Here is a 144,179-nt window from a genome sequence, read left to right as displayed (position 1 = left end):
GGGGATTGCATTGAATCTGTAGATCACTTTGGGTAATATGGACATTTTCACAATGTTAATTCTTCATATCCAAGAGCAAGGGATATCTTTCCATCTTCTTGTGTCCTCTTTAATTTCTCTCAACAGTGGTTTGTAGTTCTCCTTCTAGAGATTTTTCACATCCTTGGTCAGCTTTATTCCTAAGTGTTTTATTTTTTTGGTGGCTATTGTAAATGGGCTAGCTTTCTTGATTTCTCTTTCTGCATGTTCACTGTTGGAGTATAGAAATACTACTGATTTTTGTGTCTTGATTTTGTGTCCTGTAACTTTGCTGAAATCATTTATCAACTCTAGAAGGTTTTTTCATAGAGGCCTTAGGCTTTTCAATATGTAGGATCATATCATCCACAAACAGGAACAGCTTGACTTCAACCTTTCCAATTTGCATGCCCTTTATTTCCTTCTCTTCTCTGATTGCTCTGGCTAGTACTTCCAAAACTATATTCAATAGAAGTGGTGAGAGAGGGCATACTTGTCAAGTTCCTGTTTTTAAGGGAAAAGCTTTCAGCTCTTCCCCATTCAGGATGATATTGGCAGTGGGCTTATCATATATGGCTTTAAAAATGTTGAGATACTTTCCATCTATGCCTAAGTTGTAGAGAGTCTTTATCGTGAGAGAATGTTGAATTTTGTCAAGTGCTTTTTCAGCATCTATAGAGATGATCACATGGTTTTTGTCTTTGCTTTTATTGATGCAGTGTATCACATTTATTGATTTGCATGTGTTGAACCAACCTTGCATCCCTGGGATGAATCCCACTTGACCATGGCGGATAATTTTGTGTATGTGTTGCTGTATTCTGTTAGCTAGTATTTTATTGAGGATTTTTGTGTCTGTATTCATCAAGGATATTGGCCTGTAGTTTTCTATTTTTGATGCATCTTTGTCTGGTTTTGGTATCAGGGTGATATTTGCCTCATAGAATGAGTTTGGGAGAATGGCCTCTGTTTCAATCTTTTGGAACAGTTCATAGAGAATTGGTATCAGTTCCTCTTTGAAGGTTTCGTAGAACTCTGCAGTGAACCTGTCTGGTCTCGGTTTTTTCTTTGTTCGGAGCCTTCTGATAACAGCTTTTCAATCTCTTTTATTGTTATTGGTCTGTTGAGATTTTCTATATCTTCTTGACTCTTTTTGGTAGTTTGTGTGCATCCAGAAATTTATCCATTTCCTCCAGATTTTCAAATTTGTCAGCATATAGATGTTTATAATAGTCTCTAATGATTCCTTGTATTCCTCAGGTGTCAGTTGTAATATCACCTTTTTAATTTCTAATTTTTGTCTTTTGGGTCTTCTCTCTTTTCTTAATCTTGCTAAAAGTTTGTCAGTTTTATTTATCTTTTCAAAAAACTGAACTTTTTTTCTCATTGATCTTTTGTATTGTTTTTTGGGTTTCTATTTCATTTAATTCTGCTCTGATCTTAATTATTTCGTTCCATCTATTAACTTTAGGCTTGGATTGTTCTTGTTTTTCTAGATCTTTAAGGTGAAGTGTTAGGTTGTTTATTTGCCATCTTTCCATTCTTCTGAAGCGAGCGTTTAATGAGAAGTCCAATGTTATTCTTATTCTTTTTGTTCTATAGGTAAGGTGTGTTTTTGTTTGCTTGTTTTTGCATCTGGCTTCTTTCAAGAGTTTCTGCCTTGGGCTTTCTGCACTTAAAATGTGATATGCCCATTTGTAGACTGTTTGGTATTTATCCGACTTGGCACTCCCTGAACCTTCTTAATCTGTAATTTGATGTCAGCTATTAATTTTAGAAATCCTCTGCCATTATTATTTCAAGTATTCAAGTATTTCTTCTACTCCTTTCTCTTTTCTTATACATTTGGTATACCAATGATTACTCCTTTTATAATTATCCCACAGTTCTTTGATATTGTCTTTTTCCTTGTTTATTCATTTTCTCTTATTTCAGCTTGATAATTTTCTATCTAAATCAAGCTCACACATTCTTTCTTCAGCTGTGTTCTTTCAAAGGTATTCTTTTCTGTTGTAGTATTTTTTATTTCTAGCATTTCTTTCTTATTCTAAGAGTTACCATCTCGCTGCTTACATCACCCAGCTGTTCTTGAATGTTGTCCACTTTTTCCATTAGCAGCCTTAGCATACTAATAATTTTTATTTTAAACTTACAGTCTGATAATTCCCAAATCTCTATCATACCTAAGTGTGGTTCAGGTGGTTCCTTTCGCTCTACAGGCTGTGTTTTTTCTCTTACCTTTTAAAATGCCTTGTAATTTTTGGTTGAAAGAAAAACATAATGCATAAAAATGAAAAGGAGGTAAAGAAGGCTTTAGTATGAGATTTTATGTTAATCTGGCTAAAAGTTGAGCTGTGTTTTATGTTTGCTGTAGCTGTAGGTGCCAGCGGCTTCAGTTTCCTTGTTTTTTCCTCCTTTGGCATCTTTGGTTTCCTTAAGACCTATCCTTAAATAGGACTGTACCTTGCAGCTGTTTCCTCTATTCTCCACTGTATTATACTGGAGCCCTGTTACCCTAGAGCAAGATGTCAGGGAAAGAGAGTGCTCTACATCTTATGATTACATCTTGGTCTTTTAGTAGCTCTGAGTCCCTAAGCTGTGACCTTCAGAAGTGTTTCTCTGCTTTTTCCCCCCCTTCCTTTAGTAGAAACAGGAAAGTAAAGGGGACTGAAGTTGGCTAATTGCCCTTCTAATGTGTCAGGTAGGCCCTAATAAAGTCTTTTCCCCAGGATATTAATCCTTTTTTATGGAGAATGCTCTCAGTCTGTTTCAATATGGTTACATTTCTGATACCCCTGCCAGAAACAGATGGAAGTTGACGATTTTCCTCCCCTCTTCACCATAAGGATAAGGTTGTGTTTCTGGAGGACAAACCCCACGTTCATTGACAGGCCCCAGGAGCTTCTCACTCTCCGGCGGGCCCATCTTTGGCCTCCAACAATTACCACTGTGTGCGGCAGCAGCTGAGCGCTGCAACAGTTCCTGCTTCAGGTGAGCTGTTCTCTGCTGAGATTCTCTGTATTTTTCTATCGCTCAGATTTTGAGGTGGTAGTTTGACCTCTGTTCTCTGATAGGTCTAAAATATTATTGATTTTCAGTTGTTCCATTTGTTTCTCTTTACATGCTGGATCAGAAAAAGGAAGTCTCTATTTTTCTCTTTAATACTTAGAATTCTATGTGGCTTTTTTCATCTTCATGTATGTTTTTTACATTTAGATTATGATTTTGAATATTTTTGGCCCAATTTTAAGCTGTTATTAAATAAGATTAATAATTATGCATATTTAATTCCTTGACTGTCCTGTCCTTTATCTGTCATTATTTGTATCCATATTTTTTGTGTGAATTCTTTCTGTGAAATTCTCTACAGCCTAGAACTAGAACCTTAGGCAATTCTTCTTGTAATTTTTTCTTTACCTCATGGTGTAATGGACTGAATTATGTCCTCCCAAAACTCACTGAAGCTTGAATTGTGTCCCCGAAGTTTTATGTATTAGAAACTTAACCGTCACTGTGACTGTTAAGAAGGTGGGAAATCCTATTATGGTAATTGAAAGGTGGAGCCTTGAAGAGGTGATTGGATTGTAGGACTGTGCAGTAGTGAATGGATTAAAAATGGTGGTCGGGACGTAGTTCTGAGAGCTTTAAAAGAAGAGGAGAGTCTGTCTGTCTCTCTCTTTCTCTGCTTCCACCATCTTGCAATGTGAGACCTCTGGGTCACTGTTGCCACCACCAGATGGACTTTGGACTTCCCAGCCTCAGAAACTGTAAGCAATAAATATCGTTTTTCTTTATAAGTACCCAGTTCCGTTTATTTTGTTACAAGCAACACAAAATGGACTAACACATATGGGTTACTTACAAATGTGTTGCTTTTTGGGGTTAGCCCCATGGCTCACTCAGGAGAGTGCGGTGCTTGTAGTGCCGAGGCCGCAGGTTTGTATCCTATATAGGGATGGCCAGTGCACTCACTGGCTGAGCATGGTGCAGACAACACCGTGCCAAGGGCTGCAATCCCCTTACCAGTCAAAAAAAAAAAAAAAAAAGGAAATGTGTTGCTTTTTTTATTCATTCGGACCATTTACAATTAATGTGTTCATCATTACACTTGGGTTTACAACTGTCATCTTGTTTTATATATTCTACTTACCATACATGTTTTTTGTCTTCCTCTCTTTTTTCCTGCCTTCTTTGGGATTATTTGAATATTTTTTAAAATTCCATTTTATGTTACTAGTTATACCTCTTTGTTATCATAGATTTTACTCTTATATATATTATAAACCTGATATTCTCTGAATGTCTGTCCCCTTCAAAGCCTATGTGGAAGCTTGATTCCCAATGTGGCAGTGTTGAAAGGGGGGGTCTTTGGGAGGTGATTGGATTGTGAGGACTATGCCCTCATGAATGAATGAATTCATTCATGGACTAATGGGTAAATGGATAAGTGGGTTATCAAGGGAGTGGCACTTGTGGCTTTGTAAGGAGAGGAAGCAACATGCTAACATGCTCTTGCTCAGCCCTCGCTATGTGATACCCACCACAGCCATGGGACTCCACAGAGAGTCCCCACCAAGAAGAAGGCTCTCAACAGATGTGCCCCTCAGCCTTGAATTTCCCAGCCTCCTAAAATGTAAGAAATAAATTCTTTTGTTATAAAATACCCAGTTTCAGATACTCTTTTATAAGCAGCAGAAAACAGAGTAATACAAAACCCCACAATATATTATTTTTGCTTTTAAAAGCCAATTATTGTTTAAAGACATTCTAGATACAAGGGAAAATTTATATTTATCTACATATTTACCATTTCTGGGGCTCTTTCTTTAAGTCCAAAATTTTATCTTGTATCATTTTCCTTCTGCCTGGAGAAATTCCCTTAACATTTTTTTGTAGACCTTGCCTGCTTGTAATGAATTCTGTCAGCATCTGTATGTCTGCAAATATCTTTATTTCCCTTTCATTTTTGTTTTACTTAGTATACATTTCTAAATTGACTTTTTTTAAAAAGCATTTTAAATATGCCATGTTGTTGTCTTACACTAGATTTTTTAAAATGAGAAGTGTGTTCTTATTTTTATATATATTTCTGTGTCTTTTTGTTTTTCTTGATATTATGATGCACCTTTGTGCACATGTCTCTTCTGCTTGGAGTTTGTTGAGCCACTTAGATATGTGGTTGTATAGTTTTCGTCATGCTTGGAAAATTTGTCTTATTATTTCTTTACACATTTTTTTCATTCACTTTGTCTCTCTCTTTTCTACATTCCAATCTCTCTGAGCTGTTAGATCTCGTCTTTCAGCTTATACCTACACAGTTCGTTTTTTCCCAGTTTTCTCTGAGTTTCACATCAGATAGTTTCTAAATGTCTACATGTTCTTAATATTTACTTCTGCAATGTTCAATCTGCTTTTAATTATATCAGTACTTTCACTTGAGATGTATTATTTTTCATCTCCAGCAGTTTAATCTGTCTTATCTATATCTTCTCCTTCTTTGATTATCACGTCAATGTGTTCCCCACATTCCTGACCATACAAGGGTACTTCAAAAAGTTCATGAAAAAATAGAATTGAAAGATAACACAAACCTTTCCATGAAATTTTTGAAGTACCCTCATATGTAACATGATTTTAATAGCTGTTTCAATGTCCTTTTCTGACATTTGTATCATCTGAGGTGATTATAGATCTATTTATACTGGCTAATTTTTCTCTAGGCTATGGGGCATATTTTCCTGCTTATCTGATTGCCTGGTAATTTTTAACTGGATGTTGGGCATTAGACTTTTTACAATATGTGTGGTGAGTTTTATTGTATTCTTCACATATTGCACTTTTCTCTGAGCCACAATTAAGTTACTTAGCATCATTTTAATCTTTTGGGTATGCTATTAAGATGTGCTTGGGTAGCTTCAGCAGCCTGTCGCATAGGGCTGCTTTGTGGCCCCACTGAAACAACACCTGTCTGAGAATTCTACTCAATGACCCATGTATTAGGAGGTCTGTTCTCTCCATTTGGTGTGAACACGAACTAACATGCGTTCACACTCCTGGATCTGTGTGAGCTAGAGGGATTGTTTGGCTAATCCTTTACGAAGGCCCTTTCTGCATCTTCACAAATACCCCTCATCATATGCATGCATGCACACACGCACACACACGCACACACATGCACACCATGTACATACACATATGCATGCACACAATCTGTCTTCAGTCCTCACTCATTATCTGAAATTGTTTTCAAATATGTCACTCAGGATATCTTTATGTAAAGTCAAAAAAAATGTATTCTGTCCTTAATCTGTGCTCTTCCCTCAGCTGCTGGAACATTCTTAGGTTTTCTTCTAGCCATCTGGACACCTTTTCTCTTGGACCTTTGAAATCTACCTGTGTGGTTCTGAAAGATTCCCAACTAGAAAGACCCTTCTGAGTGGAGTCTCCCTAGGATAGTCCATCCATTCCCAAGGCTGTCACTATCAACAAATATGCTCATGCACCACCAGTCTGAATCTGCAGCCCAAACCTCTTCCCCCTGACCTCCAAACTTATATATTTATCTGGTCATCTTCACTTAGTTTTTCCACAGGTACTTCAAATTCCACATATTCAAAATTGTGCTGATTCCTTTCTCCCCTAAGCTCTTCTTCCCTTATGATGTTCTCTATCTTACTGTCTTTCTTCATTTGTGTCCCAAGTTTGAAACCAGAGAAGCACTCTTATCTCCTTTTTCTTCTTTATCCACCACATCCAAACAATTCCTAAGTCGTACCAACCAGGTATGTCCCAAATCTGTCCAACTTTTCTCATTTCTTAACAGTGGCCATCTCACCTCTCATCTGGTGACCTCCCCTGCCCCTCTAATCGAATGGTCTCTGCATTCTCTCTTACTCCCTGGCAATCCACAATGTAGTCAGAGTTGTCTTGAAAAATAATTCCTCTTCATTGGCAGATAAAATCTAAACTTCTGAACGTAAGCACCATTCAAATATATCTAAAATAAAGCTGAATGTATTACTTGCAAAGTAATGGATAACCTATTCCTTTTGAAGCAAGTGAAGAGCTCTTCTTATATTAGGTTTTAAAGAAACAAAGTTTAGGGATCGGCTAACTTCCAGCACGGAATTTAAAGATTTGTGCACACTCGGATGTGCACATCTCAGAGCGCTTCACTTTTCCCTGAAGAGTATGCTTCAGTAATTTTGTTAGTGCAGATATGCTGACAAGGATTTCTAACAATTTTTAATTTTTTGTGTCACTGGGGTGTGGGTATTGCTAGCTTACCTCCTTCTGGTGTCTCTGTTTTTGACCCTTCTTGGGTTCAGGTGTGGCAACAGTGGTGGGTCTTGCCCTCGGCCAGTCTGAGTGGTGTAGTGGCAGTGACAGCAGTGTGTTTGACTGCCAGCGGCAGCAGTGGCAGAAGCAGTGGTGCAAGTGATAGTAGCCAGGGTCCCATACCCAGCTAGGCTGACTACTGCTTCAGTGTTGGCAGGGAGTCACACCCACTCTCAGTCTGGCTGATGTGATGGCCTGGGTGGGAGTGCTGTGCCAATTATATCTGGGTGCTGTGATGGCTGTGGTAGCAGCAACCACACTGCATGTGACTACTGGAGGTTCCTGCACTTAGTAGGGCCAGCTGGTGAGGCAGCTTGGGCAGGGGTCCTGTGAGCAGCTGTTCTGGCTGGTGAGGTGGTGTGGCTGGCCCCTGGCAATGGAAGCCACACTGCAGGCAGGTACAACAGGTGTCCGACACACAGCTGGGTTGGCTACTGAGGTGACTTGGGTGGGGGTTCGAGGCACAGCTGGTATCACTTGTGCAGCTGTGTAGAAGTTTCCTATCAATGGCTGCTTTATTGCAGGTGGCAGCAGGAGGTCCCTCTCCCAGATGGGGTGGATATTGTTTCAGTGTTAGCACAGGTTCCCACACCCAGCTATTCCTGCTGGTGCAATGGCTATAGCAGCTGTAGCTGCACTTTACACAACTATAGCAGAGAGACCAGCAAGAAGCTGAGCTGGCTGTTGAGGCTGCTTGGGTGAGGGTCCTGTGCACGGTTGGCCTGGCTGTTGCAGCAGCATAGACAGCTACTAGCAAAGGCCACTGCACTGCAGGCAGCTGCAGCAAGGGACCTGTGCATGTTCAGGCTGATTGGTGCAGTAGTGTGGAAAGGGATTCTGTACATGTCTGGCCTAGTCAAAGCTGTAGCACTGCTTTGGATGACTTCCAGCAATAACACCAGCTGGAGCTGCACTGCAGGCAATGCACCATGGAATGGGGTGAAACTCATAGTGGGAAGGCAGGCAATGGTCCCGGGTCCTGACAATGTCACTAGCAAGTGAAATGTTGGTAACGGTAGGCCTGTTCTGTCTTCTGTGGAAGAGATGCATCCTAGGTTTCTCTAGTCCGCCATCTTCCAACAATCTCAAATGAAGTTTGAAGTACATTTTTACTAAGCATATAATGCTGAATTGGCATTATTTTCTTTAAATATACCATTCCATTGACTTTTGACTTCCAGTAGTTATGTTAAGAAGAGAGAATTTTACAATCTACTTTACACCCACTAGAATAGTTATATTTTTTAAAAAAAGATAATAATAAGTGTTTTCAGAACCTTCATACATTGCTGGTGAGAATATAAAATGGCACCACCACTTTGAAAACAGTCTGGCAGTTACTCAAAAAGCTAAACAAATAGTTACCATTGACCTAACAATTCCACTCCCGGATATCTACTCATAAAAACATATGTTCACCCCAAAATTTATAAACGATTGTTCACAGCACCATTATTAATAACAGCAAAAATGAAGAAACAACACAAATGTCCATCAACTGATGACTGTATAAACAAAATGTGGTGTATTCATATGATGGAATATTATTTAGCCATCAAAAGAATGAAGAGGCCCAGTTCAAAATGACTGACTAAAGGCACCCGGCTCTCACCTCTGACACAAAGTTCAAAACAACAAAAGATAATCACACGTTGCCTTGGGTTGAATGTCCTCCCAAATTTTAATACCTACATAACTGTTGAGGGTTGGAAATCCTATCACAGTAATCAAAAGGTGGGGCCTTGAAGATGTGATTAGATTGTAGGACCATGTACTAGTGAATGGATTAATAATGGTGGTCAGGGGCATGGTTCTGAGGTCTTTAAAAGGAGAGTGAACAACGAGGTTGCTCTCTCTGCTCCACCATTTCCTGTCATGTGAGAATGCTGCATCACTGTCACCACCACCAACGCCTTCACCAAATGTGTTCCCTGAACTTTGGACTCCACAGCTTCTGAAACAGTAAGGAATAAATTTCATATTCTTTATTAATCACCCAGTTTCAGGTATTTTGCTATAAGCAACAGAAACAGACTAATACACACATTGAATAGTGTTTAGGAGAAAATATCGGAATTCAGCAAGAGTGAAAAAGACCTCCTGAGACTCGGGAACTCAGGATGACAGCATAGAAGACAAGTGAAGTGCTGAACCAGGATTGGCTTGGAGCCAGGAGAAACTCTTTCCTGTGGGGAATAGCCAGTCAAAAAATTCCCAACATCTACACCCACACCACAGACACCTGTGATCTTAGCTACAAGAGAGCCACACTCCCTTTGCAGGCCATGATCCCAGTATAGGAAGCTGATTGGAGTCCATGTAACTGCATGATTCCAGAAAGGGAATTCACAGTGAGACTCCCATTTTCTGGAATGCAGACTGCCAGAGCAAGTTGCCATTTGGGGATCAGAGCCAACACCAGAGTGCATTCAGACAAGGGGCCAATAGCCCCCTCATTATACTGTTACTCCTGCACACAAAAGCCCAAAGCACCCTGCACCCCTGGGAACAGGAGGCCCATTACACTGGGGAGACCACTCCCAAGACAAAGGGAACCAATGTATCTCTTGGGAATCCAAGCCCACCCAGGTCACTTAATTCTGCTGAGGAGATGCAGAGTGCCCCAGTGCTTCTCCAGGGCTCTACAGTCCCACCCATTTCCCCAGAAACCCAACCCACTTTAGCAGAGGAAAAGCAGTGATATAGTTTGGATATATTTATCCCCCCAAAATCACATGTTGAAATCTGATTCCCAATGTGATAATGTTAGGAGGTGTTTGGGTCCTGGGTGTGGATCCCTCATGAATAGTTTAATGCATTCCCTAAATGGGGATGTGAGGGGTGTGAGTGAGGGAGTTCTCACTTTATTATTTCCCAAGAGAGCTGGTTTTTAAAAGGAGACTGGCACTTCCTCTGCCTCTTATCTCTTGCTTCCTCTCTCACCATGTCATCTCCTTGCACCAACAGACTACCCTCTGCCTTCTGCATGAGTGGAATCAGACAGAGGTCTGTGCCATATGTAGCTGCCCCAGAATCATAAGTGAAATAAACATCTTTTCTTTATAAATTACCCAAATTCAGGTATTCTGTTATAGCAGCAAAAAACAGCTAATACAAGCTAATTGCCATAGCACCATTTCTGGAGCCCCAAAGTCTTGACTGTGACCCTATAGATGCCAACCAGGGTTGCCTACTCCAGCTGAGGAGTCACTGAGTGTACCAGAGCATCTCCCAGGGTCTCAACCCCTGAAATCTTGCCCAGTGCACCACTCCAGTGAGAAGCTGCTATATGCCCGAGTGCCTACACCAAAGAAGCACTCGCTTGGCAACTCTGACATTGAACACAGTCAAAAAAAATCACACAGAGACAACAGTACTGTGTTCATCCAGAATCAAACATAAAATATTTACAGGAAAGAGTCTCTCCCTTCAATGGCTACTCCAGAAAATTAGAAAAAACTAGATACCCAGACATCAATGTATGGGTAACAAGAAACATGAAAAAAAAAAAAGGGAACATGACACCACCAAAAGAATATAACAATTCTCTAGTATCAGAGCCCAAAGAAAAGGAAATAGATGAAGTGCCTGAAAGGAATTTAACATAATAATCGTAAGGAAACTCTACAAGAAGTAAAAGCACATTGATAGACAATTTATCAAAATCAGAAAAACAATGAGAAATTCAAGAAAGAGATAAATATCATTAAAAAGAACAAAGCAGAAATCTTGGAATTGAAGAATTCATTAAATAAAATAAAAGAAACAACCTAGGACTTAAGCAACAGGCTATATCAAGCAGAAGAATTATTTCTGAACTTGGAGATAGGTCTTTTGAAATAACCCAGTTGGATGTAAAGAAAGAAAGAATAAAAAAGAAAGAAGAATGTCTATGAGATTTATGAGACAACATTAAGTACACAAACATTCAGTACACCCACATTAGGGGTGTCTCAGAAAGAAAAGAGTAGGAAAAAGGCATCAAATCCTATTTAACAAAATAATAGCTGAAAACTTCCAATGTTTGGCAAGAGATATGAATTTCCATATCTAAGAGGCTCAAAGATCCCAAAAACAGATTTAACCCTAAAAAGGTACTTTGTGAGGCACATTGTAGTGAAACTGTCAAAAGTCAAAGACAGAGAAAGCATACTAAAAAGAGCAAAAGAAAAGCATCAAGTCACTTATAAGGGAATCCCCATCGCACTAAAAGCAGAATTCTCAACAGAGACCTTGCAGGCCAGGAGAGAATGGAATAACATATTAAAAGTGTTGAAAAAAACCCTGCCAGCCAAGAATACAATACCCAGCAAAGCTGTCCTTCAGATATGAAGGAGAAATAGTGTGTTTCCCAGAAAAATAAAAACAGGGAACTCATCACCACTAGAACAGCCTTATTAGAAATCCTTAAGGGATGCCTACATTTGGAAGAAGAACAACAATAACTACCATCATGATAAACATGAAAGAATAAAACTCACTGATCGAGCAGATACACAAATGAGAAAGAAAAAGAAATTATATCTTACCACTACATAAAACCAATAAATAGCAAAGACAAACAATAAAAGAGAAAGAAAGGAACAAAGGTTAAATAAACTAACCATAAAACAATTAACAAAATGTCTGGTATAAGACCACACCTTTTAATAACAACCTTGAATGTAAATGGATTAAATTCACCATTTAAAAATGTAGACTGGCTGAATGGATGAAAAAACAAGATCTAATTATATGCTGCCTTCAATAAACTCGCTTCACTTTTAAAGACAGAAGTTGACTAAATGTAAAGAGATGGAAAAATATATTCCATGCAAATGGAAACCAAAACCAAGTAGGAGTAGCTACACTTATTACAAAGAAAATAGACTTTAAAACAAACAAAAAATACTATAAAAAGAGACAAAGAAGAGCATTATATAATGATAAAGGGATCAATTCAACAGGTGTATATAACAGTTGTAAATATATGCACCCAACATCAGAGTTCCCAGCTATATAAAGCAAATATTAATGGCTCTAAAGGTAGAGACAGACTGCAATACAATAATAGTTGGAAACCTCAACACCCCTCTCATGGGATTAGTCAGATCATCTAGACAGAAAACCAAAAAAGAAACATTGGATTTAAACTACACTATAGACCAAATGGACCTAATAGATAACTACAGAACATTTCATACAACTCCAGAATACACATTTTTCTCATGAGCACATGGAAGATTATCTAGGGTAGGCCACATGTTAGGCTACAAACCAAGTTTCAACAAATTTTAAAAAGCTGAAATTATAGTAAATATCTTACCAGACCACAATGAAATAAAACTAGAAGTTAATAGCCAAAGAACTTTGAAAACTTACAAGTACATGAAAATTAAACACCATGCTTTGAACACAATGGATCAAAGAAGAAACTAAGAAGGAAGTAAAAAATTTTTGGAAACAAATGAATAGACAAAACAAAAAGCAGTCCTAACAGGGAACTTTATAGCAACAAGTTACTTCAAAAAAGTAAATGATTTCACATAAACTATCTAACAATGCGCCTCAAGAAATTAGAAAAACGAGAACATTCCAATCCCAAAATTAGTAGACAAGAAGAAGTAATAAAAATCAGAGCAGAATTAAAGACAGTCAAAGAAATAATACAAAAACTTCGATGAAATGAAAGGTTGTTTTTTTGAAAAGATAAAATTGACAAACCATTAGACAGACTAAGAAAGAAATGAGAGAAGTTTCAAATAAAATCAGAAGTATAAAAGGAGACATTACAACCTTTGTTTTTTTTCATGCTGGCTGGTACAGAGATCAAACCCAAGACCTTGGTGTTATCAGCCCCATGCTCTAACCAACTGAGCTAACTGGCCAGCACAGGAAACATTACAATTGATACCACAGAAATGGAAAGAATCATTAGAGACTATTACGAACAACTATATCAACAAACTGGAAAACCTAGAGGAAATGTATAAATTTCTGCACACATATAACCAACCAAGACTGAATCAAGAAGAAACAGAATACCTGAATAGACCAATAATGAATAATGAGATTGAATCAGAAATCAGCAATCTTTCAACAAAGAAAATCCCAGAACCAGATGGATTCAGTGCTGAATTCTACCAAACTGTTAAAAAAGAATTAATGACAATTCCTCTCCAACTAGACAAAAAAACTCAGAAAATGGAATTCTTCCAAACTCATTTAATGAGGTCAGCATCACTGTATTAGTCCATTTTGTGTTGCTATAACAGAATACCTGAAACTGGCTGATTTATAAAGAAAATGAAATTTATTGCTTACAGTTTCTGAGGCTGGGAAGTCCAAAGTCCATCTAGTGGTGGAAACAGTGACCCAGGGGTCTCACATTGCAAGATGGTGGAAGCAGAGAGTGCAGAGAGAGAGGCAGACTCTCTTCTTCTTTTAAAGCCCTCAGAACTATGCCCCTGACCACCATTTTTAATCCATTCACTACTTCATGTTCCTACAATCCAATCTCCTCTTCAAGGCTCCATGTTTCAATTACCGTAATAGGACCTCTCATCCTCTTAACAGTCACGGTGAGGGTTAAGTTTCTAATACATAAAACTTGGGGGACACAATTCAAGCTTCAGTGAGATTTGGGGGGACATAATTCAATCAACTACATGAGTAACTCATGTTTTTGTTTAGTGTCCCTTGGCACTGGGGAGGTCTACCTGGGGAAGACTGCCTTGATCAAAGGGGTCAGCTCTCAACCTGGCCTCCCCTCCTTTGTTCTACCTTCTTCTGCTCTCAACTGCTGATGGAGTCCTGGGTCCAGCAGCAGGCTTGGCTAGTTCTGGTTCATAGGCTGATCAGAACAATAACACCAAGGTCAAGGGTTCTGACCCCTGATCCAGCCAGCTGCCAAAAAAAAGAGAGAGAGAGAGACAGAGAGAGAATGACGTATGTCACAGCCTCGGCACCCAGCACCTCCTGTCTGAGCTCCTTGGGACTGTGGTTCAGCTCTCAGCTGTGAAAAGTCACACCTGAGCTTGCTGCCCCATCAGCTCCTGCTTTATAGAGTCTGTTGTCATCACCATTTCCCCCTTTCAGCTGAGCCATTTCCCTTCAGCCCCTGGTCCCTTGCTTGAGGGCAGTATGTCTCATTTTTCAGTAGTCCTCAAACCATTTTGATGACTTTTGGCATTTCCTTGTGATACCTGTAGTATTATTTGCTTAATATTTTTCCTTAAGTTGCTTTGCTTTCAAATAAACAAAAGCAAAATCTATTTTACTTTGGGCAAAAATATCCAGAAATCATAGGTTGAATGCATTATTTATATATTTCCTGCTATACGTTAAAATATATCTGTAACTATTACAATATCTGTGGACTGTCTAGACACACCTGTACCCCAGGGCACCCTCGTACCACGCTTTGGGAAATACTTGCCTCTGGGCCTCCAACCATGTCTGCTCATTCCCACCCCTGCCTCCTCCTCCCTGTCTTCCTCAGATTCCTCAGGTCCCATTTTGAAACACAGACACCTCCAAGTAATAAAACTCACCACTCTTTGTCAAGTACAACACTTTAGTATAAATGAAATTTTGTTGATAAATGACTATAATCAAATCTAGTATAATGTATTGGTTAAGAACACGGACTCTGGAGACAACCTGGATTGAAATCCCAGGCCTCCCACTCACTGTATGTCATTCCACCTTTCTGAGGTGGCCCAGGGGACAGCTGTATTAAATAAGTTAATATATGTTCAGGGCTTAGAACAGTGTCTGGCACATGGTAAGTCCTATAAGAATGTTAGCTATAATGATAAGCTGTCGGTCTTGGCAATGGACATCTACAGGACAAAATAGCCCATGAGTATATGAGGCATCCTCTCCTTTGAGAAAACGTTGGCTGGGAAATCATAGGCATGCGCTCGTACTCAGTTAGTCTTGTGGTGAGAGCTGCACGTATTCACGTCAGGGTGTTAGGGATCTATGAATCAGGAGGCCCACCTAGAACACTCAATGATTTAAAATTGCATCTGACTTACTGCAATTTAGTTATGCAAATTGGTATTTTATGCAAATTTGAAGATGTCTCTCCCCGCGTTATCAAAAATTCCCTCTTTTGTAGTTTATCATTATTTGAAAATTGAATATTTTCATTAAGTATTGGGAGCAATGCAAGAATCTGTGTGTGCACTCTCCAAATGTTCAGGAGGGTTCTGTTATGAGAGAACAGCAAACGGGTATTTCTAAAATTAACTTCAAAACTGCCAAACTAATAAGTTTTAATATTATATAACAACGGTTTCGAGGTCACAATATGAAAAATATTTTTTCTATTTCTGTTTTGAAATAACTCAAGCATCAGCTACATTACTTTAAAATGTCTTTATTACATTTAATTGTACAACATTATCGATTACGTTAATGAAGACTAACAAAGGAACAGTAAAGCTATATGTCAATCCTAATTTTGAAACGTAATCAGAAAAAATATATTTAGAACAAGAATAAACCACTAAATAAACACAATTGTTAGGCTGTTTCTGTTATAACAACCATCACGTTATTAAAAGGTATTCAATTAATACTGAAAACCAAAATTCTTTTTAAAAACAATTGCACTTTAACGTTGCCAGAGATTTATAAAAATTTTTTTTAAAAGTGGTAGATACATACTTCGGAGATAAAATGATCAAAATCACTTCCTGATGCTATTTTAACAGGTTCTACATGATAAACAAAAATTTCATGAAATTTTTGATAAGATTGCAAAGATTTCTTCCTGAAGTCATTTTGGCAGCCTCTAAGGACCAAATAAGGATGTGTGAAATTCCCTAATATGATCTGAAGGGAAAGACTTAGAATCGGGATTCTTGACTTCTACTCCAGCTAATAAGCTAAGTTAAAACTGTATTTAACCTTCATGGTCTCCAGTTTGTTTATTTGTGCAATTGTGAAAGTCACACCTCTGGACTACTTCTACGTACTCTAGTTGGTTTCAAAAAGGTGTGTGAAATTTTCTGATATTATCTAAACATTTCTGACTGATCATTTCCTCAGCTAATCAGCATTTTTACCACTATCTATATTTCTGTGCCTGCAGTATGAATCTCCCAATTCAACACGATAGTTGCCATTTCATCTTTCATTGCCTGCACATGCATCAATACTATGTTGTCCCTTGGACTGCCTTTTAAAAATCCTCATTGTCATAGCTAAAGAACGGATCCACTCTGTCCGAGCAACTAATTGCAGAGCCCAACACAGATAGACACACATCCCAAGTCTCTACTCCATCTGTCCTGGAGGAAGCTGACTTTTGAGGGAAAGCCAAAGTGGGTCTGATGGCCCGGCAATCTCCTGAAAGTTTCAAAGGAAGTGACCCTGCTGGAGAGGCTGCCCTGGTGACTGTAGCTGGAGGTTCCAAGGCTTCTGGATACATGGACATTGGCGCATTTTCAGAAGCACAGTTACAGCTTGAAAGGCTCTTAACCTCTTGCACATTGTCACTGTATTTCAGAGCAGGTGGCTGGTAGGCTTGGTAGGACACTTTGGTGGTGGTGGTGATCACGGTCTGTAAGGCAGGGGCACCTGGTGGGGTAGTCGTGAGGTACCTGCAGGAAAGCTCTGAGTTATAACAAGGGTGAGGGGCCATGGTCTGGAACTGCCCATGGTCAGTCCTCTTCCCAATACCAGGTTTCCCAAGTGCTGGTTTCCAGCCATGTTGTTTACTAGTGAAATCAAAGCCTCTCTCATAGCTGCTGTATGAATTGACATTATGTTGTAGTGGGTTCAGATGAATCCAGTCTGCATCATTAGGGACACTGGTGGAATCTTTATAAAGGGTGGGACAGGAGCTCAAACTTGTAAAGCCAGGGCCTGCCAATTCATAGCTGCAAGCTGGCCTGGGCAAACAGATTCTTGGGTTTGAACATTTTTGAAAGGGGGTCATTATGTCCCCTTGAAAGGTGGCTGGGTCACAGGTAGCTTTGTAAGCATCAGAGTTTGGGAAGGAGGGGCAAGGCTGCCCTGGAATAGGGAAACCGGTGTCAGTAATTATATCAAACAGTTCCAAATTTTCTAGGGGAGGTATGTTGTTGAAATGTTCACTGTTGTCTTGATTCTCTCCTGCCTAAACAAACAAACAAACAAACAAACAAAAAACAAAACAGACATATGGTATGTAAATTGCGTGGACACCCTCACTTGTAGTAATAGCCAACCAAGTAAATAACAAGAAACTTCCAGTTGGTGGGCTCTGTGCTGTGAATACCGCACTGCTCAGGGACATGATTCAGGCACGTGTTCCTGGGGTTGCTAAGCTTGAGCTCACTCGGGCACGACAACCACACTACTGAGTGAGGGGTCCACTGTAGCCAGGCAGGATGGGTCTGAGTGGGAAGTGGTCCTGTTCTCACTCATACTGTTTTCACAGTAGTGTAGATTCAGGAGTCACATAAACCTGGGTTCGAATCCTGCCTCTGACCCTTACTTATAAGTTACTTAACCTCTCTGAGCTTCAGAGTCCTCATTTGAGAAATGGGGTTTAATAATAGTAACATCTTCATAGGGTTTCTGTGACCATTAAATGTGTGAAATTCCTAGATATGTGCTTGATACGTAGGAAGTGCATGAACAAGGTCAGTTTCTGTTATCCTCACATTACCACTCTGCCTGCTTGGCACGCTTTTGTTGAAAGGCCAAACCAGACCAAGTAACCCAAAGAAATGTTATCTGTTCCTGTGTAAATATGTCAAGGACTGGCTCAGGGGTGCACTGTTAACTCCCTGTTGGTATGCACAGGTTTCTTTATTGCTGTTGGATAACTGTCCTTGTAGAAGGATGTCAGCACACATCCTGACTTGATTGTTATGAGAGGTCCTTTGTTGTTTGTTTTTAGGAAGGGATTAGAAACCTTACCCAAACATTGACTTCATATATTGTTAGAGATATATAATTTTCATATAAAATCAAACTGTTGTAAACATATAACATTTATATTACACATAATCAGTCTATCTTGTCCTGAAATGAATACAGACCCCTGTGGAATGCCAGCTCTCCGTTACCTCGGATTGCTGATTTCTCTTTTTCTGGGGCTGGTAAAAAGAGGCCATCTGTCTCTTGATGGCACTTCTTCTAGCTTCCGTCTCTGATTTACTCTCTGGTCTTGGGTGATCATGAACTCCCTTGGCCTTCATTAGTGAAGAAATAAATCACATGTTATTTATTCCTCTAAAGGAAGCTGGCAATGTTGGCCAAAAATTTATGATGCCTTTCCCAGGATCCCAAGTTTTTGTTCTTGTTTTCCAAAATGACAGAGAAAAAATTCTTGAACAACTAAAACAGCATGAATAATAGACATCTTAAAAGATCACCCACAATCCTTTCACTGTATTAAATGAACTATGACTATACCTTGGTTCACTATCTCTGGACCTTAAAGAACACAGTAGGTGAGTGAATTCCTGGGCTTCTGGTAGGTCCCTGGGGAGCTCCAGCACCTATTTCTGGCCACTGAAGCTGTAGTTTGTTTGCTTTAGAGCTGCCAAGGCACATCGCAAGCGACTTGGTCTCTAAATGGTCTGATGAAAAATATCCATCACATTGTGTTCTCAGGCTGGCCGTTTAGCTCCGTTGGTTAGAGCAAGGTGCCGATAACACCAAGGTCCAGGTTTGATCCCTGTACTGGCCAGGGAAAACAAAACAAAACGAAACATGTGTTCTCACCCACCTACCTGAAAAAATATCGCGTTGCCCTCAAGCCGCCAGAAATTGGTTACAGGGTATCCGCTGTGCCCTCGACAGGGCATCAACTCCAAAGCAGAGTGACAGTGGGGGCACGCTTTCTCTGCAAAGCCCAGAAGAAGAAATCATAGCAATGCCTCCCCCAGACCCTTCTGAAGGAAGAAAGGGGACAGGAGCTGGGGACAGAGCCCTCCCGGGCCGCGCCCTCACGCTGCTGCTTGAGGCGCGCCTTGTCGCAGATGGCTGGCCGCAGCTGCAGGCGGGCGCCGCCGGGCAGGGCGCAGGCCCGCGCGCACAGCACCACGCCCAGGCACGACTTCTTGAGGATGTGGCCGTGGTGGTTGTTGGTGTTGCGCATGGCCCAGCCACTCAGGTGGCGCCGCGCCTTCTCCTCGTCGCGGCTGTAGATGAAGCGCACGTAGCCGTCGGGCCACTCACAGAAGGGGTCGAAGTGGGCCGGCTCCTGGAGACGAGCGCAGGACGAGGGGTCAGCTCTGGGCAGCCCGAACGCACACCTCGCCCTTGACGTTTTCTACGACCAGCTAGTACAGAAACGAGTTCTTTTCACACCCAGAAATGTTGTACAACCCATAACTTACTCTGTCACGAAATGTCACAGTCTACGTTTGCCTCTCTGGCTAATAACTGTTTATGTAGCTCTTACCTTCTAGATGCTGCACTAATTCATCTAGCCTTCACAACACGTGCAGAAATTTGAACCATTATTATTATCCACATTTTATAGGATATGGAAGTCAGAGAGATTAATTAACTTGTCTAAGGTCACACAGCCAGCAAGGCCTGGCTCTAGGTAGTCTGACTCCAGAGCCTGTGCTACTGAGCACTCTGTTACACCACTTCTTGGTGTGTTTAAATGTTCAAAACATTTTCAAGTTAAGTATTGAAGTGTCAGGACAAAAAGTGACTGGAAAGCTCTATCACTGAAATGCAATTTAACTTGTAAGTATATTTAAGTCAGTGTTTTTTCTTCAAAAGCTCTTGATTCTCTATCCTAAACCTGTCAGTCACATCAGCAGTGATACCCAAAGCACCCTCAGAGAGGCTAGAACAGCTTCCCTTCCTACTCCCAACTTAGCTCTCCGAGTTGAAAAGGTTCACAGTAGATGAAGGACTTAACCATAACAGTAAACCTTGAGCCTGCCCGGTACTGGACTGCTCCCCAGAGCAATATGGGACTGTCATTCTCCTCAAGAAAGCCACATGGATGAAATAATGTTATATCTACGATACTGAACATTGCTTTAGTGTTCATATTTGGTGGTCTCTGTCCATTTTATGCATTATTTATACTGCAATCAATGTCTTTCGTGTATATAAGTGTAACGTAAAATTATCCTATACTGAGCACTTACTATTTACCAGGTATTCATCAGGGCAGTGGTCTAGAAACCAGGGACCATGGGCCAAATCTGATCTGCTGTTTGCTTTTCTGTAACTTCAAGCTAAGAATGGTTTTTACGTTTTTAAATGGGTGGGGGGGAAATCAAAAGATGAATTACATTTTGTGATACATGAGATTTATATGGAATCCAAATTTCAGTATTCATAAAAGGTTATGTTGGAACACAGCCATGTACATTCTTCTCTGTACTGTCTAGAGCTGTGTTCACACTGCAATGCTGAATTAAGTAGTACTGGGGACAGAGACAGGATGGCCTGCAGAGCCATGTTAGGCAATATCTGCAGTCCTCACAAAAACCTTGCAAGATGGGCATCCTTCCTCTTATTTAACAGATAGGAAAGTGGAGGTTAGCTAGATAACCTTCCACAGTGTCATAGCTGGGATATAAACAGATTTGTGGCAGACTGGCCCCAACTAGCTTTACCGGTGTGATAGTCAGAGGAGTACTATCACAGCAGTAAACCATCTGTACCTCCTCCCCATTTCTACCACCCAGGAAAATTAAATTGAACATTTGCAAAGCCAAAGTATTATAAGTTAGACAATTCAGACTTGTGTACATCGTTAATATTGCATATTCTAACAGTAATAAGGTTGTTTTCAAAACCACAAGGATATTGTTGAAATCATTGTTATTACTAATAGGCATTATTTATCTTTCCCCTGAAATATTACAATTGACATAAATTAATACATTGACTTAAGATCAAGACTTAAGGTAACTCAAAAGTGAAATATATAATGATGTACTACCACCTCTAAAGTTATATTAAATGCAAATATGTTTCTTTCAAAAGTGAACATTTCAACTTAAGGATCTTAGTAACAAATTGACGATTTTCCAAAAGACAGTACTTCTTTATGACTCCCATATAAGGGTATAGACTAGGTTCCCTTGCCTCACACCAGCTACTGAGGTAGTTACACCATAGGCAAAGCCATAGAGGCTGTGTTTTTAAATAAAAACAATAGCAGAGGATGTCCAGGATTGGATTTCATTTGTTCAAATGTGTTGGCACATGAATGTGTACACACACGCACACACACACACACGCACACACACACACAAAACTGTCTGACAGTAGTCCTGGACAAGAGTGTGAGATAATTATCTAGTTCCACCACTTGATGACAAGTGAGTAGCCTGAGACTAAGGCAAATTCAAGGACTCTCCCAAGGTCATATAGCCAGTTTTGTTCTCTACACTGAGCAGCCAGAGCAGGACCATGCTAACTTTCTCCAGTTCTCTTTCTATATCCTAGTGTGTCTGTCCCTTTTGAGATATCACATGCATTTCTTAAGAACCAGTCTCCTAAAAGAAAAATAATTCCTATTTATATAAGAAGTCTGGAAAATGCTGAGAGATGAGCCATTATTGTGTTATTTAGATGTGACTCTTCTAAAATGCAAGATCAGATGGATTCTCAGGAAGATGTACGTGACTGAAGTCAGTGAGAATGAGACTCACTCGCTGTACTGGGGTCCACTTTCACAAAAATGGCACAGCACAACTCTAAGGCAGGCAGCCTTTAAAACAAACAAGTGAGACAAACCTGCTCCAAAATGTGCTGATTCGAGAGTCTACACACCTTGCTAATGAACTGTTATTCATCTGAACAACTATCTGGCACATAGTAGATGCTGAATAAAGGCTAAGTCTCTTATTCCTGTACCAACATTGCAGGAAGTCCACCTTTGTAAATATTAGGAAGCAACTCCCATTCTACCGCCCACCTACACCCAGGAGTTCAAAGTCATTCCTCAGTCTTGACCCAAACCAGTATGACCAAGTTCATTCCCTGGACTTGGCCCCAAACTGCTTTGCTCCATTAAAACAAAACAAAAACAAATTCACCCTAAAAGAATGATGATCTCCTTGACATTAGGAAAGAAATAATCATTGGGCGCGTTGCCCTCCTTTGCATGACTGTGGGGCCTCCTCTGGGCAATGGAGGATGTCAGAATAAATTGCTCAAGTCGAGCTACTTGTTTGAGACTCGGGTCACCTCCATTCATAATCCGATCTCACAGTTTTGCTGAGTGAGAAGCAGTGGTATTTATATTTGCCGAGATTTCCCCTAACTTTCCCATGGGTTTCAAGTAGAGGTATAAGGAGAGAGGTACCCGATTTCCACCTCAGTTAAAGGAAAGTGAAGGGACCAGGTGTCCTGCCCTCACCTTACTACTGAGAAAGTGGAGCCCGATTGACATTGCCTGCTGCCCTCGGTGTTTTCAGACAAGAGCAAGAAAATTGCTAGGAGATCTAAACTCAACTAAACTCAATTGCTAAACATCTCTAAACTCAACTCTGCATTTCGCAAAGTCCAGAGAAGTTCCCTCTGCTTTTGAGGGCCCCCCAGCAGTGTGTTTGTGGTCTGTCCACAAAGTTTCTGCAAGAACTGGGATGCCTTTGCCCCTTCTTCAGATGGACAGCGCCACGCGTTGCCCCCACACACTCGATTTCACTCACCTGAGGCATCTGCGGGTCGTTGATGTCCCAGTTGAGTTTCATCCCGTAGGAGCACACACGACCCTGCACCGCGTCCGCCGGCATCTGCTCCACGTCGCTCAAGCTCTTTGCCCAGACTCCTGAAAGAAGAAAAAACGAGAGGTGTGCGAGGTGACTCTTTAAAAATATAGTAGGGTGTGTGTGTGCACGTGAGTGTGTGTGTGCACGTGAGTGTGTGTGTGCGCGCGCGTGAGTGAGAGAGAGAGAGAGAGAGACACCGTTGACAAGTCCAGAAGCTGAGGACGACGGTTATGGCCTCGGCCCCCGGTGCTGACAGGTCTCACCCAGGACGGCAGCGGTGGCGTGTGACAGCTGCCAGCAGGTTTAATAAGATACCTGTCCCGCGGCTCCGCCTTCCGTCGCCTCGCTCGCTGGCGCCCACGCTCGAGGGCCCAGTCACACCCCCCCCCCCGACAGAGCCGAGAACGAAGGGGGGGCGGTTCAGCTGTCCTTAAAGTGAAGGGAAACTGAGGCCAAGATGTCGGGGATGGAGGGAGGGGAAGGCACGTTGGAACGCCTCGTTTAGGTCGAGAATCAACTTTTTTCTAACCGCACCTGGCCGGGGCTTTCCAGCAAGTCCCCTGAGAGCCAAGACTCAGTTCCAGGAGAGCGTGGGGACCGCACGTGGGACCCTCGGCCCCCGCCGCGCGCCCCAGCCTGAATAGCCCGCGCGCACCTCCCGGTCTGGGGCCGCCCCCTTGGGCCTCGGCTGCCGGCGCTCGCTGTGGCTGTCGCGCGTGTCCGGGAGTCTATCTACGCTCGCCTGCTAGGGACGTCCGAGGGGGCGCCAAGAGCTTCCGTACGCTCCGGGGCTGCGGAGGGATCCGGCCCCGCGGGAAGAACATCCTGGAACGTGAACCCGGAGGAGGTGGCGGTGCTGAGCCCGGGGTAGGCGAGGAGGGACGTGCGCTCTGCGGCTCGGCTCGGGCGCGGAAGCCGCGCGCCTGGAGCTCTCCGCGGTCTCGGCGCCTTCCGAAGCTCAGCTCCGAGATCTGCTGAGTAAGGGGTGGGATTCGGTGTGTTCTCGGTTGTCACCTACTTAAACACAACTCTTTAAAATTAGATATTGTCGTGGAATGTCACAAACTCGTATTTATCCCGTGACGGTCTTGGGAGGCTTTGGGGAACTGGAGAACCCTGGAGGGGGAGCGGGACGCTGAGGGCTCCCCAGGGCCATCTACGGCGACTCCGACAACCGAACGCGGCCTATAAAAGAGACCGATTTAAGCGACTGAAGTCGCTCTGAGGCCACCCCACGGCCGGGTCCTGGGCGGCGAGGGAAGAGGAAGTGCTGGGATTTATTCCCTGCGCCTCCGTTCTGCAGGCCACACCTCCACGCCCGGCCGTAGCCAGAGAAGACCCGCCGGCCTCTCGGGCGGGTCACTCGCAGGACGTTCCGAATCCACGTTCCTCCGAACCCAGAGACCGGCGCGCCCCCGGCCCCGCGGAGCGCGCTCGGGCGCAAGGACGGATGCTGCGCGGGACCGGCCGGGACGGCGCCCTTGTCAACGCCTCTTGCAGGTTAGTCTCTTCCGTTGGCAAGAGGAGAAAACGCAGCTGTGTCTTAAGCCTCCAGCCTGCGCAGAACAACGCAGGAAGCGAGGGACCGTCCGTGCTCTGGGTCCTCTTACCGCCCCAGTCGAGGGCACTCGGGCTTGCTTAGAAACGCCGATCCCACAGCGAAGTAGGTTTCGGAGCAGCCTGCCAGTGGCGGGGACCAGCCAGCGCTGTGCGAGGGGCGGGGAGCCACGCCGGCTTTGGGCGGTCGCGTCCTCTCCTTCCTCTAGCGTTAGCTGGGCCCTTCTCCCAGACACAGGCGAGAAGTCCTGGCAGAAGAAGGTGGTGTGTTCGTCGTCCAGCCTCCTCTCGCACAGAAGTTCTCTTCTCCCGAGGGGTCCTGTCGGTCAGTGTCTCTGATTTAAATCACTCTCGAGTCATCGCCAAGGTCCGGTGGGAACAGAGATGTGTCTTCACCCGCTAGTTTCATCCTGTTAGTCGAGGGGGCAGGTCCCCGCAACTCCTGTTGTTCAGTTGATCTTTGTGTTTGTTTTGTCTCCCAAAATTAAGTTAAATTAATGACGCTTCTTTTTAAACATGGTATTTCGTGAAATGTGATAATTTAAGAACATTTATATTGTAAAACGCTTTAAAAGTAACTTCAAAAATAGTCATTTAAAATTACCTCTGAGAATGTGTAGAAATTAATTTCTGGTCTAATTACTAACTTTTGTTAGACTATTTCTTGTTTCTGTGCTTTGGGAATGTTCACAGAGAATCCTAACCCCTCAAAAATATAAATAAGTTTGATTTTTTAATGTTAAAGGCAAATCAGTCGATTTCTAGATGAATTCTGATGTCCAAAGAAACAACATAGAGCCTTCACCTTATTTAGCTTGAGAAGAATTAGAATATATATTACAAGTTGCCCTAAAATTATGTATGGATACAACATGCTAGTAAAAGAAGCCACTCAAAGTGAAAATATGACAAAGAAATAGTATGTTGTCTATTATGTTATTTTTTATTTCTCCTTGAGATTTGGATGTTTTAGAACAATAGTTTGGAAGGTTGTACTTTTCCCCCAAAGTCTGAAAATAATCGATTATAACGTTTTCTATCAAATACTAAGAAAACACTAATCTTTTTGCATTCTCTAAAATAACCTGCATTTACACTGCATTTTGATTACTGCTTTTCTTATCCCTCAATACTTTCCTGCACTAAATTTGTATCAATTCAAAATACTTTATATTCACAGATTTTCCTGCCTTGATTACTATTTCAATATTGGAAGGGTCCATTAATTCAAGAGGAAAGGAACAAGCCTTTGAGTTTGCTAGGTTTAGATTAAAATAGGCAAATGAATCAAAGTATATTTACGTCACACTTGCCAGGAAGTGGATATGATGAGCTTTGACATAAGCGTCGTTGTGAACGGGCTGGAGGTTCCCTTCAAGTCCTGGGCTTACTAACAGGGATTCGGTTAGAGTATGTTTTGCCTTGATGTAGACAAGTACCTTGTGTCAACATGGCATGAAATACTTAGCATCCAGTTATAACACAAGGCGATTTTTATGCAAGGAGTGTTTGGATTTGAGGGGTCGTTTTGTTTTAGAAAAATCCAGTCCAAGTTATTTTTGCCACCGTGTTCACATAAAAGGCCACCTACAAGACTCAGCCTAGCTTTAGAAGCCTTACTTGTCAGGTTAAAGTGGGCAGAAAACAAGCAAACTATTTCCTTTGTTTTTTAAAAATCCCCCTGACAAAGGTACTTAATGAACGACCATGAACAGCTTCTTTTGTAATGACAGAAATAGATTCATAATTTTGGTACAAGTGCGGTTCCCATGAGAAAGTTCAGCTTGGGTCTATACTTATCAATGGACCAAAAACAGCTCCTCGGGCTGTTTAAGGTGAAGAGAAAACTCGATTGGCTTCTGCAAAGGGGCCCCTGTCAGTTTGGAATTTCTCACTTCAAGAAAGTTTAAGGGACTTTGTTCAGGTCAGTTGTGTCCTCGCTCTCTCGTAAGGTGCGCGTGCGCGCGCCCAGGCGGCCTGACCCGCGTGCGCTAGTGACTTGCACGCGCTGCTCGGGTCTCAAGCACAGGGTCCTGGTGGGTGGCAGGGGCAGGTTCATCCATCCGAGTTCCGGGAGAAGATGCAATCCCACCGCCGCTGCGACCCTGGCCCTCGCCGCAGCGCCCCCCGCCGGCCCGGGTTGCCCCGGCGCAACCGCAAAGGGCGGAGCGCCCTGGCCGGGGCCTGCGCAGCGTCGGGCCGGGAGCCTGGGCATGCCGGCGGTGAGTGACACCGGAGGAGGCCCCGGGCCACCTCTGCACCGAGCGAGGGGGCGGGAGGGCGTATGGTCCTTCGGGCTCAGCGGGCTTGGCAGGTCCGAGGTGCTCGCCCCGCGGTCGCAGAGTCTGCACGTTCGCCGGGTCCTGGGCTGTCCCTTGAGCGCTTCCACCTCCTTAGGTTTGCTTGGACTTTATGGGTCGCTTTCAGTGGGACAAGAGGCAGAATGGAAATCTGGTCCCTCGCTAATAAAGCGCTTAGGGAAGAAGGAACCAGAAAATTCTTTCCTGCCTATGTCTGTTACATTTCAAACATCGATTCCCCTGATGCAGGGGTTGTTTTTCTTTTTGCGATGTTAGGTGAAAGCAGCTCAGACGAGAGGCGCAGCCGATAAGTAGGTTGTTCCTGAAGTGTATAGAGTGACTACTGTGGGCAAATCGAGTCTCCAACCTATTTTCAGAAGGAGAAGCCCAACTTTGGTAGAGTCAGGAGCTGGATGAAAGGGGTGGGGGACAGATAGGGGCTGGGGGTGTGGCCTCAAGTGGAAGCAGAGTCCAGGTGTTGTAGAGAAGATCTCTCAGCAATCAGAGGACTTCAAGGGTGGAGGTCTGGTATGAAGGGGTTGTCTCTGAATGTTCACATTGGGCTCTATTTATTTTATCAGCTGAGTCTGTTTCCCAGTTAGTTTGGAATTCTGCTGTGATTTTCCCAAGTGTTGAGTAGGCCTCATGGAGCATCTGTCAACACACGTCCAACATTGCACCCTCCCCAGCACCTGACTAGGAATAAGAGGTGGGTTGTCCTGTCCCGGGCTGGGTTGAGAACCCTCAGTCCTTCTGCACAGCTGTACCCCACTTTCCTCTGCTGAAGGTGAGCTCGTTATTGGGCTTGACTTTCCCTTCTTGGTTCCATTCTTGTTTAAAGTTAGGCTCCATTTCAAATTCATTAAAGAGTGTAATGACACAGCCACTCAAGACATCTCCCTGGAAAGTCATCAGAGCTGACCACGGCTGGTAAACGTGCTGACCTCCTGTCACTCCTCATCCAGCGTGAGGAAGCTCATCACCTCCTCCTCTTTGCTGGTTGTCACTAGATCCACGGACGTTCGCTGGTTTTACTGAGAAAATCCTGACAGTTACTGAGATTTTCCAGCCCTCTCCTGAGAACAGCCATGGACACAAGAATCACGTTGTCCGTCTTGTGAAAGTTGAGAACATTGATTGTGGCTCCTAGAGATGGTTCTGGTGCCTTTAAGAGTCGGTGTGGATGAGGAGACTGAAGCCTCTTTTATTGCCGTGAGTCAAGTCAGGGGCTCGTTTGCAAGTGCAGTGTCTTCTGGACGCATCCAGAGAGTTCTTTGCTTCCTGTTTTAGGCATCAAGGAGAATGTCAACAATATTGGGGAAGGTTCTGGAATGATTCTGAGTAGAAAATGGCTGTCTCCCTGGTGTGTGCTCGGAGGGTGTCCTTGAGGCTCCCTCAGGTTGAGGGCATCCCGTACTCCAGGGCTTCATGTGTTTGGCCTCATGGCAAGTACTTTGCTTCCATAGCCAGACGGACACCATGGACCATGTAGGACCGGCTACGACAGGCTGTGGTCACGGACCACTGGAAAGTGGTGAACTGGCTCATAGAGGAGTGAACAGCAGTTCAGTGCTAGGATAGGATGCCCATCATTAGGGGGCAGGCACAGAATTTTAATCTTTTTAATAATTATGTCTTCCAGGAACCCCCATCTGCAATTTTAAAGTGTCAGCCAAGGTGAAAGGCGCCCACCCCTCCTCTCCACAGGCTATTTGCTCACTGCAGATGTTTCTTATTCCAGTCTTACGACAGCTGCCAGACAACAGAACAAAGAGCTTAGACAAGTAGGTCCTTGATCACGTGGAGTACTTGGGTTACCAAACCCAGAATTGACTCCTCAGTGTGGTTTGCAATCTTGGCAAACCCTGTCTTATCTTAAAATGGAAAGTATATTCTTCAGGAAGAGAATGATAAATGATAAAACAGAGAGGATTTCAGGGAAGCATTGTTCTTAGACACCCACCCCGGCCCCTTGTGCTCAGGAGGTAGAATGTTGTCTTCTGCACGAGTCCAGCTCCGGCCCAACAGGCCCCTCTCTCCAGGGCTCCAAGCCCTTCCCTTCCCAGATGTCCAGGCCGGGGAGAAGCAGTTGTTGCTGAGCAGGGATGTGCAGCAATACACTTCACAAAGACATGAAGTAATTACTGGCCAGAGCTCTGCATTTTGACAGACTTCTCTCTTCCCAGACTGAACATCTGGATGTGGCTGCTCCTCTTCACCTTCCAACTCCCTGGAGCTGCAGCCCTCAGGCCCTCCTCGACCCTCCCCTGTGCTTCACCTGGGGACAAGCGTCCAGGGCAGCGAGGTGGCAGCCCCCACACTGTGCTGGGCATTTTTTACTTCAATGCAGGTGGCGGCATGGGGCAGCCACACCTGGAGGCAGCAGCAGCTGGGCTGGAACCGTGCTGTATCACTCTGCAGCCCTGTCACTGTGGAGAAGTCTCTTCCTCAGTGTGATCTTAGGGCTCCTTGTTTATAATGCTGGGAACACCCAGTGATGGCCACCTCCTCCCAGGCTGGTCTGAATGTGATCACATGGTGCAGATAAGGCTGGGAGCTACCAAGGACTGTGCAGAGGAGATGGTGCTTTGACTGAAGAAGTTGGCCTGGCAAATGGTGCAAAGGGTCCTGGCCTTGGATACAGGACACCAGGGTGGTGAAACTGCTGATGGCACACGCATGTCCCCTCGGCATGCCTGAGTTCACCTGACACTGGGACAGCAGGTCCTCTGCAGGCCTACAGCACCCTCTCCCCAGACAAGTGCACACACACACACACACATGCACACACATCTCTGCACACCCACACCTATGTGCACACACACACGACTGCACATACACACCCACAAACACACAACCCTGCACACACATACACCGAAAGACACAAACCTCCACACATTCACACCTGCACACATGCCTGCACATACCCATACCTACCCACACACATCTGTACACATGTACTTGCACACACACATACACGTGCCTGCACATAGAGCAAGAACAGGAAAGAGAAGTGGACACCCACTGGGTGGAAGGACTGTGTTTTTAATGTTATTCTTCATTCATATTGAACTACTGATTTACTTATAATCATGATTGTCTTTGTAATAAGTGCCTACAAAAATTGAAACCGGGTAATGTACTTTACTTAGTAGGTGAGTGTTTAGAGGATAATATTTAATGTGATGTTAATATTATATAAATATAAAATAATGTGCATATTAAAAATATTCACATATAACGTAAAGGAGAATAAAAGGTTTTGAAAGTCCCACCCAGCAGAGCTGGTCCTCATTCATGGCTTGGTCACGTCTCCCAGGCTGTCTCTCCCATTCAACTTCCTCTGTCCTGTGTCTGTCTGTCTCACTCTCTCACCTAAACAGTCATTTACATACAGGTGTGTATGCATGTTGACATCACATAGATGTTTTTCAACCTGAGACCCTCAATACAGACTGGCCTTAATGACATGTTTACATGACAATTTCTGTGCACAGCTCAGTGGCTGCTCAATGAAACCTGGTCCATGTGGACCAGGTTTGAACACCCAGCCCTTCTACAGGATGTTAGAGACGTGGCCAGCCCCTTGCTACCTCCACCACTGCTGTGATGAAAACACTTCAACAGAAATCTTGAAAACCTGGGCCGTTGTTGTTGTGGAATAACCTCCCCGGGTTACCACTGCTTGGCAGATGGACACGCGTGTTCACTTTGATAGAAGTTGCTGAGTGGTTCCCGAGATGGGGTATCTACGAACATGTCTCCCAAGACATCCGCTGGCACCTCTTCTCCCACATTGTCACCAGAGCTGGTCATCACCAGACATACAGACCTGCCCATCTGATGGGGCAAATGACATCACAATAATGTGTAAATTGTTGTGTGTCATCATAAGGGAGGTCGTGGATGTCTGACATTTACTGGCCATATGAATTGCTTCCCTTTGGAATTGCGGGAATATGTCCTTTGTCCCATTAAAAACACGGATAAATGAAAACTCTTTGTACCACTAGGATGCATATTACCCTTTCTCTGCCCATGAAGAATTTTCCAGTCTGGGGTTTGTCTTTTCAGCTTTGGACATTATTCTTGTTTTTGTTTTGACCAGGAAAAGTCAGTCTTTTCCTCTGTGGTGTCTGGCTCTCCAGTCATTCAAAAGTAGTTCCTATTTCAAGATTATAGCAATAATAACTATCAGGGCTTTGTGTCTCTACATATAGTCTTTGATTTTTCTGTAATTTTCCTCTTACTAGAAACATAAAATAAAAATTAATCAGTTCTTTCTCATATTATGTGGCCAGACACAAAAGGCCACATAACATATAACTGTACTGATAGGAACAATCCACGATAGGTAAATTCACACACAGAGAAAATGGAGTGGTTGTCAGGGACTAGGAGAGGCGGGATGGGGAGTGGCAGCTTAATGGCTACAGAGTTGATGAAGCTGTTCTGTCACTAGACAGAGGTGAGGGTTGCACCACATTAGAAATGTACTTCAACCACCGAATTGTAATTTTGAAAATATTAAAACACTTTATTTTATACAAGGGATATAAGTGAAGAGAAAAGATGATAAAATTTGAGGAGAGGCAGGACAAAGACAAAAACGAGGACAAGCACAGTGGCAGGGAAGGGGAAGGACAGCTCTGGAGTGGGGACTGGTGAGGGTGTTTGTGGGAGCTCTGGAGCCAGGGCTCCCCTGGATGCTGGTGTTTCTTCTACTTCTTTTGATGTTTCAGGGGTGGTTAGGTGAGCTTGCTCCGGCTCTAACTATGGCTCTGGTTCTGGCTCTGTCTGGCTCTTGTTCTTGCTCCAGAAATTGCTCTTGCTCTTTATCTTCCTCTGGCTTGGGCTCTGGATCTTGCTCTGCCTCTGGATCTGGATCTTGCTTTCGCTCTGGCTCTGGCAGTGGAGGTGGAGCTGGTGCTGGAGCCAAATATGGCATTAGCTCTTGGGACAGTTGTTCAGCCTGGGCAGAAGCTGGAACTGGAGTGACAACAATTGAAAATATCAACATGAGTTTCTGTGTCTCTTCCAATGACATTGTCTTTCTGAGAAGCCCAAGTCCAGAGACCCAGCCTCAGGAAGTCTTTCCATACTGCAGAACACTGCATGATTGTTCTGAGTACTTAGTGCCCGTGTCCCCAGCCTGCTTCTGGAAAATCTGCTCTGTGTGGCCCAGCCCAGCCCCCTCCCCAGACCCTCACAGGCACCCACCCTCTTCCTCCTCACCCTCAGTCTCCGCCTCACTGGGCTCCAGGTTCTCCAGCTCCTCCAGCTGCTCCAGAAGAACATCAGCCTTGCGCTCCACCTCTGAACCCGGCATATTAATGTGTACATAGGCCAGCAGAGACTTCAAACAATGAAATTCAGGAGGCTCATGGAAATCAATGGAATAGAATTCCAGCCAGATCTTTAGGATGGAGGACATGGCACTGGGGGAGACAGGTGGGCAGCAGCATCAGAGGCCTGGCCTATCTCTCCGTGCTGCCCTCCCAGGGCTCCCCTGAGTGAGCTGCCGTCTTCTACCCTCTGCCCCTGCCTGTCCATAGACCAGCCCCTCCCATGTCCACCTCCAGTCTGGCAGGCCTGGCAGAGACAGGCGTAGTGACCAAGGAGGGGCTGGCCAAAGCCTCCACAGGAGGAGCCTTCAATCACTGGTGTGACCACCTTTCCCTTCTTCAGGGAAATCTGACACCCTCCTCTGTGTCCCTGCCCTGTCCCTGCTGGAATGACCTGTCCATCAGGGGAGGAGGGTGCTGTCTGCTCTGGCCATTACTCGCTGGCACACAGGATGTGTCGAGGAATATATGATGAATGAGGAAACAGAGGGAGGCTCTGCTCCCCTTGCCTTCCCAGGGCCCTTGGAAAACCCCAAACTTGAGCTCACATGTGGATGTGCTGCCCAAGTGTCTGCATCAAAATCTGCATCTCCTCTTCCCACTGACACTGATCTCTTGACCCTGACCACACTTTGCACCCCCAGCACCAGCTGAGCATCCCTGTGGAGGCTGCAGGCCATGTGTGAGCAGGATGCTGTGCACACCTCCTGCTCTGGCTCACCATGGGCTCTGGGGGTGTGGGCAGCTCTGGATGGGAGGGGGTGGGAATGGATTCTCTGTGGGCTCACTCTGCTCTCCAGCCTCTCAGTCATCCTACAGTGCCAGTGGCCCCACCCTCAGCTCATCTTGACTCCTTTTCCTGCAGGTAAAGCCTGTGCCCTGGGCCCTGTAGCAGGAATCACAGATGTGTGGCAGCCAGAGTTCTGCCAGCCCCCCCATCCACAGGCCCCCGCAGACCACACACAGTTCTGTGGAGATGGGAGCCTCTCCATCTGCACCCAAACCCCACTTACCATTTTAGCGACTCCCGGGGTCCACCATCCCCGTAACAAAAAGAAAGGATGCTTCTGTACCTAGAGGAGACCAGGACGGTGTCACATCTACCATATGGTGGCACTACCTGCTTCTCATGTATATTGTGGTTGTCTGACCTCTGACTAGAATGGAAGCCCAGGAGGGCAGGGAATGTAGTCTCCTCAGTTCATTGGAATATGGTCAGTGCCCAGAAAGTCACTGCACATAGTGTGGCTTCACATATGTTTGTTGAAGGAATGAACCCCAACTGACTCCTCCCAAGATATCTGGGTGCACCTGAAGCCCCTGGTCTCCCTGCTTTGAATACACCCAGAAGCCTACAGATAGAATCTCAAATGTGAAAACTGTGAAGCCCAAGTCAACGAGGTCAGTGAGGGTGTGACAGAGACTTCCTCGTGGGGGGGCAGGAATCCTGAATGAGGACGACCGTGGCCCCTCCAGCAGAACTTTCCACAGGGCTGGACTCTGGAGCAGCACTTTCCATGGGGGACCCACTGGAGCTTGTTCCTGTTACCACCCACTGAACACAGGTGGAAACTGAGGCTCAGAGGGGTGTGGTGACAGTCCCAAGACTCACAGCTGAGAGGCGGCTGAGTGACACTGTGTGATCGAGGGACAGAGTGCTCACCTGAGGAAAAGCAGATCCAGCGCCTGCTGGGGAGTGGCGAAGTTTCTGTAGTTTAGCAGAAACGTGTGCACATAGGAGTCGTTGCCACGCATGACAGTGGGCACCAGGTACTCCACCCACTTTTGCAGGGTGCCTGCTGGGACAGGCCACAACATGTGGGTGGCATCCAGGCTCAGTGAAGACTTGTCTTCACTCTAGGACAGGACAGGGGAGGGATGCACAGTGACAGCACCGTGAACCCCCAGGACGGAAGGGGCTGGAGGCCAGTCTTAACCCCAGGGAGGACATGAGAAGACAGCCTGAGGGCCCAGGGTTCATGTACAGGGTGGTGGTTGCTACCCTGGCAGTCCCCTTTCACCCTCCAGCCCTGACCTGAGGTGTGAGCACACCAGGACCAGCAGGTTTATAAACCCCCCACCCTCTGCCCCTGCCCAGGGAGGGTGTCCCATGTCCCCATTCCCCCCCAATACAGGAGGAGGGCGTGTGGTCACCCAGGGAGTCTCACAGTGCTGGCCTGGCCTGGCCCACCCTCCCCTGGGACACCTGACATTACCTTTGGGGACCTCCTGCCAAACGGCCACAGGAGTCCAGGGCGAGGGCTGAACCAGCGCTGGAAGCAGCGGACAAGCCTCTCAGCACAGGGCTGCCTGGGGCTACTGCCCCGGGACCTCGGGATACAGCAGAACATCTCACTCTGCCTGTGGCCAAGTGAGCTGGGGAAGGGGCTGTGTATAGAATGTGGGTGCCAGGTTACCGAGTTCCAAGTTCTGTTGGGGTCTGTCGTCAAGGAAGTAAGGTCACTTCCTGGTACCTCATTTCCTGGGCCCCTCCTCTGTGTACAAGACGGCAAGTGCCCCTCTGGGTACCTGACTGCTGACCCTCCTTCCCCATGACCTCTCTCTATTGCCCACACTTCCACCAACACTGCCTGACTACACCCCTTTGCAAGGCCTGGGTGCAGCCAGCGTCACAGCTTGGAGGAGATACATGTAGGTTCAGCCCCACCTCCTCCTTCTTATCACTTATGTGACCCTGGACAAGCCACTGTGACTCTCAGGACCTCCCCAGTCTCCTCTTCTGCACAGTGGTGATCATTTTAGCATCTCCTTTTTAAGGATGTCATCAGGCATGTGTGAGCAAACATCCCTGAAACCTATGACCGGTGTCACATGTAGCTAATGAACAAAACTAGAGACAAAATCCATGACAGTGTGGAAGGTAGCATGGAATACGACTAATGACGGGTCTGGTTTCTGCCATATAATCTTGAAAAGGTCGCTTTTGCTCTAGGCCTGTTTTCCCTGTCTGCACCATTCAAGGGTTGGAATTTCATGCATTCACATACTGCTTTCCTCCACAAAACCTTACACTGGCTTCTTGTGTATTTCGGTTTGGACTCAAGTGCCACATCTCTGTCTGTGTGGTGGGAGACTCCTCAGTGGCTCCCAGTGGCCCCCACCATCTGCTGCACACATCCTCATGGAATCCCCTGCCCAGGAGTGGGGACTGGACTTAGTGACTCACTTCTAACCAATAGAAAATCAAAAGTGAGAAGATGTCACTTTCAAGATGTCATTGTAACATGCCTGTTACTAGAGTCTTGTGCTCTGTCTCCTCTGCTCTCTCTCCAAGTATCTACCATATGCCAAGCATGGTGCTGAGAGCTGGACAAAGAGCTGATTCAGCTGCACCCTGGATTGGGAGATGATCCCAGTATAAGGAAGAAGAGAAGACGTGCTGTCGGGTGGCTGCCGTTCTAAGAGAGGAAAGGGTAAAGTGAGCCAGGAGGCCATCAGATTATTCTAGATTATGAAGCTACCTGTAGATGGTGGGAAATGAACATCATGTGCAGAGATGAACCAGAGGCATTTGGTCCATTAAGATGATGGCAACATGTAACTTATGTATAAGATACACTAAGAAATACTACTCACAAATTTAAATCCCATTTTCAAAATCATCTAATGACAGGGATGAGTGCTCATGTTCAGTGCAAACATAACTAGAATTGAGGAAGATTCCATTTTTGGAATAACTTTATATCTACATTAGATGAAAGTATGCAGATATAATCAGCAATTCTTTTCAAATTGTATAGAATATCCATTGTGGACATAATCAGGATTCTTCGTGCATATAATTAGTAATGATAATAATAATAATAGATACCTGTAGAGCTGTGAGCATCAATGAGTTGGTTAATTAATATATGCAAAAAAGACTTAGAACAGTGCCCAGAACATACCACTCAGTAAGTGCAACTTACTGTGGTTTTTTGGCAGCTGATAGAGGGAACTGAATGCGTGACCTGGTGCTCTAACCACCTGACAACTGGCCAGCCCTGAAGCCTGCCTCCCACGGCCTGTATTTTCTCTGAGCTTCTATTTCCTCTTCTGTGAAAAGGAGATAATTCTGTTTTATTTTGATTTTTATTTTTTGTTCTTTGGTTGTAGTGAAATCACCTATAAACTCCACTTCATTAGGACACGTTTGTGTGTGTGTGTGTGTGTGTGTGTGTGTGTGTGTGTGTGTGTGTGTGTGTGTGTGTGTGTCTCGCAGTTTTGCAAATCTCTTCAATATCTGCCTTAAGGGAAGGCAGCTGGGCTCTCAGGTCTGCTTCTGCATTCAGTCTCTTATGCGGCCTCGGGAAAACTCCACTGAACACTTGCAAGAGAAGGAGAGTGAAAAAGGAAACAGCATCTTACTATTATTATGAAGATAGTTTTGACCTCATTCCTATTGCACGTTGAGAACCGCTGCCTTAAGCAAATGTGCCAGGTGGGGCTCCATTTACATAGGCAGACACTGGAGCTCAGTGTGATAGAGTGACTTCCCCAGGTCACAGAGTGCCTGGGTGGCCAAGGCCTGGAATCTACCCTGGGTCGGCGGGCCCTCCATACCCAAGTTGAGTCCCTATCCTCTTCAAGTCGCCCTCTTTCCCCTGGGCGGGTGGAACCGCATCGTGGGGCTCGTGGAACAGCGCAAAGAGGAGGTGATCGTGGTGCTCCTGGTGGAGAATCACGTGTTGGAGGTGGCAGAGGTGCGCTCCCAGGTGCGCGAGAAGCGGCTGGCGGTGGAGAGCGCGCCCCGCGCCTGCGGCGCCCTGCAGCGGAGCCTTAGCGGACGGGAGGCCGCTCTGCGAGCGCTCGAGCCACGCCAGGCGGCCCTTCTGGAGGAGGCGGCCCTGCTGGCTCCATGTTCATATAAAAGGCCACCTACTAGACTCAGCCTAGCCTTAGTAGCCTTACTTGTCAGGTTAAAGGAAGTGGGAAGAAAACAAGCAAACTATTTGCTTTGTTTTTTTAAACCCCCCCTGACGGCGGTTTCCAGCGCTATGACAACCGAGGTCCCCCCGGAGGCAACCGAGGAGGCTTCCAGAACCAAGGGGGAGGCAGCGGAGGAGGAGGAACTACCGAGGAGGTTTCAACCGCAGTGGATGGAGGTGGTGGCTACAACCAGAACCGCTGGGATAACAACAGCCGGGATAACAACAACTCCAACAATCGAGGCAGCTATAATCATGCTCCCCTGCAACAGCCACCGCCCCAGCAGTCGCCACCACCACAGTAGCCACCACCACTGCCACCACCACCGCCCAGCTACAGCCCTGCTCGGAAACCCCCAGGGCCCAGTAGCTACAGCAAGAACAGCAGTATGCCTGGCTCAAGCGCCAACACCAGCACCCCCCAGTCAGCGGCTACAGCCCACACAGCCGAGTTACAGCCAGCCACCCTACAGCCAGGGAGGTCATACCCAGGGCTACACAGCGCCACCACCTGCACCTCCACCGCCACCTGCCTACAACTCCGGCAGCCACGGCGGCAACAACCCAGCCCCCTAGACCCCACCGCCGCCCCCTCCGCACAGACCTCCCCTCAGCCCAGCTATAGCCAGTACCAGCAGTATGCCCAGCACTGGAACCGGTTCTATCAGCACCAGGGCCAGTGGCCGCCATCCTACGGGAACGACGACTACGGGAGCTACCCCGGGAACACACAGGGTGGCACAAGCACACAGTAGCCAGTGTGTCCCAGAGGCTCTCGGAGGCCCCTGCCGGCCTCCTCCACCAGCGCCTGCCTCTGCCTCCTGCTCTACCCCCACCAGGTCCCACGGTGCTGGAGGACGAGGTCGTCCCAAGGCCGCCTCCCTCCAGCTCACTGCCTCCCCTTTGAGGGGCTTCTGCCCCCCACACCGGGCCAGGCATTTTTCTCTGGATTCAAACAGGCAACAATGACCTTTTATTTTCTGTTATCCTCCCTCCTCCTCCTTTCTCCCTTCTTCCTTTTTGACTAAAGAATCCCCTCATCTTTCTTGGTCATACAGTGACTGAGGGGAGGACCCCTTCCCATCCACTCTTCCCAGCCCTGCTCCACCCCCTCAGCTTCCCAGACCCTCATGCAGTTGGTTGTCAATTCTCCCAGGAGCTGTTTTACTGTCTACTTTTCAGGATTAAAAAAATAATAACTTAAAAAAAAAAGTTTAAAACGCAAAATGGGAGGAAGCAGTGACATATTTTTTGGTAATTATGCTTTTTTTTTTTTAATTTTTAGACTTTGTTTTTACTGTGGGTCAGCTGTTGATAGTTCATCAAGACAACCATTTCTTTCCTGAGTTCAGGTGACCGAAGAAGAGCCACACCCTCGAAACAAAACAAAACACAACACAAAACCACAGAATCATCTTTAACCTAACTTTTTATACGATGTCTCAATTCCCCTTAACTTTCCACAGAAGCTTCTGTGTTCAGTTGAATTGTAACTGCTTTTGTATTTGGAGAGAGTGTGACTATTGAACTTGAAACCTTAAAAAAAAAAAAATGAATGACCACGAACAGCTTCTTTTGTAATGTCAGGAATGGATTCATAACTTTGGTACAAGTGCGGTTCCCATGAGAAAGTTCAGCTTGGGTCTATACTTATCAATGGACCAAAAACAGCTCCTCGGGCTGTTTAAGGTGAAGAGAAAACTCGATTGGCTTCTGCAAAGGGGCCCTATCAGTTTGGAATTTCTCACTTCAAGAAAGTTTAAGGGACTTTGTTCAGGTCAGTTGTGTCCTCGCTCTCTCGTAAGGTGCGCGTGCGCGCGCCCAGGCGGCCTGACCCGCGTGCGCTAGTGACTTGCACGCGCTGCTCGGGTCTCAAGCACAGGGTCCTGGTGGGTGGCAGGGGCAGGTTCATCCATCCGAGTTCCGGGAGAAGATGCAATCCCACCGCCGCTGCGACCCTGGCCCTCGCCGCAGCGCCCCCCGCCGGCCCGGGTTGCCCCGGCGCAACCGCAAAGGGCGGAGCGCCCTGGCCGGAGCTTGCGCAGCGTCGGGCCGGGAGCCTGGGCATGCCGGCGGTGAGTGACACCGGAGGAGGCCCCGGGCCACCTCTGCACCGAGCGAGGGGGCGGGAGGGCGTATGGTCCTTCGGGCTCAGCGGGCTTGGCAGGTCCGAGGTGCTCGCCCCGCGGGCGCGGAGTCTGAACGTTCGCCGGGTCCTGGGCTGCCCCTTGAGCGCTTCCACCTCCTTAAGTTTGCTTGGAGTTTATGGGTCGCTTTCAGTGAGACAACGAGGCAGAATGGAAATCTGGTCCCTCGCTAATACAGCGCTTAGGGAAGAAGGAACCAGAAAATTCACGTTCGGGCAAACAGTGAGATAGTTCAATCGCTTGGCCTGTTTTCCCTGCTGGTTTTCCTGCCCTCTTTCTCCTTGCTGCGTAGATAGGGCGGGGACATTAACCCACCGGGCAGGCGACAAATAACAACACCTAAGACAGCTGGGAATCTTGGTACCGCCAGAGCTGCTGCTTTTCAACAATCATTTAACTAGTATTCATTGAATACTCTGGTGAAAACAAATAAACAAGTTTGCATTTAGGTCTTTAAATTCACCCTGCTTTTCATATTTATAAATAATGACGATAATATTGTAAAATACACTGACACTTAAGGATTTTGGTCAAGTTCATAAAGAAGTAGCACTGTTAGCCCAAAGTAGTTTTTTTTTTTTTTTTTAAGCTCGTTAGAAAAGATTTTAAAATTTTTTTGTGTGTATCAAGTTAATTGTTGAGATGAGGCGAGGAGATGAGATGCTGCTGTTGAACATGGGCTACTGTGTTGTGAAGTCAGGATGGTGGACCAGGGACCACTTCTTGAAGAAAATGTGTAACAATCCACTGCTAAATGTTTAGGACCCTTTCCTTCTGTTTGTTGATGTTTGACGCTTGAAATGTCAATGTGGAAGTCCTAGAGTAACATTTAAAATTTATGTCACAAATAGGAAGCTTAAACTCACCACTGGGCTTGAGACACACTTATTTAACTTTATTTCACAAGCTGTCGTTATGAAAATGGTTTATTCATTCAAAGCTTTTCTTTCCTTTTATTTTATACTCATGACTATCGAGTTTAAATTTATTTTGTACGATCATTTATTCAAATGACCTTTGTTTTTCTTCATGTGATAGTTTGTATTGTTTGTCATAGATCAGGCTAAAGGTTGGATAAAGTTTTTTAAAAAATTACTGTCTTAGACATATAATTAGTGGCATGAGCAAACAAAGTTTCTGTTCATGAAAACAGTATAACCTTTTTTTTCTTTGTTTTATTTTTAAAACTTGAAATAATTTTTTTTAAACATGTCTTTATTGCACACAGAGAAACGAAGGTCCCTTGCAGTCTGTTATGGAAGATGGCGGGTGAGAAGGCCCAGGATGCTTTGCAGGTAAATATTAAGTTTATTTTGTGTTCTTTGTGTGTGTTCTTTGTAGCTTTGTTTTTCTGAGGCTGTAAGCACATTTGTTCCCCCAGTTGCTCAAACCAGAAACAAAGAAATCTTTTGTTTCTTCTCTTTCCCTACTTTCCACCATCTAATTTACCACCAAGTCTACCCAATTTTACCTTCAACTATCCTGCCAATATCCTTATCTAAGCTGTCTGTGCCCAGCACTATTCTAGGTGGAAGCAGACAGTATTGAACAAAACAGACAAGATCCTGCTCTCCCGGAGTTTACAGACTGGCAAAGAGCCAAAGAAACAGGTTATCAGAGAAGCTGAAGAACAGCTGGGGCGCTTGGCCTACTTTAGTTCAGGTGGTCCTGGAAGACCTCCCTGAAAAGGTGATACTCACAGTGAGATCTGAGGAGGAGCCGGCCACGTGGACAGTGGTGGAAAGCAGCAGTCTAGGCCGAAGATAGCCAGTGCAAAGGCCCTGAGGCAGGGAAGAGCTTGACTGGTTCTAGGACTCATTAGCAGCAAAGACAGACTGAAGAAGTTGATAGAGATCAAATCAGTGCCGTGTAGATTAAAACAAAGGGTTTGGATTTACTGTGAGCACAGGGGAAGCCCTGGCAGAGTTTTAAGCCTGGGCTTTTGAGAGAGAGAATGAGTGTGAATCCCAGCTGGATGATTTCACGCAAGCTTGTAACCTTTCCCACCCTTGCTGTTAGTATCCCTAGACAAAGAACCTAACCCCTGTGGGTGCTGGTGTGGATTAAATGAGAGCATCTGCAGAACCCTTAACACACTTGGCACAAAAAGGCCCACTCTGTGATAACTTAAAAAAGAAAATATTCTTTTTAAATGGAGTAATTTCAAATGCTATTTTGCCATTTAAACAATACTAAAAATAAGCAGAGTTTTTGAGATGTATACTAGGGTCCTCCAAAAAATTCACGGAAAGTTTCATATTATCTTTTAAATCTATTTTTTCCACAAACTTTTTGGAGTACCCTCATATAGTAAAATGCTTCTTTATTAAAATTGTATTGCATATTACGATCCAGCCTGTAGGATTGGGCTGGGTTTTTTAAAGATAAAGAAGTCATGGACCTTGAGAGAATTATATTAAGTGAAACAAGTCAGGCACAGAAAGAGAAATACCACATGTTCTCACTTATTGGAGGGAGCTAAAAATTAATATATAAATTCACACACACACACATACACACACACACACACACAAACGGGGGGGGGGGAAGAAGATATAACAACAACAATTATTTGAAGTTGATACAACAAGCAAACAGAAAGGACATTGTTGGGGGGGAGGGGGGAGGGAGAAGGGAGGGAGGTTTTGGTGATGGGGAGCATTAATCAGCTACAATGTATATCGACAAAATAAAATTTAAAAAAAAAAAAGATAAAGAAGTCATATCTTTTATAGTATAGATATTTAAGAAAATGTCTGTTATTCAAGTGTATATACCTAGGAGTAAGTCTTGGTTAATAGTCAGGCAGAAAAGATCCATTTTATTCATTATGGTTAATTTGCATATTTACCAACTTCTATTATCTGTAATTATTAGTTTTAATTTTCTTCCTTCTATTATGATCGTCTGTCAAATTTTTTAATGTTTTAGAATTTCCAATATTACTGAGGATCTTCACCTATTGATATCTATAATTCAAGTGTAGTTTTTCTTAAGTTAGTGGTTCTCAATATTTAGCATGCCTCACAATGACCTGAATGCTCCTACCCAAGTCTCCTTTTTGAGAACTCCTGTCTTAAGCCAACAGAAACTTCAATCACGTGTTAAATGGTTGTTTACTGCACAAGATAAATATCTTTATTCTATATTTACCCTGTATTATTTCACACTGAATTATTATTGATAATGATATTAACTAGAAGTACTAGTGCAAAATAAATGTTCTTGGAGAAAAAAGTAAGTTGCATATTTTCACCTTTCCAGCTTCAGTCACTTATTATTGATGCATTCCATGATAATGAGTTTCAGAAAATAAAGGAATATTTTCTACAGAGAGAGAGCCACGTACCTCAAAAATATGATCAGCTTCTATTACCCCATCTTGACAGATTAATAAATCAGGCAAGTAAGTTGGTTTGTTTTGTGGCCAAAATACAATGTATAATTCCTTATAAGGTTTTAATCTAGTGTGGTCTAATGCCTAGGAACTGGATAAAAATGAATTTCAGCATGTTTCACTGTTGCTGAAATGTATTCAGCAATTCTTTATAGATGGCCTCAAAGAAGATGAGCCTTTGCTAATTCAGCAGAGACTGATCCCCAAGATAAGTGTCATATTTTAATTTTATATGGCTTTGGGTAACTGAAAGAACTAGAGTGGATTCAGTTGTCTAAGTTTGATACTTTATGCTCCTTTGAAATCAAATTTGACTGGAAGTTAGTGTCCATTCTTACTGCCTATATCCAACCAAACATTAAACTCAACGTGTTCCGTGATGTATATGCTGGGCAGAGCACTGTGGGAGTGTACAGGAGTGAGTCAGACGTAACCCCTTTCCTGATAAGCCTATACAGTAATAGCATGTTTTTAGTTATTTCAGTGAAATCGACAGGGGAAGGTAAGATGAGTGAGGCATAGGCTGTATAACTATTTTATTAACAAGATTAGACCTAGAAAAAATCTCATCAAAAACTTCCTTTTGCTCTTGTAACACCTCACTCACTTTCTAAACACTGGATGAATCTGAAAAAAATAGCAAAAACATTTTTGCTTATTCAGAGTCACCCCATTTATAAAATTTTATTCTGCTCATTTAAATTAACCAGGAGGAAATGTGCCTTTAATAACAGCATTTGGAAGCAAAGCCGAGTTTGCAAAGTCTTACTGCAGTTCCCCTTTTTGTGGTCAGCTTTCTGCAGCCCTGAGATGATTTGTTTATTGGTGAGGAGATGGGGGAGGAAGGGGGGTGAAAGGATCGTCTTGCTGGTAATAGAGTCTTTGATTTACCCCCTGGGCTCTAGCACGTGAAAGTCTATTAAGACAAGATTGGGCTAAGAAGATCTGCCTCTGCCCTTTTTCATTCTCAAATGTCTCTAATTATGGGGCTGTTTCTTCAGAGGAAAGAGTAGACTCCAGGTTTTCCTATCCTCCTCTCAGGGACTTTTAAAGTGTTTTCCAGCAGTATGGAATGAAGACTGTGCTTATGCAAACCATATATATTTTATTTTGCATTTAATTCCACTTGACTTTACGGTATTATCAGCTCATGCAGATAATAGGAAGCAGGGAAGAAAAGAAAAAAACCCAAAGGAAATGGAGTAGGGATGTCCTAAGGGTATCTTGGAACCTTAAGCTGATTTGGGGGGGTATGAGTTGAAATATGCCCCAACCGGATTTTTCTATATAGGTTTAAGAATGCCCTCCTAAAGTTTAAAAAAAAAAAAAACAATGTCAGATCAAATCTCCAGAGTTTTGAAATCAATTAGGAATTTCCATATTCCATTGGAATTCTAGTTGGGGATGGAAATTTTATAACTGTAATTTAGATATTGTTATTTCATGTAGGTTTTGGCCAGGAGAATAGATCAGAATTATCAAAGAGAATGGGATACTAGACTCTGTGCCTCTAAAGACAATTGTGTTTGCAGACTCAACACAAAGTGTGTTTGGAAGTTATTCTCCATAGAATGAGAACTTCCTATAGAAAGGAACATATTTCGTCCTATACTTTAAGATCCTCACCTAATAAGTAATTACTGTTGTGTCTGGCTTCTGGTAGGGACACAGCTGTGGGGACAGTGGGGTTTGTCTGTTAGACAATGTATGATCATGGCCCATCAATGGACTCAGTGAGCACTTTCTATTCCCAAGTATTGGTCAAATAATGGGGTGTTTCCCCCACTTCTTTATATCTATACTCAAGAAATATATTGGGGGCATGGGAGAGAGATAGGCTTTGGGGGGATAGATGGAATGGTAAGAAAAATGTATTGAAAAGCATAGAATTTTGAGCATGAATATAGGGAGGGAGAAAATATAGCCTTAGCAGTGAGCTCTGCTGTATAGAGGGACATTTCTTCCTTGGGCTGTCACAGAAAAGTTTGCTTCAGACGGTGGAGAGGTTTCACAAACACTGCCTGGGCCCCATTGCCAGTGATTCTGATTCACTGGGTCTGGGATGAGTCCCAGGAATGGGGTTGGGGGAGGCATTTCAGAGCTCTCCAGGTTTTCCTAATGTGCAGCCAAGGCTGAGAACCGATTGGTTCACTTATGTTCTGCAGCTGGGTGCCTTGGGTTCTCGGCTACAAATTGCACAAAATTTGGAAGGCCCTGTTGCTGATAGAGTTGTTCATCAAAAATTCAGTTACTAACTTCATGTTCAACATTGATTTCTAACTATACCTGCAGGATTTTTTTCTTTCTTTTTTTAGTAAGAGTGACCAGTATCAGCAAAAATGGTTCAAAGATGACATTTGCTTTATTGAGCAAATATTCTAGGAGGGGTTACAGAAGTTTATTTCTAAACCAAACCAATCCTAGCAACTTAATATGAAATTGGAAATATTTCTATAGAAAAAAAATCTCCAATTAATTGGAAGCTTTTGGCAAAAGAAAAATAGCCAAGCCCAAGGCATATTTCCTATAACCACGAATACTTTCAGTGCTTTCCAAATTCTGCATCTCCTGTGATAGTTTTCTATAGCTTCTTAGATCACAAGATTTCTCCTTGTGTTGGGGAGGTTCATTTAGCTCTTAAACCTTCCTCGGTAGCCTCTTTATATGGTTTTCTGGCGTCGATTCTGGCCAGGTCTCCAGTTCTTGCTGATATCTGAGAACTTACTTATTACAACTGACTAGCAATATGGTTCCATCTTGAGGTGTTGTAGATGGGAGGCCTCAGAGTCAGATCTAATTGAAATGTTATGAAATGGAAAAAGGTTCTTAAGATTATTTTGCTCTAGAGGGAAAATTACCTTGTGAAATTTTATTGACTAGGCAGTAGTTATTCAATCCTCGGTGGTTCCATAAGTGTTTCTTTTCCTGTGTACATGGATTCCTGGTTTGAAAGAACGACAGCATTTCTGACCATGGAAGAGCTAGCCTCAGACTCATTGCTGACTACTGTTACAGAAGACTTCTTGGACACTGCTTTGGTAAGGATAGGGGTGATGCTTCTCTGAGCAGGTGCAGTTGGTTATCAGCATGAATCTTCAAGGTTTTTATAAAATCTGGCTTTCTATAAGATGTGAGTTTTGTTAAAATACTCCCATGTTTTATTACTAGAATATTATGTGAAATAGTATCAAATACTAATACATTTAACCAATGTTACTGAAAAATGAGGGGTGATTTATTTTTATACAAAAATATTATTCATCTGATTAAAGATGACTTGCTCATTTAAATAAAGTGAAGCCCAAATAGGCTTTCTCTGAAATTCTTTTCCTCTGTTTTTAAAGTCAACTCCTGCCTATTAGAGAAATACCAGCATTAATGCATTAATGTTATAGTTCATTATGCTGTTTTAAAATAACATGAGCTTTACTTTTTCTTTTTATTAGATTATTTCCAGGAGTAGTAATAAAGGTAAGCATATTATTAGCTATGAATTGGCTATTAATTTTTTATTAATAGAATATTCTGGTGCAGAGAAAACAATATTTAATGATATATAAAGGTAAAGTGGATTTAAACATTGTATTTGGATTTATTGACCACCTTATAGTAGTCTTATTGTGATGTTGAAATACATTTCATTGCAAAGAATGCCTCGGTTTGCTTGAGATACACTTTAATTTAGCTGCTTTTGGTCCCCATTTGGCCACTTACTATATTCAGGTATCGGAAAGCCACTTTGTCATTCCAAACCAGCAAGAGTTTAGCTATTACTGATTTAACTTGGAGCTAATTCAGATTACTTTTTCTGTCTTTCAAGAGTGTAAAAGGTAAAATTTTAGAAAACTTGGAGGTTAGGTTAATGATTTTGTTCAATTTAACTCAAGTTAAAGGTAATTTGATATTGTGAATTATGGTACCATGGATTCAAAGATGCACTTAAAATAGCAACATTTCAGAAGTTGGGGCCATCTAATTATTAATCTAATTGCCTTAATTAGAGAAAACACTGCTATAGATGACCATATTAGTCTGCCCAGGCTGCCATAGCCAGACACCATAGTCTGGCTGAAACAACACACATTCGTTACTCCTAGTTCTGGAGGCTGGAAGCACAAGACTAGGGTGCCAGCATGGTCAGGTTCTGGTGAGTGCTCTCTTCCTGGCTTATCACTGTGTCCTCACGTGTTGGAGAAAGAGCCAGCGAGCTCTCAGGTGTCTCTCACTACGATGGCACTGATCCCATCAGGATCCACCCCTGTAGCTGGGGTAGTGGCCTCCTGCTGACACTGTCATCTGGGCTGTCTCCCTGTTCCATGTTTGGCTTCCAAGCTCTTCTATTGTTTGTAATTATTCCCTGTATTAAATTCCCACAGACTGAAATATCTAGAATGGTTTTGATTTTTATCTTTAAGTTTCTTTCTTGTTTATATCTATTTTCATCTCAGACGGTTGCTCTCTCAGGCCAACTTAATTTCTTATAACACAGAGTTAATGTTCTTCTGAGTTTTGAGATGACAAATCAGATGCTTCCTAAATTTTTCAGGTTCCTGCAGTAAGCGTTTTTTAGAAGTCACTTTTCTGCCTCCTCCTGAGTTCCCATGCTCATCTCCTCTCTCTCACAGGGAGCTGTATGCTGCTAGTTTCTCTACTGCTCTTAAAATAAAAGCATGGAATGGCACCTGGTATTTGCTAGTTAACAGTGTGCACGCGTATCTGCAGAGTCCTCAGCTGTCCTGCTGGGCTCCATTCGAATCTTTCCTTCAAGTTGTAAGCTGGTGGCTGCTGGGCAGGCTGTTGGCAAAGACTCTAGCCAAATTTCTGGTTTCCAGAGATCATCCAGTGGTATCAATGTGGCTTGTTTGGACCGAAGAGGGGTCATTTATATTTCTATTTCCTAGTTTGGGTTCCCACAATTTCATGAGTTATATGGGAGTTAAAAAGTAAACAGTATATGATGAGTAATTCACATATCAGAATTATACAAAGTTACTCATGACCTTACTGTGAGTTTTTGCAGTATGTCCTACCATTGTCATTTTATATCTTAACATAACGTGCATACATGAAACCATAAATTAGAATTTACTGTTGATAACCATAAAATATTATCACATACCCTGTTATTTACTATGTGCTAATATATAAATAGCTGTTGAAGTTTCTGTGATTGTGCTATTTAATAAAGGTCAACACTTTATTAAAACATTTCTACTTCTCAGTGCAAGACCTTATAAAATTTTTATTTTTATAAAATTCACAAATGGAAGAAACACATGGAAACAATAGAAAACTGTGTGCAGGAGCTGCCCTTTGCACATTGCTGCGTCTGGACAAAAAAGTAGCTTTGCTCAAGGTGTGAGGACAACAATGAACAGTCACACTCGCATATGCCGCTGTTATTTTCTTTAATGGGTATCTATGTCCGGCAAGTCTCTTGTGGCCTGGGGGTTTCTGTGACTGAAGCAGACTGTAATTTGTCCCTTGCCCAGACTGTCAACTGATTCATTCCTGAACTGTTTACTGCCACTGTCCCTCTTTCACTCTTTACTGCTTTCTGCTGTGTAGGAGTCATTTCCTTACTCTTTTTAGCATAAATTTGATTCTTTCAAAATTCTACTTTCAGGGAAAATTCAGATGTTGGATTCCTTCATACTTAGCTTAGGACTCCTGGTGACAGAAAACACTGTAAATCTTTTGATTCAACAGGAGGTGAGTTGCAAATAACAGAACAGATATAGCAGTTGCTCTGGGAACCTTAGAGAAAGTTGTACACAGAAAGTTGTCTCCATTTTGTTTCTTGCCCCTGAAAACCTTCTCCAATTCCGAAAGGCTCTGAGGACTTTGAACTTAATTCTGCATGCTGTGCCTCGGGAAGAAAGGAAAAAACTCCCTTTGTCAGAAGGCACATGTCATCTTATGTAAGTGACCTTGACTTCATTCGTCCCTTCAGTGAATGCTTTGTGTGCCGCTGTGTATCAGGCACTAAGCTAGGCAGTGAAGGACAGAGGGGAAAAGGCAGACTTTGCTCAGCTCTTCTTTTGTAGTAGCGTAGGTTTTCTGTTTTTTTGTTTTGTTTTTTACATCAAATTTGTGAGGCAAAATGCTTTCTGAGGCTGTAGATTATTTTTTCACTGTAAATGTGAACTCAGTGATTCCTGGAAGAATATTAAGAGTACAGACCCTGGAGCCAGACCACTTGCCTTCAAATCCTAGTTTTGCTACTTTTGCTAGTTGCACATGAGCACACCCTTAATCTCACTGTACCTTAGTTGGCTCACCTATGAAATGGAGTCAACAATAATCCCTACTGCATAGACTTATTGTGAGGGTTAAATCAGACAATCCATTAAAGGTGATTGACACATTACCTGGTAGAGAGTTAATGCTCCAAGGTTACCAGTTATTAGCTATACCCATAGGGCATTGAATTTGAATTATTTTGCAAGTGATTGATGTTTTGATTTTTGGTGACCTAGTCACAGTTTCATAGCTGTTGGAACATAAAATTGGGAGGTAAGGTTGTAATGTGTGATCATGGAAAGAACAAAACCAGCACCCTGTTTTGAAGTTTGAACCTGAACACACGAGTGTGCTCACCAGTCACCAGCACGGAGGCTGTTGTTGGGGCCCGCCATCATTCACGTGAGCTGACTGCAGTGTAAGGCCTGCAAAGGGTGACTGGTCAGCCTGGCACTCGTTGCCATCGTGTGTGTCAACTTAGCTAGTCTTTGCAGATGCAAGATGTAGTTTTTCCACTGAATTTTTCCTTCTTTTTTTTGATGACTGGCCTGTATGGGGATCTGAACCCTTGACCTTCGTGTTATAACACCAGGCTCTAACCAACTGAGCCAGCTGGCCAGCCTTTTCTTTTTCTTCCTTTTATTTTCTTGCATGTGTGTGTGAATTTTTCCTAAAAAGTATCTATTGAATACCTCAGTAAAATCACTATTCTTAATGGCGTATTTAGGTTTGGAAAGCAGTTGACCTGATATTGTCTCTTAAGTTTCCAAACTAATCTTTTGGTCATACTACCTTACTGTTTATGTGTTCAATTAGCAATAATCACACCTCAGATAAACATCATTGGCTATAATACTGCCACTGCACAAAGCTGTTTGTGTGTTCCAGAAAGTCTGGAATGTTCTGGACTTCAAAGGTAGAGCCTGCAAACATAAAATTAAGCACAACTCTCGTTGGTACTGTTTTAAGGCTTCTATTTAATAGTAACAAATCAATCTGTTATGAGACTCTGAACTCTCACATGAAGTTTTAACAAGTCTATTCTTTAAAATGGGAGTTATTTCAGGCGTTAACAAGACCTCCATCACATTTGTTAGCATTCAGTTGAAATTCTTAAGTGAATATACAATATGGGAGTCTGTATTTGTTAAAATAATGTAATAACTTAATCCCATTGCATCTCTAAGTTAAATTTATCAGTTTTTAAAATCAGATCAAACAGCTCATAGGAAGGACTCACAAGACTGGAAAAGGACATACACCTTCACAGGCTGGTAAGGTGATTATAAAACTCTGGAATCATAGCATTCGATGAATCCTAGAGATCGTCAAACTGAATTCACTTTACAGAAGGGCAAATAGAACCTCACAGTGTATAGTAGCTCTATTTCTTTAAAAAAATACGTATATGTCATTAATATATAAACTTGAAGAATTTTCCATAAAAATGTACTATTGACGTTTTTAAAATTCTGATGCTGCATTTGAAATAATTCCATAAATATGTACCTTGGTTTTAAATTTTAATGCCAGTATAATAAAGTTTCCCCTCTTGATGTTCATTTCAGTAAAATGTAATTTATCTAAATGTTTCAGGAAAGAACTTGCAAGGACAATCTTGACTGTGGGTGGTAAGAAGTATTTAGAATTTTAAATACCTGGAATATTAAATATTGGACATGGGGGGGGCATTATAAGCATCTTGAAATTATGGGGAATAAATTATGGTCACATTGAAAATAGGAATTAGGATTATTTTAAATTTATTTTGGGAGATTTTAGCATGTGAAAAACCATAAAGAAAAATTAGTGAATATTTATTTACTCACCAGTAGCTTTGTCCAATTTTAGCATTTTGACCCATTTGTTTCAAGTCTTTTTTTTTTTTTTTAATATTCAGAGTCACAGCTAAGTTCCCCTGTGTCCATGTTTCCCATTTCATTCCCCACTCCTTGGCTTGGATTTGTTTTCCATTCCCAATCATTTTTTCTACTTTTACTCTATGTATGCATAAGCAATATACATTATTGTTTTGCACATTTAAAAAGGATTATATAAATGCCGTCCTATTGGACATATCTGGCTGCAACTCCTTTTTTACCCTCAAAATTATTCGAGACTTAAACATGCTGATACATGTAGTTTTAGTTTATCTGCTCTGAATTACCACAATTTATACTGGGATTTTATTTTTATAGTAGAAATATTTTTCAGACTGTTTGATCTGCTTTTTTTTTTTTTTTTTTTTTTTTGTCGTTTTTTCGTGACCGGCACTCAGCCAGTGAGTGCACCGGTCAGTCCTATATAGGATCCGAACCCGCGGCGGGAGCGTCGCCGCGCTCCCAGCGCAGCACTCTACCAAGTGCGCCACGGGCTCGGCCCGTTTGATCTGCTTTTGATGCCTATTTTAATATATCTAAAATATAAAACCCAGAAATATCATATATTTAAAAAATTATTATATGCTGACATATTTAGATTTTCTCCTAACATTTCTTAAATATTGAATTTATATGATTATAATTACTCCATAATACATCTTGCTGCTTATAACGATAAGACACACTGCTAGTCTTCTAGGATGGAATTTCTTAGAGCAAACGCTAACTCTGAAACTCATTTTTTCCTTTTACTTTGTGCCCAGAAATATCTATGTCTACCATGTTTTTAATCTCTAGATTATGACCAGCAGGTGACTATTTCTGAAGCATTGTGTAGACTGACGACTAAAAAGTCAAGAGATGACCTGGCTCATCAGTGGTTTGAGGATGATGTCATTGCTGAGGCTTTCAAAGAAATTAAGGATCGAGAATTTGAGACGGTGAGATTCCTGGTCATAAAAATTTCTGTTCAGTTAGTATTTATTATAAGCATCCTCTCAGTACTTTCCTGTGCATTGGACTTAGGTGAGGGGTTTTTTTCTTAAGTGTGATTAAGTTACCATTCTTAAACTTCCTCTTTCCCACATAAGCAAAACAGTTTGAAGACAATACAAACAGAATATTTGTGGGCCAAATATGGGGACACAGATAGGAAGGACTTGTCTATAGGGAACTTAGGCTGAAGACAGAACCATGTGAATTTGATGGATCCAGTCAAAGAAAAGGTCTTGGAGGTGGAGCAATTTTCAGTGAACCTTGGAGGGTAGGAAGAATTGGAGAAGAAAAGAAAGAGCACTTTAGCCTTGAGGTGATGGCAGGAGTCTAAAATCAGTGTGGCATGTGCTAGTGGCTGAGGAGGATTGTGGAATGGCTGTATTTTGAGGCATCCAGCCGCTACCATTTGCAGGAAAAATACTTTGCGGTGTTTTCTGCACAACCTGGGCGCGCTGTGATTGTGTCCTCAAGTAGCACAAAAATAGCTTCTGGCTTTGATGTCTGTCTACCTTCATCCTGAAATAGCTACAACATTTTCCTTCTTCTTTTAAAAAGTTCTTAAAATGAAGGGTAAACTCTTTTAGGAAAGGTAAAATTACTAACAGCAGTTCTCATGTTAACAAAGCCTTTCTGGTTGAAACTGCTGTGTAATCGGGATTTTCATAAGTCTGCACCTTTTGTTTCAGGCTCTGAGTCTATCGCAACATATCTGTAGTGATTGTTTAGCCGGGGTTCAGTGTGGTCTAAATGGAAAAGCCATGAAGTGGGGGACTTGCCCAAACTTGGGTTCGAGTTCCACCGCAGGTGTGAGTCCTGTTGCCCTGACCTATGCGATGTGTGCATTTTGGTGACGCAGCAGCCTGGGGAAGCCTGAGTGTCCTCTTCTGTAAAACGGGAACAAACCCCATCTCAAAAAGGGGAGAATTCAGTGAGAGAAACAGGAAGTCCCTGGAGTGTGGTGGGCACTCAGATGTTAATTTCCTTTCTCGTCTGTGTCACTCCCTTATCTGCAGGGAGATTTGATGAAAATAGGAGAAAAGTAATTATGTTTCCAACATCGTTTCCCCCAGAGCCGTTAGCTTAATTGAATTGCTCTTAGATGAAGGGCTTACACTGCTGCTGTCTATTTAGGGCTGAATTTAGACACCGAGTGTGAGGAGTGTGTGGCCACAGCAGCCAATCCTTGCTCACAAAAAGGAACAAAAACCTGGGCCCATGTCTCTTTGCAACAAATTTACCTTCCTGAGAGTTGAAAAGAAAAAATAGTCTTCGTTCTTAGAACATATGCCAGGTGAGATTTCCCAGGAAGTAGGGGGGTAGACAACTCCCAAAAGAGAAAATTGGCAATGGGTAATATACCCAGATAAACCTGAAATTGATTGATTCTATGGGTTTGTGGTTGGCTTGTGCCAGGCAGTTGTCAGGGAAGTGGGTGCTGTGAATGGGTCAAATATTGTAATCTAGGTTGGCAGTGAGATGTATGTAGGTACTTTAAAAAAAGATCGTGGAAAATAGAATTAAAAGATGGTATGAATCTTTCCATGAACTTTTTAAAGTACTCTCATATTTCTCTTGCTTACCCTTCTGACATAGTGAAACACAATCATGCATATAACTTTTGGAGACCTAAGTAGTCCTCAGTTGAAAATCTAATGGCCCAGGAAGGGGGACAGGATTTCTTCTAGAAACATGTACCTAGGGCCTCCTCTTTGTGGTATAAAGTATTGTTAACATATAATAATGAATCCTTGTAAAGCCTGATGTTACTGGGTCCTGGACATTTAGAAGCAAACACTGGCCTCTGCGTGCTGGTCAGTGTGGCATTAAATAAGATACCTTGATTTTTTAGTTAGTTAAAAAGTTTGCATTATTTACTTTGCAGGACTGTAGATGTTTTCTCAATGACCTAAACAATAGACTTGGTGACCAGAGAAGGTAAGATGTCTGTCCGAGCATTATTTTATTGACTAGTTATATTCTGAAACTGTCTAACATTTTAAAAGAACACCTAGGACCTATCTTACTTTTGGAGAGAATATAGGATACATCGTTTAATGAGTGCTCCAGACTTGATCATTGCACAGAAACCTTAAAAGACCAACTCCGCTCTGCCTAGTGGCTCATTTGACTGTGTTCAGAAGTTATTTCTATCAGTCTCTAGCATACGAGGGTACTTCAAAAAGTTCATATAAAAGATAATATGAATACTTGCATGAACTTTTTGAAAGACCCTCATATTTATTTATGATTTATGATGTTTTTAGCACTACATCCTTTAGGGAGTCCATAGATTTTATAAAGGATAATTTCCTCAAGTCTTGAGGTCACTGGGGATAGGTGTATTGTGGACAGTTAAATCCTCACTGAGACAAGATTTTCTAAATTCACTCCTATGGGAATCTTGCCAAGAAGCTGGGTTGAGACATAGTACTAAGAAGTGGCATCTAGACTGCCAGGTGGATGTTTGGAATCCACCCATAGTAGATTTCTTTTTTTTTTTTTTTTTTTTTTGTCGTTTTTTCGTGACCGGCACTCAGCCAGTGAGTACACCGATCAGTCCTATATAGGATCCGAACCCGCGGCGGGAGCGTCGCCGCGCTGCCAGCGCAGCACTCTACCAAGTGCGCCATGGGCTCGGCCCAGTAGATTTCTATTTGCAGGTTTGATACCATGCTCTGTACAGGGAGGCTTACTGGCATACTGTAGTTATAAATGCTTGTTTCAGAACATCTTTAGGTTGTGTTTGTGGTCTATCCGTATTTTATTTTTTAATTTTGATGTGTTTTGCAGGGTCTATTCATTTCCCTGTGTTGCTGCTTTTGCTGATGAGCATGAGGTATGTTTGTCTCTCTTGAAGGTCCTGAGGGCGGTGTGTAACAAAACTCATAGATTGGTTTATGTAGTTAGGTCGGACTTCTGCTCTTGTTACTCAAAAGGGCTTTTCTTAAAAAAAGGATACTGAGTTCCCCCGGTGATCTCAAATCTCAAACTGATCGTAATACCATAACCGGGATGCATTACCAGTAAAGTTCAAGGCTCTTCTGTTAGTGTAAGTTGAGTATCCCTTCTCTGAAATGCTCGGGACCAAAAATGTTTCAGATTTTGGACTCTTTTCAGATTTAGCCTATTTGCATTATACTTACTGGTTCAGCACCCCCAATCCCAAAATCCAAAATGCTCAATGAGCATTTCCTTTGAGCGTTGTGTTGTCCCTCAAACAGTTTTGGATTTGGTGCTATTTTGGGTTTTGGATTTTCGGATTAGAGATAATCAACCTGAATGGGAAAAAGGAGTTTTAGGGTCTGCACTGTACACATAAGGTTAATTACAGGAGCTTTGCCTCATTTTATTCTGTGGGTAACATTATCCACGGCTTCACTGGAGGAAGACGGATGATTTTCTTGCTTCTTTCTTTCCAGGTGGTGCCTCTCCCTGTATCTCCAGCAGGAGGCTCACTCTTCTTTTTCTCTAGTTCATTCCACCTTGTACTTTATAGTTCAAGATTGACCAGTTTATTTTCATCTCCTTTTTTGGTTTCTAGAGGAACAAGGCCCTTCAAGTAAAGGAGCCCCAACCTACAGCATCTCAGTTTCAAGGCAAATCTTCAGGGCTCTTGGAACTTTGACTTGGCTAAGGTTTCCTGGAACCTGTTTCTAGAATGTGCTCATCAACTCTCTCTGTTTTGGGTTCGGAGCCCCCTTCTTGGCCTCTGTGAGCTGAGCCTTCAGCTCATGACTGCACTACACGTGCCTTCTCTCTGGAACTGCTTTTGGAAGGTTGTTCCGTGTCTCTCAGTTCTGTTTATTTTTCCCTTGGTTGTCTGAGGATTCCACTCTCTGCTTGGTTCTCCTTGTTTCTAGGACTTCCACGTTTCCATCAGTTTCAATCAGGACCCTTACACGGGCTCCTGGCGACACACATTGTGCGAAAAAATCTTCATTCAGCTCCATAGCTATTAAAAAAGTAGGCATGTTTGATGAGGGAAAGATGCTTAAGAAATACCACTCATTGGAAAAGCAGGTTGTAGAATAGTTAAGTCTAAGGTTAGCTTCATTGTTGGGGAATAAAAACTTTGTACACACTTACTGATATATTCTAGAAAACCTCTGGGAGGAAACAAAGGCATCGTTAATGGTGATATGGAAGGTTTCTGTGTAAGTTGCTGGGGGTGGGGGGAAGGCAGAGGAGACAATTACTGTTTCTGTAAACACCATCCTGTTTGACTCTTTTTCTTCTCTGTTTTTACTCTGACCCTATATTTATTTTATAATAATCGATTTAAATGAAGGTAATTTGAAATCTTCAAGTCTTAGCTCTCCTACTTCAACACAGAATTATTTTCTCTGTGCTTCTCACCAGAAAAAGAATTGAGTGGCTAGAGCTATGTGACACATTTAAATATCTATTAAATATGCTAAGGCTAGCATATTTTTTCATTTTGGAAATGGCTTATTTAAAATTGACATCCTCCTCCTGTTTTTGCACAGTGAGTCGAGCAATAAAGAGAGGTTCTGTAATATCAGGATAGTGCCATTTCAGGAAAAGCACAAGTTCTGTTTTTAACAGGATAATTTTTACCTTGCCTTTTCACATAATTTTTATGTGTATAATTCATGCTGAAATTCTCTCTTACAGATGAGAAAACCAGCAGATGAAAAATTAGAGAAATTTTGGATTGATTTCAACCTAGGAAGTCAGAGTGTAACTTTTTATATAGACAATGCTGAGGTAATGATGTTTGATTCCTGATTAGATGTAACCACTTAGAGATTGTTCATGCATCAATACGTTTTATTTGCTCATGAATGTCACTTATTTATCTTCCCAAGAGTCTTCTGTGGGACTCAGTGAGACTTTTGAAGGAAGCAGTGGTTAATTTCAGCATAATAGGTAAGAGGATAATTTTAAACTACCCCACATTTAATTCTGAGTATTGTTTTTGTTTATATTTACAGTATATGTTCAGTTCATTCTAGGGCAGATTTTGATCATGCCTTGAGGTGGAAGAGAGGTTGTGTAGTATGGTGTGTAAGGCATGCTGTGCTCAAGGCCAGGATATAGGGGTGACAGGGTTGGTGACTCCTTCACCTTGTGACTTTAGGGTTAAATCACTTACCTAGTTTTCTCATTGTAAAAATGGCATAATTCCTCAAAAAATTAGAAGAAGAACTACCATATGATTGAGCAATCCTACCTCTGGGTATATAGCCAAAAGAATTGAAAGGAGGATCTCAAAGAGATATTTGTATGCATATGTTCAAAGCAGCATTTTCCACAGTAGCCAAAAGGTGGAAACAACCCAAATGGCCGTTGAGGAATGAATGGATAAACAAAATGCGGTGTGTACATACAATGGGGTATTATTCAGCTTTGTAAAGAAAGGAAGTTCTGATACATGCTACAACATGAATGAACCTTGAAGACATTATGCTAAGTCAAATAAGCCAGTCCTCAAAAGACAAATACTGTATGATGACACTTACAAGTATACGAGCTCTCTAAAGTGGTCAAATCTATAGAGAAAAAGTAGAATGGTGGTTGTCAGGGGCTGGGGAAGGGAGAAATAGGGAGTTGTTCAATGGATGGAGAGTTTCAGTTTTGCCAGATGAAAAAGCTCTGGAGATCTGTCGTACAACAGTGTGAATATACTTAACACTACTGAACTGTACACTTAATAACTAAGATGGGAAATTTTATTTCATGTGGGTGTTTTATTTATGATAATTTAAGAAAATAGATTATATAGTACCTGCCCTTCCTCACCCATGGAGCTGTAGTAATAATTGAGTGTATATGGGTGGTACCACCTCTACTTAAATACCATCTCTCTGTCCCCTTTCCCCCTGAAGCCTCCATCTCTCACCTTTCAGCTCAGCTTGGTAGATGGCACTAAGGGGCGTGGGATGAGGAGTGATCCTTTTCTGAGTGTGTGTAAATAAGCTGTTAGTCCAGTTCAGCATTTTAGTTGTAGTTGTATTTGATCATGCTTTCTGACTTGTCTTTAAAAAATAGAAGAATGTTTTTGAAAGTAACTTATTATGCATACATTTCTAAGTAACTAGGTTTACTAAAGAGTTAAAACTAAATATTAAGTAATTTATAAATATTATATTTCACTTCTTTCTACAAAGGATTTAAAGCAGCTTATACATTTATGCCAATGTAATAGAAATGGAAAATTGGAACCACAGACAAGAATAAAAACATCTGCCATGAAGGCTCCTCCACAGTGGCCACCATGGGGATTTGATACTTAGCTTCCTAGAAGCCAGGGTAGTAAGAGAAACATGACCTGTAATATGATTCTCATCACAGAAGTCTTGGAGAGAAAAAATCCTTTCTAACCTTGAACTCTAACTGAAAATTCTCCCAGGGGACTATTTGTTGATAGTCCTTCATCTCTGGTTTCCCCTTGCTGGAATTTCTTGTATATATGAATAAACTTAAATGTGCTGTTAAAAGATAATTGTTGAGAAGGTGAAATCATGACAATTATAAAGTGAATGTGTTGAGGATTTTGTTTAATTTATTAACAAGGAAATCAGTAAGATATAATAACTAGTTCAAGGGAGAATTCAAAGAACCACATAAACAATGCTGAAATTCATCTACAAATAGATGCAAAACTAGACAGTTGCATTCCACAGACACAATTAGTTTGCATTTCTATGGACAAAAATCCCTCGCATTGTTATCAGTTTTTTAAAATAGCTTGAAGACAATGAAAGATGCAGATAACCCAGGAGGGTACGGTAGACAGGCACCCAGTAACTCCTTGGTCCATTTCAAAATCATTTACAATTTTCCCTGATGTACTTCTTTTCTGTGCCTGTGAGAATTTGTTCCACTGTGCAAGAATTTTGAGTTTCTCCTGTTAGGGATTATTAGAAAAAAGAGGGGAATTTAGGATAAGGAATAAATTAGAAAGTAAAGAAAGTACCAGAAGATGAGAAACTTTCACAGTGAACTCTAGGAGAAGGAAGGGAGGATGAAGAAAAGTAAGCCCAAAGTTTGCGACTATACCTGTTGGCATCTGAGAAGGTGGGGAGTTGAGAAAACCAAAATAGATGGAAAGAGGTGGAAGCCAGCAATTATGCAGTCCCAGAACTGGAAAGACAGTCTCCATTGAGTTAGGGGCGCCTCCTATCTGGAGTAAAGGCAAGCAGTTTACAAACATCTCACTAGAAATGCAAACTAAATGTAATCAATATAAAGAAGAGTAGTTTAACTTATGTAGTAATTAGCTGTTAGGATTAATTTAAGATACATAAAATGTCACTGATATTTACTGTAACTAAATATAAGTATGCTATGAGGACTTCTGTGGGTTTCCTGACTGGGGTAGCCCTAACATTGTTTTTCTTATTTTAAATTTTGTAACTCTAAACTTTGCCACTGTAGTGGTTTTCGGGACCAACTTGCCAAAATTAATCTACATTTCATTAATATGCCATATTTCTGTGAGACTTTACAAAGTTCCTCACAGTATCTAGAGTAAGTAGGTGTTACTGTTTCCAGTTTTATAGCCAAGGAAACTGAAGATTGTCTAGTAAACTCTACAAGCAAGACTTTTGTGTACACACCCTGTGGTTTAGGTGTTGGCAATGTAGTAAGTCAGAAGCTTGGTGTAGTTCTCATGGTCTTTCTACTGACCCTTATGTGTTTCCAGTGATCCCTACAAGCCCACCTAGCTAGTTACTTTTTCAGATTTTTTTTAGAATTATTTTTCTTGCAGGGTTTTATAGACTTTCCCTGCAGTGATGAGTAAGTATCCAGTAAGATCAGTATTTTGGGGAGATTGCTGACCAGCTCTGTCCTATAGAAATATAACGTGAGCCATGTATTTAATTTTAAGTAGTCTAGTACCCACATCAATAATAAAGTGGGTTAATTTTTATATTTCATTTAATCCAATATATCCAAAATATTATTTTCACATGTACTCAGTATAATGTATTGTTAATGAGATATTTTTCATTCTCCTTTTTTGTACTAAGTTTTTGCAGTCTCGTGTATCACATGCTTACAGTGCATCTCAGTGTATACGAGCCATGCTTCAAGCGCTCCACCGTGCTGGGCAGCACAAAGGACTGACTTTCCATTCCCATCAGTGTGTGGCTGTTCACTTTGCCTGTTCTTTCACGGACTTCACTGCCTTTTCTCTTCTGCTGTTTCCACCTCACCTTGTACTTATTGTGGCTCATTCTTGGACTTTGTAAATTTGATCTAAGCATTTTCTCTTCTTAATTATCATTTGTCTGTAAAGAGCTGATCTCCTGGTAGGAAACCCTCAAGGAAGCTATTGTCTGAGATGTAGATTTCTAAGAGGTTTCCACTTCTCCTCTTTAAGAGGAGTCTATTGAAGCGGAGGTGGATTATTTCATTTTGTATATTGGGAACAGTGAATTTTATTTCGAATTTTAGAAATAAGTAGGATTTCAGAGAGATTGAATGAATGTTATGCTTAGTATATTTGGAAGTAAAATACCAGTTGTGGATGATAGCTTTGTAAAAACAAAATGCTCTTAAAAAACTGAATTGCAAAAGACAAAACTATCTTCATTTCTTTGCCTCTAGGGAAAACTACTTCCTATTTTTGCTAGATCAACCACTTAAGTGGTTACGATTAACCACTAGATGCACATGTGTGTATCTAATAAAAATAATTTCTAAGTAATTTAATATAATTTCTTTTCAACTTTTAATCATAGAAAAATCTGGACTGTTGACAAGTATCCCAATGCAGTTATTTAAAAATATAAAATTTCAAGATAAAACCTTTCAGTATGTTGATACGCATTGATATACTGTGTTTTTTTTTGTTAGAAACTGAGAAAATGAAGACATTTATCATTTACCTGAAGAAGCCTATTATTATCAGTAGCAAAGAAGTGACAAAAATCGAAATCCATTTTGATCTGCAATTCGACATATCACATGCTTCCATTCAAGCTTTAGGAGAGGATAAACAGGTGGCAGGTTTCATTCTTCTGATTATTTGTAAATGTTTTAGTATGTTTTATGTCTCTTAAATGTCCTCATTGGGTTTTGATGTGAACATCTGATCGAGCGGAAGACTTGGTCTCTTGCATACCGTGTAAAAGTGTTGAGGGTTCTGGGTTCTAGTCCCACTTCTTCCTTTTCATGTGTCGTTAACTATGTAGGATACAGAGCCTCTTTGTGCCTTGAAGTGCTTTATTCCATCTGATGTGACAGTCAAGAGCTGTTCTAGGACGGCGTCACGTCCCTCCCACATTCTTCCTGGAGTTCTGAGGATACTCGCTGTGGGCTTCTTGTCTCCTCCTCTCTGAGCTCCTCCTGGACTTAGGGGGGATCTTCAGGAAAGGGGTTTCTTAGGGAGTTTTCCACAGTTTTATATACTGGTCTCACCTTGTGGAAATGGTCTGTGCCTCTTCTAGATTGCTGTGGTCTCCATCTCTCTGACCGTAATGTTTCCTACTTTTATACAAGAAGAGGCCTTACTCTATTACATATGGCAGGCAGGGCAAAGAAACTTGTGTAAAGAGGACATATAAAATACTTGGTCATGGCTACTAGGGAGCTGAACTTGGGGTCACAGAGGGAGGAAGTCTTAGGCCAGCTTCCTTTTGGTTTGAATTGTATATGAAGGTGTTTATATGTAGTAAGGTGCTCCACAAATTTAGTTTTCAAAGACTCTGAGAAGCCATGTCGTGGGTGAGGATGAGAAGTAAAGGTGAATCAATCACCTAATTAAAAAAAAAACCTCCTCTGTCATATTGTATGGGATTGACCTGCACAACAGGTTTGCCTTTACTAATGAAAAATACCAAAATATTCTATGTTTCCACATTTCGCAAAATGAATAAAATGTCCTGGGGGTGAGTTGGGGTGTGCATGTGACGAAGCCGCAGCTCCTGTGAGGACCAGGTGGGTGGAGGATCGTGCTGTGGGGAACTCACCTGCAGATCCGTCCTGAGACAGACTCAGTCCCTGCGCGGCGCAGGGGTCGGAAGTTACCAGTGGGGTTGGACTTGGGCCAGAGAGAGAGAGGTCGTGGAGACACCAGGGCAGCGTGGTCAGGAGCAGGGCGGTGGCCAGCCGGAGCTGGGGCTGGAGGGAGGCAGGGATGGAGAAGCTGGAAACAGTGAAACGATCTTTTAGAGAGGACAAGCTGAACTCTAACTTTAATTTATCAGTGTGCTGTGTTCTAAGCTTTAAGTTTTCCATTAAACTGTTTTTTAAGGATTACTGCTTTTAATAGTCACTTGGCTTGCATTTCAGATGTTGCCTGACCAGATGAAAATCTCCCCAGAACATTCCAGTAAGTTTGAGAAGGAAGACACTAAGATTCCTAGTAGTCGTGAAAGAGAAAGAGGTATGTTGGGAGATATGTTCTCACTTCGAATTCCCTATAAAAGCACTGATGAAACCTTACTCAGAAAAGGTCACTAGAAACCTGTGATCATGTTAGATTCATAAGTTATCCATCTTAGCTCCAGACAAAGAAGAGCTGCTAATAGGTTTGCATCATTTCCCACACCTGATAAAGTGTTTCTTGTGGGTCAGGTGGAAATGACAAAGGAAGACAGATGGTGTGGCTGGCAGGAGATGAGGACAGGAAAGGTCCTGCCTCCCCACACAGCCAACCCTGCAGTCAATTATACATCTCTTTTGAGTTATGTCCCAAGGCTGTCTTTCCCAGTGCCCACAGATTGCTGATCTAAGGTCTGAGGTAGGACTAAGTACCAGCTCTTACTGAAAGAAGGCAACGTACCAGCAGTATGTGTCCCATGAAGAGCGATGGAGAGCGTGCCAGCATTGCACGTGGTTATTAGCACTTTAAATGTTCTTTTCTTACTGTATATAGAGCAGGCAGAAGAATCCACCCTCCTGGCAGAGGACTTGAGTGCCACAGATGACCACTCCTTCATAACTCTCTTGAATGACCAGTCTGAGCCGCCCGTGAGTACAGGGAGCCGGGGTCAAGGTTCTGAACTGTGTCCACTGAGGTGCTGACAGGTGGGAGCCGCCTCTCCTAGTCTGTAGACCATTTTCTCCTGGCCAATCTTCTGTTGATTTTTCAACCACCCCTCCTTTAAATTATTTTTGCCTGCTATGTTTATGGATTCTCTTTTTTCGCAACTTGGCATTCCCAGGGAATGCGTGACCTGGCTGGCCTCTGCCTCATTCCCTCACTCGGGACCTGGAGACTGAGATGTAGGGAAAGGAGGCTAATGTTTGGACTCAGATGTGGTTTACATAGGAACTTGGTCAAAGTACTTAACATCGATGAGCCTGAGGCTTCTTAAGCATAAAATGGATGTAACAGCTAATCACAGGTGTGGCCCCCCCTAGGATGACAAAAAAATGTACATAGAGCACCTGTTGCCCTGCGTGCCATGTGTAGGTTTTTAGTCCATTCTTCTTTTTCTTGTGCTTGACGGCATGAATACCATACACGGAAGTGTCATATGGTGTCATGATTCTTTTTAAAAAGAAACATATCAGAGATAATTCCTCCAGATAAATTGTCACCTTTTATGTAGTCTCCATGGGAAGCTGTGCATCTATCCCAACAGTACTGATGCTGTTGAAGGCATTTTGTAAGTCTTCCTCTGGTGTTTTTCTTAGTACCCGTGACACACTCTGTGATTGTCTTTGTGAGTGGCAAATGCTTTCCTGAGGGTGGATATGAGTTATTTTAAAATAGCTAACAGTCATCTGGAGCCAACAAATTTATTTATTAATGAATAAAGAGACTGGTATCTTAGTATTCAGTGGCTGTGCTTTTCTTACAAGATGCAAAGTGGTTACAAAAGACTTTCAAAAGCAGGCTTCAAAGGTATCATAATAATTTTTTTTTTCTGCAGGAAACAAATACAGTTGATAGTTTACCTGAAAAATTAAAACTGGATGATACACAGCAAGGTCAGATATTTTTCACCTCTCATCAGTAAGACTTGAGTAATATATTTACAGGTTTACTTGAGATGTTTAATATTTTTTGTTTTCATTAGAAGTTACTTCAAAACATGAGGACTCTTCAGATTTACAAAAATCATTAGATATAATTCAGACTCCTACACTGGATGAGGAATCTAGGTAAGTGATTTTAAAACTGATAAACCATGTAGATCATTGTTAATGTGAACTTTCCCCCTTTCTTGCAGCTGCCCCCTGCTCCGCAACATGCACACGCACATGCATGCACGCACACGCACATGAACATGCATGCACGCACATGCACATGCATGCACGCACACGGAGAGAGCACTGTGTGAAGTTGTCTGCAGAACAGCTTGAGCAGTGTCGGCAAGTCCCCCTGACCTGCAGACCTCTGCTATTCATTATCCCTCTAGAGTCACGAGTATTTTTGGCAATGTATTTTTCTGCAGCAAAACACTGAATCTGAAATTAAAGGGCACAAGATCAATACACAAAAATTAATTTTCTTTCTGTATGTTAACAATCACAAATTGAAATAAAAATCAATGCTCTTTATAATAGTATTAAAAATATGACATATTTAGGGGTTAATTCGACAAAAGATTAAGACCCTTCCTCTACCTCCTCTCCTGAAAACTACAGGACATTGCTGAGAGAAATTAAGGAAGATCTAAATAAATGGAGGCATACTGTGCTCATAGGATGGGAGACTCAGTGTTAGCATAGCAATTCTTCCCAAGTTGATCTATGGTCAATATAGTCCCTGATTCAAGTCCCAGCAGGTTTTTGTTTGTTTGTTTGTTTTTTGTTTTTTTTTTTTGAGTGGCAAGCTATTTTTAATTTCCATGTGGAAATTTAAAGGACCTGCAATAGCCCAAACAAATTTCAATAAGAAACACAAAATAGGACACTACTTGCTTTCAAGATTTACTGTAAAGCTACATTAATCAAAACAGTGTAGTATTGACATAAGGATAGACAGACAAACAAAACAGACCATGAAGTCCAGAAATAGACCTGCAGATAGATGGACGGTGCATATATTTGTCCAATCTATGGCAAAAATGCAAAGACAATTCAGTGGAGAAAGATTAGGTTTTTCAACAAATGTACCGATATGTAAGAAAATAAATGACCTTCTATGGCATAAAAAATAACTAAAAATGGTTTATAGACATAAGTGTAAAGCCTATTTGAAAGAAAACACAAGCTAGTCACAAGCCTTTGTTTAAAGCCCCCTGGATGGTTCTAAGGTAGAGCCAGGCTGGCGAATCGCAGCTGTCCAGCGTTGTCCTGGCCGGCTGGTTCCTTGCTGATCCCACCACGAAGGTTTCTGTTTTAAATAAATGGTTGCTGTCTGCCAAAGAATCTATGGAGATAGATTGCAAAATAAGAAATTTGTCTGCAAAATGGAATACTTCCTGCGCACTGGGTTTGTGATCAGACAAAGGGGGCATGAAGAAGGGCTGAGAAATGAGGGAAGGTGGAAGGCCGTGGTTGTACCTGCTCCACTAATTTGATGTATTTTGTTTTAGGGCAGATTCTGCTTTCAAGGGTGACAAAAAGCCAGAGATAAAGACATTGGTAATGTAGTAACTTTTATTTTTTTGAAGCAGTACTTGCCAAATCTGTTATTTGTATACCATCTTCAAAATTTGGCACAGCTCTACTCTTTATTATCTGTATTTTCTTAATTAAATTTCATCTTAAACTTACTTTCAAAGGAATTATTTCACTTTCAAATGGAAAATCAGCATTCCTTGTAACAAATAATAGGTAAGCCCCAAAAGCAATTGAAGAAAACAATGTTATCCTATTGAACTACACTTTTACTTGATATTTAATTTTTTTATTTACTACATACAATAGGCCTTATTATTAACTATAAACTAGGAAAAGGTGTAAATCTGCCATATTCAGGATCATCTATTTAGAAGGACAGATCAATGACCCCAATGAATAAATTCAGCAGAACGTACATTTCACGTTACATCTTATTTGATGGCAAATAAATAATGGAAAATTTAAAGATGGACTCCTTCAGCCGATTTTTTGCTTCTGTAGAAAGCTCTCATCTAACTTTGTAAAGAGCCTGCTCCCTTTAGAGGAGAAATGACGGGTACTCTCTCTTATTGTGGCCCAAAGTGGTGACATTGGATGGACCCCGCCCTGGGCAGCCAGCATTGTAACTCACAGCCAGAGAGATAAATAAATAACACAGTCTCTCCCCTTTTTAAAACTCTTTATTAAAAATCTTAGATTACATGTTGAGCCTAAATATTAGTCACTTTTTTTAAAAAAAAAGAAAGATTATTAAGTTGAAGAAGAGTGTTAGAAACCGACTAGGACCTGAGACTCATCCTGGATAGATAGCATCAGGCATGTTAAAGAACTGAAAAGAAATGTTTCACTCTGAGTCAGTGTTGTTAAATGACATGTTTTTGTGTCTGTGTGCACCAAATGGCACCTGTCCAATGTGCCACCACTGGTGGCTCTTGCTATGGGAAGCACCAGTGCATTAAACAAAACCTCTGTAACGAACATTCAGTGAAAAGTTTCTCGAAAATCGAGATCATGACCTTCCTACAAACAAGTTAAGGCTCATTCTGGCTTTCTCCTAGCAGCGGTTCTTCCCTTCTGCTGCCCCAGCCACAAATTGGCATCACCTAGGGAGCTGGAGAAACTACTGAAATCTGGTCCCTTCCCCAGGCATTCTGACTTCATTGATTCAGGGTGATGCCCAGCCATTGGGATTTTTTTTAACACCCCCTCCTGGTGAATCTGTTGTGCAGCCAAGTTTAAGAACTATTGATCTAGATACTTTTGTTTTTGTAAATAACTTTCAACACCTATCTATATAAAAGCAAAGAAACTAGGAAAACCTTGCTACATAATGTTTTTAATTGGATGCATTAAATAAAGTGGTGCTTGCTCTTTACAAGACACTGAGCTGAAGAACTCCAGAACAAATGTGCGGGTTCCCCCCAACCTTTTTTTTTTTTTTTTTTTTTTCTTAAGTAAAGAATAAGATGGCAAATAGGCCTGGCTCACCAAGTTCCTTTTAGAAATTATCTTCTCTAATCAACCTAAGTGTCCATCAACAGATGAATGGATAAAGAAAATGAGGTGTATATACAGTAGAATACTATCTAGGCTTAAAAAGAAATTCTGTAATTTGCCACAACATGGATGAATCTGGAAGACATTATTTTAAGTGAAATAAGTCAAGCACAGAAAGACAAATACTGCATGATCTCAAGTATATGTGGAGTGTAAAAAAGTTGAACTCATAGAAACAGAGAGTAAAGTGGTTCCCAGAGGCTAGAGGTGGGGGACTGGAGAAATGTCGGTCAGAGACACAAAATTTCAGTTAGATAAGAGGAAGATCTATTGTACGTCATGGTGACTACAATTAATCACAGCATCTGTATACTTTAAAATTGCTAAGAGAGTAGATTTTAGTTGTTCTCACCACAAAAAAAAAAAAACAACGAAAAGTATGTGAGGTAATGTATGCATTAATTAGTTTGATTTAGCCATTTCACAGTGCATAATATATCAAAACATGTTGTGCACTGTCAATATATACAATTTTGATTTGTCAATTAAAGAGAAAGAAAATGATCTTCTCTACAAGATGTTGACCTGCTAAACATTTTAAAAGAGGAGTAACTAGGTCTTCAAAAAATGAATTGACTTGATAACTAGATCACTAACCATCACCCACCTTAAATGTATGGGTCATGCTGTCATGAACATGGGTGGAATCGGTCCAGTCCCAACCAAGGGGTGGCCTCAGGAGCCGATTCTGCTGATTCCGGGCAGGGGTTGTGTTCTCTGGCTGACGTGTGCCCTATTTGAGAAGACTGTGAGACATATGTTTAGATTCATAAGAATTCTTCCTGGCCTGAAATGAGTGTCACCAGCTGAATGGTAGAGCCCGTAGACAGGAAGGATGGCCCGGGGACTGGGCCCCCTGGACACTCCCAACAGATAGAGCTCAAATACTAGGGTACTTCGAAAAGTTTGTGGAAAAATAGAATTGAAAGGTAATATGAATCTTTCCATGACCTATTTTTTTAAAGCTTTTAACAGTTTATTTTTTAAAAAGATAATTGATCGCACATATCTTTGGGGTACAGAGTTGAATATCAATACCTGTGTGCAATATGCGATGCTCAGATCAGGATAATTAGTATATTCAACATTATGCAATGTAATCATTTTTTTGTGGCCCTTTACCAATTCTTCCCTTACCCTCCCCCTCTTCCTCATCCTTTCCCACCTCTGGTAACCTCAGTTCTGTTCTCTCTTTTTGAAAGTTCAATGTATTATTGTGCTTGTTGTTTCTTTCTTTTATTTGTTTATTTTTTAGCTCCCACTTTGAGGACATGTGATATTTTTCTTTCTGTACATGGCTTATTTCCCTTAACATGATTTGCTCCAAGTTCATCCATGTTGCTGCAAATGGCAAGATTTCATTCTTTTTTATGGCAGAGTAGTATTCCATTGTAGGTAGACATATCACATCTTCCTTACCCAGTTGTCTGAGGATGGACAATTACGTTTGTTCCAGCTCCTGGCTGTTGTAAATAGAGCTGTGATAAACATGGGAGTGCAGGTATCCCTTTGACATGATTTCCATTCCTTTGGTCTATACCCAGTAGTGGAATTGTTGGATAGTATGGCAGTTCTATCTGTAGTTGTTTGAGGAACTTCCATACTGTTTTCCATAATGGCTGCACTAATTTACAGTCCCAACAACAGTTTAGAAGAGTTCCCTTTTCTCCACATCCTCACCAGCATTTGCTATTCACTGTCTTTTTGATAATAGCCAGTCTAACTAGGGTGAGATGATATCTTAATGTGGTTTTGATTTGTATTTCTTGATGATTAGTGATGTTGAGCATTTCTTCATGTACCTGTTGTCCATTTGCATGTCTTCCTCTTTAAAAAATGTCTGTTTACCTTCTTTGAATTTTTAAATTAGATTATTTGTTTTTATAGGGAAGTTGAGTTCCTCGTATATTCTGGGTATTTGTCCCTTGTCGGATGTATAATTTGCAAATATTTTCTTCCATTCTGTAAGTTGTCTTTCTGCTCTGTTGATTGTTTCCTTTGCTGTGCAGAAGGTTTTTAGTTTGATATAATCCCATTTGTTTATTTTTGCCTTTGTTGCTTCAGCTTTTGGAGTCTTACAATGTCTGTCTAACTGTACTTCCTGAAGTGTTTTCTTCAGGAAAACAGTTTGGTATTTTTAGGAGTGTTATAGTTTCAGGTCTTATATTTAAAAGTCTTTAATCCATTTTGAGTTGATTTTGGAATATGGTGAGTGGTATGGATCTAGTTTCATTCTTCTACATGTGGGTGTCCAGTTTTCCCAGCACCATTTATCGAGGAGGCAGTCTTTTCCTCAGTGTGTTCTTGGTTCCTCTTGTCGTAGATCAGTTGGCTGTAAGTATGTGGGTTGATTTCTGGGTTCTCTCTTCTATTCTGTTGGTCTGAGTGTCTGTTTTTATTGCCACTACCATGCTGTTTTGGTTACTATAGCTTTGTAGTATAATTTGAAGTCAGGTAATGTAATGCCTCTGGCTTTATTTATTTATTTATTTTTTGGCCTAGGATTGCTTTGGCTATTCAGGTCTTTTGTTGTTCCATGTGAATATTAGAATTGTCTTTTCTATTTCCGTGAGGAATGTCTTTGTTATTTTTATGGGGATTGCATTGAATCTGAAGATTGCTTTGGGTAGTATGGACATTTTCACAATGTTAATTCTTCTAATCCAAGAGCATGGAATGTTTTTCTATCTTTTTGTGTCCTCTTTAATTTCTTTCTTTTCTTTTTTTTTTTTTTGAAAAGTTAAAAATTCCTTAATTTTTTATTCCTGGTACCACTACCACAATTTACAGGGCAATATACCTGATGTAATGAAAAAAAGACAAAGCTACAACAGATAAAAGACCTCAGGAATGTACATCTAATTGACACTACATTGCATTAATCAATATCTGCACTTTTTGCAAACTGTGGCTATGACAGTCCTGAACAAGAAGGGTTTCCTGTTTAAGCTGCAGTAACTTTTCTGACTATGGATCATCATTCTTTCTGTGGCAGATTTTTACAGTTCCTCTAACATATTTGGGACGACTGTCTCAAAGTAACTTGCAGCTTTCCTAACAACTCCTCATGCTCTCTCCTGCTAAGAACTGTAGCCCTTTTCTGCTGGTTTTAGAAACTTCTGCTACCATATCCACCACCAGATCCATAACCACCACCATAGGGAATGCCTGAGCTTCTTCCACCAAAACTACCCCTCTTCATGGGCCCATAATTTGATTGCTGTTGTCCACTGTAATTTCCAAAATCATTATAGTTCCCACCACCACCATAGTTAACCACTGCCAAAATTTCCTCCTTCATTGTAACATCATATTCTCTACCACCACCACCATATCCACCACCTTGGTTTCCATATCCTGGTCCACTACCACCATAGCCCCCTCTACTACTATAACCAGGACCACTGCCATTGTTGCCACCCTCACCTCCAAATCCATTATAACCACCATCACCTCCTCCATAACTAACTCTGCTGCCACCACCTCCACCACCATAGCCTCCTCTTCCACCAAAGTTTCCACCATGGCCAAAATTACCTCCACCACCTCTAAAATTTCCTCCATGACCTGTAAAGTTGCCAGCTCCACCTCCACAACCTCTTCGTGATCCAGCAGACTGCATCTCTTGTTTAGAAAGAGCTTTTTTCACTTTAAAATTATGACCATTAAAAGTGTGGTATTTCTGAACACTTTTATCAACTGTATCATGATCATCAAATGATACAAAAGCAAATCCTCTCTTTTTCCCATTCTGCCTGCCTTCCATAACTTCTATGGTTTCAATCTTGCCATATTTTTCAAAGTAGTCTCTCAAATTATATTCTTCTGTATCTTCTCTAATACCACCAATAAAAATTTTCTAAACTGTTAGATGGGCACCAGGCTTTACAGAATCCTCTCTAGAAACAGCTCTCTTTGGTTCCGGTTTCAATTTTTTAAAAAATTTGTTGAGACTTGATTTGTGAACTACCTTGTGGTCTATCCTGGAGACTGTTCCATGTGCTGATGAAAAAAATGTATACTTTGTGGTTGTTGGATGAAATGTTCTGTAGATATCTGTCAAGTCCATTTGTTGTAAAGGGTGGTTTAAATCCTGTGTTTCTCTGTTGACTTGTTGCCTAGATGTTATATCTAGCATTGAGAAAGGAGTGTGCAGATCCCCACTATTATCGTATTTGGGTCTGTCTCTTTCCTTATGTCTAATAGTATTTGCTTTATATATCTGGGAATTCCAATGTTGGGTGCATATATATTTGTGATGTGTCTTCTTGCTGTATAGATCCCTTTATCATTATATAATGGCCTTCTTTGTCTCTTTTAATAGTTTTTGGTTTAAAGTCTATTTTATCCAATATAAGAATGGCAACTCCTGCTTGTTTTTGATTTCCATTTGCATGGTATATCTTTTTCCATCCCTTCACTCTTAGTCTGTGTATCTACAGGTGAGGTGTTCTCTTCTAGACAGCATGTAGTTGGGTCTAGCTTTTTAATTCAGCCAGTCTGTGTCTTTTGAGTGGGGAACTTAATCCATTCACATTTTGCATTGTTATTGAAAGGTATTGTCTTACTCCTTGCATTTTATCAATTTTCATTTGGATGTTTAAAATCTTTTTTGTGTGTTTGTTGTTTTTTTGAGGTGGTAAGATATAGTTTGTTTCTCATTTGCATCTTTATTCTACATAAGTTTTGTTCTTTCATGTGTATTCATGGTAATGTTTTTTGTTTTTAGATTCCAGATGTAGGACTCCCTTGAGGATTCTCTATAGGGCTGGTCATGTGGTGGTAAACTCCCATAGTTTTTCCTGGGAAATACACTTCATTTCTGAAGGACAGCCTTTGTTGGTGTAGTATTCTTGGCTGGCAGTTTTTTTCTTCTAGTATTTTGAATGTATCATCCCATTCTTTTCTGGCCAGTACAGTTGAGAAGTCTGCTGTTAGTCTGATGCAGACTCCCTTACAGATGACTTGATGCTTTGTCTTGCTGTTTTTAGGATTTTCTTCTTTGTCTTTGAGTTTTGCCAATTTGACTGTAAAGTGTCTCGGAGAGGACCCTTTTGCATTGAGTCGGTTTGGAGATCTTTGAGCCTCCTGAATCTGAAGGTCTGTGTCTCTCCTTATGCCTGAGAAGTTTTCTGCTATTATTCTGTTGAATATGTTTTCAATTCCTTTTCCTTTCTCTTCTCCTTCCAGAACTGCCATGATTTGGATGTTTTTTATTTTGTTGAATGCCTCCTTCAATTCCATGATTTCTGCTACATTCTTTTTTTAAAGAATTAATCTCTTAGTAAATTTCCTCCTTCATATTCAGATAGTTTTGCTCAGTTTATTGTGTCATCTAATTGAGTCTTCTTGTATCTCATTGAGTTTCCTTAAGATCATTACTCCGAATTCCTTTTCAATGATTCAAGGGTTTCCTGCTTTATGGGTCTGGAACTTGAGTTATTGTACTCTTTTGGTGGAAGCATTTTTCTTGTTTTTTTATATTTCTAGTATCTCTTCAGTGATGTCTGCTCATCTAGTAGAGCAGTTGCTTCTTCTATTACTCTGGAGTAGGCTTTGAGGAGAGAGACGTCTTCCTGTATACGTGTTTTATATTTACCATTGAGTAGGGTAGATGCCCAGAACCAATACTAAAGTAGTGTGGTCTCCATGTGGGTACTTTTGCCATAGTCAGTGTTGGAGTTGTGTGTGGGTGCCTCCATGGCCGAGGTGCTGGGGCACTTAGTGATTCCTAGCTGAGGTTATTGATGCTGTGTTGAGTCATTGAGGACGTGGGCGAGATCTCGAGTTCTTGGAAGGGTGGGTGACATTGGATGGGCTTATGGGCACCCCAGCTAGTGTCCTGTGATCCTGATAAATGCACTGGGAATTTCCTCCCTTACTCTGGGTATCCTGGGTTTCCGTTCTCTCCAGGGGTTCCACGTATGTCTCTCCCTGGATCAAGGCAGTCACATGGGCTACTCACCTAGCTCTCACCCACAGGTGCACTTTTGCAGGAAGCAGAGTAATTCCCCCTGTGGGTTGGGACACTGGCCATAGTTCTGTGCTCATTTACCTCCTTCCCTGGACTCTACTGATAAGCATCCTTGTGTCAGTGCAATCCAGTGGTTAGCAGCCCACCTGCATAGCTGCAGTGGCTGCTGCTGCTGCAGTCATGGTAGCTGCTTTTGTGGTGGCAGGCCACCCTTGTGGTGGTGGTGGTAGCTATGGCAGTGTCTGTGGCAGTGGTGCTTGTAGCGGCTGCCTGTTCAGCTGCAGTGTTTGCAGCAGCCATGGGGTTTCCTTATGGTGGTGGTAGCTGCAGGGGCCTCCCACAGGACTGTGGTGTCTGTGGCTGTAGCAATGGGCCACCTATGAGAATGCTGCTCTGCAGCGACCTGCTCTGCAATGGCCGATAGTTCTGGGACTGGACAATGGCTCCGGCAACTCTGTCAGCAGTGGGCCTGTTTCAGTCTTCTGTGGGAGGAATGCACCTCGGGCACCTCTAGTCTACGATCTTCCTGGAAGTCTGCTGAACTTTTTGAAGTATGCTTGTAGAGTGTGCTGTTTTGTTAAAATCAAAACAAGCTCCATAACTCCATATTAAAATTGAGCATAAACATTTATTTGTCACAGCATTTATAAAAGTTAATTTAAAAACCCCAAAAGATATGAAAAATATAAATATCAAAATATAGTTGAGGAATACACCAGAACAGTTTAAACTTGCCCTAAATTCTAACTTTTTCTAGCTCAGGCGTAATTTCAAAATACCTTAAGGGTTAAACAGAAATGACTCTCCTCTTTGGCTTTAGTTCTTCTGAGACGTAGAAAAGCATGTCTTTGCCAAAAAAATTTTTATACTTTCTTTTGATATTTGAGTTAGTATTTTGAAGTTATGGTGTTGGTACAATACTCAGGTGCATCAGGATATGAACAGTTATCTAACATCTCTTGAGTCACAAATATTTGATTAGAGAGGATTCTGTCACTCTTTACAATAGTAGCTTGGTTGAGAATTGACTATTGAAATAATCCTTTTCTTCTTTTTCTCCCCCTCCTTACTTCTGTGCCTTCTTATGATATGAGAGCTCAGTTTTCAAGGAGTTAACCTCTCTTCTGTCTAACTTTGTAGTCATATGTTCAGTTGTACATAAATTGCACTAATACCCACTTAAAAGGTCTCATTTATCATCTGTGTTTGTAAAAGTCTAATTACAGGAAACATCTCTTCTCTGAGAGTGATCAAGGTGCAAGTACTAGTACCAGTGAACTATCTTGGACCAGTAGTCAAAAAAGAAAGTCCCTAAAACCGTACTCTAGTAGAAAAAAGAAAAGAGTCAGAAGCAGTTTAAGAAGTAAGTGTGGTGCTCGTTTCCTTTCAAGTCACTTTGTAAGTAAATCAGCAAGTATTTATTTTTCAGTATGTGAGGGGAGAGAGCACCAAAGAGGTATATCATCATGGGGCCCTCCTTTCCTGCTGTAATTGTGTCGGAAAGGCAAAGTGTACGTACACAAAACAGAAGAATATGGGATTAACCAGCAATTGTTAAATATGAGTTATAGATAAATGTGGTAGGAGTTCAGACGAGAGGAGTCTGGCGTGAGCTGTCATCATCAGGAAAATCTCTAAGGAAGAGGAGGGTGGGACCCTTAGGGGGGAAAGTAGGATTTGGAGAGCTGAGGAAAAGGGGAAGCATTCTTAGTTAGATGCAGCTGCATGGGCGAGGTGAGGATGTGAAAGTGATGTTCAGGGACAAGGTTTGGAGCCGAGAGTGCATGCGGGGTGGTGAGGATGACATAGAAGGAGACCTTAAGCATAGACATGTGAGCAAGCCATAGGAGGTGGAAATGGCTTCTAGCATTGGCACATATTGGGAGAGGTAGAAATGAATTTCTGTATGTCCCATACATAAAGGTTCCATTGTATACTTTTTTTTTTTTTCATTTTAGTCTTGCCAATTTTCCCTCTCAGTAGTGGCAGTGATCATGAGAAAGACAGAGTAAGTAGATTTTATCTGGGCTGCTGCATGCCCTTGTGGGTTAAACTGCATTTATTTCTCCAAAAACCTGACAAGAACACGAGAATATCAAATGAGTAGTTTACTGGTATGTAAATCATTGCCAATAGAAAGTGCAAAGACTTCTTTCTAAATATTTAATATGAATCATGGGTAAAAACTTAGAACTCTTTTTGCTGTTTTCAAATGTTGCTGAAGGATGTTTATTCTGAATGATGCTAAAAATCTGGGCTATTCTGATTTCTCTCAAATGTACGTGCTTTTGAATTTACATTTAAAAGTAACCTTGCTGGTTTATTTCTTCCCTTTGTTTTCATTTTGTTGCCATGTTACTTCCAAAGCTTTTAATAATTTATCATTTAGGTCTTTATTTTGCAAGTGGTTGAAATGCCTTCAGGCTTATATAAATATGGAACAAACCCTGAAAGGTACAATTTTCCCTCACTTGTCTTTTTTTTTTTTAATAGCAAAGTCATTGAGAATATGGACATCAGTGTCCTCCATACCAACTCAAAGCCAAATTTTGCTTCTTATTAGCTTAATTACTTCTCTCAGCAGTTGTTTTTGTTTCTTGGCAAATGAGATGTAGACAGACTTCAGAGTACAGCACCAAGTCTGTAAGAGTTTTATAAGGGGTGACTACTGTGATTCTGAAGATATGAACAGCATCCAGCCTGCTGTGCCAAAATACAATGCAGTTGGTACTACAGTCATAGCTCTATCTGCTTTCTTCCGTCAGCCTGGGGCATTTTGCCCTCTGTGAATCTAAAGGGCTCTCGTGTTCTGAAAGGACAGAGGTAGCTTAAACCTGTGAGCCAGAGTGAGTACTTAACTATCTGTTGAATAGTTCAACCTGAAAAAATGAGTTATCAGTTAGAAATGGACCAAAAGAACAGTTTCTAGTAAATACAGCTTTTGTGGTAAATAAGCACCAAAGAAACACCTCAGCTGCAAGAATCCATAAATTTAAGCTGTGCACCTAACAAGAAGTCTATGCTGATTTTCAGTGAGGGCACTGTTGACTTTTACAAATACTCAAAATACACTTCTCTTTGTTGGAGTATAAGAGAATCATTTAGAGCAGGGGTTGGCAAACTTTTTCTGTAAAGAACCAAATAGTAAATATTTCAGTCTTTGCGAGCCATATAGTGTCTGTGGCAACTACTCAATTCTGCCTTTGTAGCCAGAAAGCAGCCATAGACAATATGGAAATGAATGCTTGCACTGTGCTCAAATAAAACTTTATTTACAAGAACAGGAAGTGGGCTGTAGTTTGCTGAACCCTAATTTAGAGCAGTTGTTCTTAAACATTAGTGATCATCAGAATGACCAGGATTGCTTGCTAAGACACAGATTATTTAGGCCTGCCCTTAGAGTTTCTGATTGGGTAGATCATACGCGGTAGGTGGGAATTGAGAATCAAGTTCCCAGGTGTTGCTTATGCTCATGTCTGGACCACACAGAGAGAACCACTGACTTATAGTTACCAATTGAAATGTGATCTAATGTTCTTCTGATTCTATGATATTATTGTCTTAGCATTTATTTTCAAATGGAGTAAATCTTAATCTTCTTAAAAGGATATTGAAAATGTCTTGGAATTTTTTGATAACTTGTTTTGAATGATTATGAATGTTAACTCTTAAAAAAGGTACTATATTTTAGGCTAAACTTCTAACACCATTAAGGAAGGACACATCCAGTCAAAATAATGCCACATCTCCAAAACTTTCTGAAACAGAATTCCAGGGTAGTTCTGCCTTCTTGACTCCTGAAGATTCTGCCCAGAAAACAGGTACATAATTTTTTGTCAATTTACATAGAAAAAATTGTGTTTGGGGAAAGGTACTTTTAGGTAAACAAAACATTTTTCTTTTGATATCTGTTGCAGAAAGTGTGAAGATATGATTGTTCTTTTTAATGTCTCCATTAGCAAAGGATGGAAGACACTGGTTTAATTTTGCTTTGACATTTGAGATCAGCTTGTATACAAGATTTGTTAGTGCGCTTCACCTTTCAGAAACACAAGAAAACTCAAATGATGACCTATAGCAGGGATGAGTAAAGTTTATCTGCAAAGAACCAAATAGTAATTTTTTTTTTCTTTTTAGTCCATTTGGTTTCTGTGGCAGCTATTCAACTCTCCAGTTATAGCACAAAACCAGTCACAGACAAGACCAATGGGGGGGTCTTGTGTGGCTATGCTTCTGTAAAACTTTATTTACAAAATCAAATAGTGTACTAGACTTGGCCTAGGGGTCAGAGTTTTCCAAGCCTTGACCGGTAAGCTTCATCTCACCCCCTTACTGTAACTCTTTGTACCTTCTAAATTTGCAGAAGTAGGGATTTTGTTTTGTTTACCTTTATTATTCTGCAGGTTAGCACGTTGCCATGCATTCAATGCCACTTAGCACTTGACTGACAACCTTCTAGTGTCACTGCCACTGGCAGAAAAGAAATAGGGAAAAAGGAGGGAAGAAAATATAGCACTAAAGTGTATTAAAAAGGAAGACAGCAAGATTGGAAGAAAGGAACAAAGGGACAACAAAATAGTCAAAACAATTAACAAAATGGCAATAGTAAGTCCTTACCTATCAATAATTACCTTAAATGTAAATGGATTAAATTCTTCAGACACAAAGTGACTGAATGGATACAAAAAATACAACACCCAACAGTATGCTGCATACAAGAAACTCACTTTAGCCTTAAAGAAAACATAGACTGAAAGTGAAGGTACAGAGAAAGATATTCCATGCAAATGGTAACCAAAAGAGTGCGGGGGTGGCTATAACTATATCACACAAAATAAGACTTTCAGTCAAAATCTGTTACAAGAGACAAAGAAGGTCACTTGATAATGATAAAAGGATCAGTTTATCAAGAGGATATAACAAGTGTAAATGTATGTACCCAACATTGGAACACTTAAATATACAAAGCAAATATTAACAGAACTGAAAGGAGAAACAGACAGTAATATAATTATAGTAGGGACTACATAACCCACTTTCAACAATTAGTAGATCATGCAGACTTGAATAATACTTTAGACCAAATGGGCCTACCAGACATATTCCAAACATTCCATACAATAGCATCAGAACACACATTCTTCTCAAGTGCACACAAAACATTCTCCAGGACAGATCATATGTTGGGCCACAAAGCAAGTCTTAACAAATTTAAGAATATTGAAATCATCTCAAGTATCTTTTCTGACCACAGTGGTATCAAACTAGAAATCTACAGGAGGAATTTTGGAAAACTTACAAATATGTGGAAATTAAACTACACACTCCTGAACAAATTGGGTCAAAGAAGAAATAAAAAGGCACATCATAAAGTATCTTGAGACAAATGAAAATGAAAACACCACATACCAGAATCTTATGGGATACAGCAAAAGCAGTGCTAAGAGGGAAGTTTATAGGGATAACTGCCTACATGAAAAACAAAGATCTCAAAGGAACAACTTAACTTCATACCTCAAGAAGAACAAACTAAGCCCAAAGTCAGCAGAAAGAAGGAAATAATAAAGATTGGAGCAGAAATAAAGGAAATAGAGACTAGAAAGGCAGTAGAAAAGATCCATGAAACTAAGAGTTGGTTTTTTGAAAAAGATAAAATTGACAACAAGACTAACCAGAAAAAAAAAATAGGATTCAAAATTATAAATGAAGGAGGAGATACTACAACTGATACCACAGAAATATGAAATATCATGAGACTACTACAATTATACACAGAAATTGAATATTGTAGAATAAATAAATTCCCGGACACATAAAATTTACCATAACTGAATCATAAATAAATAGAAAATCTAAACCAATCAGTAATGAGTAAAGAGACTGAATCAGTAATCAAAAACCTCCCAACAACAACAAAAAACCCCAGGACCCAGTGGCTTCATGGGTGGATTCTACTGTGCATTTAAAGAATTAACTTCAGTCCTTCTCAAAGTCATCTAAAAAATTGAAGAGGAGGGAACACTTCCAAACTCATTTCATGAGACCAGCATATTACTGATACCAAAGCCAAATAAGGAAACTACAAGAAAAGAAAATTATAGACCAACATCCCTGATGAACCTAGATGCAAAAATCCCCAACAAAATACTAACAAAATGAATTCAACAGCACATTAGAAGAATAATACATAGTGCTATGGATTGAATTGAGTCCCCCAAGTTTTATGTATTAGAAGCTTGATCCCCACTGTGACTGTTAAGAGAGTGGGAAATCCTATTATGGTAATCGAAAGGTGGGGCCTTGAAGAGGTGATTAGATTCTGAGGACCATGCCATGGTGAATGGATTAACAATGGTGGTCATGGTTGTGGTTCAGAGTGCTTTAAAAAGAGAGCATGCGAGAGCCTCTATCTGCTCTGCCATGTGAAACCCTTTGTTGCTGAAGCTACCACCAAGGAAGGCCTTCACTAGATATGTTCCCTGGACTTTGGACTTCCCAGCCTCTGAAACTGTAAGCAATAAATTTTGTTTTCTTGCAAATTACCCAGTTCCAGGTATTTTGTTATAAGCAACAGAAACAGATTAATACACACCATGATCAAGTGGGATCCATTACTGAGATTTAATATATTATTGGTGAAATAGTGTTAAGTGAAATAAGGCAGTCATAGAAAGACAAATACTGGTAGATCTCACTTATATATGGAATCTAAAAAAGTCGAATTCACAGAAACAGCAGAATAGCGGTTACCAGGGGGTAGTGCTAGGGAAGATGGGAGAGGTTGATCAAAGATGGGTCAGCGTACACAAATCAATTAACGTGATAAACCTCATCAACAGAATGAAGGATAAAAATCATATTTCCATAGGTGCAGAAAAAGTATTTGACAAAATTCAACATCCTTTCATTATAAAAACTCTTACCAAATCAGATACAGAAAGAATGTACCTCAACATAGTAAAAGCCATGTGTGAAAACCCCACAGCTAACGTCATACTCGGTGGTGAAAATCTGAACGCTTTTCCTCTAAGATCAGGAACAAGACAAGGGTGCTCACTCTCACTCTATTCAGTGTGGTACTGAACAATTAGGCAAAAAATAATAATAATAATAATAAAAGAAAAACTCCATGTAAATTGGAAAGAAAAACGTTAAATTGTATCTGTCTGCAGATAACATGATTTTACATATAGAAAACCCCAAAGACTCCACCAATAAAACTGTTAGAGCTAATACAAGTTAAGTAAAGTTAACATGATCCCTATCAAAATTCCAATAGCATTTTCCACAAAAGTAGAAAATAAAATCCTAAAATTTGTATGGAACCACAAAAGACCCTAAGTAGCCAAAGCAATCTAGATAAAGAACAAAGCTGGAGGCAATGTACTCCCTGATTTCAAACTAAGTTACAAAGACATAGTAATCAAAACAAGACACATAGACGAATGGAACAGGGTACAGAGCCCAGAAATAAACCCACAAGTATGTGGTCAACTAATCTTTGACAAGGTCACTAAGAATGCACAGTGGGGAAAAGGTAGTCTCTTCGATAAACATTAGGAAAACTGGATATTGATGTGCAAAAGAATAAAATTGGACCCTTATACATAAAAATTAACTCAAAATGGATTAAAGACTGATATGTAAAAGTAATTAAAGACTCTAAAATTCCTAGAAGAAAATGTAGGGAACCAGCTCCTTGCCTTTTGTTTTGGCAATGATTTTTTGGATATGACACCAAAAGCACAGTCAACAAAAGCAAAAACAAACAAGTTGGATAAGTTAGAAACTAAAAAACTTCTGCACAGCAAAGGAAGCAACAAAATGAAAAGGCAACCTCTGAAGTAGGGATAATATTTGCAAACCATATGTCTGGTAAGGAGTTATTATTTGAAATATATATGGGACTCACAAAACTCAGTAGCAAAAAAATCCAAATATCCCAATTTAAAAATGGGCAAAGGATCTGAATAGACTTTTTTTCCAAAGACAGACAAATGGCCAACAAGTATATGAAAAGGTGCTTAAGCACGAGAGAAATGCAAATCAAAACCACAATGAGCTATTAGCTCACATCTGTTAGGATGGCTGTTATCAAAAAGCAAATAGGTAACAAATGTTGGTAAAGGTGTGGACAAAAGGAAGCCCTTGTTCACTGTTGGTAGGAATGTAAATTGGTACAGCCATTACAGAAAACAGCATGGAGGTTCCTCAAAAATTTAGAACAATCCAGCAATCCCACTCCTGAGTGTATATCCAAAGTAAACAAAATTAGTAAGTGAAATAGGCCAGACACAGAAAGACAAAAACATGATCTTCCTTACATGTGGAATCTGAAACAGTTGAACTCAGAGACAGTGTAGCATGGTGGTTTGCATGGGCTGGGGGGTGGGGGAGATGGGAGATGTCGCTCAGAGCATACAGACGCTAAGTTATAAGATGAACAAGTTCCAGGAATCTACTGTGCAGCATGTGTGGTACTGGGTCTGCTAATTTGAATGTGATAATCATTACACAAAGTATACGTGTATCAAATCATCACACACATAACAAAAGAGATAAGAGGGGATATAAGAGAAAAAAGAGAAGAATCACAGGGCTGATGAGGCAGAATCCTTGCTCACATATTTAGGACCAGATGGGCAGCTACTAAAGTTGCTGATCTGGTTGAGGCATTAGGCTATTCGTTTTTATCTACAGCTCTGCAAAGCTAATAATCACCTGTGCTCTGAAACATACAAAGGTTTTGCTTGTTTTTATTTAGAATTGTGTCTTTTATGATGACCTTGAGCAGTAGTGAAATGTTATTGCCTCTGATTGTTTCTGGGTGTGTTTATTCACTTGAAACTGTTTTCTTTAATCCTCAGAACTTCAGAGTCCCCACCCACTGAGCGGTCTCTCTACCTTGGAGTACTCAAAAGTTGAAGAAAATGTGTCTCAGGTACTGTTTAAGTGCTGGCTATTCAAATGGTTTCCCAGAATTAATATTATATTTGCATAACATACTGGCTTATTCTTTATTAAGGAATAATATAGCACCACTTTTTTCTCACTTTGCCCTAAAATGCATACATTTGTGGTCTGTTTATTTTCTTTTTAGATTGTGAGCCAAGAGTCATTTATGGAAAGTGCTAGCCTCAAACATAAGCTGCAAAACTTGGAAGATGGAGGTGAGAATAATAAATTCTTTTTGCAGTATAAAGTGGAATGAATTTGACTTTGTCAGGCTGGGCTGTTATTCAGATTGCAGCAGATAAAACCACCTCACAGAGTGACCATTGCCAGACCGTGGAGTGCACCGTGCGAGCTGCTTACCACCTCCACATGTTCTAGAAGGTCAAGGGGAGAAGCAGGTGGCTCCACTCAGGAACCAGAACCTCCTGTGGCAAGAAAGATAAAGCCCAGGATGTAAATCCCGTCAACCAGTCATGCTTCCTCTCCTGCCCCGGAGGAGGGCACAGTGGGGGCACTTTCCTAAGGATCTGGTCCAGGAGGGGCTTGTTTCTCTTGCACTTTACAAGCAATGTTCTAAAAGATTATGGCCAAGTTAGTAAGAATTCTGAATTCATTTTCTTATTGTAACAGTGGTTTGAAAGTTTTCAGCCTAGTTGTATTAGTTCATTTTTCTGTTGCTATAACAGAATGCCTGAGACTGGGTAGTTTATAAAGAACTGAGGTTTATTTGGCTTATGATTCTGGGACAGCTGCATATGGCACAGGCCTCAGGCTGCTTCTACTCATGGCAGAAAGTGGCAGGCAGCTGGCGGGTACAAGCAGATCACATGGCAAGAGGAAGCAAGCGAGGGAGAGACCTAGAGAGACCGAGAGACAGAGAGAGACCTTTAAACAACCAGCTGTGGCAGGAACTACTAGAGGGAGAACTCCCTACCCCCCACCCCCCGCGTTAATCTACTCATGAGGGATCTGCCCCCATAACCCAGACAGCTCCCAACACTGCCAAGCTGGGAATCAAATTTTGACATGAGCTTTGGGGGGACAACACATCCATACTCTATCACTAGTTCACAATGTTGTATTAATATAACGTTAATTTAATAATGCATTAATATATAGTAATATAATGAATTAATATAGCACCTATCTTTAAGATGTTTACTTTTTTTAACACTTTAACATGTTTTTTTCTTTACATTTTAAGTAAAATATCAGAAGTATTTAAATAGTTATAAATTATATATAGGATATTTCTAATATCAACACAACAAATATCTGAGACCTGTCATCCAATTTTAGAAAGAGAACATTACTATTACTTTCAAAATCCTGATATGCCCCACCTGAAACCCATGCGCCCCCTTCCCTTTAACAGGGGACACTATCCTTAATTTTGCATTTGATTCTACTGCTTTTTTTTTTTTCCACTTTTACATTGTAAAAAACATCATACATTCAGAAGAGACTGTAAAACGTGAACAGCTTAAAGAATGATTATAACATGAATATCTGTGTAACCACAGCTCAGACTGAGACCTAGAAAATTGTCATTGGCTTAGAATTCTTCCAGTTTTGTATCCCTTAATAATATGTAGTTTAATCTGATTTGAGATGTAAACAAATGACATCATACTGTGTGTACCTTGTGTGGCCTGCTTCTTCTGGATCGTTTCTGAGGTCTGTTTATGCTGATGCGGTAGGTAAGGTGTCTTCCTTTCCCTCACAATTTAGCATCCAGTTATAGGAATGTACCATAGTCTGTCCATTCCAGACCAGGGGGCTTCCAGCAGCAGCTGGGTTATCGCTGGGCTGGATGCAATGTCAGGGGTGTGTGGCTGAGGCCCTCAGCCCCCAGTGCCACAACTCAGAATCCAGGGTGCTTCCTGAGGCAATTCAGTGGTCATTGCTGGGTTGGTTGTGGATGTCGGGGGGGGGGGCATTGCCAAGGCTCTCAACCCCCCACTGCCCTGGCTCGGGAGCCCAGGGTGCTAGCTGTGGTGGCTCGGTGGTTGTCTATGGGCTGTTTGCGGATGTTGGGGGGGGCATGGCTGAGGCCCTTGGCCCCCCACCATTCTGGCTCAGGGGCCCAGGGCGCTACATGCAGCAGCTCAGTGGTCATACCTGGGCTGGTTGTGGATGTTGGGGTGTGTGGCTGAGGCCCTTGGCTCCCCACCCTCCGTGGCTTGGAAGCCCAGGGGTTTATAGGTGCTCTTTGGTGAGTGAGACCTTTATTAGTTAATATCAAACTCTGCCTCTGATCTGTGGGTTTTGTTTTTCTTTCAGTTCTGTGTTAGATTATTTGCTGTTCCTACCACTCAAATTCTGCACTGGAACTAATTTGTTGTCTTTTGCCTCCTTTTAAAATGGAGGAATTTGGGCCGAGCCCGTGGCGCACTCGGGAGAGTGCGGCACTGGGAGCGCAGCGACGCTCCTGCTGCGGGTTCGGATCCTACATAGGAAGGGCCCGGTGCACTCAATGGCTGAGTACTGGTCACGAAAAAGACAAAATAAATAAATAAATAAATAAATAAATATAAATAAATGAATGAATGAATAAATGAGGAATTTCCTGTGGGGACCAGCACTTGAGCCCTGTAGCTGAGCTAAGCTAAGTTGCTTCATTGCTGCTGATTCCCTGAGCAAGGCTTTTTGTGCAGCTCAGGTCTTAATGGTATGTACTTCTGGTTCTCGTGAGATCCAGTGCACCTGGGTTGCGTGGAGGCTCTGGACTGGGCCTGAGTCTTTTCAGCAAACTGCACCCCCTGCAGTTCTATATTCCTGACCAGTCTCCACTGAGTGGTCCTGCACTGATTGGAGGGCAGATCAGCTGTCCATGCTGTACCCAAATGTTCCCCAGGTGGGCCTGTCTCCCCTACTGCCTATGCTCCAAATACTTCCCACAGGATGGGCCATGCACCAGTCCCTTGCAATGATTCACTGGCCTCCGAGTAGCTCCTTTTTTCTGTTGTCTGTGGCTCCTTGTTCCTATGTGAGTCCACAGGAATCCTGTTAGTGGTCTTGCTAGCCTGGGGGCCAACGCCCTGTTCTCCCCTGCTGCTCCCAAGCAACTTCATACTAAGGGCACAGCTGCAGCTTTTGCAAGCTCTTGCTCTGTGCGCTCCAGTCTTAAAGTGGCCGGGGCTTGAAATGGTGGGAGCAATCCTTTTCTTCTCTCATTGTGGCTTCTCCTGCCTTCATGAACTCCGTAGGTCTCTCCTCCTTTTCCCCTGAGCTCTAGCAGCCCCAGCTTGGCTGCCATTGCTTTTGAATAGTTGTAAATTGGTTGACTTGTGGGAGAGAGTGATGCTGGGGACCGTTTATTCCACCATCTTGACTGGAAGCTGGCCTATAATTTTCTTTATTTATTGTATATTTGTCTGGTTTTCGTATCATGGTGATGCTGGCCTCAGAATGAGTTTGGAAGAACAATACCCTCTGCTTTGATTTTTTGGAATAGTTTGAGAAGAATTGGTATCAAGTCTTTGAAAGTTTGGTAGAATTCAGCAGTGAAGCCATCCTGTCCTGGGCTTTTCTCTGTCAGGAGATTGTTGATCACTGATTCAGTCTTGTTGCTCACTACTGGTCTGTTCGAGTTTTCTTTTTCTTCTTGGTTCAGTCTCAGTAGGTTGTATGTGCCCAGAAATTTACTCATTTGCTCTAGGTTTTCAAATTTGTTGGCAGATAGTTGTTCATAATAGTCTCTAATGATTCTTTGTATTTCTGTGGAATCAGTTGTGATGTCTCCTTATTCATATGATATTTGATATGTGGATCTTCTCTTTTCTTGGTTACTCTAGCTAATGGTTTGTCTGTTTTGTTCTTTAAAAACCAACTTTTTGTTTCGTTGATCTTTTGTATCATTTGGGGGGTTTCTATTTTATTTAGTTCTGCTATTAATTTTGGGGCTGGATTGTTCTTGCTCTTCTAGTTCCTTGAGGTGTAGATTGTTTATTTGGGATCTTTCACCTTTTTTGATGTAAGCACTTATTGTGATGATACCTTCGTAGTATCCCATAGGTTTTGGTGTGTTGTGCTTGTGTTTTCATTTGTTTCAATGAACTTTTTTTATTTCCTGCTTTATTTCTTCTTTGACCCATTGGTTGTTGAAGAACATATCATTTTATTTCCATGTACTTGTATAATGTCCAAAGTTTCACTTGTTGATTTCTAGTTTTATTCCATTGTAATCTGAAAAAATACTTGATATGATTTCAGTCTTTTAAAATTTGTTGAGACTTGATTTTTGGCCTAATATGTGGCCTGTCCTGGAGAATGATTTGTGTGCTGATGAGAAGAATGTGTATTCTGCATTTGTTGGATGAAATGTTCTATAAATGTCTGTCAAGTTCATTTGGTCTAAAGTGCCATTCAAATCCAATGTTTCTCTTCTAAATTTTTGACTAGATGGTCTGTCCAGTGCTGAGAAAGGGGTGTTGAAATCTCCAAATATTACTGTATTGGGGTGTATCTCCCCCTTTAGATATAATAACAGTTGCTTTATATATCTGGGCACTCCAATTTTGGGTGCATATATATTAATGATTGTTATATCTTCTTGCTTCATTGCTCACTTTATCATTATATAATGTCCTTCTTTGTCTCTTTTTGTAGTTCTTGGTTTAAAGTTTATTTCATCCAATTAATTATAGCAACTCCTGCTTGTTTTGGGTTCCCATGGGCATCTTTTTCCATCCCTTCACTATTAGTGTGTGTGTGTCTTTACTTGTGAAGTGAGTTTCTTGCAGGAAGCATATATTTGGGTCTAGTTTTTTGATCTGTTCATCCAGTCTATATCTTTTAAGTGGGGGATTTAATCCATTCACATTCAGGGTTGTTATTGAAAGGTATTATCTTCTTCCTGACATTTTACTAATTTTTATTTATGGTCATTTTATATTTCTTTTGTTCCTTTCTTTCCCTTTTATTGTTTGTTTTTGCTGTTTGGTGGTTTTTTTTTTTTTTGTTTTGCTTTTTGGTTTGTTTTGTAGTGATAAGATACAATTTCTTTCTTATTTGTGTATCTCTACTAGTGTTTCTTATTCTTTCTTGTGTTTTCGTGATGATACTTATTGCCCTTTTGATTCCAGATGTATGACTCCCTTGAGGATTTCTTGTAGGGCTTGTCTTGTGATGGTGAATCCCTGCAGTTTTTGTTTATGTGGTAAAGACACCATTTCTCCTTTGTTTCTGAAGGATAGGTTTGCTTGTTATAGGATTTTTGGCTGGCAGGTTTTTGTTTGTTTGTTTGCTTTAGCACTTTGAATATATCTTCCTACTCTCCAGGGCTGTAGGATTTCTGTTAAGAAATCTGCTATTAGTCTTGATGATTTTCTTTTGCTGTTTTTAGAACTTTTTCTTTGTCTTTGACTTTCGACAATTTGACTATAATGTGTCTCAGAGAGGACCTTTTTGGGTTGAATCTGTTTGGGGATCTTTGAGCTTCTTGGATGTGGGAGACTGTATTTCTCTCAATATGTGGGGAGTTTTCAGCTATTATTTCATTGAATAAGCTTTCAATGCCTTTTCATTTCTCTTCCTCTTCTGGTATACCCATAATATGATGTTTGTACACTTAAGGTTGTTGGATAGATCTCTTTGGCTTTCTTCATTTTTTAAAATTCTTTTTTTTTTTTTTCATCCAGCTGTGTTGATTCAAATTCCTGTCTTCAAATTCAGATATTCTTTCTTCCACTTGTTCTGGTATACTGCTTTAAGCTCTCGGTTGTTTTTCTTTCCTTCTTTCTTTTTTTAAATTAAATGAATTCTTTAGTTTCAGGATTTCTGCTTGGTGCTTTTTTTTTTTTTTTTTTAAATGATTTCTATCTCTTTGAATTTCTCGTTCATTTCTCGTTCATGTCCTAGATTGTTTTTCTGACTTCATTGTGTTTTCTATTTTTTCTTGTATCTGTTGAGTTTCCTTAAGATTACCATTTGGAATTCTTCTTCAGGCATTTCACTGGTCTCTTGTTGTTTGGGGTCTGCTGTTGGAGAATTATTGTCTTCTTTTGATGGCTTCTCGTGTTTCCCTTTTTTTTTTCCTTCTCATGTGTCTGCATTGATGTCTGGGCATCTGGTGGTGTACTGTCTTCCTTTAATATTTGGAGTAGTTTTTGAAGGGAGAAACTCTTATCTGTAGAAATGTTCTATATTGACAGTTGGGTTGGGCATTTTAGGTTTAGTTCTGGGTGAGCACGGTAGTGTAGTCTTCATGTGACTTCTTCAACTGCATTCAATCTTGGAGTTGTCTGTGGGTACCTTCATGGCCAAGGTAGTGAGGCCTTTGGAAGTTTCTTGTTAGGGTGGTTGACAATGGGCAGGGTTGTTGTGGCTGTAAGTAGGGCTTTGAGTACTTTAGGGGTGTGCTGGTGCACTCAGTGCTTCCTCAGCTGAGGTGAGTGACCCTGTATAGGGTTGCTGGGGTCACCTTTGGGGCTTCAGTTTCTGAGATAGGTGTTGTGCTGATGGACTGTTCTTCCTCTAATGTGGGTGGAGTTGCCAGGGTATTGAGCAGGTTGCATACCTCTGGCAGAAGTACTTGGGCATTTCTCTGAGTCCCTGGGGGAGGTAAGTGGGCTCTCTGGAGCTTCCCTGCTAGAGTATGTGGATCTAGGCATGTTTACCAGAGACCTGGGACTGTGTGTACCTGGGAGGTGTTGGCTCACTCCCCTCACTCTCTCTGCTGGGCAGGCTTGCTCTGTCCTGTGTGGAAGGCCAGCATGAGTTAGAGATATATGGAGCTGTGGGCACCTGGGGGTGGCCAAGCACTTCTTGTACCCCGTCTGATGGAGCAGGCAGGCTTGCTGTGTCAGGTGGGCCCCTGAGTTCTGAGTTGGGGTCGGGGTGAATGAGGTGGTCTTGGATCTAGGCAAGTTTACCAGGGATGTGAGGGGCTGCACATACCTGGAGTAGGTGGCATACTCTTTACACCCACTCTGCTGGGGCAGGCAGGCAGCCTTGCTAAGTTGGGCGGGACTGAGTTCCCAGGGGAGGTGGGAGTGGATTAGGCAAGTTTGCCAGAGACATGTGGGAATGCATGCACCTGGGAGGTGCCACCTCACCCCTGCACCCTCTCTGTGGGGGTGGGATGCTCTGGCTTGTTGAGTTGAGCAGGACTCTGAGCTCCTAGGGGAAGGTGGCAGCACGGGTCTAGACATGTTTTGCAGAGACTCTTCGTGGCTGTGTGTACCCAGGAGGGGCCAGCACACTCCCCATACACTCTCCACTGGGCTGGGTGAGCTGCTGGGTCAGGTAGGACTCTGAGCTCCATGAGCGTGGATCTAGGCAAGTTCACTCAAGATATGCAGAGTTGTTTGCACCCAGGAGGGGCTGGCACACTCTCCCCACCCTCTCTGCCAGGGTGGGAGGCTCTCTCTGTGTCCTGATTCCTATCCCAAAATGATGACATCCAGCAACATCCTAGGACCAAAGGTCATGGGAAGACTCCAGCACGTACCTCCTTTGTGAAAAATGTAGTCACGTGGGCTCCCAGCATCTCCTCACACTGGGCTCACTGTCCATGAGGGCAGCGTGTTACCTTGCAGTCTGAATAGCAGATGTCTGCGGTGAGAGTGCTGACTGCAGTAGTGAGAGTGCCAACCACAGTCCCCACTCCCACACCGCACCTACCTTGTCCCAGATGTACATGGTCTCTCCAGTCTCCACGCCAGTATTGGTCAGGTGCTTCCCCTGTCTTTCTATGTTGCCGCCTCGAGTTTCCAAACCTTGGAGAGATTGCCTCACTGTTTTGCTGGATTCCGTCATTTTCTCCTAGACACTCTGTTCCACAGGTGACTTACTTATTGCTTTGGACTTTCTTTGTATTAGACGCAAGGGCTGGCCACCTCTAGTCAGCCACCAGTAAAGTCAAAAATTAACCCTAGGGATTTCTATTTCAGCAGGAGCTTGTAGATACTCTCAGAGCTGCTCTTAAGTGATGATCACTCCTGTTGAGTTTATAGTTTTAATAGATTCTAATTTATCACTCTTTTCTCCATGGTTAGTCATGTGAAATTCTTCCCTACCAAAAAGTCAGACATTATATATTGTTTCCTATATTAATACATTTAATGCTATACATTTATTTCTAAGTACTGCTTTAGGTAAATCGCACACATCGTAATATATAATATTTGTTATTTTTGTTTAGTTTAAAATATTTTCTATTTTTTAATTTTGATTTCTTCATTGGTCCAAAGGTTACTTAGAAGTGTATTTCATAATTCTCCATAGTATGGAATTTTTCTAGTTATCTTTGTTATTTTCTAGTTTGATTGCATCATGGCTAGAGATTACAGTCTGTATAAGTGTATCTTTTGAAATTTTGAGATATACTTTATGGCCCAGTTTGTGCCAATGTTTTTAAAGGTTAATTTGTGGTTACAAGTATATATTTCACAATTACCAGGTGCAGCATCAATATATATGTATATCCATTAGGTCCCTCTTCTTAACTGTGTTCTTCAAATCTTATATTCTTCCTAGTTTTTTGTCAATCTACTTATTCTATCAATTGCTAAGAGAAGCTTGTTAAAACCCTTTATTATGATTTTAGATTTGCCAGTTTCTCCTGGTTCTGTTCAATTTTTGCTTTATATAAATTAGGAATATGTCTTTAGGTAAATATAAAAGTTACCTTATTTTATATTTACCTTATGGTATATGGAAACTTTTATCATTATGAAGCAACTTCTTTATCTCCAGTAGTGTTTTTGTCTTGAAATTTGTTATTTCTTTTGTTTAAAATTTGCGTGGTATAATTTTTTTTCTTTTTATGTATATATCTTAATGGCATAGATGTCACTTGTAAGCAGCCTGTAGTTGGACTCACCTTCCCCTCATTTCACAGTATTTGTTTTTTAACCAGAATACTTAGTTCATTTACATTTAATGTAATTACTCATATATTTGGATTATATATCTACCAATTTATTTTGATTTTCTGTGTACTCCAACTATTCTTTTCTTGTATTTTTAAAATTTTGCTTAAGTATTTTTTCTCATTCTATTTTCACCTCTATTTATTTGTAGTTATATACTCTATTTTTTCATTTACTGATTAACTTAGGAATCATGACATGCATAACTCTTCTGAATCTAATCAATAGCATTACTTTCTTTCCAGATTATATAGGCCCTTAAATTAAGACCCTTGAATTCCATTGGTCTACCCCAACCATATTATGTGGTGATATGAAAATGCTCACTTCACTCCTATTAAATAAATTTTCATTGGGTATAGAATACCAGATTGGTAGAATTTTTCCTAGCAGTACAGCAAGCAAATCATTCTACTATCTTTTGTTTTCTGGGTTGTTTTTGTTTTTGTTTTTTTAGCTGATGAAAATTTAACCATCAATCTAATATTCACTCTTCAAAGATAATTTGTCCTTTTTTCCCTCTCTCTGAATACATAATAAGATGACTTCTATTTATCTTTGTTAATTTTCCACTTATTAGAATTTATCTAAGTATAATCTTTGTTTATCCTCTTTGGCATTTGTAGAAAATCTTGGATATGGTACATATTTTTTCATTAGTTCTGGAAAATTCTCAGCTATTACTTCCTCAAGTATTGCTTCTGGCTTGTTCTTTCTTCTCCTTCTTGAACTTTAATTAGATACATAATATTCCTTTTTCTGTATTCCACATGTCTTAGCCACTCCTACCTATTTTTCATTTCTTTGCTCAGTTTGCAATAATTTCATCTGTTCTTTCGTGGCTTCCTCTTCACCTGTATCTGATCTGCTGTTGGACCTATCACTGAATGTTTATTATTATATTTTTTATTTCTAGAAATTGTTTGGGTCTTTATAGACCTGATAGGTCACTTTGTATAGTATCCCATTCCCTGCAGTTATTTTTAAGCTTTGTTTTATTTGTTTAAAGACAGTAGGTGTTTTTAATAATGTGTGCCTGAGAATGGCAGTAGCTAAAGGTGTCACGAATGCCTTTCTGCTGTCTGTTTCTGCTGCTCTTGCTCATGGTGCATTGTTTTCTTGTCTATTTAATAACATTCATTCATTCATTCATTCATTCATTTTCAGCTTCTCATATTCCTTAGAAAGTATTTGTGATACTACTTTGAAGCCTAGAATGAAGTGATTTGCTGCTTTACCCTTTTGTTCTTACTGATTTAATGCTTTTTTTAACTTTTCGTTTGTCTTTGTCTTTATTTATTTTTTTTTAATTTTTATTTTATCAATATACAATGTAGTTGATTTTTGTGTCCCTTTACTGAGTCCTCCCTCTCCTTTCTCTCTGCCCCCTCCTGGCCATCAACATCATATCTGTTCACTTGTCTTAACAAGTTCAAGGAATTGGGATTGTTGTCTTCTCTGCCCCCCTCCCGTTTGTTTGTGTATTTATTTATTTATTTTTAGCTCCCATAAATAAGTGAGAACATGTGGTATTTCTCTTTCTGTGCCTGACTTATTTCACTTAATATAATTTTTTCTAAGTCCATCCATGTTGCTGCGAATGGCAGTATTTCTTTTTTATAGCAGAGTAGAAGTCCATTGTGTAGATATACCACATTTTCTGAATCCACTCATCTGATGGTGGACCTTTGGGCTGGTTCCAACTCTTGGCTTGTAAATAGTTCTGAAATAAACACTCGAGAACAGGTATCCCTTCGACATGATTTCCATTCCTCTGGATATATTCCCAGCAGTGGGATAGCTGGGTCATATGGTAGATCTATCTGTAATTGTTTGAGGAACCTCCAAACCATTTTCCATAAAGGCTGCACCATTTTTCAGGCCCAGCAACAGTGTAGGAGAGTTCCTTTTTCTCTGCAACCATGTCAGAATTTATCATTCTCTGTCTTTTGGATATTAGCCATCCTGACTGGGGTGAGATGGTATCTCAGTGTGGTTTTGATTTGCATTTCCCAAATGCTGAGTGATATTGAGCACTTTTTCCTGTGTCTGTTGGCCATTCGTATGTCATCCTTTGAAAAATGCCTATTCAGCTCCTCTGCCCATTTTTTAATTGGGTTACTTGTCTTTTTGCTGTAAAGTTGTTTGAGTTCCTTGTATATTCTGGATATTAATCCTTTGTCAGATGTATATTTTGCAAATATTTTCTCTCACTCTGCTGGTGGTCTTTTAACTCTGTTAATTGTTTCTTTGGCTGTGCAGAAGCTTTTTAGTTTGATATAATCCCATTTGTTTATTTTTCCTTTGGTTGTCTGTGCTTTTGGGGTCATATTCATGAGGTCTGTGCCCAGTCCTACTTCCTGGAGTGTTTCCCCTATGTTTTCTTTAAGGAGTTTTATTGTTTCCGGGTGTATATTTAATTCTTTAATCCATTTCGAGTTGATTTCAGTATATGGTGGGAGATATGGGTCTAGTTTCATTCTTCTGCGTACGGTTATCCAGTTTTCCCAGCACCATTTGCTGAAGAGGCAGTCTCTTCCCCAGTGTATGGAGTTGGTGCCTTTGTCAGAGATCAGATGGCTGTAGGTGTGTGGGTTGTTGTATGCTATCTTGACTTTTTAAGGTTTTAAAAATCATTTTCTTGTTTTCTTTTAAAAAATAGTTTGATTTATTCATTCTTTGAGGACTTTGTAATGTTCCAGGCACTCTAAGTTGAATATTTTTTTCCTTTTACGTGACCTGATCTTTTTGTCTGGGTGCTCAAAGATTTTCTTTCTTCCTCTCTCTCGTTCATATTCCCCAGTGTCGTATCTCCCCATCCAACAGGTAAACACTGGAATGAGTTTAACGTTGAGTTTTTATTTGCTCTTGTAAAATATAGAAACACGTAGAATGCATGTAGATTTCATTCATGAAATTGGTATTGTTATATCTCATTCCTTATTTCACTCAGCAGTTTTTAAGACCCATCCACGTGGCTCTAGCGCTCCTACTACAGCGTCCACTGCACTTTGTCTGTCGCATCTAAGTGACGGGTGCCAATTGCCTCCAAGTCCGTGACTCCACCAGCAATGATAGGAACACCCTAATATGTCTCCTTATGCACCTGAATGAGAGTAATTACTCTCCTAAATTCCCAGCAGAAGGGCAAAGTGTTCCTGAATTTCTATATCACTGTAATATTTGGCTTTATCCACCTTCCTAATTTTTGCCAGTCTAATAGGGCAAAGTGATATCTCATTGTTTTACATTTCAATTTCTCTTATAACCAAGTTAGACATCTCTTCATATTCTTGTCTTTTGGATTTCCTCTTTTCTTGTTTAAAAGTTGTTCCTTGCATATTCTAGATATTAGTCTCTTTTGCTTTGTTTGTGGTATTATAAATACCTTCTAATTATTTATCTGCCTTCTAAAATTGTCCAAATTGTCTTTACAAGGCAGAAATGCTCAATTTTTATGTAATCTAATTATTTAGATTTTCTTTTTGTTTGGAGGGGGCTAATGATTTGTTCTCTTAGGTGATCAAGATGTTTTACTAATTTTCTTCTATTAATTTTGGAGTTGTATCTTACACTCTAAAATCTTGTGGAGTATACTATAAAGCAAATATATTTCACCGGGCCCAGTTTCTTGTACTTTCAGGTTTGGTCTAACTTCTTAAACGTACATATAAAATGTTGACCTTGCAAAAAACAGAAAATTTTCCCCAGGCTATATAGTCTCTGTTGTAAGACAAAGAATTGTAACACAGCAAGGCTGCTGGTTCGAATACAGACAAGTTACTGATTGATATGTAAAGACACTGGGAAGGTGTGTAGGGAGAAGGAATGTTGGCTAAGATCAAGCTTTTGTTGGTGGATCCCTTAAATTGCCTTATGGACTGTCATCTGGCTTGTTTTACTGAATGTTACCAGCCTATATCATTAAACTGTAACCCCACCTACGTTCTCTTCCTGTAACTTCCTGGTCTGGAGAATAAATGTGGGAAGAGACCCCAATTTGTGGTTAATTTCCCAAATGAAAGGAATGCCTCTCTCAAAGGTTACGGGAGCTTAACCACTTCAGGGCTTCTCACTGCTCAGAAGAGATGGGCTTTGAGTAATCCTTTGTGGCTCCGTCACCCAGGGGAAAAGGGGTGACAAATCTGTGGGGTGCAAAGCAACAAAACTTTTATCTATTTAGAGTCCTTGTTTCCATATGGCATTGGGTAGTGATCCAGGTTTTTAAAAATTATACAGTAATCCAATATACTCTATTCTATCTCCATATAATTTTTACTGTCCCCCCTTGCATTGAAGTCTGTACTCTACCAAATATTAAATTTCCATATAAATGTGGGTTCATCTCTGGGCTCTCTAGTTTCATAGGTCCATTTGTCTGGGTTCTTACACTGATACCATCCTTTTTATTACTATAATTTCCTTCAAGGTCTTGGTACCTAATAGGGAAAACTTATCCTCTTTCCTTTTTCAAGGTTGACTTAGTTGTTCAAGGGCCTTTTATTCTCTCCTACGAATTTAGACTAAGTTGATCAAGTTACTTAATAAGTTCACTGGAATTTTGATAGTGATTGCATTAAATTTAGAGGTTAACTTGAAGAGAAATAACATCTTTAAAATATTAAACCATCCTACACAAGAGTGGAAAATGTCCCTTCATTGATTTGTATCATCATCTGCATCCTTCATAAAGTTTTAAAGTTGTCTCCATGAAGAGCTTATGTACTGCTGGTTAAGTTAATTCCTAGATATTTATGATTCATTACTATTGTTTTCTAATTGACTATTGCTAAAGTAGAGCGGCTCTGTTGACTTCTGTAAAATAATCCTGTGTCTGGCAAACTTGCTGAATTCTTATCAGGTCTAATAGTTTACCTGTTGATTCTCTTGGTTCTTCTAAGTAGATGGTTCTATTATCTGCAAAAAATATTAGATGATCTCTCCCTTTCTGGTACCTATATCTCTTGCTTTTCATTCTTCACAGCATTGGCCAGTATGTTCAGTATGTATTAAACAGCAGTGAAGGTCTGCATCCTTGTCTTAATCCTAATTTTATAACAAAGGCACCTGAAGTTCTTCATTAAGTAAAATTTTTGTTGTAGATTTTTGGTAAATAATTTTTACCAAGTTAAAGAAGTTTCTTTCTATTCAGAGTTTGCTCTGAGTTTTTTTTTTTTTTTTAATAATAAATAGGTGTTGAACTTTATGAAATGCATTTACTGCATCAACTAAGTTAATCAAATGAATTTTCTCCTTTATTTCATCCCCTCACAGCTTTATTGAGGTATAATTGACAAATAAAAGTTATGTATATGTAGAATGTATAACATGATGTTTTGATATCAATATGTATTGTGAGATGATTACCGTGATTAAACTAATTAACACATCACCTCACATAGTAATCTCATGTGTGTGTGTGTGTGTGTGTGTGTGTGTGTGTGTATGAGTGTGGTGAGAATACTTAAGATCTACTCTCTTAGCAAACTTCAAGTATATAATACATTATTATTAACTAGTCACCATGCTGTATATTAGGTCTCCAGAACTTTATTCATCTTATAAATGGAAGTTTGTGCTCTTTGCTCAATATTTCCCCATTTATCCTACCTTTTGACCCCTGGTAATCAGCTTTCTATGCTAAACGAAATAAGTCAAACACGGCATGATCTTACTTATAGGTAGAATCTAAAAAAGTCAAACTCATAGAAACAGAGTAGTAGGGTGGCCCTTTCATTATTAATGTAGCAATTTATATTGATAGGAATTATGATGTTGAACCGTCCTTGTGTTCCTGGAATAAACCTCATTTGGTCACAATGCATTTTTAAAAATACACTTCTGGATTTATTTAGCTAATACTTTATTCATGAGCTTTTACACCTACATTTATGAGTGTAACAGACCTATACTTTCCTCCTAATATCCTGATCTGGCATTGGAATCAGTGTCACACCAGTCTGTGGAGGGAGGCTGGGCATCGCTCTCTCCTGTTTTTCTGAAAAAGTTTGTATACAGTAAGAAGTACAGTAAGTGTTTCTTAGCAGTTTGATCGAAATCACCTGTAAAACTGCTTGGGAATTTTGGAGATGGGGAGACTTTACTATTTGCTTCCTTAATAGCCCTTGATATATTTGATATACTCAAGTTCTCTATTTCTTCTTGGGTCAGTTTGGGAATTTTGTATTTTTCTATGAATGTATATTTTAGCTTCCATAATTTTTAGTGTTTCTTAATGTTTTATTTAATTTTGATCTTTGTAATCGTCTCTCTTTATTCTGTATTTGCTTATGTACATCTTCTCTTTTATTCCTGATAAACTTTACTAGAGGTCCACCTAATTAGTCTTTTAAAAGAATGAGTCCTTTGCTTTGTTACTCTTCTCTGTTTTTCTCTCTCGTTGTGATCTGCCCTTATTTTTTTTCTCCTTATTTCTTTGGATTTATTCTAATGCTGTTATTCCAATTCCTGAGTTGAATACTCATTTCTTTTAATTGACCTTTCCTGTTTCTTAATAAGTGTATATATAAGTTTCCTTCCTAGAAATGCTTTGGCTTGTGTCACCATATTTCAATATGTTGTGTTTTCACTACTATTGATGCTAAGTATTTCTTAACTTCATTTTTGATGTGTCTTTTATAACCCAGTTATTTGGTAAAATTGAATTGAATTTTCAAACATCTGGGATATTTTAAAGCTGTTCTTTTTCTACTTACTGCTAACTTTATTGCAACATGGTGAGAGAAACAAATTGAGGCTTCCATTAAGGCATGATGGAACTTTTCTTATGGCTGAAAACCCGTATTCAGATTTTGTAAGAGTTCTATGTATGCTTGTCTGTTTCCCTATGTCCTGTCCATTTTTATTTTATATATTTTGAGGCAGTGTTATATAAGGTGCATTGGAAGTGACTCTCTTCATCTGTAGTGATGGTTTTGACTTTGTGTATGTCAGTAAAGCAGCACCAGCTTTCTTTTGGCTAATGTTTACCTGATACTCTTTTTTATTTTTCCATTCTTTTACTTCAATTTTTCCTCATCCTTGTGAATTGCTGAATATCACATAAACAGCTTATGCCTGTATTTTTAAAAAGTCCAATCTGTTCATCTTTGTCTTTTAACAAGAGCATTTAATCCATTGCGGTTACCATTAATATATTTGCATTTAGTTCTCCTGTCTTTGTCCAATGTTCTCATTCTTTTTTTCTTTCAGTCTTGCCTTCATTTAATTATTTTTTCATCATTTCCCCACCTTTTTCTAGTTTGAAAGTTATATGTCCCCTATTTCTAGAATTGACCCTAGAAATTTTAACGCGTATACCTTTTAAAGTCTCAATTTGACCAATATTTTCACCCTGTTCCAAATAACAAAAAGACCTTTGAACACTAACTACAATGACCAAACTTCTGACATGTTGCTGCTTATGTATCTAGTTTTATTTTAAATTCATAAAAAAAATTTTGTTGTTATTACTTCATACAGTTTTTCATTAGATTTATACTCATATTGAATGCTTTTGTTCAAAATTCATTCTTCTGTCTTCCTGGGATCGCTGGTTTTCTAAAAACTAATTTTATTTTTAGCATCTCCTTTAGGGGAATTTTTATGTCTCCTTTGGACAGTACATTCTAAGGTCTAGTTGACCTTTTCTTCCTGTAGCATCAACAGCAGGAGTCCTCGACAACAGCCTCTCTTCTCCCCCAGAGCTTCAGCAGAAGCTGGGATAGAAGAGACTGGTATCAGGAGTGACCCCCCAGACAGAGACAGGGACTTGGGTTGCTGGGCGTGGGAAAGGGTCGTGTAGGGAGCCCGTGCTGCAGCGAGGCGTCCTGGTGAGGGGGGGCTCGGACAAGAGTGAGGGCTGAGGGAGTGACGTGCCAGTGGGGGCCACAGCCCATGGCCTTTCCTAGGTCTTGGTCATGGCCAGCAGATGATCTCTCAGCCTTCCCTGCCCAGAGCACGTCTCGGGTAGGGCATCAGATTGGGGGTACTGTGAAGTTTTAGGGCTGCAGGTTGAGTCCATGTTCTCAGAGGGTCCTGTTATCGTCTCTGGCTTTCCTGGGGTCTTTGATGTGAGGCTGATCTCAAGGTCAAGTGAAACAGGAACCTGCGGTGGCCTGAGAAGAGCAGATCCCGATCAGCCAGTTGTACTCACCATCTTACAGGCTCCTCTGAAGCAACCTACGTCACCGTGTGGGAGGGAACGTCACTCAGTAGTTGTGACGATTCGGTGAGATGCTGGGGGGAGGCTGGGTGAAGACGTGCACGTGTTCGCTGCCGCCGCCGCCGCTGCCGCTGTCACCGTGAACGTCAGCGCTGTGGTCCTGCCATCAGCTTGTCTGCATTCCTGCCATCCTGGTTTGAGCCATCTTCTAAGAAAAAGGACGAATTAGAACCCCCTTCTCAAATGCTCACATTTCTTTTAATAGTGCTTAGGGTCTAGGTCTTATACTTAAAAAGAGCGAATAAAATTATGAAGTCTTTGTAAAAACCATTACTAGTGGCTTTATTTCTATTTTTTTTTTTTTTTTGGATGACTAAAATATAAATACCTATTACAATCGAATACTACATTTTTTGTGTCATTGCATCAGGTACTGGATTTTTCAGCCCCGCGGGCAAAGGCAGCTATGCTTTCCCCTAAAGGGGATGCCCAGGTAATTTTCTTCAGAAAAAGCAGTAGCTTTTGAAACATCTCAAGTCCCCTGCTGATTCTTTACAGCAGCCTCAATCCAATGTCATCTTGTGTTTTAATGTCTATCCTGGAACTTTTGGTGTGCCACGTTTCCAGAACAGTAAGCAAGCAGGATAATTTTATTTATGATTTTGCCTTTTACCCTCATCTGCCTTGATGGAGAGGCCTCCAGAACAGGGAGGGAGTGAGGCAGAGAGCGTCTGCATTCCCTCAGGTGCTGTGTGCACCTAGTTCAGTGCCTGGCATGGGGAGGCATTCAGTGAGTATGTGCTGAGGAAATGCAGTAGGAAACTTACAAAACCCAACATTTAATGATGAACCTTTGCATGATTCCATATTTGAATAAGCATTTATACCTAGTCTCAAATATATATTTATTTTCAGTTAACTTGCAGATTTTTAAATGCATTTAATTCATGCAAGACATTTCAGTAATCTGCATCCGACTAAACAATTCTATGGTAAAGATTGTCTTTAGTTTTTTATATTCTCAGCACTTAGTAAACATTGGAAGAATAAATAAAGGAATCGTTAGTGGGAAAGTGCTGTCAGTGTCACACTGAGGATCTTTAGGTAAAGAAGACTGTATTCTTGCCCAGTGAAGACTGTGAGCCTTTATCACTCTAGGCCACAGGGTGTCACTTCAGTGTAAGATTTAAAAAATGCCTTAACTTAGTGGAACGTGGCTGTTACCCATAGAGTTGGTTCTGTTCTAGAATAAAAAATGAAACATGGACACCAAACTACATTGACTAACACGTGGGCCCCGTAGGCCAGCCGAAATAAGTTGGGAAACTTCCCGGATTGCAGGAGTCCTCAGTTTTTATCCTGGGGAGAGCGAGCACACACCCCCTCTTCCAGCACCAGCAAACACAAGGAGTTAGCGTTCTTCTGAAATCTCCCAGCCACAGTTTGCTCTGCTCGTGTTCATTTTTGAAGTGTTTTGTGTGTACAGTTTTAACCCTTTTATGCGGATGTTGAAAAGTGCCAGCGAAAAGAAGCATACGGTTTCCACGGCAACAAAACTGAGCTGAAGCCATCACTTGGGACTTGCAGCCTTTCATGGCAGAGCGCTGGCTCCTCGGAGAGCCACACCTTTGGTACAGGTAAAGTGCTTTACCAGCATTACCACTTCAGCTGTTTTCACATCCCTGAAGTCATCCATCTGGAGGATCCCTTGTTGGAAGGTTCACAAATTCCAAGTGGCTTAATCAGGGGCTGCTTAGGTTATTTACGCCATGATTCCTGGATTCCTCCCTCTGTTGGATATTACCCATGTCTGTGCAGACAGGTGCCCTGCTGTACCACGGGTGGTGCCTGGACATGATAAATCCAAATTCAAGGCTGTGTTTTGGGCTGTTGCTACAAATATACCATCAGGAAGAAAGAAAAAAAAGTTCCAGAAGGGCCAGAACAAGCAGGAAGGAAGGAAATGCAGTGGTTGTTCATCAGCCCTAACTGAAGGTAGCTGGAATCCTAAGTGGTTTCTTTGGGTATAGACACCATGAGAGACTGAAACACTAGTGCTGTTTGCTTTGAGGCTGGAAGAGGATGGAGGTGCACGTGGGTTCTTGCCTTGATTTTTAAAAATCTTTTGCCCTTGAAACAATGCATCCCCCTAGAAAGTATCCATGCAAACATTAAAAGAAAAAAAAAAAATGAACACACCTAAGTCTAAGTGCAATGGGAAGAGATACTGGCTCCTGGAAGGTACCTCTCACAATTGAGAGCATTTCTTATGCCTTTCATTTTTCATTACACAGAGGCTGGATTTGGGCTCTTTCTTTTCCAAGTTCTGCAGAGTGGGAATGTGATCTCTGATGAAGTTACCAGTTTATGAAAATGCTGTAATAGCAAACCAGCTAGGGTGTCCCGTTAAGTTCATCATTCAAATATCACTTTATTTATATATTACTAGTTTAGTCTTTCCTGCTTTGAGATCGGTCTTTTCTCTCTCAATTGGTACTTCTCACTTCTCTTGTTTTGCTATTTCCTTTTTTATTTTTTCTTTTAATAAAAATAATCGAAGTTGGATTTTAAGTCTGGGTTATTAATTTTTCTGAAAGATATGTCTTCTATTATACTGCAGAATATGAATTATTTTAACCCTGACTACTCTCTATTTTGTATAATTTTAACAGCAAAATTCTTTTTCTTTTCCTTCTGTCACATTGAAGTTTGCACCTGTCATATCTTACTGTGGTGCTATTTCTAAAAATTAGTATATCTACAGCCCTCTGCAAGAAGTAGTTTTAGCAGATCTTCAAATCCTAAACTTATGCATTTCTGTTTATTTTATGTAGTGGGTATTTGGAGCTCCAAAATTCGTGGTGTTTCTCTTCCTCTACCCTTAACACTAGTATAAGAGAAGTAGAATAAATTCTTATTTATTTTACTGAGACCCTCTTTGGTCATATCAGGTATCTCATTCGTAAAAGCTTGGCTATTCTGCAGCTTTCATTCATTCATTCAAGGAATGTTTATCGAGTGCCTATTATGTGCCAGGCACTTTTCTAGGTGTCAGGGATGTTGTAGTGAACAAAGCAAACAAAATTCTTGCCCTTACTGGAGCTTACCTTCTGGTGGAGGAGACAGATAATACATGAGAAAAGTAAAACATGTAGTATGTTATATTGTCATAAAAGAAAAAAAAATCCAGCAGAGAAGGTAAAAGTTGGGGGCTGTATTGAAATTGTGGGTTGGACGCCAGAGAAAGCCCCAGTGCAGTTGTACGGGGCAAGTCAGAGGAACGCCAGCTGCAAAGGCCTTGAGGTTAGAATGTGCCTGCGCTGTCTGAGGAACCACAAGGAGACCAGAGGAACAGAGCGAAGAGGGGACACTGGCCTCTGTCTCTCCACTGTCTGCCAAACACATGGCACAGCTCCCAGTACGTAGTAACATCCAGATATTCATGGAGTGCAGCAGTGAAACTGGATTCCAGAATTTTTAGATGTGTGAAGAAAGGGTGGGGGGGAAGGTCTGGTCACACACAAGGGGTGTGGTAGGAAGAAAGTGGTTTAGGTGGGAGGAACTGGAGTGGATGGGTTTGGAGATGGAGAGGTTGAGTCGTCAGCTGGGAAGACAAGTTTGCCGCTTGAGAGAGCTCAGACGAGAGAGATTTGGGAGGTGACAGTTGAAGATGTGAAACCAAAGAGACCTTCCAGGGAGCTGGCCTTGGGCAGGGCCGCGTGTGGGAATGCAGAGGGAGGGAAGGAGTCATTCCACAGGCAGGACCTCAGGCCTTGGTGATGGAGGAGCCGTGGCTGTGAGGACATGCAGGAGCCGAGCGCACACTAGGGCTCTGTTGACCGCGGCGGTGCCGTTGATAGGACTGGGGAGGCCTACATCGCGAGAGGACGTTTGGGTGAAAGTGAACACTAGAACAGAAAATATGAAGTGATATGCTAGATTGACATGACGATCTGTGTTTGGGTCTCATACCCTGAGGCTCTCAAAGCCACTTGAGCTAGTGAGGCTCCAAGATGGCCTCTGCGAGGGAACCCTCAGCATGGTGCTGCAGCCCCAGTGTCACCAGCAGGTGGCGCATTTGGGGGCGTGGGATCTGAGGAGCTTCCGAAGACCCTTCTGCCTGGAAACCTTTAGCCCAGAACCTCGGAGTTGTTGTTTTCTATGCCCATCATCACTGCTTTATTTAGGAACGCTCTGCTTAAAGAGTCTGTCTGTACCTTGCTAAGCAGAGCGTTCCTCAATGTAACTGAGCTCATCAAAGGGATGCCTGTTCCCGTGTGTCCTCTTTCAGGCATCAGTAGACTTAATGCTTTGATACTTGGGCTGTGCTTAGTCGATGCACCAAATGATAAGTAATTAGTAACAGGCAGGGGACAAGTTCCACTTTCTGCTTGTCAAGGTTAGATATTAACTGGTGAAAAGAAGGCAAAATACATTTGAGACAAAAGGTATGTGTCTGGGGTTATCAGTGTGCTGTGTTTGCTTTTAGACATACCAGACAGGAGTTTTGCTGAGTGGAGACAATCGAGGTTATCTTGATGCTTCAGGATCCCTTTCCTTAGTAACAGAAGACATAGACTTGGCAGCTAACATATTGCACCCAGCCAGCTGTTCAAATAGGAGCGTGAGAAATGGGTCACCAACATTTTAGTAGCTGCAGAAGACTAAACACTAAGCATTCTGTCCTTTCAGAGACGAGTACATTGTTGCAGAAATATAGATAAAAGCAAGCACTGTCTCTTCTAGCATTTTGATTTCCACCCTTATCTCTTCTTCTTGGCAATTTTCAGGGGCTGAGCATTCTTAAAGTTATAGGTCTCTGCTTTAGTGGCTAGTTATTAACTAAATTTTTATGTTAGAAATATATAATCTATACAAATCAAGGAAAATGATGTGCCCATGTGTGGGGCAGGCTTTCTGAATGAGTGGTACCACATATTTTGAAATGAAGGGCCCCAAAAAGGCAAATTTGGAAGCAGTGTTTCCAGATAACCTGGGTTCAAATCCTGGAGCTGCTGGTGTAAGCTTGTGCAAGTTTTGTGACCTCTCTGTTAAATGTGGATTGTAATGGTACTTATCTCGCATGATTTTTGTGAGAAATAAATGAGTTACTGCATGCACATCCCGTGGGATTATGCCAGACCCCCTCGTAAACCCTTGGAAGACTGGTTCCCAGAAGCTGTTACAGCAGGTTGCCCCCATCGAATTGCCCTAACCATTAGGTCCTCCTTCAAACCTCTTACAACAGCTCAGCCTGTGTCTTAGACATAATATCAGTTACTCAGATGTAAAGTGCTGGGAAGGTTTGGATGAAATGAGCACTTGCCAGAGAGCCACGCTTGGTGGGAAGCAGCATGAGGGACCTGCCACCTGGCCTTGAGAGGGCTGTCCTTGTATGGTCATGGACAGAGCCCGCCATGCTGAGGGGTCCAGATGGGCAGCCAGTGGGTCTCCTGTGGATCGTATTTGTGCTTCTAACCTATTGTCCCATCCTCTGGGCAGCTGATAGACTGAGCACATCCACTTTGAGTACTTTGTTTTACTTAATGTTTTATCTCTGTTGTTCAAAAGGCATTTCTGCTTCATCCCTCGAAGCCACGCCAGAGACCTTGGATGCTTCTACCATTATTACACTTTTTGAGAACTTCACTAGAGAACTGAAAAATTACGAGGTAATAGTCTTATCAAAAAGGAAAAGCTTTCTTGTTCTAGGTGAAATAAGCCAGACAAATACCGCATGATCTCATTTGGATGTAGAATCTAAAAAAGTTGAACTCAGAAACAGAGAATAGAAGGGTGGTTACCAGGGGTTGGGGGGAGTAGGGGAAATGGGGAGATATTGGTCCAAGTGCACAAATCTTTGAGTTGTAAGATGAATGAGTTCTGGAGACCTAATGTATAGCATGGTGACTATAGTTAATAGTAATGCATACTTGCAATTTGCTGAGAGTAGATCCTAAGTGTTCTTATCAGACACATGCACACACACAGGTAACTATGTGAGGTGCTGGATATGTTAGTTTGATTGTGATAATTACTTCACATTGTATATTTATATCAAAACGTATATACCTTGAATATATACAATTAAAAAAAGAAAAACTAGCTCCTTATGAGTTTAAAGTAACAAGTTCATTTTATTCATCAATACTGTTGTTATCCTTAAGATGTGAAGGTGCTTCTGAGCCTTTGGGAGGAGTCCTTGCCTTAGCTGTGCTCACTGATTTTAGTGCCTTTGCGAACTGTAGTTTGTGTTTATAAGACAGCTATTGTGTGTCCATTTGCTCCAGTGGGACCAGATGGACTTACTGGAAATCAGACTCATAGTTGGTTTCATTAGTAGCTTTCTCAGACAACCAGAAAGCTATGACTGAAACAAGGAGCAGGGAGAGGAAATGGTGTGGACAAGAGAGGAATCTGGAAGATACAGGTAGTCAGCAGGTGGATGACAGATGAGCGGTAGCGAGGCTTTGAGACACTGCTCATACAGGCTGTTGCAAAACCTTGTCTAAATGATGAACATTGGAGCCATTTCAGTCCTTTCCTTTCTTGTTCTGTTATAATTCTCTAATGACTTATTTATTAGTTCATTTGAGAAAAGTATCTTACCCTAACCAACATTCATTTAACTTAGAGTATCTGCAAAGTCTTATCTTATTTTCTGTAATACCAACGTAAGTCGATTTAGAGTGGAAATTTGTTTGTAGTATTCAATATTTATACTATGTATGATAGCACAAATATAAGTTTTTGTATCTTACTTTGTTCTTTATTGGTACCAACCTGAGGGAATACCTGAAAGGTGTGTAAGATGGTGACTTAGCAAACATTACTACTAAAAAACTGTGCTATGAATATTACTGTGTACTGGTAGCACCTTTTTAATACAAGGTATGTATTCAACTTATGAAGTTGTTTAACCTAAATGTGATTTTTTTTATTGTTGTTATGTTTTAGCTTAAGTACAGAAAGAGTCCAGTTTCTTCAGAAAATGCAAAGGAAACACCAGATTGCCTAATAAAACTTTTAAACCAGATACACCTGTGCAGGTAAGTACAGTGGGCTGTGTGTATCCGTGGGTTCCACATCCTTGAAGTCAACCAACGACAGATTGAAAATATTTGGGGAAAAAAATACAAATAATAATACAACAACAAAAAATAATATGAATAAAACCTAACACATATAACAACTATTTACATAGCATTTACTATAGTATTAGGTATTATAAGTAGTCTAGAGATGATTTAAAGTACAGGGAGGATGTGCATAGGTTATAGGCAAATTCTACACCATTTTGTATCAGGAATTTGAGCATCCTCAGATTTTGGTATTCTCAAGGGTCCTGGAACCAGTCCCTGAGGATACCGAGAGACGACAGTATTGAATTTCAAACACAAGTTCGTGGGCATATGATCACTCACAGAGATTTATTTCATGACACTGCTCTGAGGCCTGGAGGAGTTGAAGCCTGAGCAGATGGGAGGTTTGATGCATCACTCAACCCTTCTGGGTTTCTGGTTCCTCATCAGCATGATGAGGGGCTGAGCTAAATGCCATCCTTAAGCCTCTTTATGTCTACCATTGTATGATCCTAAAATACTGTGTTTTTTTAAAAATGTATAACCGAGTTGTGAAGACAGAGCAAACATGGATGGGTATGTAGAAGATGCTGGATAAATGAAATGTGTTATAACCATACAGTGGAATGTTACTCAGACTTAAAAAGGAATTAGATTCTGACACGGGCTGCAGCATGGATGAACATTGAAAATGTTCTGCTGAGGGAAAGAGCCAGACTCAAAGGGACAAATATTGTACGATTCCACTTATATGAGTATCTAGAATAGTTGAATTCATAGAGACAGTACAGTAGGGGCTGCGAGAGGTTGGGGGGGAAAGGGAGTTATTGTTCAGCGGGTACAGAGTTTCTGTTTGAAATGAAGGACCGTTCTGGAAATGGAAGTGGCTGTGGTTAATGCCACTGAACTGTACACTTAAAAATGGTTAAAAGGGTAAATTGTGTGTATATTTCACCATGATGAGAAAACACTACACACACATTTGCACGCGCACACGCACACACTTATGACCAGGTAGCAAGAAGGACAGAGGTGCCAAGATTTCCGAGGATGTGAAAATGGGAAAGGGTGTGGGGGATGGGCTTGTGTAGCGAGCAGAGTCGATCCAGGGCTTTTACAGTCCAGGTACTTCTTGAATGAGATTTTGGAACCAAAGATTTGAACGGAACAGAGGAGGTGAGTATAGAGATTGTTCCTTACTGGAGAGAAGGGCTGTAAATGAAGGAGGGAAAGGAAGAGATGGAGAGCAGTTTTGTTTAACAGAGGTAGAAGGGTTCTTAGGGTAGAACACATTATTTGCAGAGAAATTTACAATATTTTAAAAGCTCTCGTATTTATGCGATGGCATTTGAATGTCAAAACAAGCCCTTTGGAGTTGAGGATCGCTCGGGCCTCCTCTCATCTTCTACGCATCGTTCGGCTCATGGCCTGAGCAGCACGCAGTGCCAGGCCTGGGCTAGGTGTGAGAGCGTGAGAAGCAGCTCAGCCTGAGGGAGAAGAGAAATAGTGAGCAAGCAAAGAGGTAGATTTATATGGTGGTTAGACACAGAACAGCGACTGCTGGAAATTTTAGGGCTGAAATGTAGAGGGGGAAGATTGTGTATTAGCTCATTCCTGATGCACCTTGCAGGACCAGCTGAAGGCAAGAGAAAGGGGGGCCTCCCAGTCTCCTGTCCCCTGGAGTCATCTGGCCTGTGCTGTCCTGAGAATAACATTGAACTAGCAGCTGCTTCTGGGCTTTGCATAGTTAGGCTCCTGAGCATGGGGATGAGTGGGCAGGGAGGGAAAAGAAGAGAAGGGAGATAACTACGTGTTCTTAAAGCAAAAAGTGTCTGGGAATTACAAAGTATTCTTGTAGTAAGAGGACTCGTTAAGAATGTCTTTGGTCACATCCAAACAGTCCCAGTGAAATTTGTTGCTTTGACATTTCTCAGGCTCCGTAAACTAGAGCAGTTTCACAGTTTTGTTCTTCAAGAGTTGAGCAATCTTGAGAAAGATATTTGGGCTCTCAGACACCTTGAGAAGGATGTTCTGGTAAGTTCTTTTTGTTCAGACATTCTCTGTGATTTAAGAGGATCTTTTCTAGAGAAGAATAACTGCGAGCTACTTAAACCTTTTGTTTGATTTTAGGAATTTTGGGAAAAACAGTCTGCTGATCTGAAATCATTCTGTGATGTGCAAATGCAGAGGTACTTTTAAAAGTATTGTTTCTAGAAGTGTCTCAGTTGACACATGAGGTAATGCTTTTGCTAGCGCATGGGTGGTTGGTGTTGATAAAACTCACGTGAGTAGCTGAATATTCAACTGTGTCTTTGAAACCAGCCACTTCCATGACACCTCCCTGAGAACAGAGTGTGGCTAATGACATCAATCAAGAAGTGTAAATTTTGAAAGGCATGACAGGATCACCCAACTCTGTTTTTGGTCCAAATTATTTTATTTTTTAAGCAATATTTAAAAAAATTAAAATGATTAGATTTTGAGAAAAATAGGCTTTTGAGTATATAGTTGATTTTTGGCTATACAGAAATCATGTTCTTGATAGAATATATTCTCTATATTACGTATATATGTACACACACACACACACAGTTGACCCTTGAACAATGTGGGATTGGGGCATCCACTCCTGAGCAGTTGCAAATCTGAGTATAACTTTTGACTCCCCCAAAACTTAACTACTAACAGCCTACTCTTGACCAGATGCCTAAACCATAATATAAACAGTCGATTAACACATATTTTGTATGTTATATGTATTATAAACTGTATTCTTACAATAAAGTAAGCTAGGAAAAATGTTAAGAAAATTATAAGGAAGAGAAAACACATTTATGGTACTGTACTGTATGTTTATTGATAAAAATCCATGCATAAGTGGAGCCACACAGTTCAAGCCCGGGTTGTTCAAGGGTCAGCTGCATACACACACAATTTTTTAAGCAGCATGTAGGCTTATCCTGCTGCAGTTCCCTTCAGTGTAATTAATCAGGCTGGTGCTTCTGTCCCTTTGGAACATGGTCCCATCTTTCCATCCTTTGGAGCCTGGGGCTGGGCGAAATCTCTTACTCCTCTGCTTCTGCCCTAGGAAAAATGCTTATGTTCTCTTCCTGCTTGAATGATCAAAAGGAATTCCTGTAGAAATTTATAATAGCTAAAGCTTTATCTGCCAATCGAGAATCAGCTGCTGTCACAGAAATCTAAGGCAGATGGTTTTAGGAAGGATATTAATCTGATCATGCCATACATTTCAGAGCAAGAAAGATTATTTTAAAATCTGATTTATCCATCCTACTATTTACTCCAGGTAACAGAATTAATCATAATGACAGAATGGACCATTTTCAAAATCCTTTCACACACTCATCTCCCTCCATGCGGCATTATACGTGATTAAAGGCGATACCCTTTTAGAACATCTTCACTGAAAGCCCATGGTTGGTTGTTCTTGGACTCAGAGCCTCTTTACATGCTTAACATTTGAGGATCCCAAAAGAGCTTTTGCTTATGTGAATATTTTCCATACTAAAATTTGAGAATGAGATTTTTAAAGTATATTTATTTTAAAATAGCATATACCTTTACATATTGATATAACGGATTTTTATGAAAAATAACTGGCGTTCAAAATAAGAAACTTGAGAAAAGTAGCATTGGTTTATGTTTCTGCAAGACTCTAATGTCTGGCTTAATAGAAGACAACTGGATTCTCATACGTGCTTCTGAGTTTAATCCGTTGTGAGTCATGTCGCTTCTGGGAAATTCCACTGTACATCTGTGGAAGGGTAAGGATGAAAAGAGCAAATGACACCTTAATGTTATTACAGTTATTACCAAAATAGATGTGACCTCACAGGACCTGAGGTTCTATAGGGGTCCCCAGCCCACACTTTGAGAACTGCTGATGTAATGCAGCACTATATTAAGCTTTAGCAAAGATGACATCTCCTAGTCTTCTGAAAACTGGAGAATTCGTCTATTTTTGATTAAACCCCAAATTTTAGACACAGTCCCTTCAGTTAACATTGTTGGATGTCAATTATTATTTGCATTCATCTCCCTCTGGTAACAAGCCCCTGTGTGAATTTAGAATATCTCAGAGAACAACCGTCTCTTCTACACATGCCCCCCTCAGGGATTTGCATTTGTTCTGCCTTGGCCTGCAGCTGAGATGATGGCGTGCTCTTGCTCACACTGAGCGCGTACCTTCTGGGCTGCATGCTTGACATCAGCAGCCCTGTGAGGCTTAGAGAGATTGGTTAGCTTGGTCAGGATCGCACAAGTGTCCAGTGTCTGTTTTTGGGTCATGTTTTTATGTCAGCGATGGCTTCACATATCTGGCTAGCATAGAGCTACAAGGAGTTAGAGATTCAGTGCTTTGAATGGTAGTCATGAAATAACCTCTACATATTTTGTGGACCAGAAATATTGACAGAGACAATGCATAAAATAGAATCAAGTGAAAATATTAACCTCTCATGTTGGTGTCCTGGGTTGCCATTGGCCGTCCTCATCTAATATCAAGTGATCTGTGAAATAACTCCATGGTATATCTATGTCCATAGACGTATGTTTCTGTTTTGAAATTGCCTGATGTGAATGTAATAAAAAGAGGTGGACCAATTTCTTCTAGGCTTAATCCAACTCAGCCTTGATGAGGAAAGCCAAAGCCCCTCTGCATCCCTTGGGTAGGTACAAAGCCTGCGTTGTTCAGTCAGTGGAACTGGGGTGGGGGAAGCAAGCTCCAAGTGATGCTCTACTGCTCTGTCCGTGTTACATTCCTGCAGCCACGCTCCCTCCCCTCTCTCAGCCTCTCCTGTGCTAGAACTTCTCCTTCTGGGTCAGGACCATTTATTTATTCATTCAATAGATATTTATAATCGCGCTTGCTCTACATCAAGCATTAATACTAAATGTGGAGCTACAATGGTTAACACACAGATATGTCCTCAACCCCATTAAAAATAAATTCCTTCAAGGAAGACAGAAAAAAAACAAGTAAAATAATCACAGGTTTATTAAGTGCTTTGGCAGAGAGCAATGGTGTCGAGTGGCAGCTCCAGATAGGACAGATGGTCATCAAAAGCCTTTTTGAGGAAGTGACATTTAAGATGAGGTCTCAAGGATAAGAAGGTAGTGCACTTGTGAACAGTTTAAACAATAGGGTTGAACTGGGGAGAACTTGACAACTTTAAGGAGTCAAGAAAGTTCTTCAGTGACAGTGAATGTAAGGGGACAACCATTTGAAATGAAGTTGGGATTATGGTGACTCTCAATGAGTTAAGGCCTCTTTGGCCATGATGAGAAGTTTGAATTTCACTAGGATTGAGGGAGACTATTGATGGGTTTTGAGCAAAGGCATTGGGGGCGAGAGTAATATATATAACATATAAATGTGATTTATATTTTGAGGAAATCATCCCAGCTGCTATGTTGAAAACTGATTGGAGGAATGAAGACTAGAGGGGAAGAGTCCAGCTGGATGGCTGTAGAGTCCAGGGCGGTGGGACTAAGCAGGAGGGTAGTGGCAGAGACGGTGAGAAATGAAGGGATTCCAGATATGTTCTGGAGCTAGAATTAATAAATTACCGATAGACAGAAAAAGGTAAAGGAAAGAGAGTTAAACCTGTCTCCTAGATTTCTGTCTCTAGCAATTAGATGGATGGTGTTGCCAGTTAGAGAGACAAGGAAGATTTAGGGTGGGATGACTGTACTGGTCAAGCAGAACCTAGAGTTCATTCATTAACACTTTAACTTTTAGATGTCTGTGCACATCCAAGTTTGATAGGAACCTGAAATAAATGGACAATTTTCCAGGAAAATACAGTATAAAAAGGCAAGTTGTCAAATAACTACCCTACAAACATGTGTGAGGCTACTTCAAAAAGTTAGTGGAAAAATTGAATTAAAAGATAACACAAATTGGAGGAAAGGGTCTGGGAGGCCCGATAGCAGTTGTCAACCCACCCTGTCCTCTTACCAGTTTCTTGACTCAGCTTCAGGAAAGAATTCTAGGGCAGAGTCATAGTAGAAAGTGAGAATAAGTTTAATATAATAGATAAGAAATAGACCACAGAGAGAGTGCGGCATAGTGCAAGAGACTGAGCAGGGAACACACCAAGTTTAATACAAAAGTAAGAAATACACACTTAAAGTTTAGGACAGTGCAGGCTGGCTCAAGAGAGTGAGCAGCCACCTGCTAAAAGTAAGCTTAAGACAAAAGGAAAGCACACACACCTCAGCCAGTGAAGTGCAGGTTGGCCCCAGGAAAGTGAGAAACAGCCCCCATCTGCTGCCAAGATTCAGCTTTTATAGTTTCGCTATCTAATGCATATTCATACTATCAAATGAACATTCAATTAAGGGGATGGTTCCCTGCTATGTAACATAGTCTTGCACATGCTCAGTTGGTTTCTTTTGTGAGTATGTTCAGGGGTCAAATCCTATTACATGCACCAGATACATTCAAGAATATTCTGTGCTCTTTGTCACTCCTAGTGGGAGGTCGTTCAAAGGATAAACGCCAGTTTACTGAGCAAGCCCAGCCACTGGAGTTGCATAAGCCAGCCCCTTGCGTCTCAATATCCCAAAAATAGGTCCAAACAGCAGCAGTAATTCTCCTTTAGAGAAGGGCATAGAGGCAGGGCCTGAGACCTGGAGGAGTGGCTTGAAACCCAGAAGTGTGTCCTATAGCCTGCGCCTAGGGAAACTGAGCGCCTCCTTTCTCACTTCCGTGAACTTTTTGACGATCCCTTTGTGTGGTTCAGATTGCATCAGAGAGGAATCCTACTAGCCCTTTAAAGAGGGATACTTTTAGTGCTGTTGAAACTATTTCAGCACATAGAAAAAGAAAAATTCCCTCATTCTTTTTATGAATCTTGCATTACAATACCAAGACTCAACAAATATTACACAGAGAAGCACAGAATAATCTCACTTAAAATAACTAAGATGAAATTCTAAATAAAATATTGGCAAACAGAATTCAGAAGCTTCTTAGAGGAATAATATCTTGTGACCAAGTGAGATTTATTCCAAGAATACAAAGATGATTTGATATTAGGATCTATTAATACATTAATTACTAATAGTTCTAGGGAGAAAATTCTTTATGATTGTCTCCATATTTCAAAAAGCATTTGAAAAAATTCTCGATGTGTTTTAGAATTTTTATAAAACCTAATAAAATAGTGGTAACTAGGTATTCGGTAGTATGATAAATCTCAGCCCCAAAGCCAGCATCCTGCTTGATGGAGAAACTAAATGCATTATCACTAACATTAGGACTGATGTTATCCCCACTGATGGGGAGACTCAATAACGCAGAGGTGTCAGTTCTCTCTAAGTTAATCAAAGAATTCAATCCTCCACTCTCTAAAGGCCCAGCAGAGTTTTTTTTTTTTTTCTTCTTCTTTTTTTTTTTGTAATTGACAAGCTGCTTCTAATGTATGAGGGCAAGCGGAGGTAAAAAATAATAATAATAAGACACGACTGAAAAGCAAATTAGACAGAAGAGCAACAGTACAAGTCCAAAGCAACTAGAAGTGGGTAGTAATAACTTTCAAATCTGAAATGAACAAAATAGAAAACAAACCACAGGGAGGATCAGTAAAACATAAATCTGGTTCTTTGAAAAGATTGATACAATAAACAAACTTCTAGTCAGAAAAGGGAAGGCATAACTGAAATTTGGAATTTAAGGTAGAAATAACAGATTTGTAGAGATCTTTAATAGAATAAGAATATGTTAGGAATGGCAAGATGTCAATAAACTTGAAAACTTAGATGAAATGGATAACTTCTTAGAATAATAGGCATTACCAAAAGTTACTTAAGAAGAATCACTAAAGAAATTAAATTGGTAGTATAAAAAAAGGTCATCCTTAATTTATAAAAGACATTCCAGATCCTGACATTTAATGTGTTTTATCAAATTTATAAAAAATAAGTAATCCTTATATAAATAAGTCCAAGGAAGAGGAGAAAAGAGAAAGCTCCCGGATACACTTTATGAGGTTTATATGATCTTGATACCAAAACAGGACACAGACAATCATGAGAAGAAAGTTATTGATCAGTCTCAGATTTTAGTATAAATACAAAAATGCTAAAAATTAGCAAACATAATCCACCAGTATTAGTAATAAGTGTGTATGTGTGTAGTGAGGAGAAAAGAAGAAATTATTAGAAGTAGGTGTATATCATGAATGCACAGATGTTTTAACATTAAAAAAATATGTTTCGCCCCCGATCAATAGAATAACCACATAATTAACAAACTTACTGGTTTCCAGTAAGTTCAGGATGGAAAACACATTTGATAAAAATTCAACACCAATCATTATTAAAACCAGCCAATCAACAGTACAACCCTTAGAAAATGAGGGATGGAAAGGCTCACGGGGTGTCTCCACCTGGTTGGATTCTTTGAATATTATTTTGTTCGTTCCCACTGCATTTAACAGTACTTTTTACACAGATGTCAACTTTGAATTTAGATGCCAGAACTAGATTTCCTAAGTAGATCATATCTAAATACACTTATAAGAATTCAATTCCACTTACCTTAAAGTATAGTAATTATTTTTAAAAACTATGTGTTTTGTTTCGTTTTAACTTGAGTACATGAAGTGAATGATTTTAAAAAACTACTTCAGGGTCTGCATTAGTCCGTTTCTATTGCTTATAACAGAATACCTGAAATGGGTACTTATAAAGGAAAGGAACTTATTTCTTACAATTTTGTAGGCTGGGAAGTCCAAAGTCCGGGGAACATATCTGGTGAGGGTCTTCTGGGTGCTGACTCTACAGGGTCCCATGGCAGTCAGTGTCACATGGTGAGAATGTGCTGAGAGCTAACCTCCTCCTCTGCTCTCCATTTAAAGCCATCAGAACCACACACCCATTCCTGCATGAATGGATCAATCCATTCATGAGAGCACCTCTTCAAGGCCCCACTTTTCAGATACAGTAATTGGATTTCCCACCATCTTAACACTGTTATAATGGGGGTCGAGTGTCCAAAATGGGAACTTTTGGGGGACACATTTAACCCATAGTAGTATCCGAAGTTGTTCTTGTTGACCCAGCAGTTCCACTTCCAGGAAATTATCTTAAAGATGAAATTGGATATGTGCAAAGATACACAAAGTATGTATTACAAACTTAACAGTGATAGGGAGATATTGGAAAGTGCCTAAATGCTCAGCTACTGTTTGGTAAAATACATTGGTTAAATGTGCTTTGTAGCCATCAAAAAGAATGATTCAGATTATATTAATTGACTTGGAAAGACATTTCACAGTGAAAAGTAAAAGGTGGTTGTGAAGCAGCACATGTAACATGATTCTATTTGTATGAGATGCTCTGAGTACGTATATGCTCGTTCACTCAAAAAACAGTTGAGTCTATTAGGTGCCGGCTACTGTCTTAGGTGCTGCTGTAGAACAGTACCCTCAAGGTGCCTGACCTCATGGGTATTGTAAGACAGAGTGACAGTAAACAAGTAAACAGAAGAGAATTCATGAGATTGGTGATTGCTAAGAAGGAAGAACCTGATGAAAGGCTGCTAGTGTGGAAGGAGGAGAGGTCAAGTCAAACCTCACCAAGGAGGTGACACTTGATCTAAAACCCAAAGGTTGAGGTGAAACCAGCGGCAGGGAGAGCATTTTGCAGGCAGTGTCCAAGACACCTGTTCTGAGGCCATAAGCAGCTTGGTATAGTCTAGAAATTCAGTAAGAGCCAAACAAAAGGAATGAGAGCAGAGCAGTGTAAGATGAGGTTAGAAGGGCCATGGGTGGTGGGGGTGGGAGTGACCTAGGACCTTCTGGGCCATGGTTAGGAGTTCGGATTTTATTCCAGTTGCAGTGCAGAGGGTTAATAGTCAGGTGCATGTGTATTTGGGGATGGGGAATCGAATGATGTGGGCAGTGGAGAAGGAGCCGGAAGGATTGCTGATTGACTGGATGTGGCAGGTGGGGAAAAGGCAGTATCAGGGACAACTTCTAGGTTTGAGGCTTGAGCAACTAGGTATAAACTGTTGTCCTTTAAGGAGGTGGGGGAGGTTGGCAAAGGCCCACTGAGAAGAATGGCAGACAGAATCACCTGTGCTGTTAGAAAGTTATTTCTCCATTTCTTTCTGTGTCCGGCACATATAACTTAATCCAGGCATGACAGGCTTTGCTCTTTACCAACATCTACTCTCCCCTGCTTCCTTACTAAGAGAACCCTACTTCTCGGGGAAATGATAACGTGGCCAGGCAAATTCTCACTTCCCCAGATTCCTGTGCAACTGAGGCGGGTCCTGTGACCCAGATCTGGCCGGAAGGGTGGAGACAAGTCTGTTGGTTTGGGCTTCCATGAAAACTGTTTCCCTCATTTAAAAAAAGGGGGTGGTGGTGCAGGCAGACATCTTCTACCTTTCATTTTTACTCTTCTCCTTTCTAGGCTGCACATAGAAAAAAATGGAGAAATGACTTAAATCACAGGTGATTCTGGTTGTCACTCTCTTCAGTGGGCATGCGCCCTGGGGTTTGGGTGGGATGGGAGAATCTGTCCTCTCAGTTGATATCAGCTGCTACCTACCTCTTGAGCATCTAATCGGGCTGACTGCCAGTCTGGTTACTAACAACACGTGGTTTGCAGATAGCATGGCCCCAACCACTTCCGCCGATGCTCTAACCGAGACACAGCTGCCTTTTCTTCCACACCAGAGGAAAAAAATCACCTGCTGGGCTAGCGTGTCGAGAGATGGCATGTACAGCTCCAAAGTGGCACATGTTTAGGTGATTTTTTTCCTTTCTTTTTTTTTGCAGCTTGCCAGTACAGGGATCAAAACCTGTGACATTGGGGTTATAATGCTGGGCTGTAACCAACTGTTTAAGAGATTTTTAAGGGTAACTTTGGCTCCAGGCAGTTTGTACCTAGGGCACTGACTTTGGCTCTCTGCAGCCATGTGAGATGTAACTTCATTTGAGTTGGAGATGCAGCCAACAAAAAGGAGTGACATTCATATTGGCTCCCTGAGTACGGAGGGACCACGAGGCAGATAGTTCATCCCTGGCTAATGACTGTTCTCCTTTTCCACCAGTCTGCACCACCTGAAGAGGACACTAAAGGTGGAGTTTACTGTTGGCTCAGGCCACACAGGCCGTCCTCTAGTGCTCTGTGCCTGTTCACTTTGCCACACTCTGCAGAGAACCCTGGGGAACTGCTGAGCTGAAATAGAATATATGTTGGTAGTTTACAACTGTGCTATTCATCTGTTCACAAAGGTTTACCTTTTGTATTAAAATTTGATCAGATAATAGAAAGTTCTGGATGTTCTGCAACTTGGGTGGTATTCCTTTTTTTCCTTTAATGATTTCAAAAGTAAAATTGATTTTTGAGAAATGTCTTCCAGTTTTGTGGAAACAAAAACTTTAGCAGCATCTATGTAATACAATTTAGTGCACCTCTTTGAAAGGGAAATTTAACTTGAAAATGATGAAAAGAGCTCAGATGAAACTGTGGTGTATTTTGAATAAGAGTTATTAAGAGGTCTCACTTGATCTGCAAATACTCTCATGTCTCCAGCACTTCAAAACTATCATCTTCAGCAGAGGAGAAATATTCATCATGTGGTAATTAGTAAATGTTGTAATGAAGTTTGAGTGCATGAAGTTGCAGATACAGTTGAGTAGAAAATATAGCCTACATAATTTAAGGCCATCTACAAAGTAACTTTGTTCATGATTGGATAAGTAAAGTTAAAGACTGTAGACTGAACAGTTTATTCATTATAGAACTTTGCCAGTTACATTATGTCTTATTAGTGTATAGGGTAACTTGCCTAAAACAAATGTTTATAACCCCAATTGTCATCTTTTTCTTTACAATTTTTAATGAGCTATGTTTTAGTACATTGTTGTAAGCTTTATAGAGTATAATAGCACTTACTTTTTAAAAGTCCCTCAAATCAGGGGGTTAACTAATCTCATTTCATTTAGTATATACAATTAAGGCTCACAGTTTCAGGTGACCTGGAGTTTTATAGATTTCAGTGCCATTACACTAACTGTCTTCATTGAAGGATACCTAAAAAGTATATATGACTTCCAGTCTCTAGTGAACATATATTTGAGCACTGTTCTCTATAAACCCTTAAGTTAGCTTACGTGGAGGATGTCAGGATAGGTAAGATGTGATTTTAGTTGTTACAAACTTATTCTAGAAAGGACAAGGCTGTATGTGACAAGTGCCACAAATGAGATGTAAACTGGGCATTCTGAGAGTTTTGAAGAGGGAGAAGTCATTTTTGTTGGAGTCATCAGGGATGGCTTCCCAGAAGAGAGGAACCATTTGAAATCTTGAAGAATGATGATTTTTCTAGGATTAGGGGAATGACTGATGTGAATATAGGAACAGGGGCAGAATCATGCAGAATTTGTTTGAGGCCGTAATACTGTGGAGGACTAGTGGGGATTAAATTTAGCTAGGCCCAGACTAAAGTGCCTTTACTGGCTTGACTAGAGAGACTTTATTCTGTAGGTCAGAAGGAGCCAGTGAAGACTTGTAGTAGGGATGATAAAATGAACACAGTGGTTTAGGAAGATTAAACTGGTAGCAGTATAAAGGCTGAATTCAATATTCAGTATACTGGGGGAGGCTGTTGCAGCAATTGAAGCCTCAACTAGAATAGTGGTACTGGGAATGAAAAGGAGGGGAGAGATATGAGGGATTATGGCAGGTGCAAGACTTAAAGAGCAAATTTTGAGGATGAGTTGATATAAGTTGCAAAAATCATGAGCTTGAGATATTGGGGGACATCTTGAAAATATTAAGGCATCCAACTAGTTACAGTCTGTGGTGCATGCAAACATCAAGACATATGCAAAGAGCGCTGAATGTGCTGAGGATGGCCAGGCTTTGCCTCCTTCCCTCCACCAGACATGATTTGGCCATGAATCATGATGGGCTTTCATAATGGGCTCCCACTGGGTTGCCCATAAGGTCCATAGTGACCGCATTTACAAATTACTCGAGGGTGTGAATTACAGATTTATTTGTCCTTTTAGTGTTATTCCAGTATTCCCTCAGCGCAGTTTAAGATGGAAAGATGACCTACAAATCGATAGCTTTGATTTTCTCTCTCTTCCCACCGTCCCCATGACTGAATGTCATGTTTTACTGAAGGTCAAGGAGTATTTAGGTACCTGTAGCTAGTCTTGTAAGAGTGATTGTTTGCTTGCATGCCCTGGAGAGGAACTCTTCCTTAAATATGTGAATGTAATTAGATAGGAAGAAAGCCTGCTCTAATAAAAAGAAATGCTGAGTTTTTCTTTATATAAAGGAGTTAAGAGATTTATTTAGGTGAACATTTATTATATATACGCAGCTCTTTTAGTCTGCAACCTGCCATAGTGACATAAGATTTATCTTTTATTTTTAAACACAAAGTTTTAATGAGTTGGTTCCACCCACTGTTTAAAATCATGAAGATAATGAAGTTGAGGAGGCTCTCTAAAATGTTCACACCCACCCCAAACCCTAGCCCCTGTTCAGATAGTTAAAGTGAGGTCCTCTTCTGTTCTTTCTCCCCATCCTGTGCTTCCTTAACATGTCCTTCCCCACCATTACTATACAGGAATCTAAGTGACTTCATAATCAGGCCTTGAGCACATCTTTTGGACCTGTGTCTTGTTATCCTTAACATCACATTCAAAACTCTTATACTCTCTACATTGACAAAATACCAGCCTGTGAGCCTGCGCACCTGCGCCATGCCCTTGACTCTCCCAGGCTTCAGCACGGTCAAGCCTCAGATCACTTGCATCCCACTCTTGGGCTGGATGGCCACCTCTTGGTCGAAGCACTCTGTAAAGGGACAGTGCCGGGTTTTAGAGCATTACACTATGTCATTTGCACCTAATATTTTCTCTTCAAACAAATCTAGTGCTCCTCCCCACATTATTCTATACAGCAATTTGTTATAACCTTTATATCTTCTGCTTATCTAGTTGGTCTTAAATTTTTCCTGTGAATAACCACTTTCTGAAATAGTTTAACTTGGCATATGAATACTTATGTAAAGGTAATGTTACGTAAAAGCCCACTGCTTCTTGAAATGAAGAGTTAAACATCTAAAATTAGTTGCTAAAATATCACTTTATTAAAAAATCCCTGAGTGATAGGTCATTTGGAATACCTTTTTTGAACAAATAAGAAAAACTGCACCATGCTTTACTTTAGTGCAAAAATCAATTTATTATATGACAATCATACAGAATGCTTTTTATCTACAAGGAAAAATGGCTTCTCCTTGCCTCCCTGTCCACCTCAATCATGATACCATGTTCTTAAGATACAAGTACTTTTAAAGAAAAAGTGATATTCTTATTTTCCAAGTGAGGAAGTCCCCAGAAACATTCATAAAATATGGAAATATTGGAAAGAACTAGAATGATCTCTTGCCTACAAAGTGCTTTTCTGCTCATCACAGTAAATACCATTTTGCCTTAAAAATAAGAAATACATCTCTGTTAGGGGCAGAGAGGACTTTATCTCCCAGTATGCCTAAATAGATCAATATTCAATTTTGATGGGTTGAAAATTTCTATGTTTAATTCCATTCAGTAAATAGTCCATTGTGTTAGTTTAAAAAATTAGAGGAATTATTAACATGTATTCATTTCTTATTCCCACGAATAAGAGAAAATTTATTTGGGAAAACAAATTTCCCATTTTTTTCTTTAACAGATTATAGAGATATCAAAAAAAATTTTTTTATAATTCTGTTTTAGGAAAATCACATTAAAGGTAAACATTTTGGTTTTAAAGTTGTAACACAATGACAGGTTAAAATATTTGCCTGATTCAATTTCTGTGGCTAAGATATCATAGCTCTGTACATTATTTATTAGCCCTTGAATGGTTTAAGGCTATATGTTTTATTAAGCTTCTCTAGAATTAAAGACCAAATTGGAAATAAGTATTCTGCAACCTCTATCTACAGCTCCAGCGTTAGCTTGAAAGTGTAAACTACCCAAGTTTTCCACTTTGATTGGAGAGGTCAAGCAGCCTAGTATTTATAGCTGCTTGACTTTATCAGTCTGCTGAAGGGTGACTCCCTTCTTGATATATGCATGTGAAGCCCACGAAAACATCCCAAATCGTAGGCATAATATGCAGTGAGACCTCAGCTTCTCACTGGCAATTATAAATAAGCTGAATGCTGTGACCAGTGATGTCTGTCTGCTCTCTAAATCTCATTTTACTTAGAATATACTCTGGTAACAGAGTTGAGTCCATGTTTGAGACCTAAAACTGAACTGGATTCAGTTTCTCCGAGGTGCTTTCTCCTTGGTCCAATTTGTGTTTTGTCATAGAGGAGCAATGAGAGTCATACTCAAAGCTAGCCCTTGTTTTAAAATGAATTGCTGGGAGAGAATAATACACTGAATACCGTTATAAGGTGACACAAGAAAGAAGTAGTGATTAAGCACCATAGAGCAAGACAGATTTAGAAAATGATTTAGAAAAATAAATAGCAGAGTGAATGAGCATCAAACAGGAAGATGTCTGTTCAGCAGAAGTGGACCAACCAGTAGAGAAAGGGATGTTACAGGGTACAGTGCATTCTCCCTGAAGATGATATTAAGCTTTAGTCACCTTTTTAGTCAAAAAAATATGCCAGAATCCTGAGAAAGGAAGTTTACATGAAATAAAAGAGAAATCAGTACAATTTTTCTTAGGGAAAATAATTTTAAAACTAGAGCTCAGGACAAAAAATAAAAAGCACAAAAGGGACAGAAAGGCACTCTAGACAGTAACGTATTGGGGCAATGGTGAAATGCCTTTCTGGTGCTTTTGCAGTTGATGTCAATATTATGACTTAAAACATATTCTAAAAAAAATAAGGAAAGATAAGCTGTCGAAGTCGGCAAGTCTTGTTTTATAGGATATAAATTAATCTCCATCAAATCTTCGGAAAATATTCTTTGCTTCCATTCTTGGTACACTTTAACAGTAAATAATGGTACATCACTGGACAAGAAAGGAAATACTCACGGATCTACTCTGTGCTTGCTTCTCAGTGGAGAGGACAGCACCTGAGCAGGGAAAAGATGCACCCAGCGCCAAACTGGCGTCTTCATTGTGGCTTGTTACCAGCCTATGGCTCAGTGATGGAATCTTTCCAAACCACTGTCTTTTTCTTCCTATTTTCAAAAACCTAAATAGTCTTCAAAGAGTGACAGCAGGTATTTGGGATGATATTCACAACTAGGCTCACAAGAAATACTTAACAATTCAGTATCGATTTTGCCCCCACTGCTCCATTAATTATCATTTATAAATATTCCAGTGGCGTACATGTTTTAAGGAAAAGGGCAGATTGCATTCCAATCCTTTCAGAAAGGAAATAGCTACCCCTCTTAGTGTGAAGCATGGAGTCTCTATTAACCTAGGCTAACACGGGAGGTAGACATGGATATATGAATAATTTAGGAAACCAGATTAAAACTGAGAAACAACTCCTATCCAAAGCCCCTGAGTTATAAGAACTTGGCAGAAGAATATTTTTCTTCTTAGAATAACTAATCTTCAAAATAAAAAAATACAAATTTCATTACCATATCACTAAATTTAGAACCAGGAGTGGTTGTAAGAATTTGACAGACAAGACTCTGGCTTAGAGAAAAGTTTTGCTAGATCTTTCTGTCTTCCACTTATGATCCCATTTTAATATTTTCTGAGGTTAATTCCTAAAAAAAACCAAATTGACCACTTTCTGCACTGACAATTATTGCTTAATGTACATTCGAATACCTGTATTTAAAATACAATTAACATTTTGTTTTAAACATTTTAATCTGAATAAAATTCTAATTTTTTATTTGAAGACTTGCCATGAAAAACAGTGCTGCATGTTTCCTGCTTTGTGTGTGTGTAAGGCGTTTCAGAGACAGTTTCAGGAGAGGGGTTAAGTCTGTGGGAGGGGACGAGACGGGGAGAAGTTGCACCAGATCTGAGGTCTCAGTGCTGACCAAAGCATTCAGTTAAGAGTAACCTAATAGCAATGTATTAATACATTCTGGGTACAACTGATTTACAAACTCAAAAGAAGTTAGTTTTTGCTAAAACAGATAGAACTTTCAATTCAGTCCTTGCTTGAAGGCCAGCAGGTCTATGCGGCTGCACGCGTGCCTTCTCTGTCACTGCTCTATTGTGCCTTCCTGTTCATCACTCCATTCGCTGCGGTGAAGCAGGCTTTGGGAAAACCGTTCTTCACTTCGTTCCCTGCAGGTGGCTCTGGCATGTCTTTCTTTATTGGCTTTTTTTGGTACGTCTGTTGGATGTTTATATTTTGAAGAGAAAAAGAAAGAAAGATTCTTTAATAAGACCTTGTTTCTAATGTTGCACATAGTTAAAACAGTATACAATTGTGGGAGGCAGTGAACTTTCTAGTAAGAATTCTTCTTTCTAATGTGACCATTTTTAAGCCTCTGGTTAAAGATAAAAATAGAGTGAAGATCAAGACAAATGCATGAACTTCAGTGAGAGGTTGTTTTCTTTCACCGTATCTGTATTAGGTCAGGATTTGTGTGTTATGGAATTAGCATTCAAATTATTCTGCATTAGTTGCTTACGTGGAAAAGATATTTTAAAAATATTTGAGTGAAAAAGTGCTGTTATTATAAAAGTAGCAATACCTGAGATTCTGGCTTGATTTGGTTTTTGGCATATCCTTCCTATTCTGACAAAATAACCTGATCTCTCATTTATTTATTTTTAAAGCAACGATATTAACAAGGGTCAAAACAAATTACATACTCAATTTTAGGATTAAGAATCAATTTGAACCAGAATGTAGGGTTAAAGCTTTGAATGCCATTACCTATCCAGGCTCAACCATATGCTTCTCTGCAAGTTTTAACACTAAGCACCAAAACGATTCCCTTAGCTTTCTTTTAACAGTTAGCTTTTTTTTTCTTTTCTTTCTTTCTTTCTTTCTTTCTTTTTTTTTTTTTGGTATGTGTGTATGTGAATGGCTTTGTTTGGTTCCAACAATGGTTATTTCTTTAGGAATTCTCAAAGGAAACTTTTATCTCTTATGAAAGACAAAGCCTGGTCAGTCCAATTTCAGAAACACAAGATCTGAAAAGCTGTCAAAAGTTCAGTTCCCACAGTTGTACTTTGTATAAAAACCACTATGGGTTTACTTATAGCAAATGCAAACTAAACTATACGAATGCACTTCCCGCTTGTCTGAAGAAAATACAGTTGATACAATTTCAAAAGTACTGTTTCAAATATAAATGTATGTTCTCTTTAATGAAGCTTTCCATTTCCCAAGCTCAAAAAGGAGAGCAATTTAAAATCTACAACCACCTGAGGCTTTCAAAGGTTCTTGTACAACAGAGCTGCTTTGAAATTGCATTTTGAAACTCTCCTCCATTTTAATTGTTAAAAAGAAAATGACACTTGATAAAGTCAATGTGACCTTTTCACCCTGGTTTGCCTTAAAAGAATTTCTTCCAAATAAACAGTAAGTCTGATATCACAGTAACTGATATGGGAATAATTTGTTAACATTAAATTCAATTAAGCCCATGTTTTTCTTCATTCAGATAAATTTCCTGGATCTATCTTAATTATACACGTTTAACTTTCAGGTGCCAGACTTTGGTAGCACAGTGCAAATACATGATGCAGATTGAGAACTGTATGTCTAGCCAAGGATACTTTTGATAAAACTTTATATGTATGCATTGAAAAATGTGTAATAGATAGAATCCCCTGTAGACTATTAACCTTGGTTACCCTTCAAGAAGGATGATATGGGGAGAGGAGTTAGGAATGCAAGTTTCATTTTTTACTTTGTGTAACTCTGTTGTTTGAATTTATCAGCAAGCATGTGCTACAATAATATTTAATCAATAAAATTAATGCAAAAGTGCACAATCTATTATGTTATACCACTGAATATTTACATTTCACATACCTGAACATAAAAATTTAAGAATAGGATGACTAATGTCAACATATAAGAAGACTGGAAGATGAGACAACCGAGCGGGAAGCCACAGGGCTTGGCGACAGCACTCAGGGTGTGCGTGATGGTCAGCACGAACTGCACCTGGGGCCACACGAAAGCCACGAGGAAGCATTAGTCCTTCAGAAATCAGCCACTGTGACCCTCTGAATTTCACAGGAATAAAACAATAAAAATGGGGAAGCAGCCCACTGTCCTACCCAGAAATTTTATTTGAAATTATATTAGTAAGTATATAAAACTGCCCATTATCTTCTCATGGAAAAGTAGAAGTTAAAATGATTTAGATAAAAATGATTTGTTATAGAGTAATTTAAGTATTCACTTACATTTCAAAGCAAGAAATGTATAAGCTCATTGCATACACAAAAGAAATTTTAACACACAAAGTTTAATTCATAAAAGACCATTTTTAGAGAAAAATAGGCAGCCTGTCACAAATTGAAAAGCCTGAGACCGCTGGGATTTCTAGTTCCTTTCCCCATCCACGAAACACATGGAGAAGAGTTGGAAAAAGGGATGACATACCAGTTGAGCCTGAGTGAGATACCGCTTCCACCAGAGATACTTGTGCATGGATGGAAACACAGAAAGTCCATAATAGGAGTACATAAGAATGTGGATAAAACTGTTCAGTGTTGGTCCAAAGAAACCTATAAAAGTACAGTATAAAAATTACTACTCTCCTAGAAAGTAGGATTGTTTATTCTTCCTTGTCAAGTGAGATTCTTCCTGTGCACTGTGATTGAAAATGAAACAAACGTGGCACAGTCATGTAACAAAATTCCCTGATGTGTTCCCTTGATTACTGTGCCATTACTCTAGGTTCAGCAAAAACTCCTGGATAGGACTAAACTGGGATGGTTTTTGAGTCAGTGCCCACCAAACGGGTATTCCTTATTTGCAAAGGTTTTACTATCTCTTTAACTGTCATTACTGTCAGCTAATCAGAGGGAAAAAGAAATGCTAGCTGAAAGCAGGTGGCAGAAATCCCAGAGGAATGGAAATCATCAAGTTGAAGGTATACCCGTTCCCCAATGTTCATCGCAGCACTCTTTACAATAGCCAAGAGTTGGAACCAGCCCAAATGTCCATCATCAGATGAGTGGATACGGAAAATGTGGTACATCTACACAATGGAATACTACTCAGCTATAAAAACGAATGAAATACTGCCATTTGCAACAACATGGATGGACCTTGAGAGAATTATATTAAGTGAAACAAGTCAGGCACAGAAAGAGAAATACCACATGTTCTCACTTATTGGTGGGAGCTAAAAATTAATATATAAATACACACACACACACACAAAAAAAAAAAAACCGGGGGGGGGGGAGAAGATATAACAACCACAATTGCTTGAAGTTGATACGACAAGCAAACAGAAAGGACATTGTTGGGGGGGAGGTGGGGAGGGAGAAGGGAGGGAGGTTTTGGTGATGGGGAACAATAATCAGCCACAATGTATATCGACAAAATAAAATTTAAAAATAAATAAAATTTTCATTTCATCTAAAAAATAAAAAGAAAAGAAATCCTCTGAAAAAGAATTGTCTTTGCTTTAGCTAAACCTTTGATGTGCCATTTTGATTGCAGAAAGATCTTTTTGTACAGGGTTGAACAGGGTGTTAGAGAGACAAAAATGAATGTATTGCTCGTCATACTTAAGTAAACAAATCTACCTGAAAGGGACTTAGGAAGCAGATGCTGAAGAAAGTGGGAGAATATGGGAGAGAAGGTCCATCAAGGTGAGAGTAGGTTGAGGCAGAGGAGAAAATGGCCAGTGAGACCTTCCCAGTGACCAGGTTTCAGGGAATTTTTAGGACGTGGATATCTAAAATCCAGCTCTCTGCCGTCATCACAAAAACCCTTCTCTGTAACTGATGCCAACATGGGTGAGTGGTGTTTAAGGAAACTGCGGAGAAAGGGCTATCCTGGATCAACTAAGGGTGGAAAGGATGGTGATACAAGAGATGAGATGTCACAGGCGGGTTGGTTGTTGGAAATGGGGAACTCACTGCTGTGAGGAGTAAATCAGTGTAAGAAAGTGCTCACAACAGTGCTTGGCACAAAGTGGACGCTACGCAGGTGTTAGCCTGGGGTCCAAGGGCTGGTCTGTGTGCTGTCAGTCCTATGGTGGGAGAGACCACAGTGTTAAAGGACCACTTATTATCACCATATTCTCTTGGATACATTCTGTTGACTAAATTTTGTTTTCTCACCTGGAAAATAGGTGGAATAATAACTATCTCTTAAGGTTCAGATGGAATTAGATAATATACTACGTGAACCAAAAGGCACCGTACATGGCACTGGTTATTTAATCAACAAATTCTCTAGCCTCTGAGGTGATGGATACACTACCCTGACTTGATTATACAACATATATATGTATCAAAACAGGTTGTACCCCATAAATATGTACAATTACAATGTGTCAATTACAATTTAAAAAAATTCTCTAGTCTGGTTTTCTAATGCTGACTTAGCAATCTGGACAGATAAATGCAAATCAGTGACTAAGAATAAAAGGTACAATACCATGCATATGTACATCCTCGACGAATACTAGATGGAATAAGCTGTTACAGCACTTGAATTTGTATGAAAACACAAATATAGTTTCTGAGAACCACGCAGCACAATATTAGTGATATTTGTTTACCCACCTGAGTTTTCATTTCCTTCAATTAATGAACAATGACTAGTTGTTGCTTATAATTTCTATAATATTCTCAAACAGAAATTGTCACACACATAGTATACACACAGGGCTACATCTTTACACAGTGACAATCTGAGTGAGTTTTAGGTGCTTAGTGATTTGTAATGAAACTGTTGACAATCGTAAAAAATGCTTATCCTTGGTGATTCTCCTTTGATATTAATTGGTCTTGCTTCCTTAATAACTAAACCCAAAAAACGAGATTCTGTCGAGAAGTGTAAAAAGCATTTCTTTCTGTCCCACCCCACCCCAGTAATTTCCTTCTTTGCATGTAGTTTTCACTCGCACCTCCATAGTCACTGACATATTCCAAATATCCTGGGTGTTTTTTCTAATATCATCTCTGTAAGATCCTAAATCCTAGGATAAAATCACTTTGACTTAAGTTTGACCTGTTCTGATTTTTCATAGAATATTTTTAAATTCTTGGGCACAAGACAGTATCAAACAGAAAGTACTGCTCTCTCTAGCTCAGTGCTTCTTGAAGTGTGAGCCATAACTGACCAACCCAGTAGTAAAATGTGAAGTCAGTGCAGTAGTTGTCATCAGCTTTTTGTAAAAGTGAAATAGGATTTCTTAAAAAATACCACAGAATAAATACTGTTTCATGAAATCTTTGTTTCATACAAAACATATGAATGAGTGCATTGGGTTGTGATACAAAATGTATTTCTTAAAAAAAAAAAAAAGTCATTGCTCTGGTGGGTCACACAGAGAAGTAACCTTAATTTTTCAGAATGTAAAAACTAGAAGCCCTAAAAGTTAGAACGACCCAATCTGTGACACAGGGAAGTGGTGACTGCAGAAGGAGCTGTATTTCCACAGGAATTAAACAATGCCTGGTATTAGAGTAAAACTGCTCCAGCTAAAGACCATCTGACATTTGGTGAATGGGAAAAAATATTTCTAAAATTTAAGGTTAGGCTCAGATTCTACCAAGTCGAAAAGCAGAAACTAGATGGCCACTGGCAAACATGTGCTTGCTGGTGCGCAGGGCTGCTATTCTGTGGCCTCCCTCCCTCCCGATCCACACGCAGTGCTCAGTACGAGAGACGCACTAGTGCTCTTGTGAGATCCGTTCCAGAACTGAAAAATTAACCCACTTACTCTGTCCGCAAGGTATCCAGTTCAAAACACACCACCAGATGTTAAACATAGAGGCGTGATGATATACATGAAGAAAAGTGATCTGACTTGTTTTCTTTCTCAAAACAAAGAAAATGGTGTCGAGGAACTCCACTGATTTGGAGAAGTAGTACCACCATAACACCTTGGCTACCTATAAAAATTTTAAAAGGGGAAAAAGGTAAGAAATGAAAGTGTTCCTTGAGCTGCCTACCTCCCAGCATTCCCTGTGCCGTGTTGCTTTCCTGGTGTGCGTTTCTTTCTCAGACTGGTGCAAAAGCAGCTTACCTGGTGTCTTTGCCTCGTTTCTCTTTATTCCACGATCCACCCCCCTCTAGCAAAAGATGAGTTAGCTTTCCAAAATATACATGCAATCAAGTGGCTCTTCTGCCCCTACAGAAGTGAGTCCATGACTCTGGCTTGCATACAGGACCTTTCCCAGTTTTGTGCTGGCTGCTAATGGGAGGTCTTCAAAAAGATCATGGACCTTTTGAAAGTATGGATCTTCCCACCATTCCCCAAACCAGGGTTTCCGGGTGCTGTTAAAGTGGCCTATTTACACCTTCCTGACTACTGAACACTCCTCTCTGCATCCAACGCTCCCTTCCTACCTTAGGTCTGGCATATTCTAACCATCTTTTTAATACCCCTCTTAAATGCCACCTTTTCTCTGGAACTTTACCCAGTCCTCTCCTTTCCTTTCTCAGGCTGAACCAACTGCTTCATCCTTTGTATTCCCAAATTACTAACTATGCCTCTACAATCAGTAACCATAATACAGTGTAGTTAGTGTTATGATTCTATCAACACTCTGCAAATCACTCAAAGGCAGAAACTGTCTCATTCACATCTGCTCAGTGCCTAGCACTCAACAGGAGGTCATTACTGTTGTCCACACTAAATTATAGTCTTCTCTGCTCCTGTAATGTACATATGTTTCATCTCTTAAACACTATACTACCCAAGGGCAGTTTGTGACTACATCTTTCATGTCTCTCCCTCAGATGAAAAGATTACAAATCGAGATGTTCTTCATTCTTACTAACAGTAGGAGGTCATGACTCCCACTTCCTTTCCCTCCTAAGTGCCTTATATAGTCTCATGTACAGACAAACACTTCTTTAGTTAAAGGCACTGTGTTTTCAACACTAGTATTTAAAAAGACATTTTTGGAGACTGAGTATAATAGGAATCTTGAAATTAGGATATCATGCTCTACTTCCCAATAAGATAACCATATGGTGTGGTGGCATCCATCTTAATGTCCAATGGAATAATTAACCTTTAAAAATATTAAACCACAAATAAACAAATAAATATAAAGCAACCGCCTTTAGGGAACTGAATGGTATCCCAAAATGCATTAGTCTGTGATAATGCATTAGAAATAAAATGAGTATAGAGAAATTGATATGTCTTACTTTATTTGTATTTGTATTACAGCTTTGAAGATGTTTTTTAAAATGTACATTTTAATATTGAAGATTTTAGTTAAATAGCTTCTACGTCTCTTGTTAAAACCCATATTTTTTAATTACAGAAATTTTCAAACATTCACTAATGCAGAGAGAATAAGTAGAATGAACCCTGTATATCCATCACCCATCACTGAACTTTAAGAATTTTCAATATGATTCTGATCTTATTTCATCAATTCCATTTCCCAATACTTTTTTTTTTGGGGGGGGGTAGAATATTATAAACAAATCCAAGGTATCATATCTATAAATACTTCTAACAGACAGACTTTTTGTTCTTGTTTTAACATAACCACAAAGTCACTATCTTGTCTAATAAAATTGACAGTTCATTAATATCTTCTAATAATCCAATCCATGTTCAAGTTTCCCTGTCTCAAAAATGTTTTTTTGTTTGTTTGCTTAAATCAGGACCCAAACAAGGTCCACCTTGCTTTTGTTTTATATGGTTTTTAAGTCCCCTCTATCAATAACAGTTCCCTGTCCTTGCTCCTCTTTTCATGTCTTTTATTTCTTGGAAAAACTAGATCATTTGTATAGAATTTCTAATATTACGGATTTGGATGATTGTTTCTTCCTAGTGCCATTTAACTTGTTTTTCTACCTCCACGTTTTCTGTGACTAACAGTTAGATTTAGGGACTTGATTAGATTCAGGTTTAATGTTTTCCGTCCAGAAGACTTCAGAGGTGCTTCTGTGTACCTCCTACTGCATTACATCAGCAGGTGCATAATTTCTGGCTGTTGCACTTAGACTGACAGTGAATTCAGGTGTTTATAGCTTAGTCCAACCATCGTTAAGTTTCCATTCAACCCTCACCCAATAGTTTTATCATTTCAGATGACTGCTGTCTAGATCCATTATTTCTCAAGGAGTTACAAAATGGTGATTTTCTAAATCTGTTGTTGCTCATGCATTTTTTTCTTCCATAGAGAACTTTCCCTCTTCATCTATTTGGAAATTCACATATGAAAGGCAAGATAAATGTTTAACTCTTTCTAACTTTTTTTCTAAAATGAGTTGGTGATCTAGCAACCTTCAAAAGGTAACAATAAGACATTTTAAAAGTATCATTTTAAACTCACTTTTTCATATATTTAATATATTTCAATCCATTCCAGTCAATATACTTTTTGATACTCAAACTGCCCCATCTTTAGCCACTGGGGGACTCCTCAAGGTGCCTCCTGTATCTTCTTGTAGTGACCCTAGGAGTCTTGGATAGCTTCTTTGCTTTCTGTCACAAGATGTCCTGGATTCATTTTATATACATTTTCTGCCCCAAACTGGGAATTAGCCAATTCCCTAAGAACTCTAATCCTATCTCATAGAAAATTATATTTAGAGAGCACAATTTAGGTAATCATTGCTCATTGTACTAGGCTGTCATAGACTAAACAGGCTTTTTCTGTAGACAGAGCTAAGAAGTAAGTTTGCTTTTATTTTTTAGAAAGAATAAAGTTAATTCTATTTCCAATCTATAATGTGAATCTATAATTTGGATCTATGATTACTGGGTTTTAGTTTAACTTTTTTATTGGTATCTTTTTTCTTCTATGTTTCAAATGTTAGTTCCTAATAATAATACTGTTACATACTTTATCCTATGATGTGCCTATAACAGTCTCAAGAAAGCAATACCAACAGTACTCTTAACAATAGGAAACAAAAAACTACTGAATACCATTAAGATATATCCCACTATGGATGTCCAGTCAAATACTGTGTTTTAAACTCATTTGAAATTATTATTCTTTGGGTGATTATGTCACCAACTTAATATATAGGTATGTGAATATGTGTATTTGTAATATATATACTTAATGTATAGGTATATATAATGATTATATTCTGCAATATATATATAGCTATATATTAAGTATATAGGTATAATATATTACAAATACACATACATATTCGTATCACTTCTTGCACAAAAGGTATTATACTATAAACAGAGTCTGCAAGTTGCTTTTTCTCACTTAAATATATCCTGAAGACAATTCTATCACAGTACAAGAGATCTTCTTCATTCCATTTTGTAGAGGCATCCGTTATAGGGATGTGTTATGGTTTATTCAGTCAGTCCCCTGCAGGTGGACATTTGAAAAACATTTTTGTTACCAAGCATTTCTATTAGGACAGGAATCTTTCTTATCTAATCCCAGTCTCATCCTCACATCTGGAAGGGAAAGCCACCTTTCCTTTTCAATAAGAAATGGTTATAGGTAACTGATTTGCTTCTAACCGCTCACCCGGATATCAGCTTCTCCTGCACTGGTGAGATCTTGACACTGTATATTGTAACCTCCTTCCCAAGTGGAGAGAATGAGCTGCCAAAGAATCAAGAAAGGAGGGAAAGTTAATACAAGAATTTAGATACAAACTGAATTTCTCACTTATGTCTCTGATTGTCATCTATTCAAGGTTTGACTAGAAACTTCCCAGAATTTGACTCTGACTCAATCCTATCCTCAAACACACATTATCAAGGGATTTAATTCTTGCTGTTGAACTGAAATCAATGGCTATATTCCCTACTTAATATATTTTCTAGCCATTTACATCAGCCAAAAGCAACAAAATATAGCTATCATTTGAGAAACAAAATTTTATATATGAAAAAAGTCATGTTTCTCTAAGTAAAATGTAGAATTAATTGAATGTAAACAATTGTGACTACATCTTTCCTGTCTCTCCCTCAGATGAAAAGATTACAAATCGAGATGTTCTTCATTCTTACTAACAGTAGGAGGTCATGACTCCCACTTCCTTTCCCTCCTAAGGGCCTTATATAGTCTCATGTACAGAAAAACACTTCTTTAGTTAAAGGAACTGTGTTTTCAACACCAAATATTAACTAAAATGTTAATATTCTGTGTGGTTTATATATGAACATCGTATTTGATCACCTCAACTATTTCATGAAATACATATTTATTTCCATTTTACAGATATGAAAAACAGGGCTCAGAAAGGTTCTTAAAACATTTTCTTCATTGTATTTATGCTACCTGGTAATCAATTTATGTGATTACTTGATTAAATTCTATCTTCCACATGACTCTGATAAAAACAAAAAGCTCCATAAATTCTATGCTTTTTTTTTTTGCTTATCTTTGTATCTACAGTTCCTTGTCCAATACCTGACACATAGTAAGTGCACAGTAATATTTGATTAGTAAATGATATACTCAAGATTACATGAATAGAAAGTGGTAAAATCATTAGAATTGAGACTTCCTAATTCATTGTTTAGTGTTCTTTCCACAGCATCATGAGAAGATGAGCTTTTTTATTCTTTGTTGAAAATTCTGCAAAAGAAGTTTTCTCCCTGTTAAAAGTTAAAGTTCTAGAAAATAAAGCATTTGGCTTTGATTTACATAGGGTATTGTAGGCAAAGGGTCTACCATTTATTTCCTGCTGCCTTAGAGATGTGTGAAGGTATAGATGTTATGTGCACACATATACAGCACAAAGGGATTAGATGTTAATGTATTGAACATTAAAGAGAGATGGAATAAATGACACTTAGAATGCTTTAGAACCTTCATGAGACTTTTCTTCACTGTCCCGATATAACTCTCCCTCCTAACAAAAACACCATTCAGTTAACATTATGATAAATATTATCAGGATAAATGAGTCCAGTGAAAGAAGAAAACCCTGGAATTTCCTGATGGGATCTATTGCTAAGGTCATCTCCCAATAACTCCCATGGGCTTTATGCTCCTGGTTCTCAATGGGGAACCAGTGATAGCCTAGAGGGGATCTAGGAATACCTTAAAGTATATGTAAATTTTTCTGTGTTGGTGAATTTTTCAAACTAAGAAAGCTGTTTCACTTTTGCACAAGAATTAATTTAAAAACCTCTATTGTCAGGCTGTAGTCTGTACTTAGGGACTCTAATCTCTACCTTGTACACTAACAGTACAGTCGTGGTGTAACCCCTGAGTGTGGAGAGGTCACATTCTCTCTTTCCCCATGCCATTTCCTGCGTTAGTCAGATTGATCCAGGTTGTCCCCATCCCTGTGCTACCTGTGCAGAACTACCTGACAATTTAATAACTGAATAATGGAATTAAGCCTCCAAACTACCGGAGGCTCTATCTGCCTCACTCTGGACCATTGCTAATCCCCTAAGGGGCAGGAGCCATCCACCCTATCTGTTGAAGAAAAGGAAACAATCCCATCAAATAGCGTTAGCCCAGGTGCAGGCTACATCGCTCCAAAATATGCCTGGAATCCATCAGCTTCTCCCCATCTCTACCACCTACTGCAGTCATCACCTAACTGGACTCTTTGCTTTTATTCTTGACCCCAACTCACCCTCATAGTTCATTTTCCATGTAGCAGCCAAAATGATCTATTTAAAAAGGGAGATAACATCACTCCCCTCATTAAAATCCTCCAATAGCCTTCCATAACACTTAGGGCACAACCAGGTTCTTTCCAAGGCCCATGTAACCTGCCATCTCTCCACCTCTTCTTGAACCATTCTCACTTCTGCCTAGTGTATCATTCAGTCTCAGCTCAAATGTCATCTCTGAGAGGCCCACCCTCTACCAGCCCACCACTCTCATTTCACAGGGTAAAGGTTGTGCTCTAGAAGAGAATATGACATAGTATAGGAACTGCTGAATGAATGTTAATTACTGCAGTGACTTCCTGGCCTAAGCAAACATCTGGCCGGGGCATAAGTTAGCAAGCTTAAATCACTCTGTCACTTGACTAATGTTTACTAAATGTACCCCCAAAGTGTCAAAGACAAAATCTTACACCTGCCTGAAAGAGGTTACAATCAAAGAGAGGATACTGGGAGGTGATCAATCATAGTGATTTTGAACCAAGCGGTACAAAAGTGTGAGAAGAGAAAAGTAGCAGGGAGTGGGCTCGGTGCAGAGATGTTCTTCTGAGAAAAGACAGGACCATTTACTTGGTTTTCAAAAACTAAACTGTTGGTTGTTCCTGTTGATGGTGAGTACTGTTCAACTAGAACTTTACAGTTTACAAAGTATTTTCACATTTATCAGCTCTACTGTGTACGAGCTGTAAGCTCTTCAAGTGCAGAAGCCATGTCTTACTTATCCATCTTGTTCCTCAGGGCTTGAGATAGTTCAGGGCCCCTTGTAGGAGCTCACTAAATGTTGGCTGAACAGAAAATCATTAATCCTCACAACTCACTGAAGAGTTGTGTATGGGCTGTCTGGTTAGCTTAATTGGCTAGAGCGTGGTGTTATTAACACCAAGGTCAAGGGTTCTGACCTCTGTCAGCTGTACCAAAAAAAAAAATAAATAAGTAGGATAAATATTGTATCTTCTGTTTATAGTATAAGTTGCCTAAAGTTTTGGAAAGCCAAAGTAATTCCTTTAAAATTACAAAGAAAGTGACAGAGTTGAAAGTTCTGACCCCACTACACCAAAGCTCAGTCTGAACACGTATGACAGCTGCTGATGTGGTTATACAGCCGGGCTGGCCCCTCTGAGACAGCTGCTACTTCTGAAAAACAGTCAAGAGAAGAGTGTCTTTCCCTCTGTTATATAGAGAAGTATGCTTGCAAGCTCATCTAGTGAGCTAAAATTCACCTCGTAAAGAACCTAAAATAAAAATTGTCCTTTCAGAGTAAGGTAAACTGGTGAGCACCCATGGGATGTGATTTCAGAGTTGTCAACATGGCCTTCCTGACCCCAAATTCCATCTCCTGCACTCTCACTGATGTCTGAAATTCCGTTCTTAGTGCTTCACTCCAGTCATTTCAAGTAGTGGTTATTAACCATCATTGGAAAGGTGCATATTAGAATAATGCACAAGAAAAACTCTGGGTGAGAGAACTATATTTTAAGGCAAGAATTAATTTTCATTAGAATTCAAGTACACCAGAAAGGCACCTACATTTGTGCCTTTATCAGCTATCTGTATAACTTATATGAATGATTTTATCCTGACTTTTGCCTAAAAAAATTTTAGTTTTTATTCCCTTTGTCTGTCTGTCTGTCTCTTTTTGTTTTTTTCCTAGAGCAAGTTTATTTAACACTTTTAGATTTTCCCTTGTATTACGGTAAAATAACTCTTGGTCATATAGTCAGGGCAATCATTACTTGGTCTGTCTCTTATAAAATTACTTGGGTTTCGTGCTTTGCAAAGGAACAGGATTTTGTAATGAGGGCGGTCTAGAGCTGAGCTGTAAGATCAGCTCAGGCCTCCAGAAGTGGGTCGTGAGAAACAGCTCTGCCATTGGCAAAGTGTTCCAAAGATGTGGGGTGTATTCTTTATGGGTGGGTGGGTGGGTGTGTGTGTGTGTGTGTGTGTGTGTGTGTGCACTTCAGTCAAACTAACTGCATTTGATGTTTAATTTTTAAAATACTTTGTTTCTCAATCATTGTCAATTCTCAGGCAAATTATGTAACTTTTTGAAGCCTCAGTATCATAATCTGTAAAAGAAGAGAATTATAACACATGATGTGAAGGCCCATTCAGATCTAAATTGTGATTCTAAATTACAATTAGACTGAGAACTAAAGAAATAGGCCTAAATTGGGATGAGAAATATTGAAGTTAGAAATAAGGACTTCCAGGACTTTTGGAAGGAGTAGTAAGAAACTCTGGAACAAGTTCTTGACATCTTAAAGACTGGTATTAGTAGCAATCTCGAATAGGTCTGGTAGGCTAGATGTGATTGCTTCTAAAGATGGCTCAATTACTGGACTCCAGCTTCAGCTACATTAATACCTACCTCTACCAGCATATATGCAGAGAGAAGTGTGATTCCGAGATTGTACAAGGTGAGGATACCCCTGAGAGAAAGAGCAGGTCTGTTCTTCATGTATTTGTTGCCCAGCCATATTGAAAGCAGATAGATGACAGTAAGAAAAAAGGTGGGAAGGTACGAGTCCAACATGAACCACCCTCTGACTCGAGAATCTGAAAAGAAACACAGGCAGTGAGAATCCTACAAAGTACACTGCTGTTCAGTTACCAGTATTGTCACATGTATTTTATTCGTACACACCAAACACAACAGGCAGCAATATGGCACAGCATTAAATAAGCTAGGTTTGGGTAACAGTTCAGGGGAAGAAGAAACCACTGGGAACTGAATAGTTAAAGAAGGTTTCATGGAGAAACAGGGCTTAATCTGAACATTGAATGATAGGGAAAAGAACTAAAGGTGGGAAGTAACAGTTCTTAAATGCCTACTTTGGAACAGTTTCTGCATTTATTCTAACTCAATTAATATGAAGTAAGCACTATTATGCCATTTTATGGATTAAAAAACAGCTCAGAAAGCTTTAGTAACTTGCAAAAGGCCATACAGTTGTTGGCAGCAGAGTCAGGATTTGAATTCTCATCTGCCCCCTAGCCCATCATACCTTACTGCTTGCTGTCTTCCCATGGAGAAGATTTGTGAAGTCAGTGGAGAGAAGGCATATTGATATTGTATCCCAATTCCTAAAGCCCACACTAGCCAGAATTTGCCTAGGATCATTGTACAGTAAGCCAGAGTTCAGTGATCCAAACAGAGCAATGACATTGTAGTACAGCAAGCCTGAGAAGCTGGAGGTGGCAGAGATAGAGCCTTGGAGTGGATGATTCAGAACTGAGAGTAGAAAAGAAAACCAAGGACCCAGACCTGGCCAGGGGACAAGAAGTATAAACAGCAGGAAGGCAAGAACCCAGATACATCAAGTGCCCCTTACCCTGGAGAGTGAAAATTTGAAAGCCTAAATAAAATGCATATGATAGACCTATAATTAGTAACACCTGAAAATAATAGGCACAAAATTATTTTTGTTCTCCATTCTTCTCTCTTTGTTTAAATAATATAATTTGGCCTAGAATTATAAAAATGGCTTGCTTTTAAAAATCTCTTTAAAGAATTGTAAGGACCATATTCACCAACAAGTGATGTCCCTTTCTTGATCTCTTTGGTTCTCCCAGTCCAGTCCCTCCTCGTGGTATACCCTACCCCGTCTACCCTCAGCCTCTCATGAATCCACCTACCCTACAGACAGCACCATTTCTAGAGGAACCTGCTTTCTCAAGCTCTAACCGTCCCTTTACATATTTTGTAAACTTCTCCCATTGGTGATAGATATAAAAAGGTAAAAAAGCTCTTCTCAGCATTCATGTGACTAACAGATGTTACCTATCGTACTGCTAGCTGGCTTTGCCTGTCATGAAAGTCTGTGCTATGTGCCACTTCCGATGTTCATCTCAAAATCCTACTCATCCTTTAATGCCCAGGTAAAGGTCCTCCTGTCTTCTGAAGGAACCATTTCCTACTGCTCTTTTATAACTACAGCTCCTCCTTGCATAGCAAAATAATTATCATTTTATAATTTATATCTCATGATGGCTATAATACTATTATAACTAACTTTACTGAGCACTTATTCTGTGCCAGGCACTGTTCTAAAGCCTTTTACATGTATTAACTTATTTAATTCTCAAAGTAATCCTATTATACAGGGGATATTAGCCCCAGTTTACATTTGAGAAAAATTGGGCCACCCAGGGTAGAAAAGTGAAGTAACTTTCACTAAACTGCTACTTACCTGTTGTTATGGTGTTGTAAGTTAAATTATCTCCCAAAAAGATACGTTTGAGTCCTAACTCCTGGTGTCTGGGAATGTGAACTTATCTGGAAATAGAGTGTTTGCAGATGTAATCAAGTTAAGATGAGGATAATCATGCAGGATTGGGGTGGGCCCTCACCTGACACTGGTGTCCTTATAAAAAGGGCTGATTTGAATACAGGAGCACAGGCAGAGAAACCACGTGAAAACAAAGGCAGAAGTGGGAGTGACGCATCTGCAAGCCAAGGAACACCAAAGATCACCAGCGACCACCAGAAACCAAGAGAGAGGCGTGGAACAGATTGTTCCCTAAAACCTCACAGGGAGCAGGGCCCTATGGACAGACTGTTAGCCTCCAGACTGTGAGAGAATACATTTCTGTTATTTTAAGCCACCCAGTTTGTGGTACTTTGTTATGGCAGCCCTAGGAAATGAATACATGTGGTTTAGTATTAATTGCTTTCCAGTTGTTTCAGATGTGCTGGTTTTACCTCCCCAGCTATGTGTCCATGAGAGTTGCTCCATGAGACTACAACTAGGTCGTATATCCCTACACCATCTTATTCATAACTTACACCCACTTGGTGCTGAGTTAGGAGGAACCATTCATTAAATATATCTCAGCCTGCACACTGAATCAAGCACATGGTGCAAAACTAATACAGCACCTGAAGTTTTTAATACTCTTTTGTCATGGTCCCATGTGTTTGCTACAGTTGTGAAGGACAATCATAACCATTTCAACCAAAAGATGGGAACAAATATTTGTAGTGACATTTTTTATCTTTGTGCTTGAGAAATGTGAGCTCTGCATCTGTGTCAGGTATTTTCCTAGAACAATATGCTTTGATGGTACTAATATGGTGCAGGCAAAATCAGAAAAGACTAGGGGACATCTAGAAGTTTACTAAGTGATGTGCCAGTCAACTTCAGCTTGTGTCACTGTTAGAGAGGGAAAAGGATTCTGGATGGCTTAGACGCTAGACGCCCTGTCACTGTGGAGGTCATCTGATAACAGTTGTCAATTGTCAATTTTACAATCTCCCTATTACAAAAGAAACTTCCATAAAAACTACCAAAGCGGAGCAAACAACTGCAGTTCTTTCCTCTATTGATCCCAGTCTGCATAGCTCCAGATCGCACTGATCTACAGATACAAAGTTCAGTGTGAACCTGGCTCAGAGAGACTGTTGTTTTAACTCTCTAGTGGAAGTGTCAAACAGAGGAGCCACAGCCCCTCCCCCATCCTGCATGCCTAAGCTAGAGGCTGTGCGCCTCCACTGAGTTTCTCCTTCCCACCCACCAGGCCTGTAAGGAGAGAACAATATTAAAGTCGGTTACAAACACAGAGACTTTCTACCCCGCCTACCCCACAGGATCAGCACAAGGATAAAATAGAAAAAACAAAACACTCTCTGAAAGTATTTTTTAAAGCTGTATACAATCAGTATTGTTATATTAAAACTACATAAATAGTCATTCATTTAGAATAGCTTATGGAGCCTGTATAGAAACTGGAGAATGGTCTGAATAATCTCTAAGTGATTGTTTAAAGATTTTGAGAAACATAAAAACCTCCTCACTTCTCCCCTGACCAGCAGTAGTGCCGAGGAGATGACTTGTGAGAGAACTATGGATTTTCCACAGTTTTGTGAACCAGCAAGGCTCAAGTAAAATAAAACATTTTGTCTAGAATTCATTCACTCATTTGCAAAATATGCAGTGCCTAACATGTTCCCAGAACTGCAGTAAGCCCTGGAGATGAACGGTGGGTAAAACAGTCATGGTTCCTGCCCTCAGGGGAGAAATAGCTATTAATAACAATAACATATATAAAGGACATAAGCATGGGATGACAGAGAATAATGAGGGACCTACTTTAGAAGGGGAAGCCTTGTTGTTTCAACACATGTGTAAACTGCACGATGATTCCCTTAGGGTAGACAGCACAGTTTCGTACCCGTTATCATAGTAATTTTCAATTCTGTTTTTCCACGAACTTTTGGAAGTGCCCTTGTATTTTCAGGACACTGGAAATAACAGCCCTTCTCTATAACTAAGTGACATTCTCCCTTTTGTTCCTTCCACGTTAAGTTCTCAAGTAGCTCACTCACCTCGAGGTCCAAACATATGGTCCAAAAGAGCATTGATTTCATCATCAAAGGCCATTATATGCTCCTGAAAAGAGAAAGAAAAAATGATTTAAGTATTTGTGTTTTCTTTTTTAACTCTCAAAATACACCACTACCAACATGTAATTGACAGAATCTCCAAGGGTCCCAGCTTCAAGGACTTTTGACTACAAAGACTTAGGGAAAGTGAACCAGTAAACAACCTCACCTTTCACATGCATGTAGGGATTTGAAAGGAAACAATTCCTCTTTCATTTCCTTAGGCAAGAAGGATCCTGGAAAACAGGCTTGGTGCTTTTAAACACTGAAGAGTTATTGAGTGTAATTCCATTTACCTTTAAAATGCTTAGAGGTAAAGTTGTTCCACAAGCAACTTCCATTGTTGCAATTAACAGGAGCTGTATGTAAGCAGATGATATCTGGAAAGAGGATGTACATGGGTGGTGATTTGCACCCATAGTTTGGACCTTTCCTTATTTGTGACTTTGATCCTGATAGAAATTTCTAGGGAACTTAGGTCTTTGGGAGGTTTAGGAAGCTTGGGAAGGAGGATGGGGTTTAGAGACTAACGTTTACAAGGACTTACTACTGCTGGCCAGTATTTTAGGAACTATAAGGTATTTGGGCTATACCAAGCTTTGATGTTTTTAAACAGTATTTTTATCTTCAGTTTCCAGGTAGGGCATCTCAGGAGACCTCCAGACTTGAGAAATGCTAGTGACCTGACATCTCAGCGTGACAGAGTATGATCTGTGTTGCCCTTAGAATCAGGCAAATCTGTCCAGTGGCCTCTCATTTTTGAGTAAATAAAATGTTAACCTCACGGATGTATTCAGGCTCATAACTAACATAATGAAAATTTTCTTCCATTGCCTCATCCACGAACAAGTGTTTAAACTTTTTCAGTTTCTTTGCAAAGGTTCAAAATCCATTTTCCAACATTCTGTAGAGCTAGGAAAATTCTAATTAAAGGCCACAATGCTCGTACTATTTCTATTTTGCAGAAATTGAGTCACAGTGGAAGAAGAGTAGAAACAAAAGTAGAAGATGGGAGGGTATGAAGAGAGCAGAGAATTTAGAGACAAGTAAAAGGGGCATCCCGTTCTTTCATTCATTAACTTGATGGTTCATTAACGAATTATTGAGCATTACTATATACCAGCACTATGTTAGATACCAGAACACAAAGTCAAATGAGCATGGTCCCTATCTTCACACGCTTTTCAGTCTAGAGAAAGTAATAGACAAATAAAAAAATTACAATATACAGTATCTTAAATATTATGAAAGGTTTACAAAGACGATCTATAAGAAAACAGAGAAAGCACTCTCATTTAGATTTATTGAAAAGAGAAGTCTTCCAGGAAGAGGTGATGCTGTCGCTGAATTTTGAAAGATGCTGGGACACTGTCTCCATAGAGAAGGAAAGAGCACATCAGGAAGAACGATTAGACAAGAAAGATTAGACAAATACACTGAGGCATGACTCAGTTGGGAAGGTTTGTGGCCAGAGTCTCTGCTGACTAAAATGACAGACAGAAATACAGCCAACACTGGGAAAATCAGAAACCTGATTAAAAAACGACCTCTTCATGTCTTGGTTATTTAATATAATTAGTAAGGAAGTCGTCTAAAAAGACAATGATGAGATCAGAAGAACAAACCAAGATTTACAGTAGATTAGTAAAACATGAGGGTATAAGTACAGAGAGTTTTGTAGTGCTGGTCAGCTGAGGATGAGCACTCAGCAAAGGATGATGGAGTGGAGCGTGGGCCAGGAAGTAACAGGTGCACATGTGGTGCCATGTGTGTAAGGGCAAAAGTGGGCTGGATGATGGCTCGAGCTTAATACCACAGCCTCAGAGCTAAGAAAAAGCAGCGAGTACCATGCACCACTCACTCATTCAAACATTTTGGAAAAACATTTGTCCACATAATACTTTGTAGGACACATGAAGTAAAAATGATAGAATGACTCAAAAGTGTATAGACAAATTGGAAAAGTTAAACATATAAAAGACATGTAGCAAATGACTGAGAGGAAGGAGATACACAGAACTGCAACAATGACAGAAGATATAAGTGAGGACTTCAGATGGGTTTTTTAAGATGGTTAGAATTTGTGTAGATCAGAAAAGAGGGAAGCAGTACTGTCCTTAGACCTAAGCAAGAGAGGCACTGTCCTGAGCTCCATGCTATAGATGGTCTCCCTCTGGTCATCTTCTGGCCATACCCCTCCACACAGGAAAAAAAAAATCCTTTGGTCCAAGGGAATATGCCTACCCATGGCCAAAACTTCCCCTCTCCAGACTATGTTCCAACTTCCCCAGGCCACAGAATTCTCTAATAAATAACCCTGAGGCCAACTCCAGAACACCTTGCTCCCACAAGAAAGTCCATGTTGCATGACTTGGAATTCAATTTGTGGTTGTGTACAGTAAATAGCTGAAGAATGGAAAGTCTGGAAGCAAAGAGGGCCTCATTTAATTGTATGTCCCTGATTACTTAACCACAGTTGGTGGGAATGTAAAATGGTACATCACTTTACAAAAGAGTTTGGTAAAAATATAAACATACACCTACTGTATGATCCAGTAAGCCACTTCTAGGTATTTACCCAAGAGGGAAAAAAAAAAAAAATTCCCATGCAAAGACTTGTACACAGATATTCTTAGCAACCTTATTTGTAATAGCTAAAAAAATAGAATCTCCTGAATGTCCATCAACAGATTGATGTGGTATAGCCACACAATGAAATATTACTCAGCAATATAAAGGAATGAATTACTGATGTACACACAACATGGATCTCAAAATTATGCTGCATGAAAGAAGCTAGACAAAAGAGTACATACTGTACATTTCCATTTATATGAAATTCTTGAAAATATAACTTATTTAGAGCAACAGAAGGCAGATCGGTGGTTGCTTGGGGACTTCGGGGGAAGAGACCAGAATATCCTTCAAAAATGAGGGTTAAATAAGGATATTTTCATATATGCATAAGTGAGAGAATTCACAGCCAACAGGACTGCACTACCCAGTATGCTAAAGATGTTCTTCATGCCAAAGGGAAATGATTCCATATGGAAAGCAGACTTTAAAGAATCAAGAGCACCAGAAGTGGATCTGTTTAATTGAAGAACCATAACTCAGAGCACCCTAGAGCAAGCTAGCC

General features: G+C 40.4%; 3 protein-coding genes and 1 pseudogene across 3 annotated transcripts; 1 reads left to right on the top strand and 3 right to left on the bottom strand.

The window, feature by feature from the left end:
- Positions 1-16,528: 16,528 nt before the first annotated feature.
- On the bottom strand, positions 16,529-23,060 carry LOC134377607 (chorion-specific transcription factor GCMb-like). The gene is made up of 5 exons (XM_063096096.1): positions 22,977-23,060; positions 19,294-19,546; positions 19,074-19,186; positions 18,405-18,530; positions 16,529-17,467 (listed from the first exon to the last, which is right to left on the bottom strand). The coding sequence occupies exons 1-5, from the start codon at positions 23,058-23,060 to the stop codon at positions 16,529-16,531; spliced, it is 1,515 nt and encodes a 504-aa protein (XP_062952166.1).
- A 16,172-nt stretch (positions 23,061-39,232) lies between these two features.
- Positions 39,233-116,712, top strand: SYCP2L (synaptonemal complex protein 2 like). Its single transcript, XM_063098206.1, has 28 exons — positions 39,233-39,535; positions 42,578-42,715; positions 42,799-42,918; positions 45,644-45,748; positions 46,157-46,181; positions 48,337-48,422; positions 48,543-48,631; positions 50,550-50,584; positions 51,632-51,774; positions 53,712-53,764; positions 54,620-54,665; positions 56,465-56,557; positions 56,659-56,719; positions 60,656-60,801; positions 62,093-62,186; positions 62,679-62,773; positions 74,067-74,214; positions 74,810-74,859; positions 76,543-76,672; positions 81,719-81,792; positions 81,952-82,021; positions 103,336-103,375; positions 103,988-104,037; positions 104,418-104,518; positions 105,804-105,895; positions 107,863-107,962; positions 108,059-108,117; positions 116,442-116,712. Exons 1-28 carry the CDS (start codon positions 39,233-39,235, stop codon positions 116,710-116,712), a joined length of 2,817 nt encoding a protein of 938 aa, XP_062954276.1.
- On the bottom strand, positions 49,747-49,826 carry LOC134379308 (U4 spliceosomal RNA; annotated as a pseudogene).
- Positions 116,713-123,128: 6,416 nt separating the features above from the next.
- Positions 123,129-141,041, bottom strand: ELOVL2 (ELOVL fatty acid elongase 2). Its single transcript, XM_063098450.1, has 7 exons — positions 140,984-141,041; positions 137,027-137,214; positions 132,548-132,625; positions 128,797-128,968; positions 125,490-125,614; positions 124,911-125,045; positions 123,129-123,254 (listed from the first exon to the last, which is right to left on the bottom strand). The coding sequence occupies exons 1-7, from the start codon at positions 141,036-141,038 to the stop codon at positions 123,129-123,131; spliced, it is 879 nt and encodes a 292-aa protein (XP_062954520.1). The 5' UTR covers positions 141,039-141,041.
- Between the last annotated feature and the right edge of the window lie 3,138 nt (positions 141,042-144,179).

The sequence above is a fragment of the Cynocephalus volans genome, chromosome 5 (assembly GCF_027409185.1).
Source record: "Cynocephalus volans isolate mCynVol1 chromosome 5, mCynVol1.pri, whole genome shotgun sequence".
Classification (NCBI taxonomy): domain Eukaryota; kingdom Metazoa; phylum Chordata; class Mammalia; order Dermoptera; family Cynocephalidae; genus Cynocephalus; species Cynocephalus volans.
The sequence above is the reverse complement of the archived record's forward strand: the minus strand, read 5'-3'. Positions and strand labels throughout refer to the sequence as shown.

Excerpts from the sequence above, each read along its gene's own strand:
- LOC134377607 (XM_063096096.1), bottom strand. The coding sequence starts at position 23,060 with ATGCCGGCGGACGCGGTGCAGGGTCGTGTGTGCTCCTACGGGATGAAA. Across the intron at positions 19,547-22,976 it reads ACGACCCGCAGATGCCTCAG|GAGCCGGCCCACTTCGACCC; the intron begins GTGAGTGAAATC and ends GCTCGTCTCCAG. Across the intron at positions 19,187-19,293 it reads GGCGCGCCTCAAGCAGCAGC|AGAAAGCGTGCCCCCACTGT; the intron begins GTGAGGGCGCGG and ends TGGGCTTTGCAG.
- SYCP2L (XM_063098206.1), top strand. The coding sequence starts at position 39,233 with ATGCCGGCGGTGAGTGACACCGGAGGAGGCCCCGGGCCACCTCTGCAC. Across the intron at positions 42,919-45,643 it reads AGCAGAGACTGATCCCCAAG|ATGGATTCCTGGTTTGAAAG; the intron begins ATAAGTGTCATA and ends TTTCCTGTGTAC. Across the intron at positions 54,666-56,464 it reads CTTTTGCTGATGAGCATGAG|ATGAGAAAACCAGCAGATGA; the intron begins GTATGTTTGTCT and ends TCTCTCTTACAG.
- ELOVL2 (XM_063098450.1), bottom strand. The coding sequence starts at position 141,038 with ATGGCCTTTGATGATGAAATCAATGCTCTTTTGGACCATATGTTTGGA. Across the intron at positions 125,046-125,489 it reads ATCTCACTCAGGCTCAACTG|GTGCAGTTCGTGCTGACCAT; the intron begins GTATGTCATCCC and ends GTGTGGCCCCAG. Across the intron at positions 123,255-124,910 it reads TCTTAAATTTTTATGTTCAG|ACGTACCAAAAAAAGCCAAT; the intron begins GTATGTGAAATG and ends AACATCCAACAG.